A 144,179-nucleotide genomic window follows, 5' to 3' on the forward strand; every position below is an offset into this window, starting at 1 on the left:
AGGCCGACTTGGATGAAGTTCGAAAGGTTCTGGAATTCCCATTTGACAAGATCTTAACCTAGAGTACTCCCCAACCCTGTTTCTTGAGATCCCGCCATCCTGCAGGACTGCAAATTGATTCTGACATGCCTAGTCCCTCATATTCCCTCTAGAATTCATTCTAATGAACTTTTATAAGCAAGTTGGAACCTCTGCTCTAGGAAAAACATAAAGGCTGATCTATGCCCACACTAAAAGGGCATTTTTTTTTCCACCCCCTTGATTCCAGTGAAATCGTGGGTAGTTTTGTTGACATAGCTTCCCACTGCTTTATTGAATCCTGATGACATTTATGTAATGACAAACCACATTTTGACACATCAGCAGGCAAACTTAGGCTCATTTCTCTTCAGAAGAGTGAACAAAACTGCACCGTTCAGGATAAAAATGCTGGTCATTTGGGTGGTACACCTTAAGGGTGGTACATCTAGCAACTTCTCATGACCATTGATTTTGGTGGGACAGGACAGCTTCTTCAATCCTGTCCAAGAAGAGCACACAGAAGGTATAACATCATTACTGACAGGTTTCTCTAAAACCATGCAAAAGCTTCGGGCATTGGAAAAGGCACACACACACACACACACACACACATGCAAAAGCTTCGGGCATTGGAAAAGGCACACACACACACACACACACACACACACACATATCTTCTTTTTTTTATCAACCTTTGCTTGGGAAACAAGGTCACCATGTTGTATATGCATTTCTGATGTACAGACATTATCTGCTCCATAATCCCCCTGTCCCTCTCCCAATCTGGGAAATGATTCTGTACATCATACACACACTGACTGCACTTACATTTTACTTTGGTTTGAATTTATTATTATAATAATTTAATTCTGAGTTTGCTATAAAAGTACATCCCAATTTGGCATAATAACCATAACACTGGCAACCCTGTCATCAACTGTCCTGTCCACTGCTCCTCCTTTACGGAAAATGTTAATAGAGTGAGCATGGGGCAGTGTGATCCCTACCCCAATGGGCCTGTATTAGCGCTAGCTAGCGCTACTTCCCATTTTTGATCATCAGGTGCGGTAATAATTCTATGGAGCCAAATTGGGGAATTGAACACCCTGCCCTATGATTGTACTCTAGAAAGGTAAGTGAATCAATTGAAAAAAAAATTTTAATCGTCGAATCAAAAAAGGGAATTACTATTTCAACAGAATTTCAAATGTATAGAATGTGAATGAGACATTTTATGAAGATTAACTCTAGATTCTCCACTCTAGACATCCGATATCTTGTGCTAAATTGTAAACTGTTTAGCGTCTAGGAAAAGAATTCATCTCTGCAATTTTATTCTTCACTTTGGTGCCATTTTTAGGGGAAAAAAAAAAATCCAAAAAAGTCTCACATGAGACCAGAACTAGCAATCATTTGCAGAAGGTTTCAAACAGAAACAAGCTCTTTCTCATCATAAATATAAGCTGTAGACAAGGCACCTTTTTTCTTTTTTTTTTTCTTGCGTTGACTTCCACCTTGTAATTGGGACACGAGTCTGATGTGATTAAAGGGACTAATGCAGTTACACACATGCACATTTTCTTTAACCAACCTTCTGTAGACCACAAAAGAGAGCGATGGATGAAGAGCTCTGGGTCAACAACATCATCTCTCTCAACAAAAGAAGCTTGCCTTAATGACAAGTTTGCAGCTCTTATTAGGGCACGTAAGAGCTCGAGGTGTGATAAGATCAAAAAGGTCTGTCATCATGTGCATGCACACGGCCACACCCGCACTCAGCATCAAAAATGCTGACAAGAGTTTCTCTGCTGTTTCTCTGCTGTTGTGACTTCTGTATAGGGGTTGCATAGACTAGTTGACTAATGCATTAGTCACCGCTCTGGGGAGTCACTAGTCATCACCCTGGGGAGCTGTCAAGTACGGCTGAGATGCAGGCAGACAGGATAGAAAACTGGTTCAATATACTTTGCTAGTCTGAAAATATTTCAGACTAGATGAAGTCAATTCTCATTTGCACATCACTATCCAATCCCACTTCAGCTGTTACATTATAAAGTTCTATCCTCGCTTGTATTCTGTATTTCTTTTCTCCAGACCGGAACATGCAGCTGCTTTGTGTGCTGAAGTAAACGTTGAATTTCTTTGGAAAAGAACTCACCACTGGAGGATTGGTGTCATGCCTCCTGGGACAACAACAGTTCCTGAAAGCAGATTTGGGTCTGTTTTATTATAATATCAAATGTTCTTTTTTTTTAAAAATGTCTTTCAACAGCTGGTCCGATTCATTAGACAGGCCGCTGACCCACATGTTGAAGCAATGGTAATTATTTCCTTGATTTCACAAGCAAAGCATGTTGGACAAACAGCCGGACAGAGACAAGCGGACAAGCCTGCAGTTAATGAGGACATGGATGCGGTACACTATATCCATTTTATGAGCACAACAGGACAAAAGAAGACATCTCTGTCCACCCAAGTGCAGATGTGGTTGAAGCACATGTGCATCAAAGTCACACACTGACTGTACTGCTTTTGTGTTATGATGACCTCATGCTTTTTTTTTTTTTTTGCATATCATCTATTCAGCCGTTGCTTTGCAATCACGCCAATGAGATTAAAGCGTAACTTAATAGAACTGGCTGTAGCGAGCAACGTCACACTCACCATTCAAAACGATTTTAAGAGAGGCACATGCTACGGCCATGTGTTTGAAAAGCTCATTTTCATTTTCATATGCTACTCTGATTCTCAGATCTGTAAAATAAACCATATACAGTACATTGTTGTGGTACTGCAGCATACTGTATGCCCTTTAAGGTCAAATAATTATTACCATTCTCATAACCGTCACATGCAATGTTTAGTTTAGACTACGGGACTATTGAGGCTAGCTGATTTGATGAGATCATAACTAGGTCAATCTAACGCTGACACTTCTCTGCAGTTTTTCCTGATTAAACAGCTGCTCAGTGTGACAGCTGACTTTGGGAGTTTGGTATGAATAACGTTCTTAAGATCTGGGTTCAGCTCTAAAGAAAACTCTTGAGACACATTGGGAGGAACCATTCGTTTTTTTGTGTGTCTGATCAAGTTAAGAGGGATGTTGGGACACAAAGTCAAATAAGTACATTAGCTAAAGACTTGGGGGGTGGGTAGGGGGGGGGGTGTGTGCTGTTTGTTTGTTTGGGTTTTTTTGGGGGGGGGGGGTCAAAAAATGTAGCAATACTACTGATTTTCCTTTCTCTGTGAAAACATATCTTTCATACTGAAGCATTTAGTGATTTGTGTTGTCTAAATCGGAATAGTCTTTTATCAGTGGTTGAGAGACGTACTTGGATACACTTCATAGCTTTATGTTTATTGGAGCCAGTATTTTGTCAGATCGCCATGGACGATAAACAGAATTATCCAATACACAACAAAATGTGTCTAGCTGTAGGTCCAATTTTCCTGTCACTCCATCGACGACGCCTGTAAAATACAATCAGGCCTCGACATGCTGACACACTTTGTAGAACAGAGGTGATGAGTCACTGCTGGCAGTGGTGAAGTGTATTCAGGAAGGTATTTTCTTGGCGCCAGCTGAGGAAATGTAAAATACAGACTGATAGCTGAGAAGCAGCAGCATTTAAGATTTAATAGTGTACAAATGCTGATCGGGTTCAAGCAGAGATCTGGCCTTCCTGGCATTTGATCTTATCATGGAATGTGGTGGCCTTATCGGCAAGTGGATGATAGGTCTTTACTGGGTTTCGAGTGGGGCCACTGGCTAAGATCTCACACTTATCGTTGGGAAACCTCCAGAATTCTCATCATTTCATAGCCGTTCATTGCATCCATTCATGCATACTTGCTATCGATCCGAGCAATGCTAATGAATAATGGATGTTAGCATTCTTCTCTAAGCATGTTATAATGCTGCATTAACAGTATTTAGAAAAAATGTGGTAGCTTCATGTGAAATGAACAAAGCATTTTTTTAATGCTCATCTTTCCAAATTCATAGCTGGGAAGAAATACAATATTTGCGGGAATCAGGGTTGCCAACTCTTGGTCAGGCTACATCTCAAAATTTTTGTCTTTGCAGGAAACACCGCAGTGAACATGCATTTCTGATTTGCAGTGGCTTTTTATTATCGCCTAGTACACCGATGATCCACTCTATAACACCTTTTTCCATTTCCCAATCTTTACAGTATATCCATTCTTCTATCCATTTTCCATACCGCTTGTCCTACACAGGGTTACAGGGAGCCTGGAGACCCTGGACGGGGTTCCAGCCCATCATAGGCCACATTCACACACCCATTCACACACTACAGACAATTTGGAAATGCCAAACAGCCTACAACACATGTCTTTGGACTGGGAGAGGAAACCGGAGTACCTGAATAAAGCCCCTGAAGGACTTGAACCCCCAACCCTGGAGGTGTAAGGAAAATGTGTTAACCTCTAAGCCACCATGCCCCTCCTGCAATACAGTATATCTTAGAACAGAAATTTTTCTATACATCATCTGCACTTACACTTCCCCTTGGTTTGCATTAGCCTGTGTTTGTACAAACTGATTAGATTGAATTGTTCATGGCAGTCACTGACTTTTTTTGAACTCGCCGAACCATTACAACCATGGCAAACCTGGTGGGAACTGATGATGAGTAAACTGAGAGAAAATGTGGTTTAAAAAATCGGAGACTGTGTTAACTTGCAATCTTCTACAACGTGCATTCTGTCATCATCAAGCCATTACTGTCAAGAAGGTTTTCTGACATGAACTACGTGCATGTCTTCTTTCATAGCCTGGGGCCTCAAACAACAGTAAAACATGGTTGAACATGTTCATAGTCTACTATTAAATGTTACCTTGATTTTTCCTAACCTATAGTTTCCTTACTGAGGAATGTTTGAAATAAAATCCTGATCAAGAGATATTTAGAAGTTTTCATCGACCTGTTTATATAGCAATATATAGAAAAATAACAAAAAAGCTAGAAAAGAGGCACTACAATGAATTTGTGGTACTACCAATAGATGCTCAGGTTACTGAGATGTGATATTTGACTTGAATGGTTGTAGATTAGGGGTGTAATGCAATGACACTATGTTTAGTGCTCCAAACATCTAAATCTGTATCTACAGCACTGTAGATACAGATACAGATTATCCAACAACTATCACCACTGTGAAAAATGAATTTCCCCCTTAAACTTAAAATCTGGTTGTGCCACCTTTAGCAGAAATAACTGCAACCAAACACTTCTGATAACTGGAGATCAGTCTTTCATTTACTTCTAGGACTAGGATTTACTCCTGCGCTTTGGATCATTGTCTTGCTGCATAATCGAGTTGCTCTTGAGTTTCAACTTACGGACTGAAGACCGGACATTCTCCTTTAGGATTTTCTGGTAGAGAGAGAAATTCATGTTTCCCTCAATTATTGCAAGTTGCCCAGGCCCTGAAGCAGAAAAGCATCCCCACATCATCACACTTCCTCCACCATGCTTGATTGTAGGTATGATGTTCTTTTTGTGGAATTCCGTGTTTGATTTACTCCAGATGTAACGGGACTCCTGTCTTCCAAACAGTTCCACTTTCGACTCATCAGTCCACAGAACATTCTCGCAAAAGGTCTGAGGATCATAAAGGTGTGTTTAGCAAAATTCAGACGAGCCTTAATGTTCTACTGGGTTAGCAGTGGTTTTCACCTCACCACACTTCCATGGAGGCCATGGAAGAGATATTTCCATTTGGAGATAACGGCTCTCACTGTTGTTCTTTGGAGTCCCAGAGCCTTTGAAATAGCTTTGTAACTCTTCCCAGTATTTCAATCACCTTCTTCCTCATCATTTCTGGAATTTCTTTCAACTTTGGCATAGTGTGTTACTGAGTAAGACCTTTTAACCAACTTCATGCTGTTGAAAAAGTTCTATTTAAGTGTTGATTTGATTGAACAGAGTTTGCAGTAATCAGGCCTGGTTGCGTAATCGAGTCCAGGTGAACCCCATTATGATTGCAGGTTCATAGATTTGGGGAATTAGTAACTACGGGGGCAAATACATTTTCACACAGGCTCAGTTGTTATTGGATAACTTTTTTTTGCTTCAATAAATAACATTATCATTTAAAATCTGTATTTTGTGTTTACTCAGGTTGCCTTTGTTTTATCTTAGATTTAGTTTTAATTTCTGAAACAATTTAGTACGAGATCTATGCAGAAACAGAAGAAATCAGGAAATCAGGCAAATACGTTTTCACAGCACTGTATATTCAGATGTAAACCTGTGTGAGTGAGTGTGGTCTGACACAGAAACGTGGTGGAGTTTTTGTTGGTGTTGTTGTTGTTTTAATTAAATATAAACCCCATTACTCTGTCTCTTAAAACATTAGAAAACCTTCAAAGTTAGAACTATCAGGACAGTTCTTCGACCTCAGCAGTTCATAATTGGTCTGAGCTAGAGATGTGTGTGGGACTGACAACACTGAGGAAATAAAGTTTGTTAAATTGACCAGAGAGTGTATCAAAGCAGATAGATGTTGTGCTATCCTAGCATCTTTGATTATATTTTCAAGTGTGGTTTATGCGCAGTGAATTTCTCAACCAATCAACTTGATCAGATTTTCTATTAATCCAGTAGTTGCTAGTGCTTACTGTGACATTCCCAAGGAAATCTGCAAGTAATTGGGTTCTAACTCCGTCGTATGTGGTTTGGGATAGAGTCAGTGGGGGTTTTTTTGTTGGTTGTCATCTTGTTTCTCCTATTCAGAATATTCACGTAATTGTACTGGATGGAAACACACAAGTCCTATTTTTATTAGCCAACTTTTGGACATTTTATTTCATTTTCTTTCCCACTAAACTCCTTTGCTGTCAAGGTTCACAAGCTTTGAGTCTTGGTCCAAATGTGCATTATAAGCTAAACGTTTGAGACTGGAAAAGAAATCACCAATGTCTACCCAATACAATAAAACAGGTCCAATAAAATTCCATTTCCTCTATGATCGTTACAGTGTTACTACCTTTTCCTTTCTCCTTTTTTTTTTATGATCGGCATTTGGCACATCAAGGCACTTCTACATTCCATTCAGAAGCCAAATTTGTCCTGGTGACATAGTGCTACTGTAATCCAGCTAATGTTCACTTCTATGCAATGATTAAAAACACAGTCTCGGTCCTTTACAGGGACCAAAACATGCTCTTATCGCTTCTTTTTAAATACCAATTCATTTACCGTTAATAAAAGATGTAGTTGAATTCAAAGTCTGTGAAACGTACCGCAATTTTATAATAATACATAATGCAAGAAATAGTTATCAGTCTCCTTCTTCAACCTCAACCTCAGTAGAGGTTGCCTAGTGTCATCTCTCTGCCTCTCCCTCTCTGGAGGTGGTCCTGCAATCTTCTTTCCATATGCTGGACCCTCAAGTCCGTCCCCTCAAAGGGATCCATGTGCAGAGGTTCATCCATTAAAATCCCTTGAAGCACACAAATAATATTCCATCTGTCTCTGCTGTCATCTATTTTCCAAATGCATATTTTGCTGTGTGGTAGTATCTGTCTTTCCAAGGAAGCTTCTCAACAGTGAATGCAATTTTGTATAAAAGGACCATGCATTGAGACCTAGACTGTTTTTGGCATTGGGCCTCACCAAAGCAGGTACTGCTGCTTTTCAATTCAACTGAAACTAACAACAAAAAAATAGCTGGCCTAGATTTCACATCCATTTCAACACAGCTATAAAATAAGACAAGAAATTATTTGGGATGGAGCTTTTCCTGTTCTCACAGCTGAACATTCATTAAAGTAAGCGATTGAGATACTGTCCAGATACGGTCTAGACAAATCCACAACCTATTAGATAAAGACGTTGGAGAACCCATCTGCTTTTTAAGCACAAATCCTCAAAGGTTTCTTGGACATACAGGGGTGTGTTGGTACGTGGATCTGGTGTTTGTAATTTGGTGTTTTATTCTCTGAATGTGGTGAGCAGCTGCTTGGTTAATTGTGTGTGAGCAGTTTGTGGCTTTACCATTCCAGCTGCAACAGGTAGTAATTACATCATTTTCTACTTACAGTAAAAATCTTTATCTTTATGACATTTGCTTCTGGTCTCATTCAGGAGCCAACAGATGGCATGCACATTTTATGTACTGACTTCTATCTCTCTTTACAGTCATGGTCCAGTCTTTCTTTAAGCTCCTTATAAGGTTTTTTTTTCTTCATCTCATCATGCTTCATCTCAGAAAGTCCCAGTTCATAGCTAGGTAATGATTGCATTCTGCTTCCCTTCAAGATAAAATTTTTTTTTTAAAAAACCCAGCCTCCTGCTCAAAACAAAGGCTTCTTACCTTGCGTGATGTTTGCTTAAGAAAGATGATATCAGAGTTTGTTTTTCTTTCTTGCTCTTTGGTTTTCAGCTGGGATGTTATTAATGAGCTTTCGGCAGCTACTTGCCTTTCGAATGCGACAACCCCAAATGAAAGGTATTCATTAAAATGCCATTCCACAGATGGTCCTCGTCAGACTGTTTTAATCAGTTTTCCCAGGTTTTAAGTCTCCTTGCAGCCCCCTTTTCTCTGGGTCTCGATGATTCATTAATAGAGACAAATGACTCCAGAGACAGAGTGATGCAACGCTCAACTGCAGAGATCAATCTGTGACAACCTTTTAACACAAAACACATCTCTTCAAGAACTCGGATGATCACACACTGCCGAAATGAAGAGCCCGAAAATGAGGCTACCGATAGCACAACTTACAAGTGTTCCTCTTGGCTAGCAATTATTATGGCTTAATGTAACCTCAGATCAGAGAATTTGGCATCCAGCAGTACTGTGGCCTAGCTCTATCATGACAATGGGTTGAAGTAAAACAGTGATGAGTAAGCGATTTCAATGGTGAAGGCATATTATCAGTGTCTAGACCAGTCTATGACCAAACTGTCGGTATGACCAGACCATGCTGAAATGTATCCCTCCAGGGTTCAGCACTGTAAGTGCGTTAGCAGATGAGAATGTAAATGAGTACACTGTAAATAGAATAACGCAGAGGAATAGGAATAGGCAGGGTATTGTGCTTGAGTGGTTATGACAAATAAGGTCGTTTTCACGCTAGCTTTTTTTCCCAGAAGACCCAGAGATTTCCGTATGTTTGCTGAAGAGTGAATGCTGTTTTCGAGTATGGGAGTGATCTAGAAAACTAATCCCTGGTCCTCCTGAAATCATTCTTGAACTCAGTTCTGAACCCTTGTGCAGTCACATCAGTTGTGGAAGCTATCCTCTCGCAAGTAAGATGATTGGGGCAGCTTGTCAAGATATTTCCTGTTTCAAGTTCCGTGGTGGGAAAAGGGTTAGTATGGTCAGTTGGGGAGACCAAATACTTTATTTATTTATATAAGACTGGAGATAGGACTTTGTGGTACGAGTGCTTGCACTGAGAGTATCGTGAAATATGCAGGGCTGCATGGTTAAAAATCTTCTTTTACAAGAAGAGCACCTCATTTGCAGCATTCCTGCATGATGGTATGCCGAGCATCCAAAAAGTGAGGTTCTTTGCAGTTTCCGTGTTGGTACCAAAGAAAAATAATTTAAAAAACAGCTCAATGTTTTGCAAACTTGCATGCACAAAAGTGAAAGCAAACCTGCACTTATAAGCCCTGACCCCAAATGAGCCCAGAATCATTCCTGAGTGGAAACTCAAATATTTGGGCCAAGTGTGAAAACGCCCAAAGTCCATAGAGTCCTCTTGGCTGGACTGGAGATAACCTGTAGGTCTTTCTGTACACTGGAGCTTAGTTGTGCATTCAAAAGAAAGCTTGGTGGCTTATTTTTAGGCTCCTGTAACACATTCATCAATATCACTGTGTTATAACAGCTTAGCATAAATCCCTCAGCCATAAACTACCAGATATTTGTGATGTAACCACTTGGGAATGTCTTGAGTAGCCACAAGCCAAATGAAGTTCTCAGCATTGAAAGTTGATTATGTTTGATGAAGTAGTTTATTTATATAAATCGTCCATTTTAGGACTGGAGGAATGCAATGTCATTCTCCAGTGCACAGTTTACAAATCCTCAAAACCTCAAACCCAGTGGACACATTTTCTTTGTCAAGAGTAACTACCTGTTTGAAAATACCCCAAAGTCCAGGTCTAGGCTTATTTTATGTTTGGAAAAAAGCAGTCAGTGCCTAGAGCAGAACCTCACCCATGATACGTTTCTCAGAATTCATTTGCTGACGCCCTTTACCGTAAGCAGGTTGCAATAAATTGGCGTTGGCCCCTGACTGTGGTGGTAATGGTTCCCCGCCTCAGGTAGGGTTATGTGGAGCGACGTGCCATGTTTTCCGTCGCAGACACCTCTCCCGAATCACCAGGTCCAGCTGCACACAGCAGGCTGAGAGGCTGTTTATTGTAAAGCTGTGTCCAAGAGGAGGGAGTGCAGAACTGGGCCAGGAAAGCAAGACAAAGAGTATGGGAGACTTAAGACTTGGAAGGTGACCTACAAATCTGTGAGCTCTAACAGAATATGACGAGAAGACACGAAAGGGAAAGGGCTTCTGTTCAGTGTAAAGTCAGCAGGACGGGTCTGATCTACAGCTAAGTTCAGTTACAGACATCAATTTCTTAAAAAAAATAAAATAAAAAAAAACCCAGAAAATTTCAATATAAATTACACTAGCTGTGGAAGTCATATGATTTCTTACCTTTCTGTCCAAGTTGTTTAGTTTCCAAGCTAGGGATTCCTGGTTAACATATCACAAGCGTTTTAATTTACTGTTCTGCTAAATCATAATATATGGAAAGGTTTCCTCATGATCTATAGCTCCTGCTAGTATACTGCAACATTTAGCTCCAAACCTAATCTGAGACACCTGATCCAGCAAAAGAAAATCCTCAGGAACATCTGAATATCAGATCCACGTGTGTTGGATTAGTGGTTGGACGTTTAAAAAACATCAAACAAGTCGCATACTTCTAGCATAAATAGTACGCCAAACGAATGCTTCAGAAACTTCAGTGTGTCAAAAACCAAGGTATTCACTTAAACAGTAGAGTTCACATTAAACAAAAAGAAAAGAAAAGAAAAAAGATGGTTTTATTTGTTCTTTGGTTCGTCCCTCTATAACAGATGATTTACCCAAGATGAACCTCTTTAGCTAGCTAAGATGCACTGTAAAACCGGATAGTTCATTTAACTCAAAAAATGTGAGGACACTAATTACCTCCAAATTTTTAAGTTGAAAAATCAATTTCTTTAAGCCAAATACACTTAAATACAACAAAAATTGAACTCAGACTTTGTAATTTAAAATTAATTTGTGTTATATATTATTAAGTGTATTTGGCTTAAAGAAATTGATTTATCAACTTAAAAATTTTGAGGTAATTAGTTTCCTCAAATTTTTGGAGTTAACTGACCTTATCCGGTTTTATAGTTTTAACTATAAAAAAAGTCACTAATGTCTACTACAAAACTCGCTAGATTTGTTGCTAGGCTCTTTTTTTAAAATTAATTTTTATTAAATAAAGTCACAAAAACCTTCTACAAAGTCTAGCAACAAAGTCACTAACTTGGCCATGCTGATCCCTTCTTGACTTTAACGAACCAAAAATGTCCATTTCAGCTCCTTCATACGATATGTCATGCATTTTAGATGCAAAGTCTTCCCTCCAACATCTAAGCAGAACCGAGTAAACCATCATGGTAAATAAACTGAAATATGAGGTCACAGGGTAAAAAAAAGTGAAGTGTTGTTTATTGTTGCTAAGCTGCATGGAGATCCAGGTCAGTAAAAAAGCCACAGATGGTCCTTTTCAGGAGAAACCCACTGAACGGTGGGAGGGAAGCTTAAACAGGATGGATCATAATTGTCATATGTGTCACTCAGTGGAAACTCTGCACTGCGTGTCTGATCTATTTCTGAGATCAATTATTCGACTTTATTTATAAGCACTAGGCTCACCGATGGAGCACACGAACACTGGTGCTGGACCAGCATAAACCAGAGACTATTACTTAATTTGATTCATAGGCAGAGAAATGAAGAGCATGCTGAAGATCATAAGGAGAAGACCAGATGACTGGGGTGGTAAGATTCAGAAAAAAATGTTTTCCTGTGAAGGAAAATAGGAACCGTATTCATTTCCTGTGTCAGGTGTGATAGATTTATGATTATAATATTTTCCTTTAAAAGACATCTGTCTAATTCAACCTCATCTCAAACACATTCACATTCATTTAAGACGTATGAAAGGCAGAAACCTATATATATCCTGACATCTTTTCCTAAATTCAACCTCATTTTTTTTATATAAGTTGGCTCATATATTTGTGTGAATTCTTGACTACTATTGATTGCTTCTTCTCATCCTCAGTTTGAAGCATGAAACTCTTCTTGGCACACCGTATAATCTGACTGACACTGCACCTGAAGGTTGTTTTCTTAAAGGTCAAGCATGTACAAAGCCGCGACCCTGTTACAGGACGACAGGCGACTCTGGATCCCTGCTAGAACCTTCAGGAGATGGGTAATGCTAACATGTGCTAACCAGGTGGAATACCCATCGCTACTGAAGCAGTACTGTGTGTGTGTGTTTAAGAGACCGATTTGAGCTTTGACTTTAATCCTAACAAAGGTTTTGTTTTTTTTCTTCAAAACAAAGCACCAGTAAATGAGTAATCTGGATATGCAAGATGCCTATGTGGTCTGTAATCAAATGTAGATCAGAGACGCTAAATCCTTTAGCGTTTCATAGTTAAAACTAGGAGCTTTCCCCAGGTCTCACTGTTTTTCAGACACAGATTAAGCCTAAGTATAAATTACACCTTTAGCAGATATATGCTAGCCAGATAAAACCCCTTCGCATGGTGAAATCTCGACAGTGTGTCGTAACTATATATAGTTATGAAAACTACAGGCTTTCCTGACTGCAGCACTGGAGCAGCACGGACATTTTGACCGACGGGATCTGATTACAAACTGAACTGATTAGACTTATGTCCATTTCACTATGGCAAGTGGCTACACAATAACTTTATAAAAACACGATAAAGGAAACCACACTTAGCTAGCGAGGTTTTAGACACCTTTAGGCAAACTGACTGTTTTTACCACCATATCTTTTATCTTTGCCTGAAAATAGTCTAGATAAGATAAACATCAGTAAAAACAGTCCCTGGTCAATTTGGTGGATAATTGTACAACATATTACGTTTAGACAGAACAGTGGTGCATATGTAGTGTTGCTGCCTCACTACTCCAGTGTCCCTGGTTTGATCCTGAACTCAACTTAGTGTTTGTGTGGAGTTTTGCATTTTCTCTCCATGAAAACTCCTTCAGATTCTCCAGCTTCCCCTCACCTCACAAAAACTTGCCTGTAGGAGGACTGGCACCAAAATTTAAATTTGTAGGTTAAAGCAAACCTACACATTTGCACCTAAATGTGTAGGTGAATGGTGCCTTGTAATGAACTGGGTGTGTTCCCATGCTTCCAACACAACCATGACCAGGTTAAAGCACTTACTGAAGATGGGTGAATACATGTTTGGTGATATACGAATATTACAATATATTATATATTTCAACACCTCTTCAGATTTCTTGAGTTGTGCTCTCAAAGTATGTTAAAGGCAGAAGGACCTCTTTTCAGCCAAAACATGATTTTTCAGAATTCAGCCAGAACAGAGCGACATCTTAAGGTTTTTGTTTTTTTGTTTTTTTCCCCCAGACCACACGTGCTGTTGGAAGTACTTTTTTTTTTTATTAACTGAGCCACATTTGCTTCTGGAAAAATCCCAGTGTACTTTTCGTCTTTGAAATGTCTATTAAAAAGTCTGCTGATGTTCAGTAGATGGGTTATCTACACGCAACCTGTCAAGCATCCAGCATTTTTTTTTAGTTTTACTGTAGTAAACATCGTAAATGTTTCTATGTGCTATTGACTCCAGACAGACTTCACAGTTGAGCGTCAGTAAAGTGTGCCTCACCATCAGTTCTGCTCAGTATTGAGACACAGCCGAACTCCATATGTCTGAGACGTCAGAGGCGTTTTTTGTGGGGTTTATTTTTCAGCGTCATGGTGCTTTGCTCAGACACAGTAAGCCTGCTCTTCCTCGACCTATACAGGACTCCTGCATGATAGAAAAATCCACAGAAGAATTCCCTATGTGTGCCATCGACCCCTAATGCATCCGGGGAGTATCCCTTAATAACTGTTTTTATACTCAAGGCTCCTAAACCCTGACATGGGTGGAACCATTGTAATTAAGGACATTAAGAACTTTCTTTCGACCAGTCGACGCAAAACATATATTTTTTGTCTATTTTTTTGTACTTTTGTCCACAACATAACTATCATTAGTATTAATAAATGCAGTATTAAATATTTCTGTAGTGTACCCGATATATGACCAGAAGTTACATATGGAAAAAGACAGGGTTTTTTTAGTTAGAAAGGAAATAAAAAAAATGTAAACTATATATATATATTTATTTTTAATGAGTAACTAAAAGACTTACTTTACATGGCTTAAACTGTGACTGTGATCCAAACCAATTGACCGCATTTAAATTCATTTTTTTAGATGTTCTTCCAATATTCTGTCATGTTCACAAATATTTCAGGATAAACAGATTTTTCTGTTACTATATTCTCTCTACATTTAGTGCATAATTGACTGCGTTGTGTATTCAGAACAACATAGCTACTTGCCTAAAGTGACACATGATGTTAAGTATGGTCTAGAACAAGGGTAGAAGGCTGTGACCTTTGACCTTGCTTGTTTGTTCTCATTGAAATACTAAATGCTCCAGCAGTGACTCATGATGGCCACAGACTTCCTAGGTTAGGGTACTGAAGGTGGCTGAATAGGCTTTGAACCCTGCTTGAACTTTACTTAAGAAGATGTTCAGCCATGCAACAGGAAGCCATTTCAGCTTGTCATGGAAATAACCAGAGATTAAGAGTTCAAGAAGCATTTTCAAACCCAGTGATTATTAGATGCTTTCTGCTAGATGAGTTATTACATGTTTTCTGTACTTTATCAAATTTAATAATAAAATGGAAATATAAGTGGGAATATTAGGTCACTTCATTAATGGTATTTTGCTCTCTTGTGGAATATAAATTTTGTGTTGCATCTCCCTTTAGAGTCATATGCTTTACATAGTAGTAGTAGTAGTAGTAGTAGTAGTAATACTAATACTACTACTACTACTACTACTACTACTACTATTATTATTATTATTATTATTATTATTATTATTATTATTATTGGGTATTTATTTATTATTATTTTATCTATATCTGCATTTATTATTGTTTAATTTTTATAATTTAATTTATTAAATGTATTATTTTTAGTAATTATTCATTATTTCTTATTATTGTTGTTTTATTTTGTATTATCATCATCATCATCATCATTATTATTATTATTATTATTATTATTATTATTATTATTGTTGTTGTTGTTGTTTTATCTATATCTGCATTTATTGTTGTTGCTTTGGTTTGATAATTTAATGTATTGTATGTAAGGTATTATTATTTATTGGTTATTTATTCTTATTTTATTATTATTTTATTTTGTCTGTATTTCTTCTTGTTCTTGTTCTTCTTCCTCTACTTCTTCTTCTTCTTCTTCTTCTTCTTCTTCTTCTTCTTATTATTATTATTATTATTATTATTATTATTATTATTATTATTATGTGCATTTAACAGAATGCAGATCTAACACTTTGAGAACAGTCGGTTAGGTTTGAAGCAGGTGCATGATGATTTCTGCATGAGAGTCCCACATGCTTTACATTTATACATTTGGGAGATGCTTTTCTCTAAGATGGAGGGTCTTACTCCAGATTGGCTCTCTATAAGCCCTGCAATTTGAACTCACAGCCTTCCAATCACCAGCACAGAACCTGTTTCAGTGAGCTCCCAGTCCCAAAGCTCACCGCTGATCACAAGTTTCCATTACCAAGCTCCAGTGCAAAACTCAAGAAGAAGTTTGACACCAAACACATCTTGGCTGATTGACTACACTGAGCTTAAGTGGAAAATGTGAGTCAAATTTCCTGAATTGTTTCTTAGTGCACCGAAGCATCTTTTCCTCCCTGGTTCAGTGTTTGAGAAAAGTCACTCAGTTGTCCTGCCCTCAGTGGAAGTGTTTGGGAAGGAAGGAGCGTGAAGAGCGCGCGCTCAGCCACTCCTCCTCATCCCTAAAGCGCACTCATCTGCCAGAGAAAAAAAAAGAGAAAAAAAAACCCCTCTAAAAAGTTCTCTAAACTAAACGCAGAAGCAGCTGCGGAGAAACAGACCGGCTATATGGAATTCCCAAGCTGAAAGGAGCGTATTTATTTCTATTTGTAGCTTTTTGAATCAATTTGCCTTTATTGCAAAGGCATTGGAGTGACAGTGGATACAAGGAGAGCTGGGGGATATTTTGAGAAATTTCTCCATGAATGAAAGCATTTTGGATTTGTTTGTTTGTTTGTTTGTTTGTTTCTTCACCTTTGCTTCAGTGTTGCTCTCCACGTTGCACGGTGTGCCTCGAAAAGAAACTTCTCAGGGGAAGAATGAATGAAAGTCATGCTGATGTGTAGTAGGAAAACGACTTTGATAACACAGAGCATATAAGGTAAATCGTTTGGTGCTGTTTTATTCATTTCCTGAATATCTTTGTTTATCTTTGCACACAATTTGAGACAAATTCTTGAAGTTTGAGTGCAAAAAAAAAAATAAAAAAATAAAAAAGGTTAGAGTTTTTGTAATGCATATATTGCAGTTCAAGGAACTGAACTTTTTGTTGTTGTTGTTGTTTGTTGTTTTTTTTTGTTTTGTTTTGTTTTTTGCATATTGCTTTATTGTTTCAGTCTTGATGATTATCGTGGTGCTCCGCGGTGGTTTTCTAAAAGTTTTGCTGCAGCTGTGAAGCTGAAGATGGGCCGCTGTGTTGTGCGCGTGCTGACTCTGTTTACGCTGGCGGCGCTGGCGAGAAGCGCGCGAGGCTGTCCGCGGCCGTGCGCGTGCCCACAGCCCGGAGAGGTTCACTGCACGTTTCGGTCCCTGCTCACGGTGCCCGCTGGCGTGTCCCGACAAGTGGAGCGCATGAACCTAGGGTAAGCGTGTTTCCCCCAAAAAAACTGAACGGGAGAAAATTGCACTGAAATATTTCACGGACATTTTGACAGACGGGATCTGATTACAAACTGAACTGATTAGACTTATGTCCATTTCACTATGGCAGGTAGCTACCTACACAATATCAAAGCATGGTAAAGGAGCCCACACTTGGATATCAAGGTTTAAGACACCTTTAGGCAAACTGACTGCTTTTACCACCACATCCCTTATCTTTGCCGGAAGATTTAAAAAATATATATTTCATGCATACATATTTGCACAAAATACTTTTGCATACTATTGCCTATTGTCTTATTTGTATATCGGTTCATGCAGAACTCCACACTGCATGCCAATGCACTTATCCATTGACTCCATTGATGCATTCATAAGTTGGCCAAGAGATAACAATGCTACAAAATACAACAAACCCAAATCCATCAACGCATAAGCAAAAGGTCGACAATGCCACAAAATGATCTTTTATCCATCCATCCATCCATCTTCTATACCACTTATCCTCTTCAGGGTCACAGGGGAACCTGGAGCCTATCCCAGGGAGGATCACAAGGCGGGGTACACCCTGGACAGGGTGCCAATCCATTGCAGGGAACAACCACATACACACTCACACACCCATTCATACACTACGGACACTTTGGACATGCCAGTCAGCCTACCATGCATGTCTTTGGACTGGGGGAGGAAACCGGAGTACCCGGAGGAAACCCCCGCAGCACGGGGAGAACATGCAAACTCCGCACACACAGGGCCACGGTGGGAATCGAACCCACGTCCCTGGAGGTGTGAGGCAAACGTGCTAACCACTAAGCCCCAAAATGACCTTTTATTTAAAAACATTTTTGTGTTTGTGTGTGGTACATTTTCTCATACTTCATGTACAGAACAGCTGAGGTAGGCTAGCTAGTCTTGCTACATTCTTTCAGAGACATTTATAGGTAAGGAATAAAATACTTCAGGGTGTACCGCTATAGAAAAATAATCATCAACCGGGCAGTGTGATGCGGGTCAATGTGAAGCCGAGTTACTCTTATGATTCTTAATTCATTAAACAATGACACATACTTTTTATCCAGTTCTAGTTATATTTAATGCTTTGGAATATCTGCAAATTAGGTTAGCTCCTGGTATCACTCACAGCATCTCTTTTTATCTCTCTCTCAAAAACATGCAGCTCGTTATGTTGCTGAGAAACTGGAAAGTGTAAAGCCTTTATCATTTTGAAAACCTACTGACCATTACAAAGCACTGACACTGGAGACTCCTTCCATAAATGCTATCTCCTTACAGAAAACAATACAATTTCGGTGATTAGATGGTTTTCATTATTGTCAAATAACCACATTTTATCAATTAGATTTATATTATGAGGAGTGTCTTCAAACAAGTCACTATAGAAACGAAACCAGAAGACATATGTGGTATGTAAGGGGAAAATCATAATGTTAAGTAAACTTGTCCATGGAATGTCCAGGGTTTAGTAAGATGCAAAAAAAAAAGATTAATAATGTAGCTATAACCAACTAACTAACTAATTAAGAGTAAAGGCATTGTTAGTTAGACATTTACCTAGCGTATATAAACACTTTAAGGCTAGCTACCTTTGTTATTCCCGCAGTGGATGTACATTCGCAACATGTTCTTTACTTACAGCTATACCAAAAATGGAATATTTGCACCATAAGAATATGGTTTCTGTCATAGAAGGACTTCACAAAATGGACAAAGTAGTTAGCATTGGTGCTACTTTCTCAAATTGCACAGAGATGCATTTTTTTGTTTGTTTGTTTGTTTGTTTGTTTGTTTTTGTTTTTTGTATTTTTTACATTTGATTGTGTTGTTGGACTTTGCATTGGCAAATTTGAGCTGCGGATTCTGTGTAGTGTCGTCTCTCAGCCACCATTCCAAACAAAGCCACTATTGTTTTCTTCCTCATTGCTCATCAAAATGAACTGGATGAGCACACACCTGCCTCCCCAAAAGATTTACACACAGGCTCAAGACACAACACAGCATTCTGAGTCATGATTTAAAACCCTGCTTAAATATTTTATCTATACAAATATTTAGACAGAATATTTATGGGCTAGATCTTAGGTCTGAAGAATTACTGTGTACTCTAATTGTTCATGTTTCAGATTCAACACAATAAACCGAGTAACAGACAGCTCTTTTGCTGGTATGCGAAAGCTAGAACTCCTCATGATGCATGGGAATAATATTCATAACATTCCTGATGGAGCATTTCATGATCTAGTATCCCTTCAGGTGAGTGGAATATAACAAATATGCTTCACTGGCTCGTTTTTTTTTTTTTTTTTTTTTTTTTTATCCTTATTTTATCAGGAAGAAATCGTAGATACAAAAATCTTGCATTTTTCTTGCCCTATACCCTCTCAGATGATGAAGATGAGCTACAACAAGCTGAAGATCATTAGCAGACACACATTTCAAGGTCTATGGAATTTAGCCAGACTGCACCTGGACCATAACCATCTGGAGTTCATACACCCAGATGCATTCCAAGGCCTCACCTCTCTCCGTCTGCTTCAGTTGGAAGGCAACCGTTTGCAGCAGCTCCATCCAGCCACCTTTGCAACGTTCTCCGTACTTGGCTACTTCCCCATGTCCACTCTGAAGCACCTGTACCTGTCTGAGAATGGCCTTACAACACTGTCACAAAATATGTTAGCTACTATGCCTCAACTGGAGAACTTGTTCTTGCATGAGAACCCCTGGACCTGTGACTGTAGGATGAAATGGTTCAAAGAGTGGAATGCAAACGCACCAGGTCAGCATCATGATCTATATGTGTTATACTGCAAAATAGGGAGCAGCACAGTAGTGCAATGGGTAGTGTCACCACCTCACAGCACCAGGGTTTGATCATGAACTCAGGTTACTGTCTGTGTGTAAGCTTTACATGTTCTCATCATGTCCATGTGGATTATCTCTGAGTTTTCTGGCTGTCTTATACCTTACAAAAACATGCCAAAAGGTAGACTGGCAATATTAAACTGCAACCTACGTTCAAATAAGTGTGTGAATGTGAATATGCATGGTGGTCTGTGATGTGCCCTGTGTTCCCAGGATAAACTCCAGGTCCATAGGAACCCCGACCAGGATAAAGCAGTTATTAAAGAGGGAATTAATGAAAGTGGTAGCTGTGTATATAGTAGTTAGAGCAGAAGAATGCTATAGTGCAGCTGTAATGTACTGCATATGTAAGATCATATTAATGCTTGTAGCCTTTAAAGGTCACTTAAGAAGTGTTGGAACTGCTGGGAATTGCAAGTTCTATGTTGCTGATGTTGTCTGATGTTAAATTAAATAATTAACATTGTCAGTTAATTCTATTAGTGCCTTTAGCAGATTACTATACATTACCATATCTCTTATTAATCCATGAACTCTTTTCTCAGCAGAGGTCCTCAAATGCAAGAAAGATAGAGCTTTCCCTGGAGGACAACTGTGCCCTGTGTGTTTCTCTCCTAGACAACTAAAGAAAAAAGATCTCCGGGACCTAGACACACCAAAATGCACTAGTCCTGTCATTAGTGCCCCTCACAGGAACGCTACCCTGGACACAGAGAGTGAACTCATGACATTAGACGACTTCAGTCAACCTCTCGGGAATGTTTCACTCGGTTTGTCAGATGAACATGGAAACCAAGTAGATCTGAATTGTCTTGTCAATGAACCGACCAAGTCGACCAGAACGGACTGGAACCATGTTAACTCATTTCAGATTCACACAAATGTCAGCCTGACGTTAGATCTGGAATGCCCAATTGACAGGGGAACTTATGAAAAGCTATGGAGACTTGTTGCATATTATAGTGATGTACCTGCTCACCTGAAAAGGGAGATTATGTTAAGCAAAGACCCTTATATTAGCTACAGGTATCGCCAGGATGTAGAACTGGATGCTGTTTACTTCACTGGTGTGAAAGCCAATATGGTAGCAGAACCTGCATGGATAATGCAGTCAGCAATGAATTTACAGTTAAACAGACCTCAGTCCACAAGTAAAAGGGTCAGACTAATTCTCGGCACCCATCTAACACAGCTGGTAGAGTCAGAAGAAGAGAGGCAACAGAGGAGACAGTGGGTTTTGATAGAGTCCAGAAACAGCACCAAAATATCTCAAGTTGTTGTTGTGGGCAAGCCAATTCAGATGCGCTGCAATGTGCACAGCTCAGGGAACCCATTAATAAAGTGGATGCTGCCCGATGGGTCTAAAGTTGAGGCGCCATATCAAAGCAGTGATAACAGGATTACAGTGTCTCCATCTGGTTTGTTGGCTATAACAGCTGCGGATCACTCTGACTCAGGTGTTTATTACTGTATAGCAATAGTGCTGGGTGATATAAGTATTCTTCCCTTTCGTCTGACAGTGGAGGATTCTTCTACTCCAGCTCCTGGAAGTGAGGGTGTGGCTGAACCTATAGCAGGAGTCGCAGGTGGGCCTGTTTCTCTTCCTTGTGTAGCCCTGGGTTCTCCTGATCCAAATATAAATTGGATCCTGCCAGACAGCACTATTATAAACACATGGTCAAATTTATCCAGGATGTTTGTGGCCTCAAATGGAAGTTTAACAATTCGCAATAGCCAGCTCTCAGACAGTGGTTATTATAAATGTGTGGCAGAAACTCAACATGGTGTGGACTCAATAGCCACAAAAGTAACTCTGACGAGGCCCTCCAGAGGACATCCAATACGGAAATATTCCAGTAGACCTCAGCCTGCAGAAGGAGTGTCAACCAAAATACGAGCTTCAATAAACAATGATGTGGAGGCATCTGGGGAAAATGAAAACGAAGGGCCTGAAGCAAAAGCCTTTGAACAAGTGGATATCTCTTATCAAAGAAGGACTCCAAATGCTCCTGGTCGGGGTGGACACCCATCCAGAAAAGTGTGGAGACGTCCTCAACTGCCGAGAAGACGAATAATCTCTACGGGAGCTGACAGGAGTAACCCGACAGAAACAAGGAGAAGAATCAATGTGTCAAATGGCCAGATAGATCCAAAGCATTGGGCTAACATTCTGGCAAAAGTCCGCAGTGGTGGTGATAATGCAAAAACAACTACAACTGTAAGTTCTGTTCTGACTAGCACAAAAAGATTACATCAGCTTGACACTGCTATCACAACAGAATCAGGATCTCTTAAGAGAATGGAGGGATCGAAACCAGATAGTAGTACAACCGAAGCAACACCACAAGAAGCATCATACACGGTCACAGCATCAGAGACATCACTGCAAACTACTGAAGTCAGCCTAGATATAAAACCGCTGGATGCTGACGGTCAGATACACATTACCTACCAAATTGCAGCTCCAGAAGTCAACCAAGATTCAGACTCGATTGATGTTGCATATACCACAATTGGTCCACAGCCTACTACTTATTTGGTGATAGATGCAGATATTGCCAAGTTGGATGAAGTGAGCACTGTTCAGAGCACGACTCCATATGGAACTCTTTTTCAACAAAACCAAAGACACACTTTGGGTAGCAAAGAAACTGAAGCAACCCCTATGGCTAGAGGTGATGACGATGACAATGCTGGTGATAATGAACATAGCGATTTAAAAAGGCATGGGATTGAGGTTCATCAAGGAAAGCCTGACCGCAGTTCAATATCAACCACATCTATGGTTTTTGAAGAACAAAACACAAAAAATGATTATGTTTCTCATTTATTTACTGACATTGCAAAAACTGCATCACAAGTGAAACATGAAAGTTCACAAATTCCACTGCTTTCCACTATGGCACCAAGCTCTCAATCCACTTTAGAACATGACAGAGGAACACATACTACTGCAAATAATCTTAAGCCTCCCTCACATGCTAGGGGCTCATCCAATTCGAGACGTAAGAATAATGGTAGACGTAGAAAGCCTAATAGAAATAGAACAAAACCAAAACCATCCAAATCTGCATACTTCGTAAATATCCCCACAAAGCCAACTACTTTAGCCATGGTTTCTGAGATCACCAAGATGACTACCACATCTGAGTCAAAAATATCAACATCTACAGAGGCTATGAGCACTGGAGCCAAAATGGATATCACTGTTCCATTTAGTGACAACCAAGGAACGTCACTTAGTGAAACAACTCAAGAAAAGAGGGCAGATCCTTTATTTGACATCAAGAATATGAGATCTCCTGATACTTCTGTTAATGAGAACATGTCAGAAGTGGAGCATACACTATTGTCATATGCCAAACCAGATAATATATCCATAAACACTACAGTGTTGTCAGTGGCTGCATCAACATCAACTTCAACAACCAAACATAAAGAACCGGCTTTTACTCTATCTCCTCTAATTCCGAACACTCCATCTACTGACTATGAGACAATTATAAGCCTCCATCCCCTGATGGGAATGCATTCTGAAGAGGCACAAAGTGAAATCACTACAGGATACCCCAGCTCAGGGATAAAATCTGACACATCCCCTGAGAGTCCTCAAGCACAATCAGAAGCAACACCAGGTGCAGATTTAGACAAAGCAGAAAATCAATATAAGTTCTCACTTAAACCTTTCTCCTCATCTGCTGTGGAAACTCAGCATGAAATCAGTGCAAGCCATGACTCAGAAATCCCTAGCGGTTCAACAAAAGCAAACATCTATGAGGGGGCTCCTGAGAATCCTCAGGTTACCACTGAGAGACCCATAACATCCAAAAATGCTCAACAATCTGATGTCGCCACTAGAACAAAACTAAACAGTGCTTCATCTAATGAAAAACAAGATACAGCCTCAGGTAGGAAGGTTGAAATCACAGAAGAAAATACTGTACCTCTGTTGGAAGGTCAGAGGTACAGTAACCCTGTCACCTCCCTGAAAACAACAGCAATTACTGCTACTACCCCAATACCACCACTGCCAAAAACATTATCAACAACAACAATGCCTCCAACAACACCAAAGAGATGGAGACCCTCTATAATCCACCCACATACATCTTTCCAGAACATACCTTCCATTTGGGGCAGGGCAGGTATACCTGACAGTCCAAATCATATTCCTGACAGACACAGAGAACGAATTTTAAACCCAGAACAGAGTATCAGATCACCTAATAGAAACAGGCCAAGTGTATTTCATTCAACAAATCTGTCGCAACATACTAAACTAGATATCACTGACACTGGATTAAGCACCAAAAAGCCAAAACCACAAACCACACTTAAAGTTCCCACAACTGCCCCAGAAGTCCTAGTTCCTCTTCCAAGACAAACCTTTCCTGTGAAGCTAAATGGTAGTTCTTCCTTTATCCATCATCCAACATCCACCTCCAGTATTCATCATTCTCAGCAAAAGCCAGTTATCCCAGCTAGAAAAGGATGGCCTAAGATTACCAGCAGCAATATTAGCACAGTGACAGTACAGGCTGAATCTGATGCCTATCTGCCCTGTGTGGCTGCAGGAGAGCCTAGACCTTTCCTCACCTGGACTAAGATCTCAACAGGTATGCAAAATTGTACACACACCTGCATTAAATACTGCAAGTTCTGATAAATGATACTTTATATACAGTAGAATCCAGAATTTGGTAAAGTTGCTAACAAACTTTATTTGCAAAACAATGGTAATTTAAAAAAAAAAAAAAACACTTATAAAACAGTTCAATCACAGAAATCATAGTGACTCTGGAAGAAGGGGTACGTTCATTTGTTTTTTGTTTGTTTTATGTGTACTTGCATTTGATGCATGTTAATTTATAACAGCCAACCAAACCTTTTTGCGTTGAGAGGTATGGATTTATGACAGAAATACATTTTTGTAATCCCACATTTACCACATTTTAGCTAAACTATATATGATGTAATTTACATAATGCTGACCTCTTTACAGGCCTCATCATCTGGAAGGAATGCCCTCAGTGGTTTATGTTGAAAAGAGAGAATTATTTGTTTCTGTAAAAAGACCTTAATGTTTTGGTTTCTGTTTAGTTTTCAACAGCATGCATTTAAGCTGTGAACACAATGAGGTACAATTTCCAAAAGTGGGATATGTCAGCTATTGTTGATGCATAAAGATTTTTTTATTTACAGTACTGTGCAAAAGTCTTAAGCACATACAAAGAATTTTTAGCAAAGATGCCTTCAAAAATAATGAAATTAAATGTTTCTTTATTTTTACAAAAAAATACTATTAAGAGCAATAAACAGTAATAAATGAAACAAAGTCAATATTTGAAGTATGATGACCCTTTGCTTTAAAAAAAAAATGGTAGTCTCAGGTACTACTATCATAGGCATAGATATTAAATTAAATTGACAGCTAAATCTTATCGTTGATAGAACAGAGATATTTTATAGCCACTAACTGGTCAACATCTGGTATCACTGTTATTGTGACTCAATAACTGGACCAATAATCCTTCAGTTTATTATTAGATCCTATATGCAGTCTCCTAATCAATGCCATTGTATCCCTCTGTAGGAGCCAGCATTACTCAGAACACTAAGATTCAGCGATTTGAAGTCCACCCTAATGGCACCCTCACAATTCGCAACGTCCTTCCTTTAGACCGGGGCCAGTACCTCTGCAGTGTCCAGAACCAGTATGGACAAGACAAATTAGTGGTCACTTTGATAGTCTTAGCTGAACACCCCAGAGTGTTTCAGCCACGCTATCAAGACATCACCAAAAACCTGGGAGATACTATTGATTTGGAGTGTCGCTCCCAAGGAAACCCTCATCCTCGCACTACGTGGGTGCTGCCTAATAGGGTAATAGTACACATGGAGGCTCCCTCCCTTAATACACATGAGCATCGAGTTTCAGTTTTGGCCAATGGCACACTCCGGATTAAATCTGTTACATACACAGATCGTGGGGTTTATAAATGCATTGCTAGCAATGCAGCTGGTGCGGATGCTATATCTGTTCGTCTTACAGTTGCTGCATTACCTCCGGTGATCCAACAATTGAAGAATGAGAATATTACTTTCCCAGAAGGCAACACTGTCTACTTGAACTGCAGTGCCACAGGTGCTCCTCCCCCTACAATAAGCTGGTCTATGCCAAATGGTGTGCAGCTTCGTTCTTCAGAATTTGTTAGTGGCCTCAACCTCTTTGTTTTTGACAATGGGACCCTGTACATTCGTGGGTTGGGTTCAGCAAATGCAGGGAAATATGAATGCACAGCAACTAACACAGTTGGGATTTCATCCAGAGCTGTTAGTTTGATGGTGAAAAAATCTATTGCATCAGCCAGAGCCAGGATTACTTCCTCATCTTCACAGAAAACAGATGTCATTTATGGGGGAAAGCTGCAACTGGACTGTGTTGCATCGGGAGATCCAGAGCCCAGGGTCATCTGGAGGACTCCATCCAAAAAGCTTGTGGATGCTCATTATAGGTAATGAAAACATATATTAATTAAATCAATCACGTTTAAACAGATACATAACTCTCCAATACATAGACATTCAGAGTCTCTAGTATTTTTGGTATATCTGTCTTCTCAAAATTACACCTATTACAAATTGATGAACACTTATACCATCTCTCCACATCTACTTAATGAATAATAACACAGCTGTAGGTAACTGGTTTGAACTTGAGCTCATGTTATTGTCTGTGCAGGGTTTGCATGTTTTTGGTTATTCAGTTTCCTCCTACCTTCCCAAAACCTACATATACGTAGGAGAATTGGCTATGCTAGATTGCCTGTGGGTGTGAATGAGTGAGAATGGTGCCCTGCAATGGACTGGTGTCCCATCCAGGGTATATTCCCACCTCACACCCAGCATTCCTGCAGCAGGCTCTGGATCCACCGCAACCCTGTCCAGGACAAGTGCTTACTGAAGATGAATGCTGAATGAATATACTAAATACAGTGAGGGAAAAAAGTATTTGATCCCCTGCTGATTTTGTACGTTTGCCCACTGACAAAGAAATGATCAGTCTATAATTTTAATGGTAGATTTATTTCAACAGTGAGAGACAGAATAACAACAAGAAAATCCAGAAAAACGCATGTCAAAAATTTTATAAACTGATTTGCATTTTAATAAGGGAAATAAGTATTTGACCCCCTCTCAATCAGAAAGATTTCTGGCTCCCAGGTGTCTTTTATACAGGTAACGAGCTGAGATTAGGAGCACACTCTAAAGGGAGTGCTCCTAATCTCAGCTTGTTACCTGTATAAAAGACACCTGTCCACAGAAGCAATCAATCAATCAGATTCCAAACTCTCCACCATGGCCAAAGCGCTCTCCAAGGATGTCAGGGACAAGATTGTAGACCTACACAAGTGTGGAATGGGCTACAAGACCATTGCCAAGCAACTTGGTGAGAAGGTGACAACAGTTGGTGTGATTATTCGCAAATGGAAGAAACACAAAAGAACTGTCAATCTCCCTCGGCCTGGGGCTCCATGCAAGATCTCACCTCGTGGAGTTGCAATGATCATGAGAACAGTGAGGAATCAGCCCAGAACTACACGGGAGGATCTTGTCAATGATCTCAAGGCATCTGGGACCATAGTCACCAAGAAAACAATTGGTAACACACTACGCCGTGAAGGACTGAAATCCTGCAGCGCCCGCAAGGTCCCCCTGCTCAAGAAAGCACATATACATGCCCGTCTGAAGTTTGCCAATGAACATCTGAATGATTCAGAGGACAACTGGGTGAAAGTGTTGTGGTCAGATGAGACCAAAATGGGGCTCTTTGGCATCAACGCAATCGCCGTGTTTGGAGGAGGAGGAATGACCCCAAGAACACCATCCCCACTGTCAAACATGGAGGTGGAAACATTATGCTTTGGGGGTCTTTTTCTGCTAAGGGGACAGGACAACTTCACCGCATCAAAGGGACGATGGACGGGGCCATGTACCGTCAAATCTTGGATGAGAACCTCCTTCCCTCAGCCAGGGCATTGAAAATGGGTCGTGGATGAGTATTCCAGCATGACAATGACCCAAAACACACGGCCAAGGCATCAAAGGAGTGGCTCAAGAAGAAGCACATTGAGGTCCTGGAGTGGCCTAGGCAGTTTCCAGACCTTAATCCCATAGAAAATCTGTGGAGGGAGCTGAAGGTTCGAGTTGCCAAACGTCAGCCTCGAAACCTTAATGACTTGGAGAAGATCTGCAAAGAGGAGTGGGACAAAATCCCTCCTGAGATGTGTGCAAACCTGGTGGCCAACTACAAGAAACGTCTGACCTCTGTGATTGCCAACAAGAGTTTTGCCACCAAGTACTAAGTCATGTTTTGCAGAGGGGTCAAATACTTATTTCCCTCATTAAAATGCAAATCAATTTACAACATTTTTGACATGCGTTTTTCTGGATTTTCTTGTTGTTATTCTGTCTCTCACTGTTCAAATAAATCTACCATTAAAATTATAGACTGATCATTTCTTTGTCAGTGGGCAAACATACAAAACCAGCAGGGGATCAAATACTTTTTTCCCTCACTGTAAGTATACTCAATAAATTGGTGAATCAGTGTACTACAAAGTAGTACAATGATGTATACTACTCCAGTGTAATACAGAGTGCTACAGGTTATTTCACATTTATTTCCCACTGACTCAAATTATGTTTTCCAAATTCTTTGTTTTCCAGTTACGATACACGGATCAAGGTGTTTGCCAATGGGTCACTGTCTATCCACTCTGTAACAGAGAAAGATGAAGGTGACTATCTTTGTGCTGCACATAACAAAATGGGAGATGATTATGCACCCCTTAAGGTCAGTATCTTGACAAAGCCAGCCAAGATTGAGCAGAAGACACAGCTCAATCAGAAGGTTATGTATGGAAGTGACCTGAAAGTCGACTGTGTTGCATCAGGTCTTCCAAACCCAAAGATCCAATGGGCTCTGCCTGATGGCACTATGGTCAACAGCATTATGAAATCTGACAGCAACAGTGGTGGTCCAAGTAGTAGATATGTGGTTTTTGATAATGGCACCTTATTCTTTAACGATGTGGGGATGCACGAAGAAGGTGATTACACATGTTATGCTGAGAACCAGATTGGCAAGGATGAGATGAAAGTACATATCAAGGTGTTGGCAGATGTGCCAGTGATCAGAAACAGGACCTTTGAGGTAATCAGGGTCATGTATGGAGATTCAGCCTCACTGAAGTGCACTGCCAAAGGAGAGCCTAACCCTAACATACTGTGGTTCTCTCCAACAAATAGAGTGATTCCTTCTGCCTCAGACAAGTACTTGATCCATAATGATGGGACACTGGTCATTCAGAAAGTGCAGCGCTTTGATGGCGGGAACTACACATGTCTAGCCAGGAACAGTGCAGGGCAAGATCGTAAAGTGGCCAGGCTGGAAATCCTGGTATCACCTCCTGCTATCAATGGGCTAAGAGGCTCCACAAACTCTTTGAAAGTATCTGCAATGAAGAATCAAAGGAAACTGATCCACTGTGAGGCGTCTGGTACCCCTGTTCCTCATGTGCTATGGGTTTTCCCAGAGAATATTATTCTCCCAGCACCGTACTATGGAAGCCGGATGACAGTCCATCGAAATGGCACTCTTGATATCCATTCATTACGGGTAACCGACACAGCTAAATTAACCTGTATTGCTCGTAACGAAGGCGGGGAAGCAAGGCTCCTAGTACAACTTGATGTGATGGACATTATAGAGAAACCAAGACTCAAGAGTCCTAAAACAGAATCTCTCTCTCTAACAGTTGGCAGGACAATGATGCTAAATTGTTCTGCTGAAGGTTCCCCAGCACCACAGTTGACCTGGATTCTTCCTAGTGGTTCTCCTCTAATGAGTGGCTCCCAGTTTAGCAAGTTCTTCCACAGATCTGATGGGACTTTGGTAATTACTAACCCTGCTGTGTCAGAGGCAGGAACGTATCGATGCTTGGGGCGCAATGCTGGTGGACTGGTTGAGAGGACTGTGGTACTGACACAAGGGCGGAAGCCAGAGATTAATAACAGGTACAACTCACCTGTTAGTGTCATAAATGGTGAAAGCCTACAGTTACACTGTCTATCTACTAGTGACCCTGTCCGTCTTACATGGACTTTGCCAAGTGGGGTTGTTCTAAACGGACCTCAAAGGGCAGGTCGCTACGCTGTTCTACCTAATGGTACTCTTTTCATCCAGAAGGCTTCTGTGTACGACAGAGGCTCTTACACCTGCCGTGCCGCAAACGAATATGGAAGCTCCTTGCTAACAGTCCAAGTGGCTATAATTGCATACTCACCACGAATCTCCAGTGGCCCACCTCCTACCACCTATGCCAGAAGAGGAGTTGCTGTTCAACTGAACTGTGTAGCTACTGGTATCCCTAAGGCAGAAGTGGCATGGGAGACTCCAGACAGAACAAGGTTAATTGTGAGCACTCAGCCACGCCTGTTTGGAAACAAGTATATACACCCTCAGGGCTTCCTTATAATCCAGAACCCCACTCCAAGAGACACAGGTTTCTACAGATGCACAGCTAGAAATGTGATTGGGGTTGACTCAAAGGGTACATACCTTCACGTATACTGAGAAGCAATAAATTCAGAACATGCCCAGTGATCTGAGGCGTGCGTTCAAATAATCCATAGCTTTATTTCTAACTATTTTTCAAGGTGAACATGACATTCTAGTGCATGTTCTACTGCGTATGTGGAATCTTTATCATCACTTTGCCAGTCAGTTCTTCTATCATGTCAGTTACTGCAAACATCTAGGGAGTTGTGCTACTTATCCCATTCATATCCAATACCTAGTAACTACTAATCTGATACTTCAGTGTACGTTCTTTTCATGTAAATACTACAGCCTGTTTTTTTTTGTTGTTGTTGTTTTTTTGTTTTTTTGGGGAGGGGGGGTTGTTTTTTGTTTTTTACTGATGCAGCCAGGGACAATTTATATCAAACTGTATATATGAGGCCTATGTTTTTTTATTTAATCTTGAAAAATAATCTGAGGATATTACTGATATCTTCAATATGGAAATCATATGAATCATTCAGGGATATTAAACCAGACAGCTACATTAACTAATGTTTTTAATTCTAAATGGGTGAATGAAAACTGTATAAAGGAAAAAAAAAAAAAAAGATTGCTTTTAAACACATTAACCTTTCCTGTTCCTATACACTCAAACCTATAAAGGTATACTTTCTCTAAGAATCCTTTTTTTTTTTTTTTTTTTTTTTTTTTACATATTTGCTGCAGGACACATTGTTGACATTGGACTGATTGGGAGAAATGTTTAAACCCTAACCCTGGAGAGCACTATGCCCTGAGTTCACTAAAACAGCTAACTTTTCATGTAGACTTTTCATGGTTGCAGTTAATGGCTTAGATATGTACCAAAACAGAACAGAAAAAAAAAAAAATTGAGGACTTGGTTCAGAAATGTTCTCACTTATACCATTATATATAAGAATGTTCTATAGAGTTTCCTATTCAGTTTATAAACGGAAACCCTTTCAGAATTGAACATTGTTTAAACTTGTATGCTGCATCCCAGTTGTGTAGGATTATGTACTGACTGCATCGTTGTAGAACTGGCCAGAAAAAGGCAAATGTTTGGGGTTTTTTTCCATGACGTTGCTTTAACTTATTTGTCTTTTAAAGACTTGTACTGAGATTTAATTTTATTTTGGATATCTGTAATAAAGACAATTTAAAACAACCTACTTAAAAGGTTACTCGAAACCAACCTACTTACAATCCTATACAGTGCAGACCATGAGATTTGAAGAGACAGCAAAGTGGCAATTCCACACGATATTTATGTAATTAAGAGATGGAAAATAAGAACGTACACTTACTTAAGTCTGGTGTTTAAGTATATGTAATTTCCCTGAAGTTTCTTTCACCTAATTCTTTTGACTTTTACTTAATTTCAAAAGGAAAAATCTCTACTTTCATCTCGTTACTTTTTCAAACGCAGCAGTAGATTTCTTTAGAATGATATAAGTTAAGTCATAAGGCAACTTTTTTAGCATCAAACAGCTTGAAGAAGTTGATCTAGATTCCTAACAGATATAAACTTTAGCAGATGTGATGGAGAGAATGAGACCTAATACCCATCATTGTAATCTAGCTGTCACTACAAATACATACACTTTGTATTTAGCAATTTACTAGCAATTTATGGTGCTTAAAGGGCTGGTAATCATTTTTCCAAGAGTCAAAGCTGAGAGGATGTAAAGTGAAAAGTGTAATCATCTACAGGACTGATTTTTTTTTTTCAAGTGGATGAGCAAAGCTTTGTTTTTCCTGAACTCGATTTGGGCTTAGACAATCAAACGCTGGACTGTTGGATGTTGGGCACACATGGGAATATTGACCTGCCAGAATTGTGATGAAGTGGTCACAGGGTAATTGTTTTTCCTGAATGTTTGAGTCTAGCTGTCTAAGTCTGCTTTCCAGTTTTGTGATTTTACACCTTTCCAAAGCTGTTATTGAGAAGGATCCAACTATTCTTATATAACAGCAATAGTAATACCAAAGGTTTATCTCATTTGTATCTAGATTTTTACCATTCCACAGTACAAAGACTTAAGGTCCTAAAATATTTACATCATGGTACTGTGCAAGTGTGTTATTTGTTTTAATTGAAAATGTAAATAATTTAAATCTTTTGAAGAGGAAATGAAGTGAATAAATTCCCATAGCAGCAATTACCATTACAATAGTAGACCTCAGGGCTGAGTTGACAATTTATTAGATACTATATAAACAGATCAGCAATAATATTAAAAAACCACCTGGTTAATATTGTGCCACAAAAGCAGCTCTGACCTGCTGAGGCATGAACTTCACAAGACCTCTGAAGGTGTGCTGTGGTTTCTGGCACCAAGACGTTAGCAGCAGATCCTTTAAGTCCTGTAAGTTGCAAGGTGGGGCCTCCATGGATCGGGCTTGTTTGTCCAACACATCCAACAGATGCTCGATCGGATTAAGATCTGGGGAATTTGGAGGCCGAGTCAACATCATGAATTCGTTGTCATGTTCCTCAAACCATTCCTGAACAATTTTTTTGCAGTGTAGCAGGGCCACTGCCATTAGAGATTACCGTTGCCATGAAGGTGTGTACTTGGTCTGCAGCAACGTTCAGGTAGGTGGTATGTGTCAAAGTAACATCCACATGAATGCCAGGACCAAGGTTTCCAAACAGAACATTGCCAAGAGCATCACACTGCCTCTTTCCCATAGTGCATCCTGGTGCCATCTCTTCCCCAGGTAAGCGATGCACATGCACCCAGCCGGCCACATGATACGTTGGTGTACCTTATAAACAGTGCTTACTTTGTAAAATATGAGTTAACTAAACACCAATGGAAAGGTGATCCAGCAAGTGGACAAGGAGGGAAAAGGTCCCAGACCATACAGACTCAACAGTGCTCTGAGAGCCATCATAGACCTAGGGCCAATAGTGTTAGTATGATGACTGTGGAACAAAAAAGCATTGCAACCATAACACTTCAGCAATTCCATGGGAGGACTTGAGGAGTTAACTGCACATTTCCAATGTGTTTAACTTCACCAAACTTGCTTTGCTTGTCTGTGAGAGTTTCCCTTAGAAATCCCAGAACACACATATGGCACAGGGTTCTTGTGGCCAGTGTGGCCAGTGAGCATTTTTAGCATCTTGTTCTGCCCCATCACTTTTTCTTTCTTTTTTTTTTTTTTTCTTTTTTTAAGAAAATAAAACAAAGTCGGTAATTTCCATGACTCTTCACTGGCAAGCTCTACTGATGTGTGCTTCAAATCTGAGAGGTACCATATCCTATTCTTATAAACTGGCAACTCAGTGTATGCTATGCATGCAATATCTTGCACACATTAATTGCACTGAAAGATTAGAGACCTGCAACCACCCAAGTTGCTCAGATAGCTTCCTATATGGTCACGTTCTTTATTAGTAATGAGTGTTAGACTTGGAATTACAGTCTAATTAGGATGTAATATGCGGTGGTTTCTGCAATAATTAAAGAGATAAATATGAGGCTATCAAGTTTGTTTGTGTATTTTGTACACACTGGTAATTAGCATGGTATGCTTGTGGATATGACCCACCAAAATTTTCACGTGCTAGCAGAACACTTGCCCTTTATTTGGTTTGGAGCATCCAAATGTTATGAGTTGCTAAGCTGAGTCAGCAGTGTGCACGTGGTTAGGGATTTGCTTCCAAAGTGACTTTCAGAGTGGTTTTTCCTTTATTTATCACTTCATTACTGAATTAACTGTCTTCATCCTTCAAACCGAGAAACATTTGGATTCATTTGGTGATGTCCTGGTGTGAAGGTCCATTTTCTAGTTTTTCATATGCTATTAACTACAAACTCAGTTGTCGTATAGCAGATGTGTTCTCATCAGTGTGTGGATATGGTTCGTTCACCAGGCCTAGTATGGAGAATGATAGATGTTGACTTCAGCCATATGGAGGTACTTTACGCTGCGTGGGAGCTGCATTGTTTCTCATTTTTCAGTGCTATTATGAGGACCAAAAAACCCGCTGACACTGGTGGCCCAGCAGGCTAGTCCATGAAGCCATAACAAATACACAAGGCATAATATTTGTTAACTCTGTTGCTACTGGCAGCTGCAAAATTCATAGCACCTCTTCACGTGAATGGGTCAAAATGATTGCATGCATGAACTATATGTTATGCAAAACGTTTCATCTTACCCTCAAACCACTGGAGATACTATTTGCAGAAAACCAGCCTAATCTATGTTTAAAAAAATTTTTTTTTTTTTTTTAAAAATGAACAAAGTGCGTGCCATTTTTAATTAATTTAGAGTTTTCCCATTTTAATTTTGAGCCTGTGCACATGTAAAATATTTTGCCAATATTCTCTGTTAATGGGGAAAACCAAACCCAAAACAATCTTGTGTTAAAATAAACCCTTTACAGCAACCCAATCTCAAATATTTGTTTAATCTCAAAATATCACTCATTGCACATTATTAATTTTTATTCATTTTCAAAAATCCTGCTAAAGGGTGCCAATAATTATGGCATTGACTACGTAGGTTAGTAGAAGCAGGAGGTCTTGCATGATTTTATAGTAACTCTTCAAGAAAACAAAAGCAATCTCAGGACCAATACAAAGTATTCGATTTGAATAATAATAATAATAATAATAATAATAATAATAATAATAATAATAATAATAATAATAATAAAACACAGTTACTGCATTCTTAAAATTCTTAAGCTGATTATGTATTTTTCAGATATTATTACAGAGTAGGATTAATGATTTTGGATCACTAAAGTTCTATCCCTGAAATCACTGTGAATGGTATTGAAATCTGACCCCAGCCCTGCCCAAAAGAGTGGACATTTGTAATGTACATGTGGAATACAAGAGAGCATGCTGGACAGATGTTAAACTCACAGGACTCCTTTCCCCAACTGACATCTGCTGTCATCTCTTCAGTGTTTCTGTTTATTTTTGCCGGACTGCTAGTTTTCAATGCACACAGCTATGATTTTAGCATAGCAGACCAAGTGTATTTGGAAACATTCGCATTTCTGACAGCTAGCCCTGTCTGGAATTATATTCTTGCAGGATTAGGAAAATGTCACAATGAGTGATGAGGTAGAAATATATATACATATATAAATATAAAAGTACATGGTACATAGTAGGAAACATTTTCATAGCCTTTTTATGTGAAATACATCAAAAGTCGGGGAAATCCGTTGAATAATATTCATGGTTCAGCCTAAATATTTACAACAGGGACAAACAGCTTCAGTTTATTGCCTCTGCAAACAAACTAGAACTGACATAAATGATGACGACTCGTGCTACTTCCTATGTTTTGATTGCGCAGAGTTTAACTGAATAGAAATATTTACATAGTCAAGAGAGATTTATCAATCAACCCGACCTTTAAATAAAGTCAAACGGCATAAGTCTTCAGGTCATTCTTCGTAAATCAGGTCAGGAATCCCTTACGTATGGAAGTGCTGTGTCATTATTTCCACTTAATATCTCATTATTTCAATGTAATAACATTATTATTATTATTATTATATTGTAATTTTAACTTAATATCTCATTATCTTGATGTAATAAGTCGACTGATTGTCAAAAATATGAGAAATTGAAATGAATTATTTAGTCAAAATAATGACTCAAGATATTGATATAATATCTTGATATAATATCATGAGTCATTCATTCAAAATAACAAAATATTAATTAAGAAAGAAAACACAATTTAAAAAAATAAAAATTGGGGATGTACCTGGGCAATGTGAGTTGCTGTTACTACCCTAAATATTTGATTATTTTCCTATAACAGCACATACAAAGTATTCCTCTTATACCACAGTAATGTGCCAACAATTAGGATGTTTTATTTATTAATACGTCATGCTTTTTTACAAACCAAAAAATAAAAAAACAACACAACGCACAAATTTGTCTGAAGACTCTTCCATGTGGAAGCACACTGACACTGGAGACTCCTTCCATAAATGTTAGAAAAAAAATATATCCTTCCAGAAATCTGTAAATCAACAATTATACATTTTTCTTTGTTAAACAACAACAGAGTTTTTAATCCACTAATTATTAGTGTTAAATGATGTCGATGGTTCACTGTGAATGAGCTGTGGCTATAGGAAATGTAACATATTAGAACAAGTGCATTAATGCAAACCTGTGAAAAATAGACGGAACTACTGTCTGAGCTGCTGAAAATTAATCAACACCTTCTGACCAACCATAGTATCGACATACTATCTTTAAAGAGAGAGAGAGAGAGAGAGAGAGAGAGAGAGAGAGAGAAAGTCATTAAGTCAAAATAACGACATTAAGAAAGGTGCAGGGGAAAAACACACCTCATAACCCCATACACTCAGCATCTTTCCAACTCATCAGCACAGCCATAGTAGTCTAACTGAAGTGTTTATTCTATTAGGAATGACAGCCGCACCCTGAATCAATAGAAAATAATTAGTTGTATTTAGTGCAAAATGCTATTTATGGTCTCAAACAAGGGACACATACAAATGGAGAAAAAATATGCCTCAGTCTTGGAGGAAAGTCAGAGGTGAGTCAGGATGCTTGTAGGTAACATCTGTTAAAGTTTGCCGAGGTCCCTACAGGGAGACAAGTGAATGTGTTGTTAACTTATTAAATAGGCAGCAGCGTGAGGATGTGGTTTTAACTGTAATTACCTGCAAACAAGCGCCATGCAGAGGTAAACAGAAGCACTACTGTTGTCATCCACACTGCACATTTTTATTTTAAATAGGTCTACTAAGCAATCTAAAATGCTGAACACTGTCTGGAAGGCTTAAACATTTTGCAAACTGCAGAAAGAGCACCCCCTAGTGTACGGGAGCAGTACTCAACGCAAACGACCACACAAAAAAATGTTTTATATTCTTGTATTTTTATATAATACTTAATATTTCATTAAAACCATATAATAAGTGCTAGGCAAATTAACTGAATTGGTACCATGTGATATTAACCACTCAATCACAAGCACTCAGACTGTGGTCCTCTAAATCTTACGGGAACTAAATGCATTAATTAAAATAGAACAGAAAAAAATGACTTGTTTTAGTATTTCTGATTTAATGAGCAGTGGGATCATATTAAATCCTCTACATTTAGAATAAGTAAAAACAAATGTTTCAGATTTTTTTCGTTGTTGTTTAATCTTCTTTCCGGCTTGTATGTTTCTTTTAGCACTAACAGGGCCCCGCCCTCTCCCTAATTTGATCATCTGCCAATTCCCACCCACTAGCTAACTCTCCCCTAGCTAGCAATCAGGGAGGGTGAGGGCTAGCATGTTCTTCTTCCTTCCTTCCTTCCTTCCTTTTGAACCGTTGCTCATGCTGCATCACAAACAAAGGACCCTAACGTGAAAAGTGATATCTGTACTCTTCCGCATACATGAGCTCACAGACACCAATGATTGGCTGGTGTCACTTTGATTGACAGAAGAGGAAGCGTATGCCATTCCTTCCACCCACAGAGCACGGCCAATTTTGCTCTCTTGACTCCCGGTCCAGGGATGTCTGTGACAGTGATGGGGTTCAAACTCACAAATAGCATAAATGCTTTTTTGCTGTGCCACTTTGATTAGCTGTAGAGTAGACATAATAGAGGTAGACATAGAGAAGTGACAATGGATACAATCTAAATGAACATTTGTTACTTATTCCCTCACATGCACAAAACAAGATGTTAATCGAGAAATTGGTCGAGCTTGATCCGGATGTTTTCGAAGGCATCTTTGCCCATGTAATCAATATGGCCCTCTTCCCACCGCTTCCGATGCTCCAAGCTCTCATGTAAAGCATCCGCTCTGCCCTGAAAAAGTCCAATTAAAAAAAAGTGTTTTAACTGAAAGTGAAATGATGTATCCGTAGAGTTCTGTTTAGATGCAAGCTTGCACTATAAACACTGATTTCTCAAAAGTCAAATATTTTACCCATGTTTCAGTGTGTTGAAATTATTTTGAGGTTTGTGTGCATCTCAAATTAAATTGGATTCAATATACCCCTTCACAGGGAAAAACTTCTAAATTGTTTTCATTTGAAATCCGAATGACTATTTTAATGCATTCACTGAAAAATATATTAATTAAGTGATGTGCCGTCATAGGAAAATAATCTATGCTTACAATAACCGCATGGCCAGAAGTGTTTTATTATTATATTCTTTTTAAATTTTTTATTAATTAATTAAGTAACACATTAACCTTCTTTTTTTTATCCATTTATAGTTATGGTTAATGTTGTGGAGCATCCACAAACCCAGTTAGTTTCTGATATCATGTATGTTTTAGCAAATACATATATGTATTTGTATATACTGTACTCCAGTACATATGTACAGTGTATATACTGTATTTATACCATGGTCTGTATGAATACTTGATTCTGATTGGCTGGAAGGTGTGCGTTATAATCGTATATACCACAGGTAGTTCCGGTCTCTCTCTCTCTCTCTCTCTTTCTCTCTCTCTCTCTCAATTGAAAACTTTCCAACGGTGGAAAAACTTAAGCGACAGCTTTTATGAAGCACTGACACTGGAGACTCCTTCCATAAGTGACTAAACACCTCCTTAAAAATGTCACCATATCAATTATTATGTTTTTTTCTTGGCTACATCACACACATAGATTACATGGAGTGTCCGCCATATACGATTACAGTGAATCAAGTAATCAAGACCATCTGATTAATCACATTTGTGAATTCAACAGCGCTGTAGTGTAAAAAATCGTCAGCTAGCATAACTAGCTAGTTTCATTACGGTGTAGTTTGACAGCTAGCATTCTGTACGCACCGGCTTAAATGTGACTAAGGGTTCAGAGAACTGGGTCGAATATGAGTTCATACTATATATCCATGTATATTATTAATCTACTCACACTTACTAAAGTAAAACATGCTAATTTCTATTACCATTACCAAGATTAGGCTAACTCTGTATGTATGTATGTATTTTTAACTTCTCATTATTAATTTTACTAGTTGTTTCACCAGTTGATTTTCACTTCCTAGTTAACATGCTGCAGTCTTTAGATAGCTAGTTACTTAATAGTGCTTGCTAATATCTTTTTTGGACAAACGGATGTATGTCATTTCATATCTACAAAATTATTCAAACAGTTCATTTCAGCTAGCAAAATCTGTATAATGACTTATACTGGTAATGCTCATTTTTGAGCTCTGACCTAAGGAGGCAACAGCATGCCTCAGATACTCACTGAAAATAGCTTGTTTTTGTACTTTAAAAAAAAAAAAACTCAATACTACAGACTGAGGCAGGCAAGCAGTAGATATTTTTTTCAACCAGCAGATGGCAGTACATGAACTGATTTTTTTTTTTTTTTAAAGAGCAAAGAAAATCATTGAGGTTTCCAGTTCCAATGGAAAAAATGTCGTCATTTGCTTATGTATAGCTAAAAATAAGACTGGCCAGATTTCTTATTGGTCTGCAAAACTTCAACGCCAAAATGGCTGACAACCTGACGGCAATAAATTCTTCTACTTTCCATCTCACGTTTTTCCAAGAATCTTTGAGACCTACAGCGTCTGATTCAGCTTCTGAGAGGGCAGATTCTGCTCCTGAGACGTCTTCTTCCTGTTTTTGTTCAACTTGTGGTTCCTGAAGCTCGGATTTTTCCGAATCCCCTGGCTCGACAGCAGATATGACGTCAAGATTAGAATGCTGGAGTGTTTGGGGCAACAAAATATGAACACATTAGTAACACTGACAGATTAGACATGCACTGAATTAGATTCAAGTCTGAATTGCTTTGTGAGGGAACAACTGTAAAATAAATTTGCATGGCTTATTAAAATATGCACTCGTTTAACACTTTCTCAGGGTTATTACCTGTGAATGAACGCTTGACGGTGAATCATATACTTCGGTTCAGTTCTCTAACTTGCTCTGTGTATCAAGGGTTGATGTGCTTTTCACAAGGCGTGTCTAAATTCTTCACCAGTGAGTTGAAGAATGCCCGAGGGTTTACTGCTGGTCTCCAAGATGGAGTCAATTTATTATGAGTCAGAGAGTGAGAGAGAGCGAGAGAGAGAGAGAGAGAGATTCCCTAAGATTTTCCCCAAATTTCCCTTGTCTAAAAGATTATAAAGATCTTTAAGAGCCTGCAGGTTTCTCAAATAAAATGCCTGATGCGTTTCAAACCCAAAAGTAAAGGCCTAAATTCAGACCATCTCATCAATCTTAAAAATCAGAGTACACAATTAAATATTAAACTGGTTTACCAAATCTCAAATTACATTGAATTGGCCATATTTCATTATTAGGAATATTAACACTCTATATGTGTGTTTAAATCCAAATGAAAAGTGTACTTGTTTATTAATGTTGCCTATTCTTAGTTCTTGTATATTTTATGTTGTTGCACATCCTACTGATGATTTGGAGTAATTACTGACAGAGTTCAATTTATTAATGCCTGCATATTGGTTCCTGTTCCATTCTCAAATCTGATTGGTTAGAAGGTGTTGATTAATTTTCTATAACAGCAGGTCTGACAATAGTCATTGGCAAATTGTTGTGGTATAAGAGGAATAAATATTCCTAAGGGATCTGGTATGACTGGAAAATATCCAGCTTTGGGGTGGTATCAGTAATACCGCTTCACACAATCATGTCGTTGATTATTTTCCTATTACATCATGCCCCTTTGTGTGTTATTCCTTACTGATCATAATTATTTAGTTTTGACCAGTTAATCTTTTTTTAAAAAAATTTTTTATGTAAATCACTCTGAGTTTTTGAACTCCTAATGAAAAGTCGTTAAAGATTATCGGATGCGAACCGAGTACAGGTTTTATTTGACCAACGGTCACGTGTGACCAGAACGAATTTCAATTTCGTCTTCACTGCGAAAAACACTGAGGGCATGAGGAAGATGTTCTTTGATAAAAATTACAGCCCTGACGCTAAATGCCCTCAAGTTAGCAGAAAATGAAAAATTACAATTCCTTTTTGAACAGGAGCACAATGCAGCGTCTGCGACTTCATTTGTCACAGTGTGTCACCGCCCGAGGGTCACTGCAGAGCTAATATTGTTGCTGAAGAGTGTTTCACAGAAAGCAAGCCCATTATGGCTCTGGCTGATGAGTTCCATTCTCACCCTTGAGTCATCTTCCAAATGTTTTGATGGATTTTCTATATATATATACGTGTGTTTGTGTGTGTGTGTGTGTGCATGTGTGGGAGTGAGTGTGTACAGATGCAATTGCGATACCATGGTAACTTACTCATATTTTGATACCCATCCACGTGACAGCGTGTGACGTAAGCCTAGTGTACATTGCTGCACTAATGACATAGTGATTCGGAAATATCTCATGATTGATGATGGCAATTTGCAAAACTGGGCTCTGTGAAAAATATTAAGGGAAGGAACTACAGCATCTTCCTACAATACATGTAAACTGATAAATCATCTAAAACATCAAACTCAGCCCGAGGTGCTCATTGCTAGCAGCATGCAGCAACAAATGCTGGCTAGGTGAGAAACACTTTCTACAGACAGTGGCAGGTGAGGGAAAATAACAGCTCTTACACAGTATGTTGTTCTTGATAATCAGCCGATATGGGTTATTTACAACGAGGGATTCCAAAGCAATGAAAGCAGTAACATCTACTCTACCAACTGTACTTTAAATAAACATGTGCATGAATACATAATCACACAGATGTGCCAGTATTTAAACTGGGGGGGGGTAGCTAAATAACATGTTCAATTATGCCCCTGATTGCTTAATTTTTGCTCATTTCCTTATTAATATTGTATCAATGAATACTAACTAGAAGAAGCTGTTGTTTGTCAGATGTACAGTACATTAGAGTACATCGAAATTCTTTTCTTCACATATCCCAGCTTGTTAGGAAGTTGGGGTCAGGGCACAGGATCAGCCATGATACGGCGCCCCTGGAGCAGAGAGGGTTGAGGGCGTTGCTCAAGGGCCCAACAGTGGTAGCTTGGCAGTGCTAGAGCTTGAACCCCTGACCTTCTGATCAGTAACCCAGAGCCTTAACCATTGAGCTTGTACTCATTTTAAGCACGTGCTGGACACTTGAACTGAACTGAAATGCAGATTCTGAGAGTAATTTCAGGAATCAATGCTATCTGATTTCTTTTTGTAGTAACCAAAAGGTTCTAAGCGCAAATCTAGGAACTGACAGAGAGCTGTCGCTGTTGGCTCTTTGAGAAACACCTTTTAACTGATCAGGCTAGAGTTGGATTCTCACTTGAAAGTCGTTTTGCATAAAAGTGTATTCCATTTGAATAAATGTAAATGTAACAGCTCAAAATCACTCCTCTCACCATGTCCTCCAGCTGATGGCATGTACTTGAGCTCGGCGCATCCAACGTCGGCTTCTTGACTGATTCGCTAGGTATTTTCTCTTCTCTGTCCTCGGCCTGAGAGACTGACTCAGGGTCGTGAGGATGAGAAGCAGTCGGTGACGTTGTAGAGGGCTGTGACCACTAGATTAAAAAAAAAAAAACAAAGACAGGAAAGTAAGCTGATATCGACGTCTACATGCACCACAACGGACTTTAATCTTTTCTTGTATGTTAAAGCATGCTGAGAAAATATGTATGCAGAGCACATACATGTACTGGAGGACTGTTCAGAGCTTAGGACATATTATGCACATATTGGTACAGCACAAATAATTACCCAACTATTCAAATGTTTACTCAAAAGAGCTCAGCAGATCTGAACAGAACCCCTTTGATGAGTAAATAAGCATCTACAATATTACAAGACAAGTCCATTCAACTTAACTTAGTACTTTATATTGCTATAATTATGAACTGAAACAAAACTACTTTGTGTACTATAAAGGAATAAAACACTAGGGGGTGTGGTTATTATTATTTTAACAGCATGTCACGAAGTATTTTATTCTTCTTACACCAATTTACCAACAATTAACATTTTTATTCATTAAATAATATTGTTATTTATTTATACTTATGTTTGATGTGGCCAAATGTCCAGGAAAGTAGTTAGCTCTTGTTATCGCTTATGTTTTAGCAGCTATAAACTTCCTCACCAGCCTTTCTTTTTTCTCTCGTTACTGAGAAAGTCGGCTTGGAAAACGTTACAGTTACAGCTTTGAAACTAGAGAATCCTTCCAAAATTGCTCAAGAAACTAGTCCTTACGAAAGAAATTGCACCATATAAACGTTTACATGGTTTTTGGGTTTTGTTTTGTTTTTTTTTAATCGGTTTATATGTAGTTTCCCTGTTACAGAAAATAAATGAACGCCTTCAGACCATTCAGAATCAGGAATTCAACAGTGCTTGGTATAATGAGAAGTAAGGCATTATAAACATTTGATCAATTTTTTCACATTTTAAATGTTTCACAGTGATTGTAAGATTGTAGCCTTACATGTGGCGAAGTGTCCACATGGCTGGAACAGGGTGCAGCCACTAACATGCCTAGCTGCTCAATTGGTTCATCATCCTGGGGCTCATGAGTCAACTCATCTAGATGTGTTTTTGTGTGACCGTAGTACTCCGCCCACCACAGATTGACATATTTCTCCAAGGTCCTTTTGGAATCCCATTGAGGAACCTCAGTGGATGGATGTTCCTGGTATGGAACATGCCAGGGCTTGTTCCTTCCCAGGAAGTGGACGATCTTAGCTTGATGGCCATACCTGTACAACAGCATACAATGAGCTCGATGGAAAAAGAACTGGATTTAAAGGAATACTCGAGTATTTTCAACTAAAATCTCTAACCACAGACACGAATGTCTTCCTTTCCTCTCTGCTACACCTTTCGCATAAACATTTGTTGGCGAAATTGAATCAACAACTGCTATCAGACTTCCATAATTCCAAAAGTAATTTCTTTTTCAGTACAGGGAAACATGTTGAAAGTCTTGTCCGTGATAATCGCATATGCTACATATGCAGTAGATTTGAGATTAGACTGAAAAACTGCTAGAAGATTCCATGAAGATATCCTTTAGCATGTGTAATATTTCGCTTTTGCAGCCACAGAAAATGGTCCTTGATCATTCTGTTGAATACATACTTGTGGAAAGCTGGTAAATAGGTGTAGATTGCATTGGCACTGAGGTTGTAAATGAACGGTAGATGCTTATGGATGTCCTTTATTGCCCAGTCACTGAAAAAGGCGTTTAAAAGTCCCTGATCACCTCCTAAAAACAAACAGACAAAAAAAAAGACAGCACAATGATAACAGTACTTTTAAATAAATGAAAAAATCATTCATTCCTTTATCTTCAGTAAGCACTATCCTAGTTATATATCCTGTGGCTATAGTATATCCTTCTCATCCTACTCCTGATTCTTTTTCTCCTCCACTCCCTCCGTGTCTACCTCATCCTCACCATCAAAGCTGCCACACATCTTGGCGTGCTCCAGCAGGCATGAGTGGGTCTCCAGTGACGGTCTGAATACAAACACGCCAGAGTTGAAGCAGTCGGGCCAGCCTGGATCTGGAGCCGCAGAGAGCTCTTCTCGTTCAAACAGCTCGTCGACATTACACAGCACCTGCAAGAGCACATATCCAGGGTAATCTTGAATCGGATTGGTTAGAAGGTGTTCATTCATTTTATATAATAGTAGCTCTGACAGTAGTTCAGGCTGCAAGGCAAATCAGAGGTTTGTATTAATGTGAGCATTCTAATATGTTCTCATTTCTATAGTGACAGCTCATTCACAGTAACTCCACATTTCAGACCATCATTTTGGTAGTCGTGGCCTTTGAACACACATCTATCCTAATGCTGGGACGCTATATTTGCTCTGTTGGCAACTGTGTTTTGTGATGTCGTTAGCAGTGATTTTCATTATAGATTCCCTTGTTACACTTTAGAATATCTTTAGAACAAACATTGCTGTCGAGATGAACTGGTGTCCCTACATTTTGGAATATTTGCACTGAGCGGTTATGGAACAGCCTTCCAGTTAGTGTTCGGGACTCAGACACGGTCTCAGTGTTTAATTCAGGCTGAAAACATATTTGTTTACTCATGCTTTCCATGAATAGACTTTTTTTTTTACACAAAGTACACTGTCTTATCCATTACGGGACAATAAGCATACCGAATAATCTCTCCATCTCTTTCCCTCCATCTCCCTCTCTCCTTCTGTCAAGTTACAGATGATACTTCTGAGATGGCTGTAATCCTGACCCTTTCTGCTCTCCGGACCTGCCTGATCCATCCTGTTGCCCTACATGTAATTGGAGTTGTCATCAACTGGAAGCTAAATATTCTGCTGTTGACGACAGCCCCAAGTGGTGCAGCCTGGAGATTGCTGAGATTGCGCTGAGGGTGGCGCAATACTTTAAGTACCATGGAAATGGTTTTGGGCCTCAATTTCAAATGGATATATTCATATTATAACGCCTTAGGGAGTTTTTCGTCGCCACCGTCGCCACTGGCTTGCTCATTAGGGATAAATTCACATATATAAAATCTGTGTCCTGTGTTTATGTTTCTGTAAAGCTGCTTTGAGACAGTGTCCATTGTAAAAAGCGCTATACAAATCAAATCGAATTGAATCGAACTGGTATTTGCCATAAATCACTGACCCATGTGAATGAGTCCTTTTTATTCTAAATTCTCACTGTGATCATCAATAATGTTGATAAATCCAAATGAAGTCACCTGACATTTTTTTTCTTCAGATTGTTAAAACTCAATGATACAACCAGCAGATGCATTAAAAGTTATTTCATCCTAACTACTCACAAGTGTATCAGCGTCCAGGAACACACACTTGGTATACTGTGTAAGCGTCCAACAGTGAAGCTTGGTGAAAGTGACACCCAGGTCTGGACGCCCCAGCCAGAAGAGGTGAGCCCTGTCCCTGCTGTCCAACATGTCCACCACTATAACCTCATCAAACACATCTTCTAAAGACAGACTGGACACATATACAAGACAGCAGCTGAGCATGAATGATTAAAGTCCCCCAGAGCTTGTTTTCAAGACCATAACATTACTTGTCTATTAAATAATAAAGTGACAGTTCCAATTTTAGACAACAATAAAAATGCACATGTGTTTACACCCACGAAGAAGTGTATGAATATGCAAATTAGAAACACTAAAAAAACAACAACTACATACTAAGAGTCAGGATGTTGGGACGGTTATTGATTCTGGGTAGCAACTTTTCTTGTAAATATATAAAGGTGTTAGTTTGACCCAAGGGGATATTTGCAACTCAAAATTCTATACAACACAACAGCTGAAATCCACTTGTTGATGTCTTAGATACGTAACATTTTAAACCCATATTAATTGTCAAGTTCCCTTTGATTAAGGTTCTTTGTAAAACATTTGTTGTATCATTAAGGGTTTTACTTGGAACTTTACTGTAGAGGGTTCTTCTCCTTCAAGGAACTCTACCTAGAATTTCTAAGGGTTCTTCTTAAGAGTGACAAACCAGTTCAGGTGCTGGACTGAATTTTTTTTTTTTTTTTTTAACAGTAACCTGGTGACGCATGGCCTTCATTTGCATACTGGAACATGATTTGCTCTAATATTTTATGATGCACAAAAAAATATTCACAAATAACATTTGTCACAGGTGCAATACAACATTACATTTTTGATCAGAGATTCAGCACTTTCTGTTTCTTAAAAGAATGTGGGAAAAAAATACTCCAGATATTTGACTGGGAAAACACATTTTATAAAGTTTAGGACGCCATTAAGAATACTTGAATTTTGCTCGATTATAAGGGCACCTTTCAGGTATACTTGTTAGGACCTGTTTTAAATGCACATAATAATGGATGAAAGCTAGCAGGCACCCGTTCCCCATGTACGAATGAAGAAATACTGGTTTTTAACTGTCTTTTTTATTTATTTATTTATATTAAGTAGCCATTTTCATTTAAAGGACTCTCTTACCGTTCCTCTCTGCTAATGTTGGGAGAAACCATCACCACCAGTTTTCGAGTTGTTCCATGCCTTCGTAAGCACTTGCCCACTACTAGACTCCCCATGCAGTAGGCATCGCTAGTAGCCAGGGTCACAAAGGCCTGGTTAGGCTCTAATACAGAATGACAGACAAGAAAATGGTTGATTGACAAGACATGAAAAGTGTACATGTGAAGAAGCTGAAGAGATCCACAGCTCACACAACAACCAAAACTCTGGGCTTTATGGAAGAATTGTGAGCCTTATGAAATTCCATTTAGAGTTTGCCAAAAGACTCCGAAAACATGTGGCAAAAATTTCTCTGGTCTGGTGCAATCAAAATTTACACAACACTGCTCAAGAACCTGAAAATTGCCATTCCCATTGCCGCAGTGAAACATGGTGGTGGTAGCATCATGTTGAGCGTTACCCATGTCCTTTTGGTTACTTCTCAAACTAATCCCCTATTTACCTGGTCACTGACTTTTGGTGGATGGCGTCATCTACAGAGATATGGTTGTGCCTTGTTATTTCCTTTTTTAATAACTAATTTAACGGTGCTCTGCAGGATGGTCAGTGTTCGGGATATTATTTTATTCCAAACTTGCTTTGATAGCTCCTCGGTCTTCATGATGCTGTCTGTTTAGGTATGTTCTCTAGCAGTGTCTGTTACAATGCAATAGGTGCACCTAACCGTCAAGACAAACTCCTCTTACTTAAACTGCCTCTTGTATCGAAACAAAATCCAAACGTAAACCCCAAACAGCCCAATTTAAAGTCTACATTTAAATTGAGTTTTGTCCTTTAATTATCTAGACATAATATACTAATGTAAGAACTTCAGTATGTTCTCCTCCCCTCTCTCATACCAGTTGGACAGAAATTACAATAAGTCAGATAAACATTGTTACGTCCAGATGCCTCTTGCTATAGCTTACTAATATGAAGTGTCCTTTGATGCGAGCCTGATGAGTTCCAATGCCTTTCGGAAATATGATTAATGGCAGCGTTGTCTCGCTGACCTTCTCTCCAGCAGACCAAAGAAACAGATGGCTGCTACATGAATGAAATGTCACCATATATTGGATGGCAATCAAGGTCATAATAACCGAAGCACTATTTTGCCATGCAGACTAAAACTAATTATGTCGTTCATGCTTTCGATAGCAACACTTCATTCAATATGCTTTATGAAGAGTTTAATTAAAATAGACTAGTTGGGGGTAGTTACTATGAAAGTACTTTTTCTTTTTTTTTTAAACTCTTACACATTCCTTTATGAAAGTAAGTAAGTGTGTAAGTCAATTTTATTTATAAAGCACATTTAAACACAGCAAAGCTGACCAAAGTGCTGAACAGAGTAGGAAAAAGTTATATAGAAAACAGAATAAAACCAAACAGAGACAGACAATAAACAATAGTAAAAAATGAGATGAAACAGCCTGGGGGAAGAGATACACTTTCAGCCTCTTTGTAAAAATTATAATAGAAGGTGCAAGGCAGATATCCAGTGGCAATTGATCGCATAAATGAGGGGCAGCGACTGAAAAGCCCTTAGTTTTGAAACAGGATCGAGGGACATACAAAAATAACCTCTCTGAAGATCTTACAAATCTGCTACATGAATGTGGTGTAAGAAGATCTTTGAGGTAATCACATGTTAGCCACTCGATCTTGGATACATTTAGACAGTACATGCAAGACTTCTGATATAGCAGAGTAGTCTTGTGTCATTCATACTGCCATTTCTTACTCTGTGGACCACGAGTTGTCTGAGATCAGAAAAATGAAATGTAAATCATTTTTAAGTGAATCATAGACTTACCTGGCATTTTCGATGTTGTTCTTGTGTCCTACGCTCCTGGTGTCTTCAGAGCTGGAAGCAAATTCAGGCCACAAAATCCAGCATGCACAAAGTTCTGTTCGTAGCCAGCTGCTGTGCGGAGACCGATACTGTCACTCTGTGTCACTCTGCATTCTGTAAGAATCAAGTTGACTGGCTATATCTAGAAATCACTTCTAAAGCCAAGGCTGCAGAGCGTATGCCCTGTGTGGTGTGAAGCAAACTGAAACTCAACCGCTCGTAACGGTAACTCCAGATGACAACATGTTAAACAAAAGTTCAATGTGGTCTCTGGGTCATGAGACTTTGGTCATTTAACTACACCACTGCAGCTGGCCTGGAAACCTGCAGTAAGTTAAATATAAGGGATTTCTTTCTTTATAGCATTTCTGAAGCTTTATCGCATTCCTATAAATGGTCCCATTGTCATATCACTGCATTTATTAATTTGACAGATTTCAACACACGTGAGGGACAATTCAAGCATAGAGCTGATTAACACTAATCAAGAGTTTGCACAAGCCGTACAGTAAGGATTAAAACACTTCAGGGCATGCTGTTATCGGAAAATAGTCAGCACTACCCTGAAGTGGATTATTTTCCTTATAACACTACAGTCTGTCCCGCCAGGATTGCGATCACAGAAATGAATGCAAAATCAAGCAAACTTTTTTCAGAGTTACCTTAGATTAGATTTAATCTAATCTAATTAGATTAGAAAATTAGATTTGGGCCATGTGACATCATCACAACACGCATTCAGACAAAGCCCCTTCGATTCACGTGCGTCAACCATTAGTACAGCTAAAAGGTCTCATTTACCAACAAACATTACTGTGAAAGACAATTTCGTGCAATTCTAATTTTGACAATTCAAGACGTTTTCCACAAAAAAAAACTTCCATCGCATGCAAACTGCATCGCAAATTTTGAAAAAAAAAAGCCGCCGCTCAATCAAGCATTTTTGCAGCAACAATCACAAAAAAAATTCCGTGAAATCCCGAACGGACTGTACAGTATGTCCCAAAGCATTTTCCATCCATCCATCCTCTATATCGCTTTATCCTTCTTCAGGGTCACAAGGAACCTGGAGCCTATCCCAGGGAGCATCGGGCACAAGGTGGGGTACACCCTGGACAGGGTGCCAATCCATCACAGAGAACAATCACACACACACATTCATACACTACGGACACTTTAGACATGCCAATCAGCCTACCGTGCATGTCTTTGGACCGGGGGAGGAAACCGGAGTACCCGGAGGAAACCCCCGCAGCACGGGGAGAACATGCAAACACAGAGCCACACGGGAATCGAACCCCCGACCCTGGAGGTGAGAGGCGAACGTGCTAACAACTAAGCATTTTATTCCCTTTATATGCAAATGCCCAATGCAAAATAGAGTTATGCTTCCAGTTTTACATTTATTAAAGAATGATATATCATACGTTTTTTCCATATACTGTATATTTACACTTAACGTTGTGGAATGTCTTTAAAACAAATTTGTCCTTTATATTATTTTTTTTGCAGCTATAAACAGCCACTTCTTCACCAGCCAGTCTTTATTCTCTCTTCAAGTTAATCAGACAAAGAAAAATGCACCTTGTCATGTTACAGAAAAACTGCAAAGTACAGACTTCCCGTGGAGGAAAACTTACTGACTGTTACAAAGAGCTGACACTGGAGACTCCTTCCATAAACATCTCCTCACAGAAAACTGCACCATATTAACAATGATATATTTCACGTTGTTAAATAACACCGCATTTTATAATGTTTATTAAGTGCGTATGCCGTTTAAGTCTCTGTGTAAGCTGTTACTATAGAAACGATAATGTATTAGAACAAGCGCATTACAATATATTAAGGTTCAACAATTCAAAACAGTCAATGGCTTTATTCTGGTTCCTCCTTACTGACATCAACCGGGGACATAAATAACAGATTACTGTTCAGATGTTAGTCTTCTTGAGAACAATTTGCACAATTACAACAATCATAATAGGTGACAAAAGCTAAAAGCTTATTATAATATTTACACATAAAAAAAAAAAACCTTTCAAATACAAATTGTACGCAGCTTGCTCTTGACATTGTTAGTGCCATTTTTTTTTCCAAAATGAATCAAAGAAAAGAACAGTGTCATGGGGAAAAAACTTAAAGGCTCTTAAAGGCACTTTTGTATTTAAAAAAAAAAAATAAAAAATGCTAAACAGCTTTCTTGAACCCTGTGTAATAAGGCTGTCATAAACATTTCATGACAATTCATGTCCAGTCCTGTAACACTCATTATAACATACAACTATAATGATCGCTATCTATTTAGCATAGGTTCTATGACAAATCTTACGGTTCTAACACTCGACATGACATCACTGATCACTAATTGTGCTCTAGTCCGGATATGCATTACGGCAACTGCTCATGATAAGTGTGTCGTGATACTATCATTTGACGTTAATATATACATTAAAGTAAACATGCCATAATAGGAGTTATACCACAGCACCACTGAATTCTCAAATCAGAAGATGATTCATTTTCTATTAATTAACAGTAGTTCTATCTTTAAAATATTACTATTAATGTGCTTGTTTTGATGTTATTGTTTTCCATTGTGTCAGGGAGAAGAACCATGTCGTCTAACATTTTTACTAATTTATCAAGAGTCCACCCCAGAACTTTCCGGGGTCAGGATGTGCTGTTATGGGAAAATAATCATGTCAATGCCATGGCAACGGTTAATAATGATACGGCGACACTGTTTTATTGTCGGACACAAACTATTAGGAGGAAAATTGTTACATCGATCATAACAGGTTTGGATCATAATATTTCCAGGTGTTAAGAAGGACATGCTAACTAAAGAGCAATTGGCCAAAACTGGTCATGGCATGTGTTATGTTTATCTCTGGATCATGTCAGTCTTATGATGATTGGTTCAAGTAAAGAGTTACAGACAAATCAAACGAGTGTACTGACATCCACAACAAACAGCGATACTTTACAGCATGAAACATGAAATCCCTCCCATATCGTCAATTAAATAGGAAGATTGTCAGTAAAGTAAAGGCAGCATTTAGGCATCACACACTGTATGAACAGGCATCATAAAACACACACACACACACACACACAGACACACACACTACTACTACTACTACTACTACTACTAAACATATAAATACTCTAATTTCTCCACCTGGGGATTAATAAAGTATTATCTTATCTTATAACTAAATCACTAATTCTTTCCATTTTAGATTTTTATTTATTTATATAGAATCAAAATAATGTAATACCTACAGAAAGGAAAAGGTGCTTGTAAAGTCGTCCAAGTGTTTTTAACGATCAGAGCATCTAAATGAAAAAGGAATGCTGCGTGAAATGAATCAGATTACTGATCAGATTTAGTGTAATCTACTAAAATGTCCCAAATATCACAAAAATTAGTTACCAGTGCATTGAAGCCGTTTGTATAGAACCATAACTAAAGTTAGAAATATTTTTTTCAAACCAGCAATGTTTGATGACAGTGTTAGTTTCTCCTGTAATGTTAGTTTACTGAGCAAGTTTGTGTTTCCTATACATTAATAAAAATTTTTAAAAAAGTGACAGTTAACTGATTTGTCTGCAACAAAAGAATAAGAATCAGCCCTAAAACAAAAGTCTATTCGATCGCATTGACTTGCTAGCATGTGGCTGCATTTCAAACACTTCACGTTTTAAAGTAAACGGAAAATTACGCGATATACACATGCTTCAACAAAGGGAAAAAAAAAACAGTTGGACCAATTTACATAACTAACAAGCACAAAAAAAAAATCAATCAATAACACACTGTAACACATAAAGGAAGACTAAAATGATTAAACACGTTCCTCTTCGAGCCTCGGCGTGGATGTACTGTAGGTGCGTGCCGATCCATCGGGAGTTAGGATGTTCGGAGGAGGCTGCTAAAAGCTGCAGACAAAGCAAAGCCGTTAGAGAAGACTTAACGTGTGAAAAGTCATCGTTTTGATCACAATAACACCAAAACAAATGGGACAATTGAAGTGTATATGTTAAAAATAATAATAATAATTAAAAAAAAGAATCATTTTAAAGGAGCCATTTGCAATTTGTGCAGCTTATGTACCTGAAACCACTCTAACCCCATTGGTGAAATGACATACTACTTGTGAATCCCCATTTTGGGAAAAAGACCCAGCCAAACAGAAGACAAAACTCATTTCAGGGCCGGAAAAAAGTCAATTTAGGACTGAAATAAACACACTTAGCCATATCCACTGCATGGTGGTGCTGTAAATGAGTTTTTGTAAGGTATCTTTAAAAGACATAGTGCACAATTAATGAATTTAGAAGTAAAACATGTTAAGTAAATAAATATGTGTATATAATTATAACTTGTTTAACACTCTCTTTAGGTATCTATCTATGTATTTACAGTATGTATGTATGTATGTATCTATCTGTCTTTATTTTATTTAGGTTTTTTTTTTAGATTTTTGTATATTTTGCATTTCATTATTTCAGAACAGTAAACCTTCACACTTAATACTAATACTTAAAAAAAATTATTACTTTTTGAATCCCTATCTGTTGAAATCCCTATCTATTGTCCTACAATAGAAATTGTAAAAGATTTGTAGGACAGCTTACCCTGTGGATCAGACTGCGTACCAGATTGGTTTCTGCCGCTCTCAGGGTCAGTGCCTACACACACACACACAAATAAAACACTCATAAATAAACCAGGTTTTTCACAGCCTGCCACGTGAGCCGTCATCTTCATTAACCCAGAGACATTTTAATTACCAAGTCTGTGCAATACTTAATTAAAAACCGCGACTCTGGTGGGACTCGAACCCACAACCTTTGAATCACTCCACCAAGTGTTGCTTAGAAGTCCAATGCGCTATCCATTGCGCCACAGAGCCACTTGTTGAGGCCGCGGCTTTACGGGCTTTTGTAACCCGAAACCCGCTGCCAGCTGGGTGCTGTAATTACTCATTATCGCCACTAGGGGCTGTGTAGCACCTCAACACCACCCCACACACGTACACACGCACACACACACACACACACGCACGCACGCACACACGCACACACACTTCACACTAAATTGAGGCGCTGAATGTAAAATTTGGAGGTTTTTAAATAAAAAAAGACCATATTAATATTGTTCTTTTGCATCCTGCACCAAGATAAATTCTAAATATACAATAAACTGACATTCTGTCTGAAAAGAACCAAAAGTGAGGGCTTTGGTCTTCAGACATTATTTAAAAAATATATATATATAACTGAGAGAAGCATTATATCTGGCAAATAATATTTATATTACATTCAAAAATGAGATGCAAACTTTAATAATTTACTTCTGATTTGTTTCACTAGTAACATCTGAAAGCTTGTATACAGTACATGTAAGTCATGCTGCTGTGGGTTAATAATAATAATATTAATGATGATGATGATGATGATGATGAAAGAAAGAAAGAAAGAAAGAAAGAAGCATGTATAAGGAAATGCAGTCATGAAGGACCTGGAGAATGGCTTTCTAAAGTTTTTTCCTTCTCCATTTAGGCCTAAAGGTGTGCAAACTTATGCAGTGAGCTCTATGTCATTAACCTGGCTGGAACATTAGTACTGTACAGTCAAAAACTCACCTCCTTGCACCTTAAAGCAGAGTTTCTTCTTCTGGTAAGCAAAATAGCTGGAGGCGGCACCAAATATGGCCACTGCCACAGCACTGATGATGCCCGCCATCTGCCCGCCTTCGACCGCTGTGTGCCAAACGAGGACAGGGTTAAAGAAACTCATGAAATAGTCCTTATCAGAAGACTGAAGAGTTCTCCAGGTGAACACTGAGCCTCTATCTCTGCACTGAGGTTCTACCCAAAATCAATACACATCACTGTCACAGCGTGCTCAATGCCAGCTCAATACAGCTCAAATGTGATATTTAACTCATCGGGTAATTACCGTCTTATTCACCACAATGCACAGGACTCCAATCCCTCTGCTTTAAAGAATTGGCATAACAAAATACCAAAAATATACCAATTATAAATGTAACTGCAGGATTTGAAAGGCAACCCAAGTGTATCTGTATCATAAATAACAGACAAGGGAACTGAAAATGAAAATGATTTATAACACTGAATATATTATCCTAACAATGAGGTTACTGGACTGTCGGAGATTATGATAATACACTTGTGTTGTCAATGAGTGTTTCAGGTATTAGTTTATTGGGTTTTTATTGGGTGCCAAATCTGGCAATTCCTTTATATAACCGAAGTAATCTGATTAGATTTAAATACAACTCTAATATGGACTTTGCTTGTATAGCTGATAAACAGCTCAGGAACTTCCTGTTACTCCAGAACTTTCGCTTAACTTTTTGTACATCTTTCTATCGAAATAGAATACAGCGGAAACTTTTAACTACTTATTCTATAAAAAGAAAATTCTCGGGGAAAAAACAGGCTAAATGTAAAGTAGAAGAGGTTTTCTCACAGCATTTCTCACAGACTTTACCTTCTTGATATAAATCTTTTTTAATTTACAAACTCAGTGCAAAATCTCGACTCTGGTGGGACTCGAACCCACAACCTTTGAATCACTCCACCAAGTGCTACTTAGAAGTCCAATGCGCTATCCATTGCGCCACAGAGCCTTATGTTGAATGCTATGCAGAAGTGATCGGTACAACAACTTTCAAAAACTTCTACGCTCGTACCTCAACTTCCAAAAACTTCTACACATGTACCTAAACATTAAAAGGTGCAGATTTTAAAAGGAGATTTCTGTGTTAAAATAGCATTGTGTTAAATAAATAATAATCCATTGCTTCTACTAGTTAAAATTTGTGTGTTTTCTTCAACAGTCACTTTATTTGACTGAAATTATATTAGCAAACTTTAAGAAAAGTGTAGCCTATATGAAAACATCTCCAAGTATTACAACAAGTATAGTATCTTATACAATTTGGCAGAAATGGAATAAAGTAACGCAACACAATTTAGGATCCCTGAATTTGAGTTAAGCCACCTTATATCTATTATATCTACAATATATCTCAAATATAAAATGCTGTGTCACTTCATGAGTGCAAAACTAAACAGAAATTTTGAAGTGAAATAATTTAATCTACTCCTGGATATTAACAAAGTGGGGGGGGGGGGGGGACAACATGCAGTGTGTATTTCTACCACTAGGTGGTGATGTCTTTCCCAGTTTTCCCCAAAATAATTAATGAGGCCAGTTACTGCTGTAACACATTACATTGCATTATAACTGTGGGCATAGAAATGTCAGTGACAAACATAAACACATCTTGGCTACAGCATTAACTTCCTGGAAATGAAAGCTCATTATTTTGGGGAAGGCCAAGTATCATTCACATGTAAGTGAGTCATTCTGCTGTCTGAACCTAAAAAAAAACAAAAGAAAAAAACAAAGACATGAAGAGGTGGAGTCTGCTACACCACAATGAGTCAGAGATGTATTACTCAGTAATTTTCCCGCACCAGATCCAGATGTTTTAGCCATTGTGTTTAGAGACTATGTTGGCAGGATGTCGCAATTAACAAGTGAGCATGTTTACATGTACTAATAACTAATCTGATAAATGATTATCAGAAAAATAATGAATAACAAAAAAGAATCAGATTTGTCATGTAATAAATGCAAAGTTTTCACATTATTTATGTAATCTGATAACGAAATATATATATATATATATATATATATATATATATATATATATATATATATATATATATATATATATAATTTAGATTTAGTAGTGTTGTTACTACCAGTATAATTAAAGTTATTAATTTAATAAAATTTTCCTAGAGCAAGTGCACACTTCTTTTTTTTAAACTAGTAGCTTGAATGTAGTTAAACTATTTTAATAACCAGTCAGTGGTTTTACATGTACAACTCATCTGATAACTAAAACAATCGGATTTAGTGGTGTAAACAATTCAATAGTTTTTGTATAATAAGAATAATAATTCAGTGTTTTTACATTATTTAAGTAATCTTATAACAAGAAAACTCAATCTACATGAGTCAGACGATAATCGGATTATTTTTTAACCAATGTTGTTATATCAGCGTATGAAAATGTATTACAAAGCTTAATTAGTTTAATTACATTTTCCTTTTTTAGTAGCTTGAATGTATTAGCAGAAAAATTGTTTTGTTTCATCATTGTACACAATGTTACCCTCCATGAAATTGGCACCCCGTCTATAAACCTAAAACTCATTTCATTTGTTGGTTCTGATTTTTTTAAATCATAAAAATATTCCTCTTCTTCATTTGGTGTTTGAGAAACTGGTATTTTTAAAAGTTATTTCAATGCAAGTATACAGCCAAGAATGATGTCACGGTGCATTAAACTGCAACTCGCACCCAAAAGCATAAATCTAACCTAATTTAGTATCATTACTTTGTGATGATTTGTGCTGTACAAAAATAGTTTGCATCTGTGTTTGTTTGTTTTTTGTTTTTTTTAAATGACACTTTCATTTAACTGGGATGCCAAACTCACCCACTGATACAATATATTACAGCAGTGAATATATCTCCAAGCCCAATCCAATGATTTTTACAGCATAAGCACAAGACAAAAGAAATCTATGGTTGCATCGAATATAGTTTTAAATGGAAAGACAACTTCACGGCGGTACATTATATTGTCCGTATTTAATCTATGAGTGTAGGTGGTTCTTGCTAGCTGACTCGAAGTTCGCTGCTAACATGACGAGTCATTCTTGAGTCACTTTGCAGGTGAATATTCATTTGCATTTAGTTTTGCATGGTTGCGAATTGAATATAATAACGTCACTTTTTGAGCTTCACTAGTAGTAGAAGAAGAAGAAAAAGAAGAGGAAGACGAAACTAAAGAGATTCGTGAAAATCAGAGTGCTGATTAAACCAATTACTAGCGAAAATTTCTATCATTTCTGTAGCTATAGTTTCTATATCAAGTAACTTAGGTTTAATAAGTAATAGGTTTAATCCAGGGTTAAGCAATTGCCCAGGTAAAATAAAACGGATAAAAAAATTTTTTGTAACAAGACTAGAATTATTCGTATGGATGTATATGATACCCTTGGTAGTTACTGTCATTCTGATTCCAGATATACTCTGATTACATATACAGTTTTAAGGATGTGGCCTCCTGGCTGAAACCAAGATGTATTGGCGAACTCCTCAGTACTGTATTGTATACCGAGACAGCTCTTTTTTTTTCTTTCTAGCCAACAACAAGACAACATCAGAATATATAAAGCAAAGTCCCAAATCAAGTCAAAATGCAGTACATTTCCATATTTTACAGAAAACAGTCATTTAAAGCCAGCAAGCAATCAGCCAGCTTTCAGGTCATTTCCGAATACACACCCTGAGGCAGGAGAGGCCACAAACACATTAACACACACTCCATTCTGAAAATGTCAGTGAGGATGCCATGTTACGGATGAGTTCTGCTCAGAGATTTAATAATAGCAGTGGCTTCAACAGTGAAGGAATTCAAAACGGTTTCGCCTTTCATATAAGGTTTATTTAAAGAAACACCGAGTCAGGGGCAGTTTTACACAGGAAGGGGGGAAAAAAGGAACACCATGAATGAACAGTAATAAACAGTAATAAAACAAAGTAATGTTGTAACAGGATTGTCCATTCAGTCCCAAAAACAAACAAACAAACAAAAAAACCCCCACAGAAATCTACATCTACAGTAAAAAAAATATATAAATAATTAAAACCCCTTTCATTCAAAGCGAACTCCCATCTCATTGGAGAAAGTAAGGAACGTGTGCAGTGCGGATATCATCTCTCGTGTCTTCACATCTCAGTGAACAATGCACGTCTGAGCACCGCTGTTCTCCTGACTAATGAACACATGCTATGTGTGGTATGTGTTGTGACTCATGCTCTCTCAGGCCTACTGAAATGTCAGTAACAGTGAAGGTCAGCATGTTATGACAACATGTTTCAAGGAATAAAGAGACTAAACCTGACAGAAGCCTCTTAATTAATATTGTGTCTCACTATCAGAGACAAGTTCAGTACAAACACAAATCAGACATCAACAGTTTCGACTAAAGAGGGAGAGAGAAACACTAACAAGATGATAAGGAGACAAAACAACGGCAATATCAAAAAGAATGGACGGCAAAACAAGAATCGATCGCTCTCTGTTTTTTTTTTAACTAAAGAGCTAGGTGGAAACGTCATCAATTTAAGATGTTTACAACCAAAACATAAGTGCTTTTAAAAAAAGTGAGCAAGTAAGGAAGGAAAAGGGCAGAAAATGATGAGCTAAACAGTTTTATTATTTTTCAACATGGACCTGACTTGCTATCATTCTAGCACATGCTCTGTTCATTAGGGTTGCACGGTATACCGGAACTACGGTAGTATCGCGATATTAAAGCTTCAAAATACCACCGATGCCACTGTATTTTTTAAACGGCAGTATCATCAATACGGTAGTACCATTTACATGACATTTTATTCATTTAGCGGACGCTTTTATCCAAAGCGACTTACAAATGAGGAAATACAAGCAAAGCGATATATCAAGCGGAGAACAATACAAGAAGTGCTACCGTACAAGATCTTTTAATTGAGTTCTAGTAAAGCAAAGTGCGCAGAGTCGAGGTGTAAGAGTACAGAGTACGTTTTGTTTTTTTTAAGATAATGTGGGGTTGGCGTTTTATGGGTTGGTTAGGTGTTCACGGGAGAGGTGGGTCTTTAGCTGTTTTTTGAAGATCGTGAGAGATTCTGCGGTCCGGATTGAGGTTGGAAGTTCATTCCACCGCTGAGGGACAGTTAGTGTGAAGGTTCTGGAAAGGGATCATGAGCCACGCTGAGTGGGTACTATTAAGCGTCGGTCGTTAATCGATCGCAGATTGCGTGAGGGAACGTAAGCCTTCAGACAAGGTCTTGTATGTGAACATCAAGGCCTTGAATTGACGCGGGCGTCTACAGGAAGCCAGTGGAGAGGGATGAAGAGGGGTGTGACATGGGTTCTCTTGGGTTGGTTGAAGACGAGGCATGGTGCTGCACTTAGTACCATAAGTACTGTTGTATGTGTGGCAGTTAATACTATTTTTGCTAAAACGACACACCTCACTGCTTTTCTCACTGCTTTTGCAGAACATTGAAATAGTTGCTTCCCAACTGAATGATTGTTCTTGAGTTTTTCCAACAGCTAGTTATTCATTCTCATTAATAAAGTATTCAGAGGAAAATTCGTTTAGTCTGTTTCCATTTATATCTACGTATTTCTGTACATTTGATTCATCTTGTAGATTTACACAGAATAATGAATTAACACAACGTGTGGTATCGCGATACTTCAGCTGGTATAGTATCGTAAGATATGTTTATGGTATCGTGACAACCCTACTGTTGAGTTACTGGAAAACTTAGCATCTCTTTGCAATAACTTGGATTATTATGAAAATTGTAGGCCTATCTGGAATCATTTAAATACCTAAGTATTCGTTCACTACGCTGGTATTCGTTTCTCTATTTAATTTTCGGAAGCGTTGTCTTTACCCTCTAACGCCCTATACAACGTACCACATAGACAATGAAATAAGGTTCCCCCATCTTATGCCGCGCACGAACTTTTCATTGGGATTCACCAAATGCAGATAACTTCTGGGAAGAGTCAAGTGACCAAAATCATGTCCTAATTTATTGTCTTATTGAACTATTGATCATATACAATGTTACAAGTCAATGTGACAAGTCAATATGTATCCCTGGATCATAGTCTATCCAATACAAGACAATATTTTGGACAAAATAACAGGAAATCATTGCTTAAAAAAGCTGTTGACGGGTGGAACAGAAAACAAAGTAATTGTGAAGTTCGTTATTTTATTGTTATTGAAAGTAAACAGGGTGTTGTTGATATGGATTTGTCTTATTGTCTAATTATTTGTTTTGATTCATTGACTTTCTGTTTGTATAATAATAATAAATAAATAAATAAAATTGCAAGACTAACTCATATGCATGGCTGAATTCAGTTCTTTTGTGTAATTAATACATCTTTACCGCCTGCCAGATCTATTTTGAATTGTTGTAATGAACACGCTTGTGGTTCATGAAGGGGTGGTTTTGAGAATGAGTGATTAGTTACCCATCTGGAAACACCAACATCATTCAAAGCCTGTTAAATGCTGTTCGGGTCAGCCCTAGATAATCTTATTAGTTATCATTTACTAGTACCTTATATTCTAGAAATTCAGTCAATGTAAACAATTCAAACTACTGGAATTTTAAAAGACGGTTTTGGTATTTTTATTTAATACTGGAAAATCTCTTGTCGAATGATTCAAAAATAATCTGACCATGTTAAGTAATGTTTTAAATTCTGAACGGGTGAAATGAGAACAAAGTACATGTGAGCTTTAAAGTGTTGAGTTTTAGGAGAACTGGCAGATAAGTCGCTGAAAGTTTTGGAGGGTTTTGGAATGTACTATTAATAGCTCCAGGGGACGACTTCACACGAAACATCAGAGGAGGAGCAGGTTTGGTTTGAAACTAGAGCCAAATATATTACAAATCCACCACTACTGGACTGTGAGCAGAGATTCAGTACATTCAATAAATAAGTAATAGTTCTGACAGTGGAAAAAAACAAAGGTTGAAAATGTGCAGGAAGGAAATACAAAGAAGGAAAAAATAGTTAAAAAGAATGAAAGGAAGCACGGGATGGTTGGAAAGTGGCCCATACTTCAGATAAATGTACAGCTTCGGTTCTAACAGCTTATCATAGGTCAGGGTTCAAGAAAAGAAAAAAAAACAATGATTACAAATCCAATATCCCAACGTAAAGATTGAACAACTCCAAACAAAGCTTAATATTAACAGGAATCCCAACAACATTCACACCACCAAACCACCTCCAGTAACCTGTTCAAACATGCCTCTCGCGTTTAATGAAACCAGTCAAAGAGAATCGCTGTGCACTGGATCATCAAGACTGCTTCTCTGCTTCGGCTAAGTCCAGGAGCTCCAGCAGCTTTTCTAGAAGGGACACTACAACTTGTTTAGAGTTGGCAATCCAGGCATGGAGGCCCTCTGGCATGTTATCTCCTAGCAACATCAGGAGCTTCAGCCACTGCTGGTATAGTTCTGCAACGACAGGATATCGAAGCAGAGATTTTAGGGCACTGTCTCTCACATAATGGACAGCCAAAGAAAACCGAGCAAACCATGCTTTCTATTACGTTTTAGAACAACTGAAAATGCTCCCTTAGTGACGCAACCAAGAATTGCCAGCATAATGTGTGATCAAAATGAAGAATGAAGCCATATTAAATAACGGGGTCCAAGCACCAATACAGTATGAGACCAGTATGGAAGTGTGTTTGCAAAATGTTGTAGAAATGGCTTTAAAACGCCATCTGAGGTCACCAAGCACCGGATCATGAGACCACTGCGGTGATTGCTTCCGTGTGCTGGACTGTCTGACTCTTATGTAAGAGTTATGGGGCATTTGATTCATCAGAACCGCAGTGGTCCTGACTCACTCGCTTGTTAAAAAAAAAAACAAAGACATTCCCACATGCATTTTATGCTATGAGGAGCAGACAAAGACCAAATTAAAGCGCACAGGCATTCATAAACTACCAATACTACACGAGACACTACTGTTATACTGCCCTGACTGCAAGTAAGTGTATGTATTTTACTGTCTATCCTTTCTGTTACTACGTTCGGGGACTTCTTTCCCTCAAATTTCACCTTCCACCCTCAGGATTTCCATATCCTAATGGTCCTATGTGAGTCTGAATCCAACCAAGAATACTTATAGCCCACTATTTATCACCAAATATCCAAATCTTTTCAGTTTATCCTTGAAAAAAAACATTTAATGTCACACCAGAGAAGCACAGTAGAGAGTTATGTTACCAGTACCAGGGGTGTTAGTTCTGACAATGGAAAAATGGCTTTGAAAGGTCAGGGAAATGGGTAGGAAAAGATAGTAAAGTGACTGCAAGGAAGGAAAGGGTGGTTTGACAGTAGCCCATATTTTAGACAAAAGAACAATTAAAGGACAGCAGATATCCAAATATTTCCAGAATGTACATAAAAAAAATTTCAAGTCACACATCAGAAGAACAGTAGATTAGTAGGTTATGTTACCATTACCAAGGGGGCACTGGTGTACAGGGAACAATGTAATCGTCCACAATGGCAAAAAACATTTGCCTAGACTAGAGCGACTGCGTGCTATTGCAAGAGGTGGAGCTTTCTGAATCGACTGATATCTTTTCTAGAGCATAGAGTACCACAAAGACCAGCTGAGCAGGTATTTACTTAACAGCTGATGAAATCAGGGTTAAAATCCCTCACCCCACATTGAAATGCTAATTGATCGAGCAAGTGTTTACAGATCTATTACTATTTGAATAAATCCAGTTCTTCAATACCCTTTCATTTTTTTATCCACAGATGTCAAACTGTGTTGCCTGAACCAAAGGCGTAACCATGGTATGGACATTGGGGGGGTCCAACAAACTCAGCGGGAGGATATGCAAGTGAATGTAACGTTTTTGGTCAAAAACTGGAACTGACGTTAGCCTAGCCTACTTCGTGGGTGTGCAAATATCAAAAGTTAATTGACGTTCTTAAGAACAAACCAAGCCATGGAATGATGCCTTCTATACTAAGCTAAGGTTACCTACTATTTAGGTATCTAGTTACTTACTGTCTGAAAAAAGCTTGCATGCTCTGCTGCACTTTTCTACACTTGGCTGCTGTCTCCATTTCTTACAGACTGAGCTGCTAATATATATCAACGAACTTGAGTTGAGTATGGGCGCAACCAAGTGTACAATTGGAGGGGGGCACGCACCTATTTTCCTTAACAAACGGAAATATATTAAAAAGGAATATACATAAATAAATAGAATAGATGAAGAAAAGACAGATCCGTTGGCAGGGTTCATAAAAACCAAAAAAAATATATATATATTTTGTGCTGTATATTGGGGGGACAGATTGGTATTTCCTCAACATTGACGGGGACACGACCGCCCCCAAAGAATGCGTGGTTATGCCCATGGCCTGAACAGATATAATTCTACTGGGAGAGGAACTCTGGATTTCAGAGCAAAGCATTTCCTATGGAGATATTTTCTCGGAAAAAAACAAAGCTACTGTGAGCTTCACGGACCACACTGTCTCATGACTCACTCTGAAGCTTTGAACACATTATGAGAAATAAACGCCTCTAACACCCTTAAGGCTTCTTCAGTTTGCTCCTCTGTGAAAAACTGTCAAGGTTCCATGTAGAACAAGTAATCTACAACAGAGGGTTAACCGTTGATAACATTTCCGAAACTGAACACAGAGGAAGCCAGAACCCTTAACTAACTAGACAACTCTTCTAAGAGCGTACATAGATACGCATAAGAGAAAAAGTTCCATCTAACACAATGAAAGGTTTCTTTTAAAGTGTTTGTCCCTCTACGAAAACCTGTTCTATGTAGAACCCTACAACATAATCTTTCCCCTTCAGAAAAGGTTTCATCTAGTAGCCAATGGACACCAGAACTCTTCGCTATTCAAAAACACTCAAGAACACTCTTTTCTTAGACGTAGTTTGGCCCTCTGGATGAATACGTAAAGGTTCTATCTAGAACCCTACACCAGTTCCAGTTCAGACAAAAAAAATATCCAGAAACACTTGCAGAACTCTTTTTCTAAGAGTGAAATAGAAAAATATAGAAAAATGGTTGCAACTAGCAGTGTAAAGGGTTCTCTGGGTCTGTCCCTCTAGAGGAACCCTAACCGTAGAACCCTACAAGACAGTTTTCCCTTTCAGAAAATGTTCAGAGTAGATCTTTTCTTGTAAGACTTCTTGTAAGACTGTACATACACTCATTGGAGAAAAAAAAAAGATTCCACCTAGCACTTTCTTGGATTTGTTTCTCTGGGTGAACCCTTAAAGGTTCTACGCATAACCCTACAACAGACAGTTTCACTTCCAGGAAAGATTCCAAGTAAAACACATAGGAATCCAGATCTGTTCATTATCCAAAAACCCTCAAGGATACTATTTCCTTAGACTGTATTATCCTCATAAATAAAAGAAGGGAACCTATAAAGGTTCTATGTATAACCCTACACCAGCAGGTATCCATCCATAAATGTAAAAAAAAAAAAAACTCAGCATTTACATCTAGTGCTGTAATGTGCTTTTCATTTTGTCGCTTTGGGGGAACACTTTAAGGTTATACATAACACTACAACACAAAGTTTCCCTTTCAGAAAAACGTTCCAAGTCTAACCCATAGGAAGCCAGAACCCCTATCCATCCAGACCACTTAAAGAACTCTTCTTATAGCAGTTTGCATATACACATAGGAAAAACGTCTCAGCTAGAACTGTGAAGCGTTCCTCAGTTTGACTCCCTGAGGGAACGCTTAAAGAGTTTATGTTGAACGGTATACACCCTGTTTCCTTTTCAGAAAAAAAATAGAACCCCAAGAAGATCCCCCAAGAAGTCAGAACACCCAAATCATACCAAGAACCCTCAAGTAACCCAAGAAGAATGGGTCCCATGGCTGCTAAGGTGGCTTAAAGCAAATACTTAACGTAAGGTTTTATGGAGAACCCAAGAGGTTTATAAATAAAAACCTGTGTAGGAAGCTAAGAACCCTTAACGATCAATATGACCTTTGGAGAAGCCTTTTTCGAAGAGTGTAAAAAATGTACTTCAAATAGTCCTTTCAATGTTTAGATGAGGTGTGTGTTACTGCAAGTTACTGAGAAAAAAAAGATCCCTTACACAACACCTTCATGTTGCTTGATGTTTACTCTGTTTCTGTACCTTTCATACACTCGAAACTCTCAACAGCCTTTTAGTCTGAGGACTATCACTATCAATGACAACTAGATATGACTGTAAGTACTTAACATGAATGAAAGAATGTGTATTTACCGTTAGGTTGGTCATCCTGAGTATCTAAAGAGACAAATGCAAGAAACCAGTGTAAGATATCAAAAGTTTGTTGTTTTTTTTTATTTTTTACATGCAGTCTGGTAACTGATATAAATATCTGTATATTAGGGATGTAAGCAAATAATCATATATTATTCTGAATGAAAAGATAATGTGTTCTAAACAGATACAAACAGGAAGTAAAGCATTTTGGTGAAGCAGGGGGGGTGTCTTAAAAGGGTACATCTGACCACTTCCTGTGACGAACAAAGACTACGTTAACACATTATGCTTAACATGCTGTGCTTTCAGTTTTAGCCTGGAAGTGGCTAGTGGCTCTGAGTGATTCATTTACAGCATCCTTAGTAACTTCCTGGTCCGGGTCGTGATGGTTTAAATAATCTAAATCCAAATACAGATACCGATACACAGGCACTGAGTTACACCTATACTGTAAACAAACATATATATCTGATAGTTCGCAATAACCTGATGGAGATACTGCTAATTAGAGGAAAACAATATCACGTTCATCAGAATCTGCCCTGAAGTGAAGTGCATCACTTTCTTCACAGAAAATCCAGAATCCTCTGTCATGCCTATCTGACTGAGCGTGCCTTTGTCATGTCTACGCCAGAATCGACGTCCAACTACAATTCCCAGAATACAGCGCGGCCTACAAACATGGCCGCCGAGGACTACAACACCCAGCCGACACAGACTCTCTAACGTTCATATTCACCTGACTACTCATCACACGCACCTGGATTCAATTATCATCACAGCTACACTCACAGTATAAGCGGACTATCACTCCACGCACTCACTGTAAAGTTTTGTACCAGTCGATGCCGTACTTCGATTCATTGATTGACTTTCAATCTTGTTTCTGGTTTTCTCATTTTCCTGCCCTAGTTAACGTTGTTTGTTCATCGCCTGATCCTGCCTTTGGTTTACATCTCTGTTTCATTTGCTACGTTTTAATAAAAACACTGAACACTGCATCCAGCACTGCTTCCTTCCTTTTTTATACTTCCTTCATCTAACTACACCTAGCATAGCTTTGAGCGTACTGAAATCATGTCATTGTAAACTGTCATTAAACTGTCTATATACGTAGAGTAATATATTTTCAAAGAAATCCCACTAATATGGTCCAGGAACATCGTTATATCTTTATCCTCATCAGAAGTGCCAGGATTTATGAATATACACGAGTATACGTTTTGAAACAGCACTCATGTCTTCAGATATGACTACCGTTAGCTACCTTCGCTAGTCAGCTATCTAACCACTAGTAACCAGCTAGTATTTGTCTCGGATAAAAACAAGCGGGATCCAGTCTCGATCAGCACAGGCGTATTCTTAAACCATTTATTTAATTTATTTAGCAGACAAACTAATAAGCTAGCAAATGAGCTTAAAATGAAGGTTCTGTTGCTAAAAGTTTATGTGATGTTTCCAGACTCGGTTGAAAAAAATTCAACCCAAACGCCAACAAGTATCAGCCAAGAGGAGTTTACAAATCATCTTTTTATTCCACGGACACTAAGAAAAGCTCTGCAAATTCTTATCAAATTTCCTCATGTGTTGTGCGACAGACAGCATGGCATGTTAACCCAAAAAAAAAAGAACGACTTACCTGAGATGTTGTCGGTATTATCTAGAGCCAGAAACACAGAAACACGCAAACGGAAAGAGAAAAGAAACAGGTGTGAATAAGAAATACTAACAGTACTTGAAGCAAATTCACAAATTGAAAACATAATAAAATAATATACACTGTAACCACCCTGCTGAAAAAAAATAGGAATTGTATTGGTTTTAATGGAGACTGTAATGGTTTCTGTGGGTCTCTACGGCTAATTTGTTGCCTTCTATGGGTGGCATGTTATGTCTAGTGGATACCATTAAGGACCAATAATGGTAATGGTTTTACTGGATGGATAATGGTTGGTAATAGTAAATGCGTTTTGAAATTTTTGATTCGCGCTTATTATTTTTGGATCCGTGACCGCGATACTTTTGAATCCCATACGTGTGCACTGCTCCTGCACAGAACGATACAGGGAGAGTGGCTTTTCTAAGCAGCGCAGCTTTGTGGCATTCAAATTTACTTAATTTGCCTGCATGGAAATCTGACAAGAGTCCTTCCTGTTTTCGTTAAAGGTTACTCAAGTTCAAGTACAGATCAACACACGGCGCTTTTCACATCGGTAATCACAGACAACTATCATTTTTTCTGATTGTGGTGAGCACTTCCTATTTAGGGCATATTTGGCTCCGTGGGGTTTTTTTTCCTTCACTAATACTATATTATATTTTGCATGGAACTGTAAGTGCTTTTTGTGTCTTTTTTATCATTCACTGCTCATCTTCCGGTTATAAAAATGAAATAATATTTCAGTTCAGATTTGATTACTGGAAAATATAGAGTAAAAAAGGACCAGAGAGATGAGCGTATACCTCCAGCCCGACCCCCTCGACCAGGATCAGGTTTGTATCCATCTTCACCAACATCTAAAAGATCTGCATCACTTAAGCCACCTATAAAAATGGAGGATGTTAACAGGAGTGACAACACACACACACACACACACACACGCACACACACGGCATAGGGGACATACCTCCGCCCTGTGCTGGGACTGCAGGTTGCTTAGGATCTGCAGAAACATACAATGTCAAAGTATTAACAGTTTGGAGGGAAAACACACCCCGAGAGTTTTAGTAGAGACGTTAATGCATTGTTGCTTAAAGGGGCAGTGTGTAATGTTTAGCGCCCTCTGCTGCCTATGAGCTCAATTACATCAACACCATATCCATTGCCAAGACTTCACAGAATTGACAGCCCCGCCCTACCCCGCCCCCTTCGTAGATACGGCCTACGCGTCATAAGTTGCCTTTTAAAGAAGAGAGGAAGAGGAAGTGTTACGGCTGGGGATAGAGCTGGAAAAATGTAAAGAGAAACCTGAAATGAAGCATCTAGCCTGATCCGTTACATAACAATATTGTCGAGTCTTTCTTTAAGAAGGTGGCTTTCAATTTCAATAATTGTAGAGCTCTAGAAACACTCTGAAACAACAGCAACTGCACCTAAGCTGCAATAATAACATTAGAAATCATCACCAGTAAGATTTCATATTGTCCTCACTATCACTGAATTTGCATACATGGAGTGCGTTGATTGGTTAAGCACAAAGCCACAACAAAGAACTTGATAGATAATAACATTAGGAATTTAGTTTAGAGAATGAATTAATTAATTTTAGCACGTGCGTGTGTGTGTGTGTGTGTGTTTTACCTTTATCTTTAGGTTTTTCTGGATCTACAACAAAAAAGAAATTTCAACATGTGTAATCATCAGGATTATCAGTGAAGCAGATTTCTGAGATAGTTTCACAGCTAAAGGAAAGACCTCTGCTTCAGAACCATTTGCTTTCAACTGGGGCTGCAACAAGCAAATCGATAAAACCGATCATAATCGATAAAATAAGATAATCGACAACGAATTTCATTATGGATCAGCCGGGTCCGGGACGTCACTGTGGATAACCCCCGTCAGTGACGTCACTTCACGATGGTGAAAAACGCATTTCTGTGAATAAAATCCATCTGAAAAACAGCGTGTCCAAAACATGAGTGTTGTATATTAAGCGTTTCAAACAAACTCGTAAGTGTGTTAACGTGGCTCGTCGTGTCGGACGCTGCGACACATACGACGACACATACGTGTGCTGTTTAACGTGTTCCAGACGTGTTTTCTTCAGCGCAGGAATGACATTTTATACTTTTATATCCTTATTTGGTAAATCCTTATTTTATATAACATTTGGTAAATGTTAGAAATTCACGCCAGTATTTCTATTTGACATAAAGCCTCGTCCTGACAGCGAGTGAGTCTCCGTTAAACTTCACCGAACGAGCGCGAGTCCACGCGTACGCGTCAATCAAACAGCGCGCGATAGAAAGGAAGCGCAATAACTCTGACTAAAATATTCCCTTTGATCAAATATGCCTCATTTAGAACCAAAAGTAAGTGTGATTTTTTTATGAGAGCGGTAACTGTAATGGGGTTTGAACATGTCATTGTATATAAATGTAAGAAGTGTCGTACATTCACGGAATAAAGTAACGCTACTGTGTTCAGATGAGTGAATGTGTGTGTTACTGCAGAACATTCAACCTCTTACCAGTTAACACTTGGTTTGTGCTTTTCTTTTTTAGCATTTTTCATATAGTGATTAAACTTCTGCTTTGAAGCTTGTGGACAATCAGTTGTTTTTTTTTTGTTTGTTTGTTTTTAAAAATATAATGTGACTATTTAAAAAAAAAATCCTTTGAACAATGTATAGTATAGCTCACATAGATACATTTAATACCGTTTTCATAGCCTTCAATTTGCACAATGTTTGAAGAGGCGGGGGGTTAATTACAGAAATTAAAAACTGGCCTTTTAATCCAACTAATCGATCATTCGAAGAATTAATCGACAGATTAATCGAGTATCAAAAAATTCGTTAGTTGCAGCCCTACTTTCAACTGATTAGAGACATACAAGCAATCAAGATTATACCTGGTTGGAGAGCATCTGAAAGGTCAAGGTCTAGGAACAGAAAAACACAGAGAAATGTTTTCAATAGAAACACTCACATAATGTGTGGCAGCCGGTGAAAACCCCTCACATGGTCAGATTTTGACACTGTCCATATTTAAACTTTTTCTTTTGAAACATTGTCGATTGCAGACATTTTGTGAATCGAATCGAAGTACGTTTCGCTATGGCATATAGCTATCCAACAACGATCATATCGTGAAAATATAGTGCGTTTCACTAGCAAGGTTTTAGACATATTAAGGTAAACTGACTGCATTAACCATTTTATTAGTATAAGTAATAGTTCAAGTCCTTAGTGAGGTTCAATACAACAGCATGCATATTGCGTGAAACAGGACTTAGGCGAGAATCAAAACCAAACAGAATTCAGAAAACAAGGCTAACAAAACAATAGAAGAATAACAATGAACAAGATTTCATAAAGAACAATAACACGTAATCTAATCACAAATCAAACATAGGACAGGTGTACACAATAGGTAACAGACCAATGACAGGACAGCGGTGGGGACCAAAACCAAAACAAAGGCACATGTAGAACCAAAGAATCGAACGCTGCACTCATGGCGCTTGGTGCTACACTAAAAGGTGGAATTCGTGACAAGAAATAATAATATTTTGGAGACAAAAGCCAAGGCCAGGTTAGAAAGAGTGCTAAATAAAAACTGGTTTCTATATCGTTTTGGTAAAATACATTACTCTTTCCTTTTTAGTGAAAACCAGATTTTAAAAAAATTTTGTCATATGACGACATGACATATAGACATATGATGGGTTTTCTCAGACGCCTCATATTTACAACATGTATTAAAAGACATTTTGTATCCGTGTGTGTGACCTCACCATTTCCTCCTGGCTTGGGTGGTTTTTCCGCTGTAGACATGGAAAACAATAATCAAAATCATATAATCACTGCTCTTACACCATGCAAGCATTATTATGTAAGGTACTATAATTATGTATTATATTTGTTATTTTTAGACAGTTGTCAGTTGCACATATAGTACTAAATGCTCCTATTATGTCAAATAACTTGACTGCAATATGCCTTGAAATGTTGAAATATTGAATGTTGTAATTTATTACAAACTAGAGCTGCAACTAACGGTTATTTTCATAATTGATTAATCGGTCGATTACTATTAATATTTTTTATCGACTACTCTGATTTTTTTTTTAAAAACTTGATGCCATTTTTTTCATTTATTTAAATAAAATCCACAAACTGAGTGTTACATAAATATATAAATGCATTTATTTACTAAGTATTTATGCAGTATTTTCATAGACGTACAAAAAGCACTGATAATTAAACTAAAACCTAAATTAATAATAAAAATCTCACTTTCAGTGCAACTTATGGTTTCTATTACTCACTGCCTTTAGGCATATTGTTTTACTTATGTTTACTTTGATCGTAGAGTTTCAATTTGACATTACCACTACGTCAACATTGCGAGTAAGGAGCAACACGGCCTCGTTACTAATAGATCACTCCTGTTATAAGTGATCAAATCGTGCAAATACAACATATTAATGACAATAAACTTGAATTAAACTGAACCTTTTAAGCAATTCGCACCAATTTCCCCAACCCCTTGCACACAGTGGAGCATAAGTTTGTGCTCGGGCATCACTGTCATGATTCCGTGCTACACAAGCGCTGCTTTGTTAAGTTTGAAATGGCCCCCTGCCTTAGAGGACTTGGGTTGCACAAATTTTTTTTCCCCTGCTGTCACTTGACGATTACGCCTCCATCTGATGGTGGCTGAGGTCATATTGAGTATAAAAGCTAACGCTGATATAAACAGTAAACTGAAGAAATTATTTTTTGTTGACTCTGGGTGTTCTGCTAAAGCTAGCGGTGTCGCATTACGTGCGTTTGACGTCATGTGCCGTCAAAAGGGAAACATCTTATGCATCCGGTTGTTAAAAATACGTTAGTGTTCCATTTGAGATGATACTACCTTTCTAAAATTCATACACTAGACGGTAGAGTACATAGTGCATAGTGTAAGTGCATAGAACATTTGGGACACAACTTTGGTCTGTACTCTCTGCCATATTTCCGATGTCCCCGTGCCGTGCGCAGACACGACTAATCCATAATGAGATTTGTTGACAGCGATTTTCATAATCGATTATTATCGATTTTATCGATTAGTTGTTGCAGCTCTATTACAAACATTAGAGAATATTCAGCACAATAAAACATTTGGAGGTTTTTGAAATTCCTAATGTGAGACAGATGTTGTAATTTCAAGAGTGTACCAATAAATAAAAACAATTTAAATATATTGGAACTTTACCTGGTTTAGGTGTAGGGTCATCAGGCTCTTAAAAGGAGAGCATTACAATTAATAATAATTATAAAAACTGCTCTTTAATCTTTGACACAAGCAATTACAAAAAAATACGAACACAATCTTCAGAATATTTAAGAAATGAACTCATTACTAGAAGTATACTATTTCAAAACATGCTTCAGGTTATGATGAGTGTTAACTTACCTCCTAAGGCATCTGCAAGGTCCAAATCTGCAAAAAGAGAAAAACATTGTTTTCCATTAAGTCCAGTACGAACAGAGAGAAATGCTTTGTATACAACCTACACCTTTATTTTCCATCAGCTCTAACAAACTGGGAGGCTGACTAAACCAAAACCAGACAAGCTGAACTTCTTAGTCCAAACATGTATCCGTCTTTGGTTACAGGGAGGAGGTGGGCAACTCTTTTAGGCTGCTTTCCAACAAATGTTTTGCACATGTGAGTGTTCTTTGATTGGTCAGGGTTTTGAAAGCATCTGCTCGTTTTTCCTCTGCAGGTCATTCAGGTGCAGATGGATTTATATTAGGGAGAACTACCAAACTAGTGCTAACATAACTATTTGAACTCATATGGAAAATCTTTATTGGCATAATGTAACATCAATAACAACTTATGACATTTCTACAAGCAGGTATAATCACACTCTATAACAGACATACGACACAATAATGAACTTTTTCAATAGCTCAAGTAAAGCAAAGCCCTTTTTATACAATCTTAACACTCTATGACAGACATGACACATTAGTACCATTTTTTGCTGTAGTTAAAGTAAACCCATCCTCCGTTTCAACAGTATGACAATGACACGTTTTATAGCTACAGCTTTACACAATCTTCACCCTGTGATAAACTGATAAGTTTACTTTGAACACTCCCCTCCCCCATTCCCTTGTTCTTGTCTTAACACCTTTTTTCTCTTTGTTCCTCTGTTGACTCAGGTACAGACAGATAATGCCCCTCACCATTTGCGCATTCCTTTGTCTCCCTGAATACCATCTGCGCACATTTACATACCTTCTCGAATAACATTTGCCCGTATTCCTATAACCTCCTGAAAACCATATATGGTGGTGTTCCTGTCTTACATTGATATGCTTCCTTTTTTTATGCAAATATGTCTTTCCGCCTACCTAATCAATAGTTAACCTAATTAATAGTTGACATGTATTACTATATCTAAAATACAACAAGCCCGTTTTAACAATCTTCACACTATGATAGACACATGATACAATAATGACATTTATTTCTACAGCTAATTTAAAACAAGCCTGTTTTTCTTTTTTCAATCTTTACACTTTTTACGATTGACACATGACACAAAAATGACATTTTATTGTATAGCTAACGTATGCACATGCCATGACAGATACACGACACAAAAGTATTTACTTATTTCCTTATAGCTAAAAAATCCCTTTTTTTAAAAAAAAATCCCTCCTTTTTTTTAAAAAAATCTCTCCTTTTTTTAAAAAAAAATCTCTCCTTTTTTAAAAAAATCATCTCTCCTTTTTTTAAAAAAAATAAATCATCTCTCCTTTTTTTAAAAAAAAAAATCTATCTTAACTCTATGACAGACACATGACAGAATAATGACATTCTTTTTTTCTGTCAAACATGAAATCATATTTATGCCACTTTTGTGGCACAAAACTGTGTTATTAATAGTACTGAACTAAACCAAGTTACACAAGTTAAAGAAAAAGTTTGATAGGTTTGCAACAAAAAAGTTAGCTGTGAAAGGAATGGGCTGATTCACTTAAATATGCCAAGCATGCACTAACAATTATCTATAGTAACTATAAATCTGCATACAAACATAGACTGCCTATAGGACTGGTTTAATTGGTTTAATGTAAGATATCTCGGCATTAAATAACCCTTGTTTTGATTACACAGTGGTTTGGGGATATTATAAAGTGGTAACTTGGTGGAAATTGTGTTGTGAGTTCTGAGGCTAATTCTATGCTAGTCATCAATCTGCATGTTGTTAACCCACCAGAGAATGACTGCGTGGCTCAGCCTTGTACAACGCTTGACTCTGGTCAGGGTATGTATGTATGTCACAGCAACATCAAAACCACATCCTATGTTGCCCTAATTCAATTTAAAACTTAACCCTATACAGTGTTCTTGCCCTTTATTTGTAAATCAAATTCAGACCTTTTAGAGACTTTTGCAGGTTGCTTTTTTTTCCCCCTTTCCAGACTTTCTATGTTCTGATGAAACATTATGTTCCAGTTTTAAAGGTCATTAACTGTATCAAGAAAGGGGGGAAAAGAGTGAGACACATTACAGAGGCTGTGTTAGCGCACAAAATGGGATTTTGAACTAATTTAGAACCTTGAGTTTATATAACAGACACCATAATATTCAAAGCACGTTTTGCTTTTTTCCAGGACTTGAAAGGAGTGCCTTTAAATTCTATTCCCCTTTCCTGAACGTTCAGTACAAACCAGTACAAGAACCTTTCAAAACAGTGAAACACTAGGAGTACTGTCAGTGACGCGATCTTAAGAAAGAATTTGAATCAGTACCTCAGCTCAACTCGTCTACTCATACACACCCTGCCCCACAAATGCCACAAGACAAGTTCCTCGTCACTGCGAACCATTTCCATAATGAATCAAATGTTTTAAAATGCCCAAAACATTTTAGATCTGAATAAAAATTTTTCAAAAAGGCTACACATGTCTGATTTTACGACGCTGCTTAGGAGTGCAACTGTCTGACTGAATCATTTATGAAACCTGAAACCAACAGGCAGCGTGTTGAACAGGTTGCCATGGTGATGTTTGGCGGTTATTATTGTTTGTCTATACCCCTCAGTGATTAATGTTGACTCACTCCTGAAACTAAATAGTGTTTTTAAGGACAGGGCGAGGCTCGATCTGCTGAACAGCATAAAGGAAGTACAGAGAATATGGATTTTAACTCAACAATGCTAAGAATGAATGAAAGTGAGCGAGCATTATGTAAATCTATGTTTTACTGGATGCTAGCTATGTTAGCATTGTGTTGTTCGGCTATCCCATTAAGCCCAAATTTGGGGAAATTTAGCACCCTGTGAGCATTTCTTACATTTGACTGAACACATTTGACTGTATTTGCTTGTTTTTAGCTCAGAGTACATACAGAAACTCTGAGGAGTTGCTAACCAGGCTACTTCATGAAAGCTAATTTCATTAGCTTAGTGCTGGTTTGGAGTACAAACAAAAAAAATTTAAGGAAAGCCTGGACTACTAAGCACACAACTGTTAAATTATGAATACACTCCTGGCTAGGAAAGTGCTAGGGAAAAGGTTTTTTTTTTTTTTATCACAGAGAGTTAGCATTTATGTCTTATTTTCCTCTCAAGTGGAAATGTACAGTCATTTTCTTTTCAAGGCTAACAATTGAGTGCTAACATTTATCATTACTGACAGCACTTCTTCGACTGAATTGCGCCTCACGTAATTCACTTTGGATAAAAGCGCTTGTCAAAAGAAATCAACATAAACGCAGCCCGTACACAAACTACATTCGATTCATAGAATTATTCCACATTCTGGATATTTTTTTGGACGGTTTAAAAATGACATGTTCAGAGGTTTATGACAGAGATCTAGTCTTGTGCCATGTAAAAATGAATGGTCTCTGCAATTAAAGTAAAAAAAAAAAAAAAAAAAAAAACATGACAAGACCTCCATAGGCATTTAAAAAAGGAGAAGTCGATTAATGCCATCTTCTAAAAATGAACAGCGTACATCCTCAAGTTTGCGGTTTGGTGTTTGTGGGCATGAAGTTACAATCACGGCATTACAGGAAGTACAAGGCTTCAAGGCACGCACAAAGAAAATATAGAAAACTTATGTGTCCCTTCAGAATATATACTCTGACGGCTTATACGGTTAAATGGTGATTAATATTAGGACTGTAAATTAGACTACTAGGTAGTGCATTTCTGGATTTGGAGTCAATCACTAATTCATACTTTTTGTGCCTTTTTTTTTTTAATCAGGTCAGTCGTGTATCAGAGGCAGAAGATGATTTTAACCAGCATTTCAACCCTATGTGATCAAACTCGCACTGTGGGTGGTCATTACATTACAGGTCTGCTGTGCATTCTGGATATTACAGGTCTAGCATGAACATGTTGTATAGTAGTGTACTGCGGGCTGTTTCAGCATATATATATTTTTTTTTTTCAATTTTGCCAAATGAAACTTAAGCACCTGGCCCTGAGTGTGACACAAGTCGATCTTAAGCATCTATCTAACTGTACTTTATAGTGTGAAAGTCTGTATATTTTGTAAAGACAATACGGCAATTTTCTAATACACTGTGCATAATATACTAATACTCACTATACTAGTGATGCATTGGTCTTATTTATAATCATAAAGATTGACTTGCTAAGATATTTCATTTATTTTACCCCTAACCACATGCTGGATCAAGAAATTGACATGCATGTAAAACCATTTTAACAACCTCGCCAGCCTTTTACACACACACACACACACACACACACACACACACACACACTGCCTGATATTCTGTGTACGATATGTAGCTAAAAATATCTGTGTTAGGAACGAATACGAGAACTGTGTAAGAGGATTATGAGCAATTGGGCCTGAAATGATCCCATATACACACATGCATTGTGTAATTATTTAATTTAGCTTGTTCCTAATAGGTGATTGCAAAGTTGCCAGATTAAGATTTATTTATTTATCTATTTATTTCAAATTTGGCTGCTTTTGATTGGACTGGAGAGACAATGGACGGTTTTACATACTTTAAAATAAATAAATTAATTAATTAATTAATTAACCTTACACCGGGTTACAAAAATGGTCATTGGTAAAACCGAGGTGACTTGATCAGAGGCTCACCAAAACTGGGTTCAGTCAGCCTGTGCACGCTATAGCCTCAGAGTCCTGTTCTCGGAAGACAGGAGTACAACCCTGATGGGTTCTTCTGCTGTTGTGGCTCATGTGCCTCAAAGTTCAACGAGTTCTGAGATGCTTTTCTGCTCACCGTGGTTGTGAAGAGTGGTTATTTGAGTTACCCTAATCTTTCTTGTCAGCTTAAACCATCATGATGGTCTCTACAACTCTAGAACCTGTTGTGTGTGAAAATCTCAGGTAATCATCAGTTTCTGAAATACTCAGTCTGGCACCATCAACCATCCCATGGTCACAGTCACCGAGATCACAAGTCCGACCCCCGCCCCCACACCCATTCTGATATCTGATTTGAATATTAACCGAAGCTCTTGACCGGTATCTGCGTGATTATAAGCATTGAGATGCTGCTACATAAATGATGTGCAGATGTAGTGGGGTTCCAGTGAGAGTATAATGTAATCTGTATTTTTAAGCATGATCATACAGACACCATATAGAATACTTTTTTTTTTTTTTTCTTCCAATGGATTTAAAAATGGCTTCTATAAAATCTAAAACCATATTTAATAGGTTGAAACTTTTTTTTTTTGGATTATGGTGCAAGGACATTTAATTTCTCAGAACGATCACCCCAAAATGAAGCCAAATACAGAAAGATACCATATTTGTGTGCTTTTAACTCATGGATGTTCATTGTTCCAAACCTGATGATACTATTTCTTAGTTTGTGGCTCTAAACTCCCCTAAAACCATTGCATGACTGTGCATCTACTCGTCTTCTTTCTGTGTCTTAATCGTTTTATTTTTATTGTGCTTTATCAAAGGATTATCATTTATGAGAGCACCACAGGGCTAAACGTCCCTGGATTCGAAACTAACAGAAAACAATACATACTGTTGATGTGCTGAAGAAACTTTCTCCATAAATAACCATAAATTGGACGTTGGTGTACAGAACTTTATATGAGCATTAAAAACATCAGTTATTTAGTACGGGTGGGCAATAGAGCAGAAATATTTATTTCACAATACTTGAGGTCATCTTCACATGACACAATATATATCCACTCAACAACCACACTCACAGGAACACCTGTGGAAGTCTTTAGCGTTATGGTACACTATATTGTATAGTACAACCTTAGAATTGATACGTAATCTTTGTTGTCTTGCAGAATTCTAAATGGACAGCATTATGATAACAATAGATGTGCTGTCTTTTTTTCCACGCTATACTCAAACCAGATTGTAACTCAAGTGACTCATGGAAGGAGCATGCTTGAGGTTTTCCAAATATGTCAGACTCGCCAACGAGCTTCTACTCAGCACTCACAACTACTCTAGAACTACACATGCATATATTTTCTGTACTGCTTATGCTACACAGGGGCTGCGTCCGAAATGGCGTACTACCCTACGACACAGTCGGTGAAAAGCAGAACGCCAGAGGGGTACAGTAGTATGTCTGAGTTCTCAGTAGGCGAGAAACAATAGGCGAGAAATAACAAGATGGCGTACTGCTTAAGGCGAGATTTTGCAGTATGCAGCTGATGGACACTACGCGAGTCAAAAATCCCATAATGCAACGGGACTGGTGCGGACAGAAAAAAAAACGCATAAGGCAGTGCAGGCTCTTTTTAAGTATTAAACAGGACTTGTTTAACGATTCCCGAATAAATGGTTAATTTGTTGAAGGTTTAAACAAGAAAACAGCTGTCACAGCGTTTGAAACCTTTTTTATGATCTCTATCATGCCTTAGCCAGCCAAGCTAATGGTAGCAAAGTTAACCCCGCCCATATTAAATTATTAATTCAGTTAACTTTCCTGATGTGCATTTTGCCGTTAGTGCGGTTGCTTTAATCTGGTGGTCCGTTTAAATTTTTGTGTTTATGATGTTGAAGGTCACATGACAATGCCAACATGGCGGATGTAGTATGTATGGGATTGTACTCATACTACACACACATACTGATTAGTATGTACTGTTTCAATGGCCGTGCAGTAGGGACTGCATCGAATTCAGCATGTACTGTCACAGTATGTGATTTCAGATGCTGCCAGGGTCATGGGGAAGCTTGGAGCCTATCCCAGGGAACTCTGGGAACGAGGCGGGGGACACCCTGGACAGGGGGAAAGCCCAATGCAGGTCACAATCGCACACACACTCAACACTACGGAAAATTTGAATGCAAGTATTTGGACTGGGGGGGGAGGAAACCGGAATACCCGGAGGAGACCCCTGAAGCACAGGGAGAACATGCAAACTCAGCGCACACAGGGTGGAGGCGGGAATCGAACCCCCAACTCCGAAGGTGCGAGGCAAACGTCCTAAGCCACCCTGCCCCCTAGACGGATTTAATAAAAATAAAAGTACTGGTCTTAGAGATTTTACTTAAGGTGTGGCCCGTTTAGATTATACTTAACTTTATAACTTCAATGTAAAATACAGTACTTGAAAACACAGCAGGGAACAAACTGACAGGGTGTGTTCTAATAAAGCGAATTTCATTTGACAAGCTTGTTTTTTTGTGTGTGTGTTTTTTTTTTTTTTTTTGCTTTAGTTATCCCAAACCACGAAATACACTATTAGAAAGCATTTTTCCGTCCTAATGCATGCTACGGTGTAAAAACAGCCTCCAAGAATACAACAGTGTTCCCCGATGGTTCATTGATGTGGCCTAAATGTTTTTTTAAACACATTTTGACCATTTTTGGTTTCCATGTCAATGGAATAACATCTGTGAAACCATGCATTTAAAGTCTTATTGACTTAAATATGTGTAGTGAGGGGTGTACAAACTTTTGCATTATGCTATAGGTAAACTGGAACCACCCCAGTGAAAGGTACTTTTTTATTTTTATTTTTGTCAAGAGAGTGCATCATTCCACATAGTAAGTATAAATAGACCTAGTGTTATATTTACATACTGTGCAGTAACAATAAAACTTTACAGTAGATACTTTTTCAAAGTCAATTCCGTCTAACTTCTAAGAAAGAACTCATGAGCAAAGTTTCAAACTCAAATGCACACCAAAACATCTCGTGCAGAAGTTTGAGAATAACACATAACACCTACCCTGCGCTTTGGTGAGCACGAGCGCTCCAAAAAGTAAAATCCACACATAGAAAGTCATTTTTTTTTTGCGCTGTGAACAGGATCTCCTGAGCTGTGCGAATTGTAGGCACATGCAGAAGGACTTTATTCTTCCGAAATAGGTGTGGCAAATCAGAAATTACCCAACATTGCAGGGGCAACGAGTAATCCCAGCACTATTCTTCACTCCACCTCTCTGTGTAAAGCAGTAGTTTGGAGCACTGAGCTGACGCAGGGAAAATGTGGAAGGCCACAAGGATCAAAAGGTGCGTTCGAGGCGATGTCGCAACGTGTAACTCCTGCCTACAACCCAAGGGCGTAACCATGGTATGGACATTGGGGGGGGGGGATCTCCAACGAACAGGGCGGGAGGATATGCAAGTGAATGTAATGTTGTTGGTCAAAAACTGGAACTGACGTTAGCCTAGCCTACTTCGTGGGTGTGCAAATATCAAAAGTTAATTGACGTTCTTAAGAAGAAACCAAGCCATGGAATGATGCCTTCTATACTAAGCTAAGGTTACCTACTATTTAGGTATCTAGTTACTTACTGTCTGAAAAAAAGCTCGTATGTTCTGTTGCACTTTTCTACACGTGGCTGCGGTCTCCATTTCTTACAGACTGAGCTGCTAAAATATATCAACGAACTTGCGTTGAGTATGGGCGCAACCAAGTGTACAATGGGAGGGGGGGGGCACACCGATTTTCCTTAACAAACGGAAATATATTAAAAAGGAATATACATAAATGAATAGAATACATGAAGAAAAGACAGATCCGTTGGCAGGGTTCATTAAATGGGGACATATAGAAAATATTTTGTGCTGTATATTGGGTGGACAGATTGGTATTTCCTCAACAATGGGGGAGCATGACCGCCCCCAAAGGATGCATAGGTACGTCCATGCTACAACCTGTAAAAAAAAAAAAAAAAAAAACACCAAAAGTGTATTATATTTTGAGATGATTGATAGTTCTTATGTCTAGACTGAAGTCGAAGGGTGAACGTGCTTTTGCTTTTGCCGGACACAAACCGTGGAATAGCTTACCGATATCCCTTAGGGAAATTTCGACAGAATCGGAATTGAAATCAAAGTTTAAAAAAAAAAAACATATCTTTTGGCACTGGCTTACAATTGTTCTTAGAGTCTGAAGGTGTAAATTTATAAACGTGCTTTGATGTACATATTTATCTTGCATTGTGGTCTGTACAGCATAGCTGTATTGATGTACAGGTGCATGTCAAAAAATTTGACCATCGTGGGAAAGTTAGTTTTTTTCCGTAATTTATTCTAGATTCCTTACACATAAAGTGAAATATTTCAAGCCTTTTTTTTGTTTGAATCTCCATGATTACAGCTTACAGCTCAAGGAAATCAAAAATCCAGTATCTCAAAATATTACAATGAAGAATTTATAATACAGAAATGTCGACCTTCTGAAAAGTATGTTAATTTACACACTCAGTACTTGGTCTGGGCTTTAATCCTTTTGCACGAATTACTGTATCAGTGTGGCGTGGCATGGAGGCAATCAGGCTGTGGCACTGCTGAGGTGTTCTGGAAGCCCAGGTTGCTTTGACAACATCCCATTTATCGTGGAGAAATGAACTTTAATTAACTCTATTCAAATTTTTTGAGGTGCACCTTTATTTCTGTGCGGTTGTTTATCCATGAAGCAGAAATGTATTTGTGTATAATATATTTTGCAGACATTCCACCCAGCAAAAAAAAAAAAAAAAAAAAAAAAACCACTCAAACCCCATCCCACCCAAAGCCCAAGATTTAGGGTTAGACTAGTTAGCCGAAACAAAGACCAATCAGGATACTTTCACGTTTTTTTTTTTTCCACTTCACACCTCAAACATCCTGAGCTGGAAAATGACATAATTACAACTCGGCAATTGACACTTATTGCCCTAACCAGAAAATATATCATCATTGTGAAGCTGCGTGGAACTCATGCTGAATAATAGAGTTCTCCACAGCTAGGCAGATGGCTATAACAACAGAGATGAAAACAATTGCTTTTCATTGCTTCTTTCATTGTCTCATCTCTCATCCACTGATAAGATAATAAATGCATCTGAAGACCAGCATAATAAATGTAACGTGCATAATAAACGTGCAATAAACCCATCATCCAGAAGAAACTGTGTATGAAATCCAATCGCAAGTGATCACTGGAGACAGATGTTAATACCAGGTGTGAATGGGACTTATAAGCCCCTGTATGTTTGCATTTTTGTACCAAGACAGATTCTTTGTATTTGCACATGTGCTTGGTGAAATATAGTGATTCTGATTGTCAAATGTATGAATTACTCATTCATTTTAAGTACAGGGCAAAAGAATGGTCTCACTGCACAAACACGTCCACGTTCTTCTTACTTTTCACCAAGAAAGAGTATTTGTTATTCAGCACCTGTAATCGCAGGTAAGCTAATGTTAATGGGTTGAGTAGAGTATTTGTTTCAGTCCCCGTGTGTGTGTGTGTGTGTGTGTGTGTGTGTGTGTGTGCATAGTGCATACTAATAGGCCTAAATTACCATATAACTATTAGCGTGTATAATAAAACTCCATCATTAAAATCCAGTGAAAAAGTGTTTCACTAACAGGAAGTAATTTATCACTTATGCAGAATTACATATATCATTTAATTAATCATTTATTTGTTTTTACAGATACATCTGATCTTGGTAATAGTCACATTAGTGATACTAAATCGGGGGTTGGGGTGGGGGTGGGGTTATCTGGGAACAAAATTAATCTATAATCTGGAATTGTAATGTGGAAGCCCTGATATTATGTGTTGACAAACAAAGACTCGAAATTGTTACAGACAGACTTCCATTTGTACGTGGATGAATCTCAGGCGTTTTTGAACCTTATGGCCTTCCATAGCATAATGTTCCTGTCTGCTTCGGGCGTGTCCTGTGAAAGTTTATTTGTTTACTTCAGTCAGATCTTTCTGCCATTTCATTGCAGCCTAAATGCAAGGCATATGATGGCGTGTTTTTATTTTTCTCCATTTCATTATCTCTACCTGTGCTACACTCATGCTCTTTTTTTGCTTAATGTTATAAGCAGGGTATAACTAGAAGGACGCACTTAGTGACTCGAGTCATTTACTAAACGATTCCGTCACTGACTCGTTCACTGAGTTGTTCAGTTACTGCTGATCCATTTAGACAACAAACACCTGGTGCAAAATAAAACTAGTTTTTAAATTAATTTTGTGTTCTTTTATGATATGATTGTATGATTGCAGTTGAAGCTAATAAGACACCCCCCCACAAAAAAAAAAAAAAAATCATGTTAGTCATGTTATGGAGAAAACAGAAAGTGCAAACTCCTCTGATCTGAAGTAGAAGTTATTTTGCGGACAATTTTCTAAAATAATTGCGTTTCCTAAATGTGGGCGCATAAATTGTGAGATATCGACACAATCATCTGTGCAGCACATTTTAGTTCTGGACAGTCGACTGTGAATGACGTCACTTCCAAATACAAACACGCCCCATAGTACACTCCCACCGCCAGCGCTGATTGACAGGCTTCTGTGCAAGGCATCGGAAATCCAAATGCAAAGGGACTTGATATTCCGTTTCTCCATACCCGACCCAGAGGACGTGAAATAGTAATGGGGGTAATTGCTATGTTGATATGACAGGATCATAACTCATAAGACATGGGAAATGCAATTGCGATTGGACTTCGCGTTTGAAATTTGGCCGACGTGTGAACGCAAACGCAAACGGTAATTTGCATTTTCATTTGCATTATGTCACAATTTACACGCCCACAGTTAGGAAACGTAATTGCAAATACAGTTTGCAGCTGCTTTTAAAAATTGTCCACAAAATACTTCCATACTGAAGACTTTCCTGTGGCAGAAAACTTCCAGTTCCAAAGCGCTGACACTGGAGACTCCTTACATTAACATGAAATAAATGCCTTGTTACATTTTGTTTGTTAAATAACAACACATCCTTTTTAATCCATGTATTATTATTATTATTATTATTATTATTATTATTATTATTATTATAAGCCTTAGATTAGACTTATCCACCATTTTATGTCCCAGTCCCTCCAGGATTTAGCCATTTTGCGATTGCAGAAATTAACGCAAAATCAAGGAAACTCTTTTTTTTTTTTTTAAATTACCGCAGATTCTCCACGGATTTGCGCCAAGATGCTTCATGCGACAACATCACGGCGCACATTCAGCCAAATCCCTGTTCGATTCACATGCATCGAACATGAGTACAGCTAAAAGGTCTCATTTACCAACAAACATCGCTGTAAAAGGCTGTGCAAAACAATTTCACGCGATTGCAATTTCACCAATTAAAGCAGTTTTCCACCAAAAAAAAAAAAAAAAGCACAAAAAACTCCGCAAACTGCATCGCAAATTTCGAACAAAGCCGCAGCAAAATCAAGTCATTTTTTGTCCGCAACCATCACGGAACAACTTTGCGAAATCCTGTACGGACTGCTGTCCCCTGTGAATGAGTTGTAACTATAGAAATGGTAACATCTTAGATCGAGTGTGTTATTATAAACTACTGCTGTTATAGAAAATTAATCTACACCTTCACACAAGATTCAAGCATCCATCAGTGCTGTGGTCTAAGAACAAGGATAAATAATATAGTGACAATGTCTTCCTATTTCGGAAGGAGCATCTTTCACAGTCCTAATTACTGTGTTGGCTTGATTTGTGTGTGCTATCAGGACCTGGAACACGCGAATATGGCTTACACAGTTTACATAGATTTATAAATCACTGAGAGAAACATTCGAGACAAGAAGAAATTTGTCAGCAGCATCTCAAGGGAAGAAATAACTGAAGGCAGTGACTGCTATCAAGTTGCGTAAGGGTAACAGGGAGCAAAATAATGAATTTTCAGAGTTACTTGAATCTTTGGATACATTGTACAAGTAGAACAGATGTGACAGTTGAAAATTTGTTGGTTTTTTGATTCCAACGTTTATGTAAGCGATAGATTTTAATACATTTGTATATGTTTCTGAAGCTATAGTTTAAAGCCACGGGGGGAATGGTGGCTTAATGGTTAGCCTGCTTGCTTCGCACCTCCAGGGTTAGGGGCTTGAATCCCGCCTCCGCCCTGGGTGCGTGGAGTTTTTGCCGTGCTTCACGGGTTTCCTCCATGTACTCAGGTTTCCTCCACCAGTCCAAATACACGCATTGTAAACTGACTGGCATTTCCAAATTGTCCGTAGTGTGTGAATATGTGTACGATTATGCCCTGCAATGGGTTACCACCTGGTCCAGGGTGTCCCCTGCCTTGTGCCCCGAGTCCCGCGGGATATTCTCCAGGCTGTTTAACTGAATGTTTGTAAAACATTGCCAACTGACTTGCTATTTTGATTAAATATTCATTGAAGTACTTTATCCTGATCAGGGCCATGGTGAATCTGGAGTCTATCCTATGGGTGTAGTGCTGGAATACACCCTGGACGGGATGTTGATTCGTCTTAGGGTACTATGCACACACACGTTCACACATCTGGGAGCAATTTAGAGTCACCAATCCAGTAGGAGGAAACTGGAGAACCTGCATGGACACGGGAAGAACATGCACAAGCAGTTACCCAAGCTCAAGATCGAACCAGAGATTCTGGAGTAACATTACTCACTGCACCAGTGGGCAGGAGCAAAACTAAACCAAATGAATTTCCAGCCTCAGTATTTTAGTACAAGCCAGTAGGTGCTCAGATACAGTCATTATTTGTGTTTTGGTCTGATTCTGATCACAGTTTGGTTTGAACCTGGTACTTTAGTAGTAGTAGTATATATATACAGCGTTCATTTGGAGACCTGGGTCTGGTTTGAACACATTATCACCATTGTAGTGCACATAATTGCATAAAGACCTGTTGATTACTCCGGTTTCTTCTGACCCCTAGTGTTTGGATAAAGCAAACACAACACAGTGCAGCAGAACAGTGCGCCAGATCCTGAAGTGTGTGTTGAGCATCAGCTCATCTCCATCTCTCTCTCTCTCTCTCTCTCTCTCTCTCTCTCTCTGTGACCTTGCATGGGTGCAATCTCCTCAATCACTTAATCATCCACAAACCAACACAGCATTCATGGACTGTCCGTTGGAGAGGATTTACAGCTGAAGAACATTTGTGCATCGCTGTGCGCAGAGATGAGTTGATTGAAGAAAGTTCTTATCTTTCTCGTGGTCAGACTTTGGAGATTTGGATAGTTTTATTTCCTCAAAAGCAAAAACGCACGTGCTTTGTTTTGGTTTTGTTGACCGGATTGAGCTTCATTAGCCTATAGGTCACCTCGACCCCTGACGACGCGGTGAGCACCGGACGCGCAAGAGCGCGGGCAAATATATATATATATATATTTTTTTGTCTCCCTGACGCGCGCGCGTTGTCTGTTCCTCTGCAGCACGAGCACATCACAACGCGTCTTGGCGCGCGCCCATGCGGACGCCGCGGATTGGCTCCGAGCGGCTCGGCGGCGGTGGCGGAGTCTCGCGTGCGTCCGGCTCTCTTGAACGGCTCGCGTCCGCGCAGCTGACATGCAGTCCTTAATCTCTCCGGTGACCAAAGCGATCTTGGTTGCCTTGTTCATTTTCGCCATCTTGCTCATCCTCTACGTGATCCTGTGGTACATATGTCGTGACGTGGACTGCGACCACGGCATCTGATCGCGCGGATCGCGCGTGGGTTTTTTTCTTCTTCTTTAATGATTTCCTTTTTCTAGAGGACGCGAGCCGCCTTGGGAACGGGGATGACCCCGCTGTGGTGAGTGCACCATTCACCTTCTGCCACCAGCATTTCAGTGCATGCCAAATCAGAGCAACTCCACTGCACTGTTTAAAGATTTGATCATATTTCATATTGTGTGTGTGTGTGTGCTTTGGAGGTTATTTAATGCATGGTACATCCTTTCGAGCTCGTGCAACATTTTTCCCACATGTTGCTGCAAGCCGGGCACAACAAAAAGAGGGTCAGCCAGATACCTGCTCTTATGCAAAACGTTTTTGTTTTGTTTTGTTTTTTTCCCCCCCTCCAAATATATATTCTAGCGACATGCATGCATTTTTAGGCTGTATGATGAGAAGCCGAGCGCGCGCCTTTGATGCAGCTTCACCATAAAGTTATGCACAACGAGCGTCTTGTTCCGTGCCAAGTGTGAGTTCCTACAGGTGACAAGAGGTCGATGCTAGTAAAAGTGGAACGCAAATCTGTAGATCCCATTGCTTTTGCCATAATAATGAATTATGACACGGTTTGGAACCTCGAGTACCTGTCCCCCTTATGCTTATTAGCATGCCAAGGTTCGTGCAAGCGCACTAAATATTGACATTGCACATGCATCGAAGCATGGTACTGTACTAGTCTATACTGTTTAGTCCTGTAGTAGAGTATGCTGTAAAGACGGGGTGGGAAAAAAACAATCTCCAAACCGTGAGATACACCGGGTCTGTTCCCCCACCCAACATTGATTTATTTCCCCTTCATGCTGGAGAAAAACGTTAAGCGCTGTGACTCACCGATTTTTTTAATCCTCGCGCTATGAACGTGAGGAGAATCGCAAACGCGCTTTCGCACGCGCATCGTATATGCGAAAGTCGCCGCGTGAGGCAGCGGACAAACCCGTACGACCCGGCGCGTGAGCCTGGAACGGGCATCAGTGCAGTACCACACACACACACACACACACACACACACACCACATCAAAACACAAAACATCACATCCCAACACAGCACACCAGAGAGCGCAAATACAAGCGGAAATGCGCATACATTTTGCGCCGTGAAGGACGAATAGAGGGCATGCAAAACGGTTTGCACGCTTTTCTGCGCCTTTCTGCTCATTTCCCTTGACATCTGTGCAAAATGAACTGGTGCGTTGTTGAGTTTTGGTGTCTAAAAAAAGCAAGTGAATCAGCAGTTGTTGTTGTTGTTGTTGTTGATGTTGTTTTGGGTTATGTTTTTTTTCTTCCTCAAGTACCCTGGAGTTGTGTTCCTTCTGTTAGTGCGATTGGAAATGCGTTCTGACAGGAGGCCCTTAGATGCAAAGAAACTCTGAGAGGGAGAGATGCGACAGCTGTTATGCCATACAGCATTGACAAAGTGTGTGTGTGTGGTTTTGCGTGATGTCTGGCGGGCATGCAGTTCTGAGAAGCACGGCTCGTGAGTCATGACCAAGGTCAGCCTTGAAAACCATGCGCTCGTGGCCAAGCGAAATAAGGTTTGGGAAAGGCGGGATATGTTATGGAAGATCAGCGAGGCACAAACATATTTACAGCCCTGCGTGCCTTCACAATGACACAGCAGCATCACCAGGGCAAGAGGGTCACCCCAGATCTTCTCTAAACAATCATATAAAATGTGCAACGTTTCAGTTTGACAATCATAAACCCTATAAAAGATCCATCTCCCAGATTCTGAGCAACGTCTCGCAGGCGTTTTTCAGTTGCCACTGCGATGACTTGAAGCAGCTGGTGTTCAGATAACAGCCCAATGTCACGGCGAGACCTGAAAGCGATCTCAGAAGGAAAAGCCCTGTTTGCAGAATGCCACTCAGACACAAGGGGATCTCGCGGATGCTCCGGCTTCGTGCACAGTGTGGGAATTTGATTTCCAGCCTGAGCCTGCTGCGTCGTCTCCTTGGGCTTTCTCCCTGCAGTTTAACAGTGGAGCGAAGCTCTTCATTATGCATTCAGTAAAATAAAGTGAGACGTGAGCCACAACTGGCAATGAATTCTTGAGCAAAGACTTGAACTAAGAACTGGGCATTGCAGGATTTTTTTTTCTTTCTCGTTTTTTATTCAATACCATCATCAGCGCTCTGAATAGCAGCCAATACCTGATAGTGATCTGTTACTTCTTTATGCAGAACATCAGAGTTATGATGGCGACAAGCTTTAAGACAGGTTTCATTGTACATTGAGTTCATCATTGGATCAGGTGAACATCAAATCTCATATAATCTATGCTAACCTGAATAATTTAGAATTCCGAAAGGCTCTTTGGTTGTCCCTCTATATAGAACTGGGGCGGCTGTGGCTCAGGTGGTAGAGCGGGTTGTCCACTAATCATAGGGTTGAATCGGAGGTTCGATTCACAGCCACGTGACTCCACATGCCAAAGTGTCCTTGGGCAAAACACTGAACTCCAAGTTGCTCCAAATGGCAAGTTAGCGCCTTGCATGGCAGCTCTGCTACCATTGGTGTGTGAGTGTGAGTGTGTGTGTGAATGGGTGAATGAGACACAGTGTAAAGCAGTTTGGATAAAAGCGCTATATAACTGCAGGCCAATTTCCATTTAGAACTCTTACAACAGTAAGAGTTCTTTCCCTAAAACTCTTTTACGAGACTAAACATCCAGTGAACCCTTAAAGAAACATTAAAAAGCCCCTTTTTCTAAGAGGGTACCAATTATCAAGACGAGATATTAAACTCCTGAGAGGTTGTATGGATTGAGAAGAAAATAATAACCAGTAATTTGGACCATACACTCTTAGACCGCCCCTGTTCTTCATGAATTCATCGGTTAATTAAAGGTTGTTAGCATCCAAAAATGTGATTCATTTTGGAACCCTTTCTGATAGCAAAACACTTGTTGTAGGAGTCTGTACAAACTTTAAGGGTCCCTCAAGAGAGACGATCAAAGAACACTATCATGTTTCCTATAGTCTTATGGTGCAGTTGGCGGTTAAGACTCTGGGATACTGATCAGAAGGTCGGGGATTCAAGCCCCAGCACTGCCAAACTGCCACTGTTGGGCCCTTGAGCAACACCCTCAATCCTCTCTTCTCCAGGGGCGCTGTATCATGGCTGACCCTGCACTCTGACCCCAACTTCCTAGCATACGGGGGTATGCGATGAAAAGAATTTCATTGTGCTGTAATGTATATGTGACCAATAAAGACTCATTATCATTAACCCTATACGTTCTTGACCTATAGGTTCTTGAACTCCATAAAGCCTAGATCTAGATTTCTGGAGTTTTAAGCCAAAATATTCCCAATAGCAATTGGTTCCACCAGTTGGAAACCTTTGGTACATCTTCAACAGTTCCAGTGCTCTGATGTTCTAACCCCAGCTTTGCTCGAAGGCTGACATATACAGTATATGAAAATATTTAAAGGGAAAAAAATATGTAAAAAATTTTAAAGGGAATTTAAAAAAAAAAAAAGACTCCCAGGGAGTCTGAAGTAGAGGTGTGGATCAGAACTGGGATCCCGTGGGACCTGCAGGAAAAAAGGGTCAGATATGAAACTCTTGGGACAAAAAAACCCCATTCATTTACACATTTTACAGCATTCACTCATCCTTAATAACTGCTCGATCCCGAGGTGGTTTAAATGACTAATTTGTTTCTATTTTTGGAGAAAAAAATATTTCATTCGAAAATACTGCAAGTAGATAAAAAAAAACAAACAAACAAACAACAACAACATAAAAAAAAAACGGAGAGGACAGGATTGGTCAGAAATCCTTCATTAGAAGGAGTGGGATTTTAAAAAATGGTCCTCTATTCTGAAGGTTGTTGGGTTTTTTTTTTCTTCATTCCACATTGTTTGTAGGGTAAACGACAACGGATGGGTGGCGCACGATCAAAAAGCATTTTATCTACCTCATCTTGAGTGGTATAGCGGAACAGCAGACTGGCACTGTGCGCAATGGCAGGGTCAAAGTTGCAGAGAAAAGTAATTGTTAGAAAATGGCAGCTCCCAGGGCTGATCTGTTGCTTGAGGAATTGGAATTGAGGTTGGTGTTGCTACTGTTTAGCGAGCAAACAGAGTATGAGATTGTCTTTTCTAACACTTATCAAAGAGAGGTGGGAGAGGGGAAGGTATATACTTCCATTTCTTTTTTTTCCTTGTCTTTATGGTCCTTGTATATTCATATTTCTCCCACCAGCCTTTTTCATCAATATACGTACGTGGCCATGAGGTATAAACCAGGCATGAGCGTTCACTCTATCACTGAGAGATCACAAATTCAAATTGTCCAAGACAGCATAATTGGCTCTGCTCTCTGGTTAGGAATGGACGGCATTACTCTCATCCCTGTCAGTCAGAGTGACATCACCCAACCACATGATAACCTTTCATTACATTTTTTTTTTCTGTGCCTTTGAGCGCATCATTCCCTCTTTATAAAGGCAAGTCTTTCCTTCAAGTGAATATCCCTGGCTGAAGGAAAAGCACCGCTCGTCGCCTTCATCATGTCAGAGATAATTACTTAATCAGCATTTTATTGATTTCCTTATGATCACAGCAGGTGGCTCTTGGAAAAGCTAGGGAAGTCTAGGGAATGAGCTTGCCAAACGTCTGCCTAATACAAATTAGGAAAAGGTACTGACATTGTGTTGGAGCCTGGAATGGGCTGAAAGTGTTTAATCTAGGATCGTCTCCAAAAATTGTGAGGAGGGATTCAATGCCAATAATCACAATAAAACATTCTGTCTACAGATGTGCCTATTGCATCAGTAAAGCACTGATACATGGACGAGGTCAGTCTTTCTCTAGACCGTCGATCCTCCGAGTCTGGAAATGTATGACATGAACATTTCTAATGTTTGTGTCAAATTTCTCCAGCTTTGATGTAAGGAATAAAACACTTTATTGTTGGGGCATGCTGTTATAGGAAAATAATCAACGAGCAAGACTTACTCTGACCACACAAAGTTGATTATTTTCCTATAACAGAACCCCCCGAAATCTTATGCTACAGCAATTTTCCAAGGTTAACAATGTTTTATTTATTTATTTATTTTTTAAAAATGATGTCATACATTTTATCCAATTATTGTTCATTTTAATGTAGTGGAACCTCTGCAACACAGCACTGCGTTAGTTCATATTATTCCTTAGGCTGTAGCAGCTCCCTCACCGGCCTTTCCAGTGAGGAAGCTTTCCGTACTGATGACTTTCCTTGGGTGGAAAACTTTAAATTGACAGCTTTACGTCTGACTGTTACAAAGCGCTAACACTGAAGACTCCTTCCAAAAATACCCAAGAAGCCGCTCCTTACAGAAAATTCTCCATATCAACAATTACACGCTTCTTTTTTTATGGACTAATGTGGAGCGTTTGCGATACAGGTCTCTGTGTAAGTTGTTACTATAGAAGTAAAAACATATTAGAACATGCATTAATATAATCTTGTGAATAACCAGTATACCAGTGTCAGAGCTGCTGTTAGAGAAGATCGTTCAACACCTTTCGACCAATCAAAATCAAGAATTCAACAGGGCTGTGGTATAAAATAAAAACAACAACTTCCTCACATCCATACTGTTGTTTTGTAGTTTTAAAGCTCCTTTCTTTTTTACTTCTTGTGTATGTGTTTTTGATAGGAAATGAGTTTTTGGTCTGGCTTTGTTTCTGAAATCTGCTTTCCTAGTGCTGTAATAATTTCATTGCTTATAATAACACAGTTAGGGGCATTCTTTTAGGACAATAGTAATATTTCTCTCCCCCATCTCATCACCCATTCTGGCTGTTGGTCTGTCTGATTGCTTTGTAAATTGAATTTGCTAGAAATACCATTTTGGTTGATATAGTTTATAATCTCCCTAGAGGAAATTGCTCCCCCACAAATACCCCAAAGTGAAAGACAGTACAGTCATGCTCCAAGATCAGATGGGGGTTATGGCAGTCGTGAGGCTTGTACTGATAACCTTCTGATTCCTAAACGCTGAAGATGCTAAACAACTCTCGTGTATGTACCTTCCCTTTGGCTTTAGCAAGTGTAAAGACATGAATGGAGGTTTAGTAGACCAGTGCTTTGCCACCTAGTCTCATAAATAAACATACTAGAGACTTAGATAGGCGACAAAAGGCACACACCACACCAGCACTCATATACTATATGGTCAAAAGTATGTGGACACCTGACCATCCCACCTCGTTGAGCTTGTTGGACATCCCCATTCCAAATCTATGGGCATTAATATAGAGTTGCTGTTCTACATCCAGTGTTTGTCTATGGAGACTGCATGGCTTTGTACTTGATTTTATGCACCTGTAAGCAATAGTGTTAATCATAACGGGTGTCCACATACTTTTGGCCATATACAGGGTGTCCCAAAAGTCTCCATACACAGAGGGCTATGTTTGCCAGCACCACGTGAGTCGATGTTTGTGGACGTCCACTTCCAGTCTTTTAGAATTTGGAAAACTAAATATGTAAAAAAAAAAACAAAAAAAAAAAACCCGCATTTATCCTAACCGTATCTCAAATAACTCCGTAGTCCCTCTGTAAGTGCCCTACGTAGGGTAAGTATTACCGTCTTTTAGTCCCTACGTAGTGCACTGTGACTCCAAAGCGGAATCATTCAGGATGGAGCCGGCTTCAGGTCGGACTGTAAACAGTGAGACACTCCGGATAGCGCTGTCACGCTGCGCGATGTGGCGGCTCTTCGCCTTCATCCTGCCGGTTATCAGGCTTTACTTCATCGGTGTGAAAGTGCTCATCTACCAGCTGCTCCACAAATCCTTCACTTTACCAGGTTAGAGGTTTGAAACCGTCTATGGAGTGTTTTTTCCCCCCCGCTTTTAGTTTTTGTGTGTGCCAAAGTTCAGCACTTTGCTTTAATTCCTAAAGAAAAAGAAAGTTCAGAAGCGAGTTTGATTGTCACGTGGTTTTGTTGTTGTTGTTGTTTATTCATTCTATTTTAGTCTAAACAATATTCTCATTTTTATCATGTACAAATGTGTAAAAGTGTTTAGCTTTTATCTTATATTGTCTCACATTCCTCCTAGAAAGTGACAAGCCACCATACATGAAATGTTAGAAAATATTGGGGTTTTTTTTTAAAAAGAAAAAAAGGTAATATATTTATATTTATTGCTTACGTCCGAATCATATTACACTCTTATTATTATAAGTGTCAGACGTTGTAAGTGCTTCGGGATTATCAGTACACTGCATGTAGTGAGGGAGAAAGTTTTGGACTTTGAACTTTTGCCAAATGGCGTATAGGTGAATGATAACTACAGATTATTGTAGTTATTATTTTGTTTACAGATCTTTTCTTTTTCCATTTAGTACTGCCCTTCAGACGCTCAATAAGAAGACGAAATACTAGCAATTTGATCATCCTGTTCAAAAGTTTACACCTCCCTGGCTCTTAATGTATCATGTTGCACAGTGTTAAGAATGTGTAAAGGGTGTGTAAACTTTTGAACGGGGTAATTTTTTTAAATAAATTCAGCTATTATCTTGTCTTAGGGGTGGACTATATGTAAACATCTGTTATGTGAAAATAGCTTATTCAGGACAGGACTAAATAAAAAACCAACATGGGATTTTTTATGATCCGTCTTATTTTGTTAACGGTATTAAGGTTTAGGAGATTCTGCAAGGGGTATGCAAACTTTTGGGCACAACTGTATCTTATGACGTTAACATTGAACAAAAAAAACTTTTATTAAATGCGATATTTACAGACGTTTTCCTGCTCTGTAAGTTTTAAGTAAGATATGGAAGAAGAATCAGCGATGGCATGGTGTGTTTTTTCCTCTTAAACCACAGCAATTCACCGATTCAAACAATTTTATATTTATTAAAGAATGAGACGTCATACTTTTTTTTTTTTTTTTTTTTAAATCCAGTTAATATTTTTGTCTTTGTTTATGGACAAATTTTGGCCATGTTCCTTTCATCTTCCGTTTAATGAAAGGTCTTTATGGAGTACTGTTTTTAAGAGCAATTTTAACGTAATCACATTCGTCCTGTGTTGTTTCTTGGTCTTTAAAGCTCTACTGGGAATGTAAAGGGCAGACAATGTAAAATATTTTTTGGCACACTATTTGGGGTAAAAAGAAAACGCGACTAATGTGTCGTAGTTATTATTGCACGAACAACCTCTGACCCAAATCCTGAAGAAATATGCAGTTAAGCCGACTAAGTCTCTGAAGGAACGAATGGTTTTTGGTGAGGTTTTGCACTTTTTTTTCTTTCATCACAGAGGAGGTATGATGCAGGCTGATGATGAAGAAACTGATCTCGGATCAGCATCAGGTGGCATGTAGGGGATTAAACGCACTACACAATGGACGCTTGTTCACGCGCGTTAGTCAAAAGAGAAAAGCTGAAATAGCTGGTCGGAACAATCAGTCAGCACAGGAAGATTTATATATCTGTGTTCTGTTATGGTATACACCAATCAGCCATAACATTAAAACCACCTGCCTGATATTGTGTAGGTCCTCCTTGTGCTGACAAAACAGCGCTGACCCGACAAAGCAGGGGTATCTGGCACCAAGACGTTAGCAGCAGATCCTTTAAGTCCTGTAAATTCGAGGTGGGCCCTGCATAGTTCGGATTTGTTTGTCCAGCACAAATCCCACAGACGCTCGATCGGATTGAGATCATGACTCTTTGTCATGTTCCTCAAACCGTTCCTGAACAATTTTTGCAGTGTGTTAAGGAGCATTATCCTGCGGAAAGAGATCACTGCCATTAGGGAATACCGTTGCCGTGACGGGGTGTATTTGGTCTGCAGCAATGTTTAGGAAGGTGGTACGTGTCAAGGTAACATCCACATGAACACCAGGGCTCGAGGTTTCCCAGCAGAACATTGCTCAGAGCATCACACTGCCTCCGCCGACTTGCCTTCTTCCCATAGTGCATCCTGGTGCTATCTCTTCCCCAGGTAAGCAACACACACGTAAACATGATTCATCAGACCAGGCCAACTTCTTCCATTGCTCCATGGTCCAGTTCTGATGCTCACGTGTCCATGTAGGCGCTTTCGGCAGTGGACAGGGGGTCAGCATGGGCACTCTGACCGGTCTGCAACTACACAGCCCTGTACACCGCAAGCTGTGACGCACTGACATCTTTCTATCAGAGTCAGCATGAACTTTTTCCATAACCACTGCACACCGGGAACACCCCACAAGACTGGCTGTTTTGGAGAGGCTCTGACCCAGTCGTCTAGAAATCACGATTTGTTCCTTGTCGAAGTCGCTCAGATCCTTCCTAACCTATTTTTCCTGTTTCCAACACATCAACTTTGAGAACTGACTGTTCACTTTCTGTCCCCTTCACAGGTGCCATTGTAACCAGATAATCCATGTTATTCGCGTCACCGGTCAGTGGTTTTAATGTTATGGCTGATCGGTATAGATCAGAGAAGAAGAATTCGATCTTGCATTGGACACCATACGCTCCCTTCCTTTGATTTAGTGCGAGATATCCAATTATCTCTGAACAACAGAACAGTCTTTAAATCGAGTTTAGACTTGCCTTACTGATGAAACGTTGTCCCCGAGGACTGCGGACATTGTGTAATTTGTGTTGCATAGATGTCTTCCTCTGAGCTGACTCACCAACGCACGAGCAGTTAACTGAGTTTATACCATGTTATACCACGTTTATACCACGCTGTCCTTGAATTCTTGAATCTGATTGGTCAGAAGGTGTTGATTAATTTTCAATAACAGAAATACCGCTGTATTTCAAATCACAGGTTTACATTAATGCGCTCGTTTTGTAGTATTACGTATATACGTTATCGTTTCTATAGTAACAGCTGATTCACAGGACGGAATGTAATAATAAACAGATTAAAAACGAGTTATTTAAGAAAAAAACTTTCTTAAAAATTGTTGGGTTTTTTTTTGTTTAGGACATGATTTTTTTAACATTTGTGGTAACATGACAAAGCTGCTGGTTTTTTTTTTTTTTTGTCTTTAACTTCAAGAGATAAAAAAAACTGTGAAAGTGTGCCGTGCCACCAAAATTCCCATTCGAAGTTTTGTCAATATGATCTGTCTAAAACGAAATCGAAGCTGAGTATCGAAGCCTATATACTTACACGTTCAAAACCGTTTGGATTCAAACTAACGTCGAAAAACTTGATATTCAGTTTCGTATAAAGCTTAAAAATTCTAATCAGATTCTCGGTGTCACAAACGTTATTTTCAACTCTGCTGGCGGTACATCCTGGCTACAGCTACTGTTTCCTGCTTGACCCTAAAATCTCATTGAGACGACGCCTGCTGCATGAGTCTGTGGAATGATGCAATTTCAGACAGACACAGACACACACACACTTTTCAGTTCCTTTTGCAGAAGTCCCAGTGAGATGGACACCGTGTCCTTCATCAGGAAGCCGAAACGTAGCATCATTTTTTTTTTTCTCCCTTAATGATTTTTTTTTTTTTAATCCTGTTCTCTTTTTGTCCTTTTCCTTCTGATCAGTTTTGCCCAGACAGAATGGGAGGGTTGCCATAGTGACGGGAGGAGCCAGAGGAATGGGCTATGAAACTTCTCGGCACCTGGCGAGCCTGGGCACGCATGTGGTCATCGGTAACACATCACACTCACTCAGTCTCACAGTCTCTCACATCAGATATGTGTGTCGAGGACATGCCCTTTCTACTCCACTCACAATGGAAAGAATTCCTTCACAACCCTCATGTTGTGTAAGAAGTAACCTTAACTGATGCTAGCATGATGATCGAATGCTTCGAAAAGCTTTCAGTGATTTTCCCTCTCAAGTCCTGCTTGCATTTAGACTTGGATCTTGACTTGGACTTGGCTAGACCTGGTCTTGGACTTGACAGTGGTGGTCTTACCTACAGCCATAGCTAATCAATATTGTGTATGTACTACGTTTCAGTTCATTTCCATTAGTTTAAGTTTGGAAGTTAAGTTTAAAAATAAAGTTAAACATCCTTACATGATCAATAATAGTACAGTTTGTTAACGTTAGCTAGCTGTATTGCTAGTTTATCGAGAGCTGAGTTTACACTTGCAGTGAAAGTGATTAGTGGTTTTGTTTGTTCAGTGTCAAATATATTTGACAAAATAAATATTATTACTTATATTAGTAACTATAATTATAAAAGTACTACTGTGAAAGCCCTTACTTTTCGATTGGGCCATAGTAGTAGTAGAAGTAGTAGTTGTTGTTGTTGTTGTTGTTGTTGTTGTAGTGAAAGCAAAAGTTACACCTGTGAAAGCTACTTCTGGCAGCAAAAACTCAAATGTGTGAAAATGGCCCATTGTTGATATGGTGAATTGTTCTGTAAGGAGTTGTTTATTTAACATTCTTGGAAGGAGTCTCCAGCGTCAGCAGTTTGTAACAGTCTGAGGTAAAGCTGTAAGTTTAAAGTGCACCTATTATGGTTTTTCAGATATTCCCGTTCATGTAGTGTGTTATATACGTAGCTGTTTGTGAATGTAAAAAGTCTGCAAAGTTTCAAAAATCAAAGCGCACGACAAACGGGGTTATTGACTCCCAAAAGAAGGAACCGATTCTGAACAGCTGAATCGAGTCGTTAGTGAATCCAGACTTATTTCCTGTACTAACCTACGTAGGTTCGTAACAAAAAGCCCCGCCTCCGGTCTCCATCGGCTGCATGCTGACAGCGGTAGACCAATCACACTGGTCAGACTGGGACATCTGACCAATCGGAGTTTAGAATGAATCCTTTAGAACGGATCATTGAACGAGTCGTTTGTGACCCTGGGAAAAAAATGTAATGCTGCAATTTAAATCATGAGCACGTTAAAGTGTTTTTTGACCTCGGATGCATGTAAATCTATCGTATGAGACCTTGAAAACACAATTAGGCAGGTTTCAAAAACCATAATAGGTGCACTTTAAGTCTTCAGGACAGATGAGTTTGCACTTTCCTGTTTCAGTTGTCTTACTCGAAGAGAGAGAGAAAAAAACACGAAAAAAACAACAACACGAAAACAACTTTAGGACTGGAGATATATAGAACAGATGATTATATTAGGGGAAAATCCTACAGTTATTTATTTATTTTTTTACTTTTCAGCCAGTGCGAAAAGTTTCAGTAACATGAGGGAAAAAAAAGACGGTAGAAATTCAGTGAGAATAGCTCGTGCTTGAACTGTTTATTTCCTCTCCTCACATTTAAATGCAGAGAGAGAGAGAGAGAGATGGAAGCACTGAAGATTTTCATGTTCATGTCATATTCCTAACAACACGTGAGGTTTTACTCTAATGTCCTCGGGACTTCACATTAAAACCAAAAAAAAAACAAAAACAAAGTCAAACTCTTGCCATGAAGGGTTATAGAACAGAAAAAATAATTGATTCGAAGATCCAATGCAGTTCTTTCTGGAAGGTTTCAAAACCTTAGGCAACAGTACCAAACATGAAAAAAACATCACTGGCTGTCCAACTTTCTCCAAACTTTCCAAAATTTCTTTGTCAAACTGTGTAAAAATCGACCATCCTCAGCCTCATCGTTTCTGTAGGAATAATTCTGGAGGAACTTCCTTTTCACTACATATGCTCACTGTATAGGAAATAACACTGAAATTATTTTATACTTTCTTTTCTATATTTATCATTTATTTAACGTTTATTTTTGTTTAAAGTTTCTTTGTGTTTGAAAATTTGTTTGAATCTTTTTCGGTCATTTATTTTGTTTGGAATTTCTTATATATATTTTTGTGCTTGGAAATTTTTGTATTTTAAAAGTTTTTCTTTGTATTTTTTTTTTTTTTTTGGTGAAAATGTATGTATTTTGATCATTTTGAGCATTTTTGTTGTTGAAAATGTTATCGTATTTTATCATTTCTATGTTTGGAAATTTCTTTATATTAATTAGAAGATTTTTTTGTGCTTGGAAATGTATGTTTTGATCTTTTTAATGTGTTGATGTTTTTGAGAAGTTTTTCATTCATTTGCTTGTTTTTTTTGGTGTTTGGAATCTTTGGTGTTTGGAATTTTTTTTTTTATGGGCATTTTAAATATTTGACTATTTTATTATTTTTATCAGCATTTTTAAATTCATATTAAAAAATTCAACTTCAATTCAAATTTTGTCAATTTTTTGAATTTGAATTTAAAAATGCTGATTAAAAAAAAAATGTAAACACGAAATTCAAAAATAATAAAATGTTAAAACTGTTGATAAAAATTCCTAAACATTCAATCCAATTCAATCAAATTTACGTGTTTTGTGAAATTTTTGTTTGGATATGTTTGTAGTAACCTGTTGTTGTTTTTTTTACTCCTCCAGCTGGAAATGAGGAGGAGGAGGGTCTCGTTGCGGTGAAGAAGATCCAGAAGGAGACGGGACACAGGAAAGGTACGTTAGCACAGTTCAGGTCAGATACTACACCCGGTAGCAATGAGCAAGACGCGCATTAAATTTCACTGTGTCCAGAAAATGTGAAAGGAATTCTTGGGGATAAAATCGGCTTTGTATTTATTCTCACCTATCCCGAGTGGTATCGCTTTTTTTCATTGGCACTGTTTTGCTTTCAAACGCACTGGAGAACCACATTTGATGAATTTTCTGCGAGAGGAAGGGAACGAGGAAGACAGAAGTAGCAGGAGGCAGGAAGATTGCGTCCGCGTGACAGAAAATGGGAGTAAAACGCTTGATAAATGTGCAGGCACTGAAGAACACCGTCCCCCGGTCAGACGCATTGTCATGCAGATGCGATATGGATGAAGGCGTCCCCTTTATCCCCGCTTTAAACTCCTACCCATCCGCCTTCTTTTGTCTCACTGATTTACTGTCAGCGCCTCGACATGCCACCGATTTCTCCAAACTAAACCGAGAGAGAGAAAGCGCGAGAGCCTTTAGTGCTTAATCTCTGTACAGGGAGCTTGCACTAAACAAGAAATGAACATGTTTGCTTTTGACACGGCATATCCGGAGACAGCTGCTGTCTTCTTCCGTGTGTGTGTTTGTTTGTGTGCTTTGTCCCCTGTGTACTGTGCGATCCATCACGTTGGCACGCGGCGACAGGCTAATGATGTCAGTCAGTCAGGTGAAACCACCTGTAGTGGGAAACTGTGCTTAAACTGCCAGCGAGAACCACTCGTCACCTTTGCAAGGGGATGTGATTCATTACAGAGAGGCACAGAGGTGGGACATGCTAATGTTTATCCTCTACTGTGATTATATACAGAGATTAGCATCGTGTTAATGGTTTATGCAGCACTGGGTGGTCTCTGCAGGGTCCGTTACGGATCAGCTATGATTACGGATGCAGGATACCGGATAAAAAGATGTCATTATCAATCCAGACGCATGAATCATGATCTTGATTATGGACAACCAAATGACCAGACATAATTTCGATAAAATGACCAAAGAGTACAAGTAATTTATTTTTCTTTAATTAGCTGATACTTGATGTAAGCACAAACAAACATTTCCCGAAAGAAAACGGTCAGAGTAACATAGAGGATCCAGTGTTTGTATAACCCTTGTGGCTACTTGTCAAACACTGATAAAGAGTGGGATGACCTTGCACAAAGATGATTTGTATGCAGCTCTTGGCAGTTGAATGGAAAACGATGTCCTTTTCCGAAATGGCAAAAGGGAGAACCGCAAAGTCAAATCCTCAGCTTTGTACCTTAGAAGAAATGATAATATTGGCAATACTAGGTCTTGACAATGACTCAGAGACTCAATTTGGGCTGTGTTCTAGTGGTCATGAAAGAGAGCCAGCCAAAGAGAGCACCTGAGCCAGAGAGTGCCATCTTTTGTGATTCTATCTCGGAGCTAATACTAAAAGAAAACGAGAAAGGACATTTAATACTTAAAAAAAAAAAAAAAAGGAAAGAATTTTACACCAACTTTGGTCGTGATCTGTCAGAAATCTTCGTTCAACATGCAATTTGAACGGATTCGAATGAACAAGGGCAATGCGATTGGATTTTATTCGATTTCACACAATGAAGTCTTAAGGGGAAAGTACTAAGGCTAATCCAACACCTTAACTTTTGCAACTTGAGTATTAAACATTGAGTTGTTCTACGATCGCATTGGTTCCTCAGCAATGGTCTTTGCGTGAGCAACTGGTGTTAGCAAATTGGCACGGAGAGTATGTTTACTACCACTCAATAGCCAACCATCACAATTCCCACTTCCTTGCTGTTTGACAGACTGCGAAGTTAGCCCATCAATATCAGGAGTAACCCTAGGCCACCTTGCAACAAAGACCATGGTGGTTGCAAATCATCTGCATGTTCACTGCCAAGACCTGCTGAGTCAGCTGATTCAATTCAAGAATCTGGGAATGTATACACGTGATTGGACTGCATGGTTTTGAAAAATAATCAACGGTATGCGTGAATCCACCGGTGGTACAGCTCTGCAGGTCTTTCAGGAGCTGCGTAATGGGACTGCATGTCCAACGCCAGCCATTTCCAGTGGCATGCAATCCCATTTTGGGTTTATCCCAGCTATTCTGCGTGGCATGGTGGCACAATGGGTAGCATTGCTGCCTCTCAGCTCCAGGGTCCCCGATTTGATCCTGATCTCGGGTTACTGTGTGAGCAGAGTTTTTCAAGTTCTCCATGAGTTTCCTCCCTCCTCCCAAAACAAGCCTGCGGGTGGACTGTCTGCTCTAAATTGACCCCGAGTGTTTGAATGTCCCCTGTGGTGTACTGGTGTCCCACCCAGGGTATATTCCCACCCTGCGCCCATACAGTAGGCTCCGGATCCACAGCAACCCTGATCAGGATAAATCGGATACTAAAGATGATTGAATTATCGGATAGGTTTTGTCGCCGTGAGCACCGTGCAGCAGTACCGTGCTCAGTAAATGTACAGTTTTGGAGAACCCATCCTTTGATCTTGGCGACAGTATGCAGGAATCTACCAGAGCTGCCAGGAGGTGCTTGATGGAACCGGGGACTGTCGGCAAAATTCCTACAGGTTAAGACGCCACCGCCAAGATGGTCGAGGGGGTTCATATATGACAGTCATCTAAAAAGTGTAGCCATCTCATCCACTGACGTATGCTAGAATTCTTGTGGTCCAATTCTCTTGTTGCCACCTCTGTGATTAGATTCTGTGATGTTCTGTGTCACACTGGAAAAATCTTGCAGCTCCCAAAGCTTAGCCTCCTCCACATGGTACGTAGAAATATCTGTGTAAAGCGGTGAGTGACTGAACGAGGGCAGTCTGCTGGAAACACACACACAAACACACAGATCTATACCATCACAGAGCCTTTGTGTCAAGGCAAGGCAGAAACAGGAAATATTGGTGTGACATGTAATATTAAAGCTCCTTGTCATTGTGTTACAGGTACATTACCTTTTTTCTTCCCCCCCCCTTCACTTTTCTTTCTCTGCTTCAGGTCAGAGGAACTTTGGTCTTGCATGTTACTGTTGAAACACTTCTGATGTGACATCCACCGTTAGCATGGAGTTCCCATAATATATGATGGGATTTACATAAATGAATCCTAATATGCGGTATATCTGATATTCCAACCACTGAGGTTAATTGACAGATGACCTGATAATGAGAATACATTTAACCATGCACGATATATTTCATATATAATTTTTGTCTGCTTTGGTCTACCACACATGCCTAAATATCCCTATATATATATTTTATTATATTTTTTAAGTCACGCTGAGATTGTGGTCAGAATAAAGCCTTTAAAAAATCTGAATAATCATTTGCCTGAAATTCCGCTCCCTAGTTTTGCGATTAATAAAATAATAACTTCACTGTTGCGTTTATGGAAAATAACTCCATATGGTTTTTTAAAAATTATTATTACAAGTAGGCATTTGGTGTGTGTGTGTGTGTGTGTGTGTAGTCGTTGTGTGTGTATTCAGAGTATGTTTGCTAGCAGTCATCTGGTCGTTGTCGCAGTGAACAGACCTCGGCACAGTCGGCTTTGTCCCTGTGCCCCGGTGAAGCCGGTGTTTTGGAAAATGGCCACCGAGGACCCCTGTGTGTGATGCAATTACTTCAGCGGTCCAACACTTATCAATCACATGCTGTGTGTCAAAGATGCTACATACACTTTTTTTTTTTTTTTTAATCTGAAAAATGTGTGTCACGTGGATATACGTCCTTCCAAAGTGCCAAACACGGATATTACGGTATGTCAGAAGCATATCGATAGAATCCGTCCGTAATAGCATATTTATCGGCCTGACCTTGATGATCCGCTCCTGTTCTTTAATCAGATACCAAGCGTGACACTGCAATCATGACACGAGGGAGGAGGAGTGTAAGAAACCCTTCGTCCTCTCTTGGATTTTATGCCTTTCATCGATTTCCACTCCAGTCATCCTGCACCGAAAGACAAAGAGAGAGAGAGAGAGAAATCTTATCACAGCCATCCTAACTTCAATTTACCAATCTGCCAATGTCCAGTCATCTCTTCCTCCTTCTCATTTCTTTGGAGAATGGCTCTCCATCCAATCTGGCTCGTTTTCAAGACAAAGCCACCACATTGGCACACCTGTGCCTGTCCCCGTTGCCAGGCAGAAGTGGCATCTCACACACACGGGCATCACATCAATGGTGTGTGTGTGTGTGTGTTTGTTTGTTTCGCTGGCACTCTTCGAGGAAAGAAGATGTCTTTGTCGGTGTCAAGAAATGGCAGGACGCCAGTCATAGCTCCCACCAGCTGGCACGCTGGCAGACTGTTTCTAGTCTTCTCATTACTGTCTCTGGCACCTACACTAGGATTGATGAGGCCGAGAGAGATAACGGGGTTTCTGCGATCGATTGTCCCAATCCACAAGCTGGGCCGTATATTTACTTTATAACGAGGCAACCTGTCAGACCGTAATGTGGAGAAAACGCAGTGTGAGGTCAGAGAGTCATTTTTAGGTCTTGAATTCTCATCCTAATGGCAAAATCTGCAGGTTTGACTTCTTAACCTGTACGAATCCTTCCTAATAAGGGGTGTGACAGTATATCACATACTGAAAACAAGTCTTATTCTTCTGTATGAGATTCATCCTGGTCAGGGATAGGTGGTGGCGGAGCCGAAGTCTATACCAGGAATACTCTGCGTGTGAGATGGGAATACGCCTTCTGGTTCATTTCAGGGCATCATACACGTTCACATATAGGGGCGATTTCACAAAACCAATCTACCGCCCATGTTTTTGGAGAGTGTGTGAGGAAACCAGGGGACCTGGAGGTAACCACAAGGACACTGGGAACCACAACTGGGAATCCTGGAGCCGTGAGGCAGAAACGCTACCCACTGCGTGACCATCCCACCTTCTTCTTACCACTGGGAATATTTAATATGTATGTGGTCCAAGAGGATAAAACACCTCAGGACGTGCTGTGTGTAGGGTCACATCACACCATCCCATCATTGATTTATTTTCCTATAATAGCACATCCTAAATAGCTTTATACCTTTTGTTATAACATCATCTTGATGTGCGTTGAAACTGCGCATGCAGCTGTGAGATACAGTGATTAGGGTACATCGTTAGGGTACAGACCCTCAGTTCATCTCCGATTTGGAAAAGTAGGCGCTAACTTCTTGACTTCTTCTTACTCAAGACTCCTGAACTTCTCACACTGTGTTTCATACGCACGCTGCTGCCTCACCGATACGAGCCAGTTCAGGATTCGCTCTCAAAATCTCTCTCAAGCCACCGGAGCGAAGTCGTGGAGCTTTGAGAGATAAGAAAAGCGTGGAGATGAGAGAACGAGTTCACTGGCTGCTTGGAAAATGAACAAGATGAGAGGCACTAAAAGGGACATATTTAAATTGTGTGTGTGTGTGTGTGTGTGTGTGTGTGTGTGTGTGTGTTGTGTGGGATTCCTTGGCAAATCGTAAGAGGATTATACATAAGTACATAAGTATGTGAATGGGAGCAGTGGTGAGGAAAGATTGGCTTTGAGAGAAAGTGAGAGAAAATGAATATCTGATGTTTTTGCCGTAAGGTTTAGAAATCAAGGGTCTGTCCGTTTTTATTTGATGTTCGCTCAGACGTGATCGTGAAGTGGCTACAACGAATATAGAGGTTCGCTTTATTCAGCAGTTATAACCTCACCCCCTGGTGTACTAGTCACCTTATTAAGCATTTATTACAATATTTATAAGAGCAGCTAATGGACTGTCAGCGAGTGCTTTTACTAAGTAGAATAATCGAACGTGTTTGGGACATGGGTGAGCGTTTTTGCGCTAATGAAGGGTTGCCAGATTGAAGTCGATCTCTACCCGCAAAGAGGGCAATTAGTGTAATGTGCTTGGTAATTACAGTGATTGCGTGACTATAATTAGTTTAATTATGCGGTTGAGTAGTCGGCTCAGGAACCGTGCGTGCCGTGCCCAGAGCACGATGTCGACAAGCTGATACTTCAGATATGTTATTATGAACATCGGTGAATCTAAATAGTCAAACAGCTGTATGCTGCTAATATGAAGCATGATCATATAATACTAGCGTATTAATCGTATATTGTAGTAATATGATGGTAGTGTTTGTTGGTGTATAAAGGTATGAAAGAGTTATAGCTGAACCGTTTATCAACAGTGTGGCAGTTTTGGGTTTTTGTGTGTGTGTGTGTGTGTGTGTGTGTGTGTGTGTGTGTGTGTCAGTCCTCCCACTACTCTCAGTGAATATATTTTTGTTCTCCTTCGCTTCCTTCTCCAGCGATGGATAAAGTAGATTGATAGCTCGGAGGTCCCATGAGCTAAAAAGTAACCAGGGAGGGTGTATTGTCTCCTCAGGCAAGGATGTCCCATAGAGACATGCTGTATGCAGTGACTGATTCAGGTGTTGTTGTTGTCGTTGTTGTTGTTGTTGTTGTTGTTTTTTAACAGATAGCTAGATTACTGATTTGAATGGTTCCAAATCCAAAGTTTGACTTTATGCTTCATGCTATTGTTAGTGAAATAGTCATTTTTGGTGTGAAAAGTGTCTTTGTAAACTAAAGCCTGTCCTATCAGGAGTGTCCTTCATCAGCCAGAAGGCACCTCAGCATGTCCAAAAAAAATATGAAATGACACTCATACTTGACTTTAGCTATCAAAAGTTTAACGTGACATATCGAGTCGTTTTAGCGCGACAGCAAGGAGGCAATTAACGTCATGGCGTCAGATTAAAATGCAAATTAATATAGCGCTCGACGATTGGCCGGCGAGCGATACGGTTAATTCATTTAACGTATAAATTACAGTCTGTGCTGACAGGCAGGGGAGGAAGAAAGAGAAAGCGCATTTCAAGGTCATTTCGTCGTGCTGCAAAATGTCGTTTTAGTCGGAAAGAGAACGACAGCGAGAGACGAGGAGAGAGACGGGGAGAGAGGTGTACAGTATGATGAAACCAGGGAAGGCAGCGGAGTCTGATGTGTTTGATTTTGATTAGATCGGTTTAAAATTTTCCAAGAAGCATATCATGAGGATCATTTACACACGCAAATCTTTAACCATCAAGGCAGAAAGAACGGATCGTAATGTGGGGGGATTCCATACTGCATTGCCATTTAACTGGATTGTATTCGTTATGGATGCAAAAACGATCGAAATGCCCGAAAATTTATAATCCGGTGGAGAGAATAACTTCTAACAAGTGTGGAGGAACTTCCTTCATGCAGAACGCTTTCTTCATTTCAGACCCCACTTCAGACTCACACTAATTTTCTTTAACTGTTTCAGTGCAGAATTTGAGTCATAAGTGAAATCGTTTACTTCGTACTGGCGTTTTTTTTGCTCGTTCTCTTCTCTTAAAGGGTGCCAATATTTCCGGAGTGTACGTCAACTTAATTACGCCTCGGCTGTAAGAAGAAAAAACACTCACATGTGTAGGATCTCTATGAATCCAATAGGGTTCCTTACTAATAGATTTTTAATTAGTATATTTACTAAATATTTTATTTTATCGTATTTCTTTTTTTTTCTTTTTCTTCATTAATTTATTCATCTTCAGTAACCGCTTTATCCTGGTCAGGTGTTGGTTCTAAAGCCTACGCCGGGAACACTGGGTGCAATATTATTTTATTTTATTTTATTTTATTTTATTTTAAATTGAAATGAACATCCTTGGAGCTCATATCTGGATCTAAGCATTCAAGGCGATCTGCCATATCAACCTACTTTTAGACTGGAACGAAAATAAATCGCCCGAGGCAAGTCAGTTTGGGTTTTTTTGGCTGTGATGAAACTGAAACCTCCCCCAAATTCAAAACAAAGATGTGCTGGAAAACAAGTCACAGAACCCCGTTAGTCCATCTTTCCTCCACACACGTTTTTTTTTTTTTTTTTTTTTTTGCCAGCTGTATTTCCTAGCAATTCTCCTCCATATCCTGTCATCCACAGAGGCCTGGTACAGGCTAAAGCTACCTATAATCCACTCTGCGTCTAGAGGCTAGCCACGGCACACACTTTGTAATAAACGACCTCGTTTCTCCTCAGCCATTGTGCCGTGTGTCAGGGGGAGCGAACCTGCCAAATACCAGAATTAGCATAACATGAATAGCTAAGGTAATTAAAGCAATGATGTGCATATAACTGGAGAGGTGAAGTGGTGTACTTTTTTATTATTATTATTATTATTATTGTTTTGTTTTTTTTTATTTTATTTTTATGAGGTCACAAACAGGTGCTAAGCATCTGAATAATGCACAGAGTAAGTTGTATTTTTTAGTGTGTAGCTGAAGAAAGTCCCTACAAATTTATCTTACAGGCAACAGAGTTGCCAAACAGTTACTGTACTTCACATTTACAACATTTATATTAGCATTAAAGTCTTCACATATCAATCAATTTGTTTAAAAAAAGAGTAATAATCCCTTATAAAAAAGCCTTTCAAAAATATTAATTAATCCAATAGCTTTATTTCACCAGTTATTCTGAGTAGATGACTTTGCTAGCTAAGTAGTAGAATGTTTTGTGCTAGCAGTGACTAGCTGTTAGCTAGCTACTTTAATGCTACCGCACCTGTTAGCTGTTGTCCTTTGTTACGGTCTAGTTTTTCATGCGTACATAATTGCAATTTGTATGAATTTGTTCGTTTATTTTTAAGTAGTTACTGCCAGTGATGGGTCGCTTGCCAGCTAGCAAACGTTAGCTATCTAGGCTAACATGTCCTGTCAGGACTTCTGTATAATTTTACCCCTAGTGTAAACTTGTTGCACTTACCCTATCTTGCTGATAATATTCATCAGTTATGTTTTAACAAAAGTTAGGAAAGCGAGATAATAAGACTGTAGACAAAAAAAAATACAGCTCTGTCATGTTACCAAGAAAAAAAGAGAGCAAAATTCTCTGTTTTTAAGACTTTCCTGTGTTGGAAAAGTTAAAGTTTTACCTCTGACACTGGAGACTCCTTCCAAAAAATTCATTTCTCCTCATAGAAAACGTAAATATGTCAACAATTTCACACGGTTTATGTTCCATTTACGTGGAGCATCAACCACACAATCCCTGCGTAAGTTGTTACAATAGAAACGCCGACTTATTAGAAAGAACCCATTAATATAAACCTGTGATTTGAATTACAATCGGAATTACCGTTTTCGGAAATGAATCAACACTTTCTGACCAATCAGAATTGAGAAATTCTTGACACTGTGTAGCATAAGTAACGTATCAACTGTAAACACGTTGGACAACTTGATTGCATGGAACGAGGAAATAATTGGTTCGAATACAAACAAATCTGTTTCCTCGTTTCCTGAGGCAGCAGTCGGCCATGTTTATATTCGTTTTTTGTCTCGCGCTCTTTAGCCGTAGTTAACCCTCATCATAGCCTTTGACTCTTTGTGGCCTTTGACAACTGAGGCGTGTCCGCTCTGGTAATTGTGTAATAACTTTCACTGCCGTTATTAGCTCAAAGGTCCCTGCCTGATGGAATGAGCAATGTGACTAATAAGAGTTGACACCGAGGGCAAGCTTTTCTCTTCCCCCAACAACAGAGACATACGGGAGTCTTCAGATTGTATAAAACGGTGGGTTTCGCCCACACGAATATCTTGATCTTAGCATGATCGATATTAAGCAGGCTTTGTAAACGTTGTGTCAGTGTAAAGAGTTAATTTGACGTGCAAATCGCACGAGGCTGGTGATATAAACAATTTACCGTATTGATTTTTCCATTAGAGAGGGCATCTGTAGAAGGCGGAATCTCACACAGTTCACTGCAAGCCTTTGCATCCCTCCTGTTATTGAATGAAAAAGAAGCTATTTTGCACAGTTTCTACTGAATAGCACTGAAAAACTGCTCGGCGGGTTTATAAAGCAAACAGGTTATTAGAGAACATTGTTATCACTTCCATCCAGAAATGGAAACGCAACCTTTTGAGGGTCGTTTCTGAACATTTCGGTGTCCCTAAGCGATAACACTCTCAGCTCTCCCCAGCCCATACCTATCATATTATTTTGTTTGCAAGAATGAAGAGCTGAACAAGAGACTAGATCTTAGCAAGCTCTAGATTGTAGCTAGTTAGCCACTAACCTTTTTCATCGACAAGCGGAAGCAAGAAAGCAGATAAACTCCAATTAATCACCATTCATTTCTTATCAGAGTTTAGAGTACGCTTCTCCTCATTTGTGTTTTCGTATATATACTGTACATCTATATGAACGAACGCGTCATGATCACCGCTTCTTTGTGATCCTCTGACGTTAGTTATCTTAGTTACGTCAATTGCAGTTTTTATTCTTTTTACACCTTTTGACTGCCTACATAAACCTTTTCACCAAATGAAAATCAAGTGTGCTTTTTCGCCTATCTGTTTTTTGAAAAATCATGGCGTCCCCTGGTGGTCTGGAGACTTTAAGTGAACATTTACACCACTTATAACAATAAACTGTCTTCTTTTGAATTGATTTCTCTCCGCCCGCTCTCCCCACTGTTAATATCTTACGATGCACTAGACTACTTTACCATTTTTGTTACTTGTGATAAGGAACGTCGGTGAAACTCAACAGATTAAACGTCTTGTTGCTTTTAATTACATTTCATCGTCCTCATTTTATCCTCAAGGTTGTGCAAGCGTTTACACTCCACAGTGGCTGTCCTGATTGAAATGCCTTGTCATTTAGATCCCAGACATTTTAAACGAAGTGCAAAGAACAAACTCGATTGCTTAAACAATCCATTACTTGGAGTTAAGGAAGTTAAACATCTCAGGAAGCATTTTTTGGACCAGCTGTAGTTGGATGTTTTATCCACACAAATTTTGTCCGCAGTAAAAAGCTGATGAGCGATTCACCTTTCATGTGCGGTTTAATTGGAAATCTGCTTTGATCTGAGACCCAGAGGAACCCAGAGAAAGGTTAGCGGGTGAACCGCTCCATTGAGAAGTACACGTGCGTGGCTTGATGACTTTCAGCCGGTACGCAGGATGACTTTTTGGCTTTAAACTCTGGAAATGTGAAGCTTGGTATACTGTATCTACTCTGTACGCATGTGTTTATAGTGTATTTTTTTTTGGATTTTGGGAACAAAAATGGGCATCTGCATGAAGGTTTAGGTATATGGGAATGCTAATTTGGCTTTGGTGGTAAAAAACTTTCTTTAATCATCTGAATCTTGCATCTCTTTTACGTTTTGCTTTTTTTTTTTTGCCTTCAATTTTAAACTTGCCATCTCTGTGTTTCCCAGTATTCAAATTAATAAACATATATATATATAAAATGTTTTCAGTCAGGTGATTAAAGCAGTGGCTTTAAATGGCTCAATTGCGTTCTTGTTGATATGGAAGGCCATTCTGTTTGAGCTCTTTGTAAGCTTGTAGAATAAATGGCACTGTATTGATTTAAATGATCGATGGTTGGATATAGTCGCATTAGTAATGATCTTGTGGTGCACTTCTGTTTGCAGTGGAGTTCATGTACCTGGACTTGGCCTCCTTGAAGTCGGTGCAACAGTTTGTGCAGAGATTTAAAGCCAGGGGTCTGCCTCTACACACGCTCGTCAATAACGGTACGTAGCCCTAACGGATCGCTCGGCATCATCCGTAAAGTGCAGCTACACTCACAGTAAAATAAAGTTCTTTAAGGGTTCCTTGGGATTCTCCTTCACATCATTTTCCAAGAGAAGTTTCTCAAGATCCTCAAGAAACTGAAAGACTGAAAGAATTCACAGCTTGTTGAAGGGGCTGTATTTTAATGGAAGCTCCTTTAAAGGAAGTTCTTTGGAAGTTTCTCGAGAAGATCAAGCCTTAACGGTGCTAGATCGATCGTTTGTTTGTTTGTTTGTTTGTTTGTTTGTTTTAGAGTGTATTAAACAGAACGAGCGTATCGTCAATGTGCTTTGCAAGATTTTGGACCTAGAAGTTTCGCTGCTTGCTTGTTTTAATCCTATTGGAAACCATGGCCTGGTTTTCAGTATCAAACCTCAAAACTTCTTTAGATTCCTAAAAGGGTTTTACTCGGACTCTTTTGTAGAAGAAAAAAACTCTCTTTTGTAAGGTTTTTCAAAGAACCTTTGAGGGCATTCCCTTAAGAGGAACTGAAAGACCTTTTAATGTGCTTTCTTTTATATTATTGTTATCTTTTTTTAAATACCCCCCCCCCCAAAAAAAATTAAACAAAACTACAAGGCTCAGCACTTGAGCACTCAAGTGATAATTATAAGAACACCTACAGTCACCCTGAACTTGTCTTTACTCTTCTATACCCATTATACTGTAGTGATTTATAGTAGCACTATCTGCTGGCACCCAGAAGAGGACAGGTTCCCTTTTGCATCTGTTTCCTCTCTTAAGTTTCTTCCTTATGTCTTCTCAAGGCATTATGCTCAGAAGCTCAGTGATTTTACTACTTTCTTTAATGAAAATATCATGTATTGCAGACCATGCAGCACTGCTTGACTGGTGGGCAAATGGAAGCTTTTTTATATGGTGTATATACTATAGTCTGGTTTTTTTTGTTTTGTTTTTCTTAAAGTGCAGCCTGAAGGGGTTCTTTGATTTGTCCTTTATGGGAACCCTTTAATCTTTTCGTGTAGATCCCATCAACAAAGGGTCTCCTTTTCAGAAATGGTTCCAAGTAACAACACCCTTCCAAAGAACCACTGTGAAACCAAGGAGTGTACATGTAATTTGATTACTTGATGAGAGGAAGGGTGTAGGTACATCTGTGTCATTTTGATTTTTCCATTCATATATTTATGTAAAAGCAGCACGTCAAGCTATTTAATATTTAACGTTAAAAAAAAAAAACAAAAAACAGATTTTCCAAACAATTTTCAGGTGACTTTAAGGCCTTCACAACCTCATGCCAAAACCCCAGATGTAAACCCCAGGGCAACTGCTAACCCTTCAGTCTGAATAAAGAGCTCTTGTCCAAAGTGCCTGTGGAGTTCTTTCAAAAACTGTGCCAAAGCTTTCAAAGTTAGCAAGGATCACAATTAAGAACTGTCCACCCTGGCGTTTTCAGTAGAAATCCAGCTCTCCTGTGTGTGTGTGTGTGTGTGTGTGTGTGTGTGTGTGTGTGTGTTTTTGTTGTTTTTTTTTTTGTAAAAGAGTCTGATCCAGGTCCTCGGGGCCTTAGCGGTCGTTTGTTTTTAACTAGATGGCTCCTATTTAGCATCCCTCCCCAGGGAGTGTTGCAGACGACAGGAACAGTCATACTCCATCCTCTCAAACAGGGGAGAATTAATAATTCACTCTCTCTCTCTCGGGCTATCTCTCTCTCGCCCTCACTCTCCCTTCCTGTCACTTCCTGCTGAAGGACAAACGCATCTGTACCGCCCCATTGAGGGTCTAATGATGCGGAAAGGTCACTGTTTGACCCCTGAGAGCCTCATCTGCAGCACGAAATCGATACGGGTAGCCATTTTGACCCGTCAGTGGATGCAGATTCTGTTTTTCTTGGGAATTCCACAAACACATGGTTTATTTTGCACATGGATCGTCGCGTCCGAACCGACAGCTCTTTGTATAATTAAACAGAGCATAAAGCTTCATTTTAATATTGGTTTTAAATACATAATCGGACGGAGCGCTGCTGTAAGCCTGATTACCATGTGCTCAAGGGAGCCAAGCAGTAATTCTCTGAAGAGCACAATTATGATGGAGCATATGTTGTAAAGCGGATGCTCGTTCCTGAGAACAGGTCGTGCACAAAGACAATTGTGGGGGCTTGATCTTTCTCCCGGATTAAGCACTGTTTATCCCCATGCCATAATGACTTCTCCCCTGTGTCAGATTATCCAACACTCACTATTCATAATGGAACCTTGCACATGTTGGTTTCCAGAGAGTTTACGCCTCAAAGGCAGAAAGGTTTGGGTCAAGGTGACCGTGAACGCCTGCGGTGGTCTTGATACCCTTTCACTCTGTCATCACCAGGTGAAGAAAACCGTGAATACATTTTCAGAGAAAGGTACACTCTGAATAAAAGGTATATTGGTTGTCATTGGGATGGTTCTCTCAAGGTTGCATCCCTTGTACTTTGGTACATCTCTTTTACCTAGTGAATGCAGTGTACCTTTAAAACTCCCAGGCGGTTTCTGAGTGGCACAACAGGAAAGCATTCACCCTATTGTCAAGTGATAAGTGCCAAGTGAGTTCAAATCCCAACAATGCCACAGCCATTTGTGGCTGGGTGCCAATGGAGCAAAATTGGCCATGTTCTCTCCTCTGTCAATCACAGCAACACTAGCTGTTATATGGCAGGGGGATGCTGGCAGGTGGACGGGAATTGGCAGGTGATCAAGTTGGGGAAAAAAAATTGTGTCGTAATGGACGTAATTAAACCCGCAGGGCAATGGCTGAGGTAAAATTCCATTTTCAGTTCCAGTCTCTTTCAAAGCATATTCACAAGTATTATAACTACTTGAAATTTTGTTCATGTCCGTTGTGGCATTCTGGAGATACACAGCTTCGAATTGGGGCACCTGGAGGCTCATTTCTCAGGAACCAGAGAATGCAGATCTTTGGGGCCAGTTCTGAAGCATATTAATGAGCATTATAAGCATTTCAGCTGCTGTCTGTTTCAGCTTTCCAGTGATTTGTGATTTGGAGTCCCAGGGGGGCTTGTTTCTCAGGAACTAGATGTTCCAGAGCTTCGGGTGTAGTCATGTTTGAAGCGTACTTAAAGGACATACCCCTGAGGGTCTCACCACAGTGACAAGCAATGGACGTTTACTCCCTTTTTTACTTCCTGTTAAAGGTACTTCAGGGAAAGTTGCAGTATTGATTGTTTTTTTTATATTTCTTTAGACAAAACCACTTCAGCCTCAGCAATTGAACAGGCGGAATGTCTCCTTCTGGAAGTGCTAAATGGGTCAATGACATGAGAGGGCTAGTGCAACAATCTCCCAGAGATATCTGACCCCCTCCCTCTTTCCTCCTCAGATGCCCTCTTTGGCAGCATCTGATAATCTGACAGATTTTTACAGCCACTTTAGTCTAGAGCCTCTTTCCCCCTCCTATGGCTCAGAATCTGTACAAGTAATGTAGTTTGCCACATCATTTATGTTAGACCAGTGTTTTTTAACAGCCCTGGTGCTTCACTGTTTATTATAGCTTTAGAGTCTTATGGCAAATCCCCTGCAAATATAACACCCACTGGCTGTGTATAAAATGATCTATGAAAAACAATACATCTCTATGCGCTGTACCCATAATGCAGCTGGTAATTTTATGCTTTTCTGAGATCATACTAGAGATTGTTCTGCATTTTCCACACCTCTAGCTGGTGTTATGCTGGTCCCGGAAAGGAAGACAGAAGACGGATTTGAGTTACACTTTGGACTGAACTATTTGGGACACTTCTTGTTGACCAACTTGCTGCTTGATGTGCTGAGAGATTCTGGGCAGAGTAGGGGGTGCTCCCGCATCGTCACAGTGTCCTCAGCCACTCATTATGGAGGAAGACTTGACCTAAACGACCTGCAGGGCAGGTAACGCAAGCTTTAATTCTCAAACTGATCATGTAAAACACGTCATTTATGTCTGCTTACTCTTGAACTAACAGCATTTACTGAAATAACAACATTTAGCGCACCAAGATTTTTGGCAAGAGATTGAATTTACAGATACCAAATGAAATTCAGTTTGCTTTCTTTTAGTTGATTATATATATATATATATGTATATGTATATATATATATACAGTGCATCCGGAAAGTATTCACAGCGCTTCGCTTCTTCCACATTTTGTTATGTTACAGCCTTATTCCAAAATGGATTAAATTCATTATTTTCCTCAAAATTCTACAAACAATACCCCATAATGATAATGTGAAAGAAGTTTGTTTGAAATCTTTGCAAATTTATTAAAAATAAAAAACAAAAAAAGCACATGTACACACACATATATATATATATATATATATATATATATATATATATATATATATATATATATATATATATATATATGTGTGTGTGTGTGTGTGTGTGTGTGTGTGTGTATGTATATATATATATATTGGCCATTCACCATTTAACATTGATGTGACAGTCATTCAGCCTTATTAACTTGGATTGTTGTTTGTTCTTGTATAACCTGGGTACAGAAATTACTGTAAAAAAACAAACAAACAAAAAATACCAAAGATGAAGGTCAAGGTAAAGGTGTACATTATCCATTGTTCAGCTTTTATAATTACAGTTAAAAAAAAAAAAATTTACAAGCATGCTTTTCCCCGAAGTGTGTGATTGGTGATTGGTGAGCGAGTGCATGGACATAAAAAGAAAATAACATGTTGTCCATTTTCATCTCATATCATAATAATCATTTTATAATCCAGAAAAAAAAAAAACAGTCCAGCAAGAAACACTGCAGTCAGATTTGCAAGTCTGTGAAAATTTTACCTACAAATCACAAATATTCCAAAGCTCAGTCTCTAAGGTTTTGTCCTTGAGTGTCATATTAAACACTCTATTATTCCTACACCGGTCCAGACACACCTGGCACCAGCAGCGACCTGGCAGTTCAAAATGCATCATTTTTTCATTCGCTTGTTCTTCCCTGGTCTTGTTTTTATTGGTTTTGGGTCTGAGAGATCTCCTCCTTCCCTGCAGCTGCATATTGCTGATGTTCCTTGCCGCTCAAGGACACAATGACTATAATTCTGCACGCACAGTTGAGCCTTACGTGTCTATTGATTGACTGAATGTTTGCCGGCTTCCCACAAGAGCCGACTACAAACAGAGTGTCGCAGCGTAAATGAAGGTAGAGTTTTCCGAGGAGTCGGTCTTTCTGAGAAAGAACAAATGAATAATTAAGATTTGCAGCCAGTTCTCTATTAACAAGCAAAAAGAAAAAGTCAAATAATCGAATTTATTAACTGAAAATGTTATACTATTCATTTAACATGATGCACGTACATCCAGACACCAATGATAGGACATGGTGTGGGCCTGAAGATCCTATTCGTGCTAACTTTCAACCCATGTCCATCAATCTAAAACCATGTAGAATATGTTTCGTAGGGTTTCTGCTATATAGTCAATAAAAAATCCGTGCAGGACTTCAAATGCTTCTTTTTGCAGAAGGTGTTTAAAAAAATTTGCGAAGCAGTTTGTGTTTTTTTTTTTTTTTTGCGGAAAACCACTTGAACTGGCGAAATTGCAATCGTACGAACTTGTCGATATTTGTTGGTAAACGAGACGTTTTTGCTGTACTCGTGTTCAACACACGTGAATCGGAGAGAGTTTTGGCCGAGTGCGCGTTGCGACGACGTCACATGACGCATCCGAATATATGCTTCATTTTGCGTTCATTTCTGCGATCGCAAAAAAATAAAAATAAAATAAAATTTACGAAATCCTGGAGGGACTGAATAAAATTGGACTATTAAGAAGCGCGCAATTTTACAAAAGACTTTTCTACGTCTCTCTGTTTCAGGTCGTGTTACTGTTCCCATGGAGCGTACTCTCAGAGTAAACTGGCCCTGGTGCTTTTCACTTACCAGCTACAGGAGCGGCTGTGGGCTCGAGCGGATCCAGTAACGGCTAACGCCGTGGACCCAGGCATGGTGGACACGGACTTGTACCAGAACCTGTGCTCTCCTGCTCAGCTGGCCAAAAAACCCGTGGCCAAACTCCTCTTCCGGGTGAGATGAAGAAAAAAACACGTCTCGTTTTCTCAATTGGAAAAGCAGCATACTTTCTACTATTCCTATAGTTATTAGCTCTAAAAATTCGGTACTCATTTGATATTCATTGCTGTTTACTCTGATATTATATTACCAGACCTGCCTATCCTGATGCATTTTTCTGTAGGAGCTCTGGAATTTAATAACAGAGTACACTAGTACAAGTATCCCCCCCCCAAAAAATACACCTCACCTAAGCAGTTTCAGTTTTTCAGACTGTTTATGACTGGGGTCTCATCTACTTTATCTTTCCTCTCAGGGCGTACAGCACAGGCAAGTAAAATAAAGCACAAGCAATTGTTTTATCGCTGAGATTTCTTGAGGAAAAAGACTTCACATTTATTTGAAAGAACGATGTGGATATAAACCAATGTTATGTTCGGTCCTGTTATCCTCCTCAGTTGGTATGAAGTGTACCTGGAACTAATGCGTTTAAAACGGTTACACGGCTACGTTCTTACTTTATTATCGATAAACGTGATTTGCACAAACAGTCACAAAGCAATCACTAACAACAACAGAATTTTGAGAATTTCTTCCACGTTAAGACAAAACTCGAAGGACAGCATCGCTCTACTTTATATACTATTTTCCTATACATCTGTCCTTGAACACAGTTTTCTCATCACTGGCATAAGGTTAGCAGAAATGGCTTGTACTTGGGATTGGTTCCAGAACTCGGCACAGCTCGTTGCCCATCAGAGTTCATTTAGTCAGCTCCAGAAATATTGGCACCCTTCAAGAGAATGGGTGAAAAAATGTGCACAGACTTAATTACAATTTTCTATGCAAACAATTCAAGAAATTAGTTATCTTTTGGGGGGGGGGGGGGGGGGTGAACTTGAGAGTAGAGTTTGTGTAAAAGGAAAAGCACCTGATACCCTGATAGTGTAAAATACGGTGGTGGAACGTTGATACTTTGGGACGGTTTTGTGGTGATTCGGGGCTTTTATATAAATTGATAATAGCATCATGAATTTTACAAAATACCAGGATATTTCAACGTAAAGCCCAGTTGCCTCTGCCAGGAGGTTAAGACTAGAACCGAAATGCAAAACAACACAGAAATAATTGTCAGGCTTTGGATTGGAATTTGGGTGAATATCTGGATCTTAACTGAAGAGGAAACTCAGCATGCACAGACCTAATGTTTCGAATGTTCTGCGTAACGAGGCTGTCTAAAATCCCTCAACAGTTGTCTCAAATTTTGTTAGAAATCGCAGGAAGAGACTCAGTGTTGTCTTTACTAAATATTAATTGTGAGGGGCAAGTCATTTTGAAACATTAAAAATACTGATAAAACTATGCAATAGTTGCAAACAATTTTCTAAAAAAAAAAAAAAAACCTTTTCATTTTAATTTATTTTTTAGCCTTAAAGGTTCCGTTCAGCACCCTGCAATGTGTTTCCTTATCAGGGAATTTTCCATATAGGACCCCTTTTAGAAACTAAGAACCTGTAACTATCCATAGAACCCACGAAGAAACCTTTCAAGTCTATGATTATTCACAAACAAATATTACCAGGTGCATGTAGTGTTAGTTTTTGCTCAGTTCCATGAAGGGTGCCAATAATTTTATTTTACAAGGAATGAAGCCATGAATAGAATGTGATATTGTGTTTGGACTGACATGGCATGGAAATAATTTGATTGCAGCATTTGTCTCTATGATCCAGCTCTGTTGACCAAATTTGTTATAATCTGATAATGATTCTTTAGAGCCTAGGACGTGACACTGTTCTGTTCACTTCTAGGTTTTTTTTTTTTATTATTTGTCTTTTTATTGGAGCATTTGTTTTCGTGGCTGTCAACAAGGCCAGCTGGTCCCTTGGAATTTATCTTGAAAATCTTATATTTGCCCGCCGTGATGTGTATCGAGGTGAGGAATAATTGGATGGTATTATATGTGTGCACATCAAAAGAAAATAAGTGTGTGTGTGTTTGTTTGTAGAGGTGGGAGGTGCGTCTGTTTTTCTTTGGGGTGGGGGGGCGGGGGGTGTTTGCTGGTAATCATAGGTGACTGCTTCACCTTTGAATGATTCAGTAAAATGAGCGAATATTATTCGTTTTTCCATGCATAATGAAGCCTGGTTTCAAAATAGGTAACAATGAGGTGATTATGCGGACATGAAAGGACCCTTCAGAGTGGCTAGCAAGCCACCTGTCATTCCAGTGGCCTTCGGATTAAAAGCAAAATCACCTTTATCGTTCTCATCCGAATTTAATTTCCGTGAAACTCCTGCTCTTGTCGAGATGATGAGCACAGATATTGATTCATTGGGAAGTTCATTGCCATGGTGATTTTCCTTTTACGCACATGGCTCATGTGGAAGAGAAGGGGTCAGAGTATCCACATATTATCCTGGTGGGCCTTGCTAAGCTTTGCATGTCTGAGCATCAAAGTGTAAATATTACAGAACCTCTGGATTTATGGAGTCAGGGTTGTAAAGAATCAGCAGTTCAAAATGATACTCGGAGATGATTCAGTGATTCAACACATCTCATCTCAACGCATCTCATCTCTAAGTCCCAGTGAAGGAGGTGTGTCCTCTGATTCAGTCTCAGTGAAGGAGGTGTGGCCTCTGTGACAGTCTCACTGAAGGAGGTGTGTCCTCTGATTCAGTCTTAGTGAAGGAGTGAAGGAGGTGTGGCCTCTGTGACTCAGTCTCAGTGAAGGAGGTGTGGCCTCTGTGACTCGTTCTCAGTGAAGAATGTGTGGCCTCTGTGACTCAGTCTCAGTGAAGGAGGTGTGGCCTCTGTGACTCAGTCTCAGTGAAGGAGGTATGTCCTCTGATTCAGTCTCAGTGAAGGAGGTGTGGCCTCTGTGACAGTCTCAGTGAAGGAGGTGTGTCCTCTGATTCAGTCTTAGTGAAGGAGGTGTGGCCTCTGTGACTCAGTCTCAGTGAAGGAGGTGTGTCCTCTGATTCAGTCTCAGTGAAGGAGGTGTGGCCTCTGTGACAGTCTCACTGAAGGAGGTGTGTCCTCTGATTCAGTCTTAGTGAAGGAGTGAAGGAGGTGTGTCCTCTGATTCAGTCTCAGTGAAGGAGGTGTGGCCTCTGTGACTCTGTGAGTCTGATAATTGATATGAGTTCAGTGTTATTACTTTAATCACACTTGTTTAAGTTCTTCTGGAATTTGGAATCCAATAAATGGAATCCAATAAATGTGACAAATATTGAATGATCAGTTACATCTAAACATTAGTCTAGTGCTGATATAATTGTACACTTGTTCACAGTTGTAAACCACAAGCTTCTGACGATCCAAATCAGTCCCAAATAGTTTATTGACGTACATTTCCCATCTGTTTATTCATTTCTGTCTCTTCAAACACATGTCATGGATGCTGGAAGGTATACACCCTAAAAACTCACCGAGCAGCACCATCATGAATAATGGATGGAAGCATCAGGGATCATTTCACGACTGGATAGATAAAGAAATTAGGGACGCGGATCAGGAAATTACTTTGAAAGGCATCGGGGGGGGAAAGGTGTCGGTTGGGGCATGGGGGATGGGGGGGGGGGGGGGTGCAGATTACTGACAGATTATCCAGATGTTAAAACAATAAAACACTGAAACCTTAATGAGAAGCTCTGAGTTATAACTAGTTTTGTGGAATATTTTATATTTTGAATGAGATCCCAAAGTTCTATATTTAGCACCGTCTCAGTCATTGACAGCTTTTTCCTGCCAGAAAAGTAGAGAGAGAGAGAGAGAGAGAGAGAATGAGCCACGTCTTGGGTTTATGTAATAATGTTGAGTCATTTGGCTTATTATTAATTTAGCTATGAATTATACAGTAACTACAAAGAAAGTAGGACAGGTATTTATTTAGTAGCGTGCCAACCTTGGAGTCTGAAGGGTTCAATTATGACCAGTGAGCCAGACGTTCACTTTACTTGGTGCGAGTACCATTCCTAAGATATGGTGTCTGGATCCGTTAGTATTCTATAAAACCCTTTAAACAGAAGCACTACACTGTAATTAATGCTCTGTGAATCCTAACCATGACCCAGTCCATTCTTTATTACCATGGATGTCTCTCTCTATCTTTCTGTCTGTCTCTTCCTCTTTCTGTGTTTTTCACCATCTCTCTATTGCTTTATTGGCATGGTAAAAGGCTTTCCATTGCCAGCATTAAATTATAGACATTCACATTTACACACATTTATTGAAAAAATAAAAGTTTGATCGAATGATAGCAATAAAGAAGAGAAGAAGAAGGAGAAAATACGCATTGATTTGTTTTACACTGTATACATGTTGATGTTGTTGTGCGTTTGGTGGTCCTTTTCCACTGGACGAGACTTCACAAGTCGGTTTGAGCTTGCTGAGGTTGCTCCTAGCAGGTTCTCCTAGAGTTTGTTCTCGTCAGGCATCAAAGTCTTTTTTCATGGGTTGTGAAGTGGGGGAAAATGTTTCCCTAATTTGTGAATAATAAAGTTCATTTAGTGTGCAGTAGGGGCCGAGCCCGTCTTTTTTTTGGTAGCCAGGTAGGTGTGTGTGTGTGTGTGTGTGTGTGTGTGTGTGTGTGTGTGTGTGTGTGTGTGTGTGTGTGTGTGTGTGTGGCCGTCTCTATGGCGAGGTTGTGTTCACCGAGTCTGTACATGGTCGGGACTTTTCTTAGTTTAGGGTCGGTCACTGTTCTCAGGTGTCCTGCCAGTTCATATTCTCTGTTTAGGGACAGATAACGTTCTCATTTACTTTACAGAGCTGTTGCTCCTGTCCAGCGTTTTTAGATATTTATATATTCTTTTTGTGGTTTAATAATTTGATTTGGTCTGTCTGGGCTGTTATTCTGGGGTTTGGCTGGACATGTTTTGGATTGTCAAGTCAGCTCTAAGACCAGCTCGCTGAGGAGGCTTCTCTCTGGGGTTAGCTCTTGGTATCTCAGTGCTTTATGGTGGAAGGTCTCTGTATCACGATGTTTTAGATATTTATTATTATTATTATTGTTATTAGTGGGTACAGTCCTAATTCTGCTCTGCAGGCATTATTTGGCGTTTTTTCACTGTACTCTGCCTGCAGAGTCTCTATTGGGTGTTTGTCCCATATACTGAACTCTTGGTTTGTGATCAGACCCCAGACCTTATATCTACAGAGCGCGATGGGTTCTCAGATCCGATTGAATTATTTTTAGCCAGATTCTGATTGGGGTGTCAATTTTGATATTTTTTTTTCTTTATAGAATAAAAAGCTCTTAGTGCTTTTTCTCTCAGGTCATTCACAGCCTTATGGACGTTTCCTGTGTTGTTGATGTTTATACCGAGGTATGTGTAGTTCTCAGTGTGTTCAAGGGCCATGTTGTCTAATTTGAAGTTATGATGTCGGTCTAGGCGACTGTGTCGTTTTCAGAATATCATTATTTCATTATCATTACTATTTCAATTTTGGGGTTAACTGACAGAGCCCATGTCTGACAGAAGATGTGCAGGAGGTCCAGATGCTGCTGCAGACCTTCTTTTGTGTTTGACAGCAGCACCAGATCATCTGCAAACAGGAGGCGTTTGACTTCAGGGTCTAGTAGAGTAAGACCGGGCGCTGCAGACTGTTCCGGAGCCCTCGCTAAGTTCACTGATGCATGTATCGAATAGCGTGGGACTCAAGCCTTGCCTCGCTGCACGACTCTGTGGGAGGAAATCTGTGTCACTAATTTTAACCACGAATTTGTTTTTCGTGTCAAGTCAGGACACCAGAATACAATCCTAATAAACTGTTCAGAGGTTTCCAGTCACGCTTGGTCACAATTCCTGGAGAACACAGCAGGAAAACATCTTTGCGCTGTAAATAAGGTGCGTCTCTGCTGGACTTTACGGTGCAGTATTGACTTAAGCAACAGTTCCCTTACCCCGAGTCTTTTCAGCAGCCAGTTCTTTCGAGGCGTGCAGGCTCTGCAGCTGTGTGTGGTGACTGCCACCTCAGAACAGGCTTCTCTTTCTCTTTTGTTCGGAATATTGATTCCACTTGGCCAAGCGAAAGTTTGTGTAAAGGCTCACTGACCCTAATCCAAATTCCCTCAAACGGGGAAGTGGAAGGCAGGAGAGAGGAAATTGCTCGGCTGGAGTCACCCAGCCTCAGGGCTGGCTTTGTGAAGCACACGCCATGCCATAGGCGTTCCCAACACTGAGCTGCTTCCGTAATTGATCCATCTGAGGTCACGAACTAACTGACCACCTGCATAGTAATCTCACCGGGTCTGGGGTGAAACTGAGAGAAAGCCTGCTCTACGCTCTACTCTCTTAAAGTTGTGTTGTGATTTAAAAAAAAACAACAACAACAAAAAAACATGATATATTTCTAATTCTGAGATATTTATGTTTAATGTCCGCAAAAAAAAAAAAAAAAAACAAGTTCCCTCATTCACGAAGCACAAACTCCTGAAGACTCTCACATGATGGAGAACTTGAAGCTGACACTGGAGACTCCTTCCAAAAAAAAATCGTAGAAAACCTCACCATAGGACCGATGGCTTGTCTGCCGTCAAACGGTTGCGCGCCGCCGTGTGTGTACGTGTCCTGTCGCAAAATGCGGTGAAAACTCCCACACGATGTTAATAGTGTGATTAAGGTGTGTACATGTCTGTAACGCACTTCGATAATGCGACTAAAACAGGAACACTCCACACGTCTTAATTCCATTCGTGTTTACTTCGAGTATGACTTTAATCGGATTAAGGTCATAAAAAATCACTGTTTACATGCTAGTTTCTTAATCAGAGTATCGTCTTAATCGGGTTCATATCGGATTATTCTTGTCCATTTAACGTACTGACTGTGTATGATTTAGCGAGGGCGGAATTCTAGATCTAACGACCCGTATATAAAATAACTAAGAAAAATTAACCGTTATTTTTTTATCTTTTCAGTCAAGCTCTGCACTACAAACATCACTGAAAGCTTTAACTTGTCAGTGCCGGCAAGTGACCATGGTATAAGCGGGATAATCCACACAAGGTGTGCACTACACGGTTTTAATGAACTTTTGAGACTGTCAGGTGGTTCTGTTGCTCCACGTCGGTTTTTAAGGGTTCCTTTTTTTTTATCACTGATTGTGTAAGACTAACAGATCGTATAAAATGATGTATAGAGCGTATAATGGCAGGAAAGCAGTGAGAAAGGCGCGGTTCTGGTTTTTAATGAAGCACTTTACCTCAGATCTATCAGCCAAATTTTCATTAAAGTAACTGCCAAGTCATTTTGCTGTTAAGAGTTAAAAAATATAAGCAGCACTTTAAAAGCTCTAAAAAGCTTTTTAATGGTTTGTGTAGTCCACGATTATGCTCAAACTCACATCCGTTTTTCTTCTTTTCCTAATCAGATTTCATCATGATTCAATACGTGGAGAATGTTCACGTCTGTGGTGTAAATTTTAAAGAAAGCTTTTTTTTTTTTTTTTAAATTTAAAAAAAAAAAAAAAAAACCTGCTTGTCGAAATGTAACCTTTACGGTGTTTCTTTGTCCTGTGCTTCACTCGTACAGACTCCGGCTGAAGGAGCGTCCACGGCCGTGTACGCAGCCGCCGCCTCTGAGCTGGAAGGGCTCGGCGGCCTGTACCTGTACAACGGCCAGAAGAAGATCTCCTCAGCAAGCTCCTATGATAAGCAGCTGCAAGAAGAGCTGTGGACCAAGAGCTGTGCGATGGTGGGCCTTCAAAAAGCCTGAACACCCAGAGGAACATCTGAACATCTTCCTGATGAGCATTTGGATCATGATTACGATGACAAAAGGTTCATTTGCTGGCAGTTTCATTTTGCACTTTGTCTCATACCTGGTATATCGTGTGATAACGGAAGGAGGTATCACTTCATCCTTTGTAGCAGTCGCTGAAGATTGATTTTTCTGTCTGAAGGGAACTATTTCTCAACAAAAAAGGACAGAAAGTATACCATTTCCAAGCCCGGTGTCATGATTCTGCACTATGTGAACTTTTATAACGTTAACGCTGAGAACCAGAATCAATGCAATAACAAGTTCTAATGATTTGCCAAGCTTTGGCTTTTAAATTACTGTAAACAACAACAACAAAAAAAAACAACAATCAACTTGACCACGGTCATGTACTGCCTCAAAAAAAAAAAAAAAAAGTCCAAAATGGACGACGCTCTGCCTCTCTGTTTTCATTTCCACCTGCTTCGTGGGGGGAAAGAAACCTCGTCTTGTGCTGTCTTCAGTGGATTCCCCTGTTCCCGTGTGCTCCTTTTCTACTGTCTAAATCAAACACGCTCGAACACTTAACGATGGAAACCAACCGAGTGCAATTGAAAACATCACAGACGCACAGCTGGAAGGCTACAGCGGGGGGAAACAGTTATTTCTTAAAGCATTGTTTGTTTTTTTTTCCCACCCTGAAATTCTGTGTAGCGTCTCGGTAGCTTTTCCCAACGCAGGTACCTCACTCGGGCCTACCGACTCATTTCCACGAGGATGTCGTTTTTTTTTCTTTTCTTCTTCTTATTTTGTCTGTCGTTGGTGACTGTGATGTGTTACGTGATCGTGGTGTCGGAGCAATCAACTATCAGCTGTAGTGTTCTTTATTTTCCGCCATCTAGTCGTTCGCGTATCACGCAACCGAGTGAGAAGAAACGTTTGAATCGTATATAAGCGTGAATACGGTATTCGGAGTGTTTCGGTACCAGGCGTAAACGACTCAGACATCTCCTGAGTAACACTTCGAATCCGGCTGGTCGAGGTCTCGTTGTGAATTCACGGCGCTTTCTTCGACGGATTATTTCGGATAAATGAAAAGATGAACGATGGAAAGGAATAAATACAAAAGACTTGTGTAAAATACGAGTGACCGGAACGTGTGAACTCCTCCGATTGCTGCTTCGCCCTGCAGAAAATGTCACTTGTATCCGTGTCAGATGTTACAGTGTCAAGTGTACGTGTCCGTATTAATGTGTAAGTGACCAACGAGTCGATCAAACATGCTCAGAACGCTATAACAGTACGCTTAACAGTATTTCACGCCATTGGAACTTCTGGTTTTAACCAATCACGAGTCAGGTTCTCTTTGATCCCAGCGTATTGTGCACGCTAATCAGTCGGAGCGATTTGGCTTTCATCCCAATCGCGAGGGTAATTACAGCTGTAATTGCAGCCCTTGCGTGATTGCTTCCTCGCTCGGCTACCAGTCGGTTTAATTAGATAGCGATAAGAAGGTAAGGAATAGATCTGTAACAATATTTAGGACCGATCAGAAACGCAGCTCAGAAGGAGATAATTGCACACACGCTCTTGATTTTTTTATTTTTTTTTAAAGGCAACCACCGCTCACTGTGAACGGCGCCGTTATGGTTTGATCGTCATTCTCAACCTCGTAACACTCGACACGAGTGGAGCGTGCTGTCGAGTGGCGTGGAAGTGTCATCGGTTCTTAAACGGAGAAGAAGAAGAAGAAACAAAAAGAAGAATTCGTGCATTTCCTTTTCGGTTGAAATTTCAAAAAGAAACCTTGAAATCAATGCTACTTCAGCTGTCGTGTCTTTATTTGATGTGCGATGCTGGTGGGTGGGGAATTCGAATTTATTTTTGTGCAATGAGAAATGGTTCCCCTTTTCCGAAAAAGATACTGTCGCCTACAAGTCGTGAAAAATGATTGACGTTTTGGTTTTGAAATTGCTTTGTGTACATCACCCAGGTGTTCTTGTGATGACTGGCATAAAGATGTCATAAGCTGTGTGTGTGTGTGTGTGTGTCTGTGTTTGGCTCTTCACTGTAGGAGTACTTGAGTCATCAAAGGCTGATGGGTCACGTTTTCCCTCAGCAGCGTGGGTGAATCAAACGGATCCGTTTGAAGTCCTGATATGCGGCGTCCTCCTCTTCCATCAAACATAGCTGAGCTGAGTTTAAAGACACCAACCCTCTAGTATTTACGCAGCAGTACGCAACTTTTCCTCTGCTCTAAATCAAGCATGACCCTGTCAGTTAAACCTGGAATCCCTTTATTATAACTTACAGCGTGTTTCCGTTTGGTCTTACTCCACATTTATTGCAGTGTCAGGGGGGTGGAGGGTTAAATAAACATATGTTTATAGGTGTTTGTGTGCAAACGTGTATTCAGGTCCTAAACTCGAACCCGGTTGCAGTCCAACTTGTTTCCATCCAGCTATCCAATTCCCATACCGCTTATTCTACACAGGGTCGCTGTGGAGCCTGGAGCCTTCCGCAGGGAACTCGGGGCACAGGGTGGTAGACAACCCGGATGGAGTTGCCGATCCATCACAGGGCACACTCACATATACATTCACACACCCATTCATACACTACGGACAATTTGGACATGCCAATCAGCCTACCATGCATGTCTTTGGACTGGGGAAGGAAACCGGAGTACCCGGAGGAAACCCCTGAAGCTCGGGGAGAACATGCAAACTCCGCACACACAGGAGGGCGGAGATGCGAATTGAACCCCCAACCCTGGGGATTTGGAAATCACCACCAATTGGAAAGCGACGAATTATTATGTACTCTCCATACAGTACTCGAGGACATGGCTTATTATAACAGTGCTTCTTTTGTGTGTATAATTAAATCATAGTACTTTTATTTTAAAAATAAATAAATAAAAATATTCAACATTGCTGCGTTTATCTTCGATTGCTGGTACAGAGTAAAATAATAACACGTTTAAGCCCAACTGAAAGATGTGCAAATTATAAATAATTCAAATTCAAGTCCCGGTCAAAATAAAACAGTAAAATAAGAAAGTCTACTTAGAACGTGTAGAAAAAGAAAAAGAAAGTGTACTTACTTTTTCTTACCACAGAAGAATATGGCATCTATTGATATTTCTATTTGTTGAATAAATGATTGAAAAAGCTCATTTTCCTTGTGGTTCTGATCAAACATATCGATTTCATTAATAGACACTGTTTCAAAGATGATCAAAGGTTTGCTTGTCCAAATATGTCCAAAAAAAAAAATTCCATGGGGTGTACTTATTTTTTCACATGACTGTATATATAACAGAATAGAAAATAAAGCCTTTTCGGATAAGCTGTATTAATTATAGGCATATAAAAAAAAAAAATTACAAAGTAATTACTCAAGTTTTCCACCACACACTACTTTTACATTCACTCAAATGAATTATTACTCCAGTAGCACTACTTTCACTCAAGTCAGTGTGTGTTGCACTCTTTCCACTCTTTCTCTGCCAATTTGTCACTGTCACGGGCCTCCTGCAGTTCATCTGCTATTGCGCACCACGCTTCAGCCTCTGAGGAGCTCCATTCAGTGTCTGACACCTTTCACCCAAGCACCTTACCCCTTAAAAGCAGGCGCATTTTGCTATCGGACCTTCGACAAATTGCCCACTTGCTAGACTTGTCGTATTTTTAGTACTGTCCATTTTTCCAGCGAAGGAAGCAGAAGACGAGCCAATCCTGGGCATCTGCTACCTCAGGTATACTGTCGAAGGGAGTTAAAGCTTTCCTCCAAGCATGTTCAGCTGCCCTATCAGCAGATAAATGGTAAATGGACTGCACTTATATAGCGCTTTTATCCAACACGTTTTACACTGTGTCTCATTCACACACACACACCAATGGTAGCAGGGCTGCCATGCAAGACGCTAACTTGCCATCAGAGCAACTTGGGGTTCAGTGTCTTACCCAAGGACACTTCGGTATGTGGAGTCACGTGAGCCGGGAATCGAACCGCCAACCCTACGATTAGCGGACGACCCGCTCTACCACCAGATCCACAGCCGCCCGGCTAAACTCAGGATAAGTTAGATACACTGACAGTAATAAGAAACCTTCTTGGATAGCATTTTCCTTTGAGAAACATGAACTTAGCATTTATTCAAGAAGCAGATTGTGTCCGGCTGTTGAAGGTTAACTCTACGTTTACACGAGCAAGACACAAAGCAACAACTGACCTTCAGTTTCTATGTATATACATGACAACGAGCCAAGAATTCAGCAACAAGTGACATTTGAATTTCTCAATAGTTACACTGTCATATCGTATAAGACCTCTCATTAAGTCTGTATAGAGACTTTATGAATAATAATAATAATAATAATAATAATAATAATAATAATAATAAAGCTTGGAAGGAAGTAGCAGAGATCGGTAGTGTCACTGTTGAGTGTAATTAGCTACTAAAGTTAGCTGCTAATGAAGCTAGTACGAAGCCTAGCATGTAACGTAAATCAAACAACCGTATTTTCACGCTGATTAGCGTTATTTACTTTTGAAGTGTTTCACTTCAGTTGCAGTCATAAGTTTACATACGTCTTGCAAAATGTTAATAATTTAAAAAATAATAATTATAAGAAGAGGGATCGTAAAAATTGCATTGAGTTTTGGTTTTATTTAGTGCTGCCCAGAATAAGCTAATTCACATAACAGATGTTCACATACAGTGCACGAGACACAATAATAACTGAATTTACACAAACGAACCAGTTCAAAAGTTTACACACGCTCGATTCTTAATACTGTGTGTCGTGACATGGGTGATCAACGAACCTTTTTATGTTTTGTGAGAGTTTTTCATGAGTCCCTTGTTGCCCACTGCTCTTCAGAAAAACACTCCAGGTCCTGCACATCACATTCTTTGCTTCATATATAGATCCATCTTTTCACACTTAGGACAACTGAGGGACTCGTACAGAACTATTACAAAAGGTGCAAAACGTTCACCCATTCTTCAGAAGGCAACTCGATACATTAAAAGCCAGGAGGGGTGTAAACTTTTGAACAGGATGATCGGTATAAACTGTTATTATTTTGTCTTCTGGGAAACATGTGAATATCTTATGTAGTTTCTGAAAAAAATAAGATATTTAAAGAAAGTAATAACAATCTACAATAACAAAAATTTCATGTCATTTCAAGCCCACAAGAGACAAACTACGAGCGACTTGTCGCTAATTAATGTGAGAACATAGGGTAAAAGTCTTGGTGTTGCTGGGATTTAAGCTCACAACCTTCCAATCACTGGATTAGCCTGAACCCCTGAGCCACCACTGCACAGGAAATGAGCTGAGGTTGCGAATTAGGTCAGGACTATATAGCATCTCGGCTTGAACAGGAATGCTAGCTGTACTCGCTCGAATGTCAGATCAACTCTGATATTCTACCTCGCAGAAGGCGAGTGTCGTGCTTGAGAAACCGTAAGCCTCTGAAGCTTGGGCCGGGAAATCTCTCGTTCCCTACAGCATGAGACGAAACTGCAGGTTTTACCAACACTGATCCCTATCTGAGGCACGCAGGAACTGAAGGCATTGGAAACCAGAGAATCGGAGCTCAGCTGAGAGATCTTTCTCGATACTTTGTCCTGAAGGTGAGCCGGTTCTGGATCAGCGGGCTGGTTCTGCTCTGAGCTGTCACTGAGTGAGCTCTGACTTGCAGTGACTAGCCCAGCTGAGCCCTGAGAGCGAGCTCCACCATGAGGCCTTATCTCCTCGGACCAGCAGGCCTGCTTAAACGCTTCCTCGATAAACCCAAGACTTTCTCTCCCTCCCTTTCTTTCCCTCTTTCTGTCTGCCTGTCCTGGAGAACATCCATATTTAACAGGAGTTTATCGCCACGCTCTGCTCCCCTGAGTGGTGATACATGATGATAGATCAAATTGAAATGCACTCCAAATGCTAAATATTCATTACATGGAGGGGTTAGTGAGGAAGTCTATTTGACGCATATATTTATATATATATATATATATATTAGGTCAGCTGCATTATAAAGTCTTTTCCGAGGTATTAAGTGGATTTATGACAGCTATGCTAGCATGCCAGTTCTTTGAGGCGGATTAGCGTGTTAATCTGCGCGTGCTTCCTTATTTCTTCCCTATAGAATTATTATATTAAAAATCCTGGGACAAAATGTGACACCAAATTGGCAAATCAAGACCTTCCTATTATCCTGGTTCTTAAACCTGAAGCCAGATATGTACACCACAAACCTCTTCTCTTATTATGGTAATATGGTTATTCTAAAAATCTGTAAACACAAAACAGCCTCGTATTACGTATCTAGAGGAGTCCTGTTAATCTACCGATCGTGTTCGTTGTCATCTTTTTGGCCTAACAAAACACCACGAACATCATGGTACAGATACAACAGGTTAGCAACGAGCTCAGTACGTAGCGATGAAGACTATAAGAGAATAACGAATCATTTGCTTTCAATCACAATTTGTATAACAAGGTCACTTTGAATGGTATCACTGAAAATCAGGAAAAGCAATGAGAGAACTTACATTTCTTCTTCTGACGATCCTCAGGAAATGCACATGATGCAACTTCCTGTTGAACGTGGAGTATTCCAAATATTTCATAGGGGTCGTTGGACACAAATTAAATGTAATGGAAAAGGACGTTTCAAGCACGTGGTGTTAAATGGTTTCGCACTTTCGTGCAAAAACACTAAGATGTCTGTAGTATTTTATGATTGTATTTTAAGGTAAAGTGTAGTTAAGGTGGGTTGAGGCAGAAATAGTTTGTTTAAGATGTCTTTTACTTTAGATGCATGTTTGTAAACATAATATCAGTGAGACATTCATGGGAGTTGTGGAACTACTGTTACTAAAAAAAAAAAATATCGTTATCATTGAAGGTCTTCTGTAACTATCCATGGGAGCTGTAGTGAAAATCACAGCTTAGCAATACTTTAAGACCAAGCATTAGCATCTAGATGACTAGAATATTCTGGATCGTTTAGAAGAACCAGTACGTTTCGATCCATTCATCAAAAAGAGTCCTCCTTTCCACTGAACGTTTATCGAGCACTATTTCTTCCCTGAAATACACAGACCTGAAGTAACTTTTCTACACCAGTTTCCTGTGGCTCGCCTGCTGTGAGCATCTGTGGCTAAATGAATTACTGTTAATCCACAAATTAACCTAGACAAACTTTCTAATCCCTACTGGAGCATTAAGAGATGCAGCTTACTATCTCACGATTTCGAATAATGTGACGCCTTTTGAGGCTATGTTTATTCTAAACATTTTAAATCTTTCGAATAAATGGTCGCAATAGAAAAGCGTTCGGTCCATCGACGGGAGATCGCGAGTTCCCGACGATGCCACAGCCATCAGTGGTGGAGCAAAATCTGGGATAGTATACTCTCTTTCTCGCCTGTCAATTACAGCAACACTAACCGACCATGGGTGTCTTTGAGGTCATGTATGTGGAAGGGGGCAGACAGCACTTTCCTCCAAGTGGGTTACACATGGGCAACAGATTGAAAAGATGTAGTTGTCTGGCTTCGGTGTCTGATAGTGGAGAGTCGGCTGGATGGTGGGAAAGGGTAGGCGACCAAATTGGAGAGAAAAATGTTGGGAAACAAGTCGAACTTGCCAACAGCATAACGGGGAAGCCTCTGCCTCCAAGTATACTTCTTGTTTTTACTAATGAAATACCTGTAAAATATACTTCACACTATATTTACTACTGAAAAAAAAACAAACAATTTCAGATATTCGACCTTGACCTTGTTTGGATCGAATTCCATAAACTAGTCAGTTCATCTGCTGGTTAGAAAGATAATTCCATATAAATCCGACAAACATTCAATCACTCGGCTCTAACGAGAATCTCAGAAAATCATTACTGCATCTCAATAGGATGGTTGGCATTCACCATAATCTCAAAATAATTGTTCTCACTGACTTAGATCTTCGGTAGGAGGTGACAAGGCTCCCATTGTTCATGTTCAAACAAGCCATCACATCAAATTGACCTTGAACATGAATGTGTGAACAATCTGTAGGCCAAATCACAGAAGTCAGGAGACGACTGATGACTCACTGATGGTTAACAATCGAAGGGAAATGAATTGAAGAGGAGATCTTGACATGAACGATTAAACAGATGTACATTTTACTGCTAATGATCTCTCTAGTCCAGTAATGGAGTCGTGTATGAGGCACATTCCCGGACTCTTTAATTGTCATTTCCAGGAGAGTATAGACGTATGGTTTGTTCTCATTAAGATCTCACGATCCGTTTTGAGCTTCACATTTGACAAGACTTCAATCCAATAATGAACCTTTTTTTTTTTTTTTACGACACCATGTGGTCTGCGGTTCAATAAATCTGCTCCAACTATCCCACTACTGACCTTTTCATGTTCCCCGGAGTGGCTAAATTTTGGTTGCGGCAAACTTTATGCCTACCGCTGTGAATGAAGTATGCTGTGGTTGCTGTTGGTACTAAATGCTGTACTGACATAAATAATCTCCAACTATCCCGAACCATAAAATTTGCAGCACCCGTGGTATTGATTTTTGAAATGAAAAAAGCATAATAGAATAAAATTAGACACTGTTTCAAATTCTTCCCCTGCAACGACCGAAATATCGTCCAAACCCAATCGATAATGGTAATAAAGTCATTCAGCGTGACCCCACGCTGACATTTCTGCGCAGTGCCCAGACACGGGTGTAAAAATTACACAAAGAAAATGAAACAATAAGTAGAGTATTACCAATCCCAGGCAACTTAAAACAGCCAAGTGAAGCATGACTATCCGGTTTCACCGCCCTCTGAAGTTCAGAGAGTGCTCAAGTACTATTTATTACTCTGTACTCCAGTATAAAGTCACGTTCAGAGTTATTGGCACCCTTCAAGACAGAAGATCAGATCATGAATGCTGCATTGAAAATCTCCAGATTTGAACTCGACCTTAAAACAAAGCAGACTTCAGAAGATTAAGTAGAAACGTCCTGCAAGGTCATCAAACATTGTTGGATGATACAGGATGAGTACGGATTGAGAAATGTGGCATTACAATTTGAATTGAAAACACAATTTCAAATGAAAGCTTTAGTAAGTCGAGTCTTGTAGGTGAAGGTGAAATTCCACGTGTTGCGTTTGCCTGCAAGGTTTCAAATTCAATTTTACGATAATCCGGTGTAAATCATTCAGAATTTTATTTCTTCAGATTCTGATGTTCAAAACAGCAGATTATTTGCTCATTGGCTGAAATACTGGCCATTGGAGGAATGTTTTTCTTTGCTTTTCCAAAGCCCATTTGAATCTGAATTTGAAGAACTGAATTTGAATGGATTGTGCCACTAAAAATTGAATTTGAGCTTTTTATTGTCACAATAAAAAGGAGCCACCATGCCCACTCGAGATCCAGTCAGGACTTTACAATTCTCTAACTCACCTAAGCTCTTGGGGCACATGGTGGCTTAGTGGTTAGCATGTTCGCCTCACACTGCCAGGGATGTGGGTTCGATTCCCGCAACTCTGTGTTTGCATGTTCCTCCCCAAGTCCAAAAGACATGCATGGTAGGTTGATTGGTATGTCTAAAGTGTCCGTAGTGTATGTGATTGTGCCCTGCAGTGGATTGGCACTGTCTGGGGTGTACCCTGCCTTGTGCCCAATGCTCCCTGGGATAGGCTCCAGGTGACCCTGAAAAGGATAAAGCGGTATAGAAGATGGATGGACCTAAGCTCTTACTCACACTAATCAGAGTACTTAAAGAGCACACTTTCTCTCAGTTCCTTGTGAGGTTTCGCCATTTTGTTCTGATTAGCAATTCCAGCCATTTTCACATTTCTTGATCCAGGTTTTTCCCTATTTACACTTTTGCTTGCTGATTTAGATTGTTCTTAAAGATTTTACTTGCACTGCCTCTGAGTCTATGGTGATTATACAATTGAATATGAAATGGAATATGATTTAAATTTGATGTAATTCAACTTCAAAAATTGTAAATTCTTTTCTTTTTCTACACTACGTATGTATGTGTGTATATGTAACTATAACAAAAAAAAAATGAGAATGGTATTGTTGCTATGTGACAGGAAGTTTGTTTTCTTTCTCAATAAAAATATTTTGGAGAAAAAGAAAAAAAAAGATTTGTACACTTTAAATTCTGATTATACTGGTACATTTCAAATTCCAGAGAGGATTTGGCTCAGTGCTGCTATTTTCTCCAGAAGTGGAGAAAATAAGGAGTGCAGACAATTTTGAACCCCTTTTTGCAGGACTAATAGCAATGTTTTTAGTTTGTTTTGTTGTTGTTGTTGTTGTTTTGTTTTGTTTTTTTACCTTAAAAAGCTCAAAATATGACTAATTGCATGGACTATTCATTTTCTAAATTCATTATATTGCAAGTGCACATGATTATACACTATGCTTCTGAAATTATGTTGGGTTTTTTTTTTTTAATTAAAAAAAAAGGCAAGACATAAAGTATAAAGATCAGCTGTACCAAATCCTACTGCACATATTTGTCTGAATAAGGCTTCTGAGCTGTGCTGATCTTTAAACCCTTTTTTGAACAACTTCTCCTGCGTCGGTGCACTTACAGCCCAAATGGGTTTGAAAGGACTCTCAAAGTTTGTCCAAATGAGAACCAATGCCCAGCTGGCTATCTTTCTCTGAGCTCTCAAAAAGAAATGGGGTTATGCTGCAGTGCCTTGCGGGTGATATTAAGCTCTCAAAGACAGATGGGGAAAGGACAGTGATTGCACTACACATGCATTATAGGCCTGGACAGTCTTCACTGCCGGCTACTGAGCAGGTGAAGCAGAATGGGCTGGAAGAAAATGGATGAAAATATGATTTTCAGGGCTTTCGGCTTTTTCTGTCTTGTTGCTTGTTTACTATAACGCATTTCGTAATAAGTAAAGTGAACATAGCTGTAGTTAATAAACTATACCATGTGGAAACATTGACACGTTTATAGCGCATCATTATCTGACCATTTAACCCTGAATTACTTTTAAACTGAGTATTTAGACTTGCCGAAACAGAGACATAAATGTAATGCCATCTATTTTCTTGATATAGTCTCATACTTGCAAATTCATAGGTTAGGGGTGGAGTTAGTGTTTGAACCTTTCTTTATGACTTCATTAAGGAAATCAACAAATAACATAATCCAGCCGCTTCTCGCTCATTTGGCACCATTATATTCTCAATTCTGATTGGTCAGAAGGTGTTGATTAATTTTCTATAACGGTAGCTCCGACAGTAATTCAAATCCTGAGTTTATTAATTAAAATTAATGCACAAATTCTGATATGTTATCATTTCTATAGTAACAATAACAGGGAACTGTATGCCAGAAGCGCCACATAAACACCTTATAGTTGTCGATATGGTTAAGTCTTCGCCAGGGGAGATGTTCATTTCTGGAAGGAGTCTCCAGTGTCAGCGCTTTGTAACAGTCCGAGGTAAAGCTCTGACGCGATGTTTTTTAACACAGGTATGTCTTGGGATGGATGGAGGATTTTATGGGTAAAATGACAAGCTGTGTGAGAGAGAGAGAGAAGAACGAGATGCTGGTGATGGAACAGCTGTTTATATGTGCTAAAACATATAAAGAATAACAGGAACTTGTTTCTTGTACGTTCTACAACATTAACTCTATATGGATAAAATGATGACACGTTTTATTTAATGATTTAAAAAAAATCTACTGTGGTGTAAGAGGAATGCTATTTCAGATATGCTAGTTCAAAAAGCAAGAAGTATAAGGGGTTTTAAAAAAAAAAAAACATGTGGAAAGGTTGAAAAAACTGCAAGTGGACTCAAATACAGAGTGAAGCTTGGCTGATATGTAAATGCACATACTATTATACTCACATAGACATGGGGTCTAAAGAGAAATCCATCTTGTCGGTCACCATAATAGAAGGTCTAGAGCTTTACCGAGAGCCTCACGTTGACTATTGTAGGTGCAGTGGCTAATACAAGCCATTTTCAACCCTTTAAATAAAGATGTGTGTCCATACGTATACAGGACTTTGCTTTACAACACACACCGTATTGAATGGCTGTTCTTATGTCTTCTGAAATGGGTCTCGGCTCATGATGAAATTCCCCAATTGATGGATGGCTGCCACGCCTGCTGCAATATCAGTGTTGTTAATATACACGCAGTGTACGTAATTTAAGACATCGGAGGATTGCGATGTGACACGGTGTGTCTATGAGTGTGGGTGGGTATTTACCTAGAGGGCTTGTGCATTACTGAAAGAGATGATATGCCAAGGATGTGTGTTTATGCTGAAAAAGTAACCCCATCACCCACACGGAATTAAAGGAAGGACAAGACACCATTGCTGATTTACAGCCCAAAGTCTGCTTAACGGAAACGCTGATTTAAAACATAAACGACTAAAATAGGCCGAGTTATATCATCATCTGGGGCTGATTTGCATTTCAAATGCTGATTGTTATGCAGAGAAGGCGTTGCGTTTTCCTCACCCCCCCCCACCCCCCTCCACCACCACTACTGTTCACGCTGATTTCAAGGTGAAGCGTGTCTGAAGGGGGCACCACAGGAAAATAAACTGCCACATTAGCAGTGCAGCTGAGCAAGGTTCGGGGACGAGCGTTTGAATAATACATGAGGGATGCGCTACGGTACATCCCGCTATATAAATTTCAATCTTACAGATGTTTTATCCAATCATGTCGTACATCAACATGAGGTGTTGTCTATTACTGTGTGGAAAAACTGCAAGCTCGCAATTCTTTAGTACAGGAAGTAAAAAAAAAAATAATCTGGGGTGCTCTTGGGCCCAAAGTCACCTCAGAAAACCCCTCATGTGCTGTGTTGGAGGTCATTCAGGTGCATGAGGGTCACTGTTCGACTTGGAGGCATAATTATGATGATGTTTCCTGAAGGTGTCATCATGATGTCATATCCTGAGGAAACCCTGCAAATAGAACTGCAATAATGGTGTGAATCTAGTCTGAATGTGAAACTCTAATGTGAAATAGAGAAAACCGTACGTAGGACAATGCCACAGCTTGCGGGAAAGTGGAATGGCAGAAATTATAGAGAAAGAACCCTCTTGTGTGGGTTTTTTGTGTGCTTTTAAATGTATTTTGATACAAATATCACTAATGACCTTGCCTGACTGATTTAAATGACAACACTGCGACTTAATATTTGGATTTTAATGTAACTGGACTGCTTTACTGTAAAGTACGGGTGTAACACAATGCCTGTATCTGTATCTGTATGATGCTCCAAATATCAATATCTTAAATAAGGATTTAAACCTGAAGTGGGTTTGGCCTAAACCAGAAGAATTTTTCTGTGCTACTTTTATTTTGTATTAATTTTTTTTGAAATAGTGATTGTTAATCCCACTAGCTCATTTATTACTGTTGTTTGTACACTGCCCATGACAAATTTAGTTGGTTCCATAGTGTTTGTTTATATTTAACCCACCATGACCCTGACCAGGCAGTTACTAAGGATGAATATATGATCTCTGTAAATGTATTGTTCATCCATCCATCTTCTACCACTTACTCCTTTTCAGGGTCACGGGGAACCTGGAGTCTATCCCAGGGAGCATCGGGCACAAGGCGGGGTACACCCTGGACAGGGTGCCAGTCCATTGCAGGGCACAATCACATACACACTCACATTCATACTCTACGGACAGTTTTTGGACATTCCAATCATGCATGTCTTTGGACTGGGGGAGGAAACCGGAGTACCTGGAGGAAACCCCCGCAGCACGGGGAGAACATGCAAACTCCGCACACACATGGCCCCGGCGGGGCTCAAACCCCGGACCCTGGAGGTATGAGGCGAACGTGCTAAGCCACCGTGCGCCCCAAGTATTATTCATGTTCGTGTTAATTAATGTGGTCTTTCTTGAAAGTAAAAAAGTCCCATTTGTGTGACTTTTTTATTCCGACTCATGGGACACCCAGTTCCTGTGCACACCTCTAGTCTCAACCAGATGCTTTGTGGACCTTTTTGACAAGCTTTCCATAAAACAAACAAACAAACAAACAAACAAACAGTAATATGCCCCCTAATCATTTCTATATTTTTATCTGTTTAGCTTTTCTACCTAATTTAAAATTTAAATGATGTCTAGGTGATTATCGGAGGCTCTTCTGGATCGTTTAGGATGAACAAGATCATAACATTGGCTAGCTATTTTATTTATGTACTTATTTGTTTGTTTGTCAATTGTTTTGTTGCAATTCACCTCCCAGGCAGTAGAGGGTGCTAAAATTTACAGACGGCTCCTTTAAAGATAAATGAATTAATTAAATAAAAAGATAGAATATGTAAACGAACAGAATTCTGCCTTGTAAATGAAGAAATTATCCTTGCTACTAAAAATTCTGGACATTTCTGTAGTGTTTTAACACTGGATCTAAGCATGCAGTCCATAACCGAATCACATAGTGTTCATCAGTTGGCTCTAAATGGCTACCACAGCACACTGAGGTGAGTCAGTGTGTTAATGCTATGAAATGTCCTTCTGTGTTGGTATGCACGGCCTAATGTATCCCATCTGCTCTGCCTATTCTCCCATAAACCGCCACCTGTAATGACTGAGTGCTCAAGGTCAACAGCTCAGAACCATAGCCATTAATCATGGCCATCATAAATCAAACCAGCATGCTGCCCCTTTCTTTCCCGATTTTGCTTGCTCACTCGATGTACTTCATGTCCTCTCCTTGATCTTATCCCCTTTTATCCTCTGACCTCTGGAATTTGGCCTCCAAATTCCCCAGATCTCAATCTGATCAAGCATCTGTAGGATGTGCTGGACAAACAAGTCAGATCCATTGAGGCCTCAAGGAGGATCTGCTGCTAACGTCTTGGTGCCAGATACCACAGTACACCTTCAGAGGTCTTGTGGGGTACATGCCTTGATGGGTCCATGCCTTGATGGGTCCATGCCTTAGGGGGCAGTGGTGGCTCAGTGGTTAAAGGCTCTGGACTACTGATCAGAAGGTCAGGAGTTCAAGCCCCAGCACTGCCAAGCTACCACTGTTGGGCCCTTGAGCAAGGCCCTTAACCCTCAGTTGTATCAATGAGATAAATGTAAGTCACTCTGGACAAGGGCCAAACACCAGAAATGTAAAGGTCAGAGCTGTTTTTGTAGCACAAGGGGCACCTACATAATATTAGGCAAGTGGTTTTAATGTTATGGCTGATTGGTGTGTATCGAGAGAGCAAATCAGATAGACTGTCAGCAGGAAATCCAATATTTACCCAAACTGGGATAAATGGGAACGAAGTGAGATTACTTATTGAAAGCATGATGCAAAATTGAACTATTCTGCTCTATGCTATGGGTACTGTGTATGATAATCAGATGGCAGACGTGATCAACAGATCCAATACACTGTAATTGTCAGTGTAGAATATTTGAAGGATATCCAAAAATTTGTCCCAGAGAATATGACTAAACGAATTTGTTTGCTCCTCTAGCATCATATCATAAGCACTTGAATTACAGGAAATACCTGTGATGGACTGACATCCCATCCAGGGTGTATTCCTTCCTCCTTTCCAGTGGTCCTGGACATCATTTCAGTGTTGACTTACGGCCTCAGAAGCCACACCCCATTTAAACTATTGGCCTGAATAGCACAATCTTCTGTCACATCAGACTACTTTTTAGTACTTTTTTTAATATTAGAAATAATAATCCTTCTGACATACTATGGTGTCATCCTATTTAATAGAAGTATGTGATTTAAGACACGACCCATCACAAGCAGCGAGAACTAAATCTGAATGACGGCAGCGGCCTCTCCTCTGGGCAGTTTGCACAGGAAGAATTACCCTTCCAGCGTGGGATCGCATGCTGCTTATTGAGAGAAAATAGAATGTGTCTAGACACATGGAGAGTCCTGAGAATGAAAATGGGATTTGTCAGTGTCGCGGGAATAGACATATTCATCATCGCTAGCCGACTGTCGTCACGGCTTCGTTAGCGAGCTGATACGCTTGTTAAGGCTTGAATGCAAACAGATCTGCGCAAGCTTGGAGGAAATACAGGATTATTTCACAAGCTCTCGCCTATCTAAGATCATCAAGAGGACCTAAAGCATGCCTAATGTATTTACAGTCAACTTCAGAATTATTGGCACCCTTCAGGAAAATCAGCAAAGATTACGGTTTTAAAAAAAATCACTACACAGAATAATGTAAAAATTTTCACTACAACAGTTACTTACAGACCACCCCCCACCCACCCACACACCCACCCAAGGAGAAGAAAAGTGAATATAAAAGGAGTCGAAAGATCACAGTTATATAACTGTACAGTTTAGTTGATGTTGGGGTTGTTAAGGTTCAAAAGTATAAGATGCCACCTCCATGGTAATAAGCCACACAAAAAGCAGCACATGAACATCCTGCCTCATTGTAACTCATATCGGAATCTACTGCAATCAAATGAGAGCAGCGTCTTGTCTCACTTTCTGGCCATGAACACCATTGGTATGGCTGCAAAACATAGGAAAAAGAAAGGAAAAGCCTCAATTACGTCTGTAAAATATGGAGTTAGTTCATCTATGCTTTGTGAAGACGGATGCAATCATGAACAAGTGGAGTAACAGGATATTCTATCCCAAAGCCTGGTTGCCTCTGTTGGGAGGTTAAGATCTTTAAACAAGATAATGACCACAAAAATACATTATACACGGTTCCCATATGCTTAAACTTAAAAGATCATTCGTTGCATTTCTGATTTATTTCATTAACGCCATCAATAATTCTGCCCCATAAAAAACCCAATCTTTATACTTAATATTCTAACCTACATTTCCTTTGAGTTTTTTGTCAGTCAGTAAATGGAACAAAAGCAATTTCCATCCATCTTCTATACTACTTATCCTTTTCAGGGTCACGGGGAACCTGGAGCCTATCCCAGGAAGCATCGGGCACAAGGCGGGGTACACCCTGGACAGGGTGCCAATCCATCGCAGGGCACAATCACATACACACTCATTCATACACTACGGACACTTTGGACACACCAATCAGCCTACCATGCATGTCTTTGGATGGGGGGAGGAAACCAGAGTACCCGGAGGAAACCCCCGCACACACAGGGCCATGGTGGGAGTCGAACCCCCGCCCTGGATGTGTGAGGCGAACGTGCTAACCTCTAATCCACCGTGCGCCCCACGAAAGCAATTTAAGTTTCGAAATAAAATGACGTGAGATCATTTCCTAACAGCATGCTTATTCTACAACACTGATCATGTTATGCAGTAGGCCTACTATATCTTGTAAAACCAA

General features: G+C 39.4%; 4 protein-coding genes and 2 non-coding genes across 8 annotated transcripts; 2 read left to right on the plus strand and 4 right to left on the minus strand.

Annotated features, from left to right (window-relative positions):
• The first annotated feature begins 15,343 nt into the window (after positions 1-15,343).
• mxra5a (matrix-remodelling associated 5a) lies at positions 15,344-31,816 on the plus strand. Its single transcript, XM_053616190.1, has 7 exons — positions 15,344-16,656; positions 16,892-17,137; positions 19,301-19,430; positions 19,563-19,953; positions 20,585-24,655; positions 25,633-26,554; positions 28,770-31,816. Exons 2-7 carry the CDS (start codon positions 16,959-16,961, stop codon positions 30,676-30,678), a joined length of 7,602 nt encoding a protein of 2,533 aa, XP_053472165.1. The 5' UTR covers positions 15,344-16,656; positions 16,892-16,958; the 3' UTR covers positions 30,679-31,816.
• A 4,656-nt stretch (positions 31,817-36,472) lies between these two features.
• Positions 36,473-50,600, minus strand: gyg2 (glycogenin 2). Of its 2 annotated transcripts, XM_053615251.1 has the most exons (9): positions 49,412-50,600; positions 47,578-47,719; positions 46,408-46,582; positions 45,040-45,202; positions 44,721-44,847; positions 44,068-44,338; positions 42,989-43,150; positions 40,210-40,350; positions 36,473-38,480 (listed from the first exon to the last, which is right to left on the minus strand). In XM_053615251.1, the coding sequence occupies exons 1-9, from the start codon at positions 49,416-49,418 to the stop codon at positions 38,355-38,357; spliced, it is 1,314 nt and encodes a 437-aa protein (XP_053471226.1). In that variant the 5' UTR covers positions 49,419-50,600; the 3' UTR covers positions 36,473-38,354. The 2 variants fall into 2 exon arrangements, with proteins under 2 accessions (XP_053471226.1, XP_053471225.1); XM_053615250.1 differs by lacking the exon at positions 49,412-50,600 and having other exon boundaries at positions 47,578-48,521.
• Positions 50,601-51,314: 714 nt separating this feature from the next.
• cd99 (CD99 molecule) lies at positions 51,315-81,570 on the minus strand. 2 transcript variants are annotated; one of them, XM_053615252.1, is made up of 13 exons: positions 81,353-81,568; positions 73,560-73,586; positions 73,359-73,385; positions 71,893-71,922; positions 71,008-71,037; positions 69,736-69,759; positions 69,062-69,097; positions 68,898-68,978; positions 68,074-68,094; positions 66,432-66,455; positions 55,105-55,221; positions 54,095-54,148; positions 51,315-53,395 (listed from the first exon to the last, which is right to left on the minus strand). In XM_053615252.1, exons 1-13 carry the CDS (start codon positions 81,462-81,464, stop codon positions 53,367-53,369), a joined length of 612 nt encoding a protein of 203 aa, XP_053471227.1. In that variant the 5' UTR covers positions 81,465-81,568; the 3' UTR covers positions 51,315-53,366. The 2 variants fall into 2 exon arrangements, with proteins under 2 accessions (XP_053471227.1, XP_053471228.1); XM_053615253.1 differs by lacking the exons at positions 51,315-53,395; positions 54,095-54,148; positions 55,105-55,221 and adding an exon at positions 58,277-62,614 and having other exon boundaries at positions 81,353-81,570.
• On the minus strand, positions 54,281-54,372 carry trnar-ucu (transfer RNA arginine (anticodon UCU)). Its single transcript is given in 2 exon segments — positions 54,281-54,316; positions 54,336-54,372. It is a non-coding gene; the product is annotated as a tRNA-Arg (tRNA).
• trnar-ucu (transfer RNA arginine (anticodon UCU)) lies at positions 56,026-56,117 on the minus strand. The gene is given in 2 exon segments: positions 56,026-56,061; positions 56,081-56,117. It is a non-coding gene; the product is annotated as a tRNA-Arg (tRNA).
• A 13,218-nt stretch (positions 81,571-94,788) lies between the features above and the next one.
• On the plus strand, positions 94,789-128,862 carry dhrsx (dehydrogenase/reductase (SDR family) X-linked). The gene is made up of 7 exons (XM_053615349.1): positions 94,789-94,891; positions 98,593-98,700; positions 101,397-101,465; positions 112,949-113,050; positions 116,770-116,977; positions 118,930-119,137; positions 126,661-128,862. The coding sequence occupies exons 1-7, from the start codon at positions 94,789-94,791 to the stop codon at positions 126,841-126,843; spliced, it is 981 nt and encodes a 326-aa protein (XP_053471324.1). The 3' UTR covers positions 126,844-128,862.
• The last annotated feature ends 15,317 nt before the right edge of the window (positions 128,863-144,179 follow it).

The sequence above is a fragment of the Ictalurus furcatus genome, chromosome 26 (assembly GCF_023375685.1).
Source record: "Ictalurus furcatus strain D&B chromosome 26, Billie_1.0, whole genome shotgun sequence".
Lineage (NCBI taxonomy): Eukaryota > Metazoa > Chordata > Actinopteri > Siluriformes > Ictaluridae > Ictalurus > Ictalurus furcatus.

What these genes read in the sequence shown, in the direction of transcription:
- cd99 (XM_053615252.1), bottom strand. Translation starts at nt 81,464, where the DNA reads ATGTGCCTACAATTCGCACAGCTCAGGAGATCCTGTTCACAGCGCAAA. An exon ending in TAATACCGACAACATCTCAG is followed by an intron (nt 66,456 to 68,073) that starts GTAAGTCGTTCT and finishes TTGTCTCTTTAG; the next exon opens with ATACTCAGGATGACCAACCT. An exon ending in TCAGGATGACCAACCTAACG is followed by an intron (nt 55,222 to 66,431) that starts GTAAATACACAT and finishes TTTGGCACACAG; the next exon opens with CGGTCGAAGGCGGGCAGATG.
- mxra5a (XM_053616190.1), top strand. Translation starts at nt 16,959, where the DNA reads ATGGGCCGCTGTGTTGTGCGCGTGCTGACTCTGTTTACGCTGGCGGCG. An exon ending in GTGGAATGCAAACGCACCAG is followed by an intron (nt 19,954 to 20,584) that starts GTCAGCATCATG and finishes CTCTTTTCTCAG; the next exon opens with CAGAGGTCCTCAAATGCAAG. An exon ending in CTTGTGGATGCTCATTATAG is followed by an intron (nt 26,555 to 28,769) that starts GTAATGAAAACA and finishes TTTGTTTTCCAG; the next exon opens with TTACGATACACGGATCAAGG.
- dhrsx (XM_053615349.1), top strand. Translation starts at nt 94,789, where the DNA reads ATGTGGCGGCTCTTCGCCTTCATCCTGCCGGTTATCAGGCTTTACTTC. An exon ending in ACACACGCTCGTCAATAACG is followed by an intron (nt 113,051 to 116,769) that starts GTACGTAGCCCT and finishes CCACACCTCTAG; the next exon opens with CTGGTGTTATGCTGGTCCCG. An exon ending in CTAAACGACCTGCAGGGCAG is followed by an intron (nt 116,978 to 118,929) that starts GTAACGCAAGCT and finishes TCTCTGTTTCAG; the next exon opens with GTCGTGTTACTGTTCCCATG.
- gyg2 (XM_053615250.1), bottom strand. Translation starts at nt 47,777, where the DNA reads ATGTACACTTTTCATGTCTTGTCAATCAACCATTTTCTTGTCTGTCAT. An exon ending in AACATTAGCAGAGAGGAACG is followed by an intron (nt 46,583 to 47,577) that starts GTAAGAGAGTCC and finishes ATATGTGTCCAG; the next exon opens with TCTGTCTTTAGAAGATGTGT. An exon ending in ATGTGGACACTTCGCCACAT is followed by an intron (nt 43,151 to 44,067) that starts GTAAGGCTACAA and finishes TTTTTAATCTAG; the next exon opens with TGGTCACAGCCCTCTACAAC.